This window comes from Culicoides brevitarsis, chromosome 2, assembly GCF_036172545.1.
Source record: "Culicoides brevitarsis isolate CSIRO-B50_1 chromosome 2, AGI_CSIRO_Cbre_v1, whole genome shotgun sequence".
Classification (NCBI taxonomy): Eukaryota; Metazoa; Arthropoda; class Insecta; order Diptera; family Ceratopogonidae; genus Culicoides; species Culicoides brevitarsis.
Genome location: NC_087086.1, coordinates 19,110,805 through 19,250,549, shown reverse-complemented (window position 1 = coordinate 19,250,549; position 139,745 = coordinate 19,110,805). Strand labels below are relative to the sequence as shown.

The following is a 139,745-nucleotide window of genomic DNA, read 5'->3' as shown; positions in this document are numbered from 1 at the left end:
CATCAATGACACACACACAACAAAAATGAAAAATTTTTCGGAACACTTTTCAACGTGGTGCTGAAAAACGAAAAAAAATGATTTATGGCAAAAAACTTGCCGTCATTTATCATCTCTGGCACGCACAGCTATCACATACAAAAATGCCCGAGTAATTAATTTTATTGAAAAAAAAAAAAATATTTTAAAAAGAATTTTTTTAAAAAATAATCAGGATAATAACCAATTATCGGCTACAATCCAATGAATGTTGAAATTAAAAATATTTTAATAAGTAAAACTTTTTTTTTTGCCTCATAATCATCATCATAATAATAATTCATGAATAATAAAATGATAATTAAAAACTGTTTCAAAGAAAAATAATGAAAGTGGTTTCATAATCTTGTCGCATTTGTCGTTTGTTGCCAGCGTGAAGTGATAATGAATTAAATTAAAAAAGAAAGAAAAAAAAAACAATTAAATGGAAAGTTTTCGAAGTCAGAAAATCGATTATGACAATTTTAATGAATGAAATAAATGTGAATGAAATGAAAAGAGAAAAAAACAAAAAAATGAGGAGTGGAGTTAAGAGAGACGATAATTTGCAGTTAGATTTCGTTTCTATATTTTTGTGGGTTTCTTTGAAATAATTTTGGTAAAAAAATTAAACTTGTTGAGATTTTATTAAAAATTTGGATTTTTTTTTCAAATCAAGAGATGAATTTTATGTATCTTATTTTTATGAAAAATTAAATTAAAAAAATAAAAATTTTCTGTTTTTTTTTAAATTAATTAAATTTTTTAAACTATTAGATTGACATTTTTTAGTTTTATTGAATTATTTGATTTTTTTTGTTAAAATTTATAAAATAATATCCGGTCAGATTAAATTAAGTAAAATAAAAAAAAATGAACGTTTCTATTAAATAATTGAAGAAATTAATTTTAATTAAAATTTTATTTATTTTTAATTTTATTTCTTAATTTTAAATAAAAATAAATGAAGTTAATTAATTTATTTATAAAGTAATAGTTAAAAAAATTAATATTATTTTTGTTTAATTTAAGTTTCATTTAAAAAAATAAACCTTTCTGAAATTGAGTAAAATAGTAAAATTAGGCTTACTTTTATAAATTTATTCATTAAAAAAATCATAAAAATTTTCAGAAAAAAATGGTCACTTTGCTCATAAAATTGACATAAATCATTATGAAAACACTCAAGTAAGATTTATTTTATTGAAACGACACAAAATTGCTCAAACACCAACACAAAGTCAATCCGAAAATGACTTGAAACAACATTCATATGTTCCAAAAGTGACAAAGCACCAAAGCAAAGCCACTAACAAGCAATTTATTTGTCTTTATTATCCTCTTCCTTCTTTCCTTTGTCGCTTTGTTATTTGTGGTTCGTCGCAAATTTCGGATTCAAATACAAAATGCAATAAATCAGAGCAACGATTGCCACAGTAACAAAAAAATTTTGAGCAAGACAAGATTTTTTTTCTGCAAGACCTTCAAACAGATCAAAATCAATTGTGAAAAGAAAAGAAAATTATGTGTTTACTTTTATCTCGTTTTCCGTCTTTTGATCATCTCATCTCATCAAAATAAATACCCAAGTACGAAAGAAAAAAAGATAGTAGGCCAAATCTTTGACAGATAACAAACAAGAAAAATCTTTTGATCAATGAAGATGATAAAAGAGAAATGGGAAAATAAACATTATTTTTGTGTTCTGTGAAGAAAAAAAAAAGTTTCACGAGCGTTGTTATGTGAGAAAATAATTGAAATAAGCATCTGTTCCGTTTTAATTAACCTGATTGCCCGTTGGAACAAATAAATAAACTTTTTTCTCTCTCATTATTTTCAGATTATTGATTCCGTAATGTAAAAAGGATTCAACGAGCAACACAAAATTTTTAGACGTATTTCTAGTCTAAGTTGTTGAACCAAATGAAATTTTTGTAAAAAAAAAACGTAGAATTGTAAATCAAAGTAAAAACACAAAATTTCAATTTATCTAGTGAAAGTCGGCGAAACCAATAAAAAAAGCAAAAAAAAAAATGTCGTCACGTTCCAAAGAACGAGTAACGGCTGTTATTCGAAAAATTTTCCGTAGTCCTGGTGCCAATAGCAAAAATAAGACAAATGGCAATACGACAAACACCACAACAACAACAACAACAAATTCCACTAATAACAATAAGACTCCCGATGATAATGCCGGCGTTGTGGATGCATCTGCTGCCGTTGCCAAATCAATAAATGATAATAATAATTCGTCATCGAATGCGAATAACGCCAACACCAACAACGGTAATGGTCCCCCTAGTAGTAATAATAACAATAATAACGGCATTGTGGCGAATAGTCCTGGCAAACGACTCAGATGGTAAGTAAAAGTAGCTGTCATTATTTTTATGTAAATTGGAGTTAACTTTTTTCATTATCGCATTTTAAATTTGTTTTGAAAAGATGCGATTTTGTGCTGACAAGTGAAGTTTTGTGAAAGTTCATGGAAAACTGGAGAAAATTTGTGGAAAAAATTTGAAAAACCTCGGAAAATTCTTACAAATTTTGACAATCATGACTTTTTTTGGCAGTCTCGTGAGCAATGTACTAAAAATTTATGGAAAAAATTTCAGAAAAATTTTGGGAAACTCCGGAAAATTCGTATAAAATTAGAAAAGCATTTTAAATTTTAAATCAGAACGTTTTTCCAAAACTTTCGTAAAAAATGCAGAAACTCGAAAATTCTATTTTCGGATAATCTCAGGAAGCCCTGGAAAATTTGAGGAAAATTGTCGGAAAAATTCGGAAAATTCTTAAAAAATTTGCAAACTGACAAATTTTTAAAATTTTTACATTTTCGAGGCAGTCCTGTTACAAGTTTGTATAAATTCGTGAAAACTATGGAAAAATTCGAAAAACCACGGGAAACTTTGGAAAAAAAGAAAATTAAAAAAAATTAGAACAGCATTATGACTTGATGAAAAACGTAAAATTTGAATACATTTTCGGTTAATCATGTGAATCCCGGAAAATTTAAGTAAAATTCTCGGAAAAATTCAGAAAACTCTTGAAAAATAGACAAATTTACAAAATATTCAAAAAATATGAAAAACTTGGAAAATTATTGGAAAAATTCAAATATTTTAAAATGCAGTTAAGCTGTTAATTTTAAAACGAATACTTTGTTTTAATCTCATTTTACTTTTTGCTGTGAGAATACTACAAATGGCCTCTTGTGTGATATCAGTGTGAAGCAAAAGTTTGTCCTGATTTGTCTAGATGGGATGTAAATGGAATGTAAACAAACGAACAAAACAAGAGATTGTTAAAAAAGTTTCATTATTCAATTACCTTTTTTCTCCATTGTTTGTTTTTTTACTCACTTTTTTGTTTGTTTTTCTTTCAAGGACGTTATTCTTTCTTTTCATTTATTTTTTTTTACATCCATCACTTTACACAAAAAAAAACTACATCTTTACTACAGGAGACAAGTTAATTTCCTCAATTTCGTGTCCAAGCTCAGGTGTTTTATTGTTCGTAACTTTACAAAAGTTTTACGTCATTCGGAACACAATTTAAATTAACGAACGTTCGTCGTTTCAGGAAAGGCAAAAGAATGACATTTTCAGTCAATTTTTCAATGTAATCAAATTTAAATGAACTTCAACGGCAGTAATACTCAAGTACTTGACGATAAAATGAAAATGTAAGAAGTTCACTCGTTAAATTGTTACGACAACAATTTATACGAGTTTTTTTTTCTTGCTGTTGGAAAATTTATTAATTGAGTTTTCCGCTTTTTATCCACTCTCTGGGTACTGTTGCTTTTGCTCTTGAACAAATTGTTTCACAAATTTCGTTTAAAAGTTCATTTAGGATTTTTCTAATTGAAATTTTTCGTAACAAGTTTTACAGAATTTGTATTTAATAAAATTTTTTGTAAGTTATTTGATATGTATGCTACTTTTTGTATGAAAGTTGATGCAAAACACCCGGTAAGCTTGAAATATCCGTTACACGAAAAAATAAAAATAGAAATGTTGAAGTTTTCAAAAATAATTCAAATATTAAAAAAATAAAAAAATTTGAACAACTAGAATTCAAGTTTTTTTTCATCAAAAGATTTTTTTGACTTCAAATTAAAAAAAAAAATTCCAAAATTTTTATTTTTAACGTATACTGTATTTTTTTTTTGGCTTTGTTTTGTTATTTTATTTTATTTTTTTTAACTTTTTATTTGTTATTTTTTATATTTAATACTTCGATAAAATAATAAGTTTAAATAATTTGACTATGAGTGAAAAAAATGAATAAAAAACATAAAAAAAATTAAAAAATAAACTAAAGTGTTTTTATCAATTTTACAAACATTTAAAAAAAATAACTTTTCAGTGAAAAAAAAAACATAAAAATAAATTAAAAAATGCCAAATCAATAAAAATATTTCTAAAGTGAAACTTTTAAATTTTATTCCAAGTTTGTTTTTATCAATTTTACAAACAAATAATAAAAAAACCAAAACAAAATAAAAATATAACAAATATTTGCGTATCTGTTTCATTACTCTAAATTTTGTAAATTGAAAATAAATCTGGTGCCATAGTCTAGAAGACGTTCACCTTTAAAGTTTACATACAATTTGTCGAAGTCAAACTGAACAAACATTTGATATATCGTCTAGTTTTTCTAGAAATTCCTGAACAACACTTGAAAAAACATTTTTTTAAGACTGTTCTTTAGTTTTTATTCTATTTTAATTGAAAAAAAAAATAATTTTTTCTCAATGAAAATGTGAAAAAAAAAAATTTGTTAAGAAACTTCTCATTAGTAAAGAAAATTACGCTTTTGTATGTTTCAAGACTTACTTGTAATCGTTTTGTGCCAAAATCATAAAGCTTTTGTTGTTTTGAAATTTATTTTTAATTACAAAAAATATCTTGGCAACAAAGAGAAATTATTTATGTGAAAATCCATTTTCCTCCTGTTCTTGTAATTTTCCGTATTTGCTCTTTCTAAAAGCACCACTTACAAAAAGTACACACAAATCCATTTACAAAATTAAATCATATCACAAACAAATGTTACTAACTGCTGTTTATTTCCTCCTCCTGTGTGTGTTTCTTCCTTTTTTCCCTGTCCGGGGCTCCACTTTAAAAACGTTTCAATATTCATCTACTTAAATCTGTTTTTTACTTGATATAATTAAAACTTCAACGAGCCTCTCGTAAACACGGCTTGGATGCAAAATAAATAAAAACGGGTGAAAATATGGAAAATTAATAAGCAAAACCACTGCAAGTGTAATTAAAAAACAACTGAAGTAGAAAGTTCTCTGAAACATTTCTTCGTAAGCGAATAAGCGACCGTCGTAATTTTATTTTAATGCACTTACAAAGCGAAACTCACGTCGTTGCTTCTCCTCCTCCTCGGGCTTAAATGTAAATTTTTATAATTTCCATGTGTACGTGCGGTTGGATGGCAAGAACGAAGAACGAAGCGGAGCAGATGAAACATGCACCTCTCATCTCCTCATAATAATGCTGATGATGTTGTTATTTTAAAATGTTTTTCTTCGACAAGGGATTTCGTGCGAGAGAGAGAACAAGTAGTTTGGCGATGTGTGTCGTCTGTGATCTATCCTCGAGGAATAATAATGACGAAGCACAAAAGCTTTTTATTTTTGGCACAAGTGCATAATATTGTTGTCTCGTAAGCTCGCACGGCGTCAGTGCAAAAGGATGAATGCGAGGATAATGAAAGAAAAAAATCGATATTTTCACAAAAAAATGACAAATTGAGGTTATTTGTTATATATTTTTTTTTGCTCTTGGAGCAGTGTGGATGGATGAAAAATGGGGTGAATGTCAAATGCGTGAGATGACTCAATATTTTTTGTGAGATAAAAAAAATTATTTTTATTTTATTTTCATTAGTTTTAGTGAAAATAACCAGACGTCTCCACTGATAAATATTTTTATTGCAATTTTGTAAAATTTTTGTGTTTTTTTTTTTGGAAAAAAAAATTAAAAAAAATAATTTGATATATTTTTAAATTTTTTTTTTCATAAAAATTTAATGAAAAAATTGGAAAAATTTAAAACAATATCTGTTGAACTTAATATAAAAAAATAATTATAAATAAATTTTAAATAAATAATAAAATAAATAAATAAATAATTATAATAATAAATAAATTTAATGAAAAATACGAACGTATTTCAAAATTAGTGTAAAATTCAAATTAATGCCAAAAATTTTTCGTTTGCTTATTTTTAATGGGTTAAGTAAAAATCTCAGTCTTTTTAAAATCAGAAGAACTTTTAACATTTGATAAAAGCTTTTATTTTAAAAGTTTTTTTTTATTTTTCATCCAGTATTTTTTAATTTTACAAAATATTTTAAAATTTTATTTAATAAATTAAAAAATTCTTCGACAAATTTTTAATTAAATTTTTATTAATTTTTTTTTTGTTTTTCTTATTCTTATTCTAAGATCAGTTTTCTGATTTGATTTATTTATTTTAACTGGTTTCCTATTCCAAAAACTATATTTAATAAAAAAATCCACAAACCGTTATCTTAAAAAAATCTAGAAAATTTCCGCCCCCACAATTATGTTACCCGAAAAAAACACATTTTATGTTCTTCCGAACAGAAATTATTGAAAAAATATACCAAAATACCTTTTTTGTGTTTTCCTCTTCATTGCTTGACGTCACAACAAGACATTAACATAAGTACAGGACGACACCCGCACACGATGATTTTCAATGTCGAAAAGCGTAAAAAGGGAAAAAATTCATTCATTCAAGTGATTGTTTTTCTGAGTGATGTCCTGCGTTCCATTAGACGGAAAACCGAAGCAAGAGCATGGGAATCGCATGCGGTTTTGTTAAATTTGATTGTTATTGTACAAATCCCCCATAACTCGTGTACGTATCAAAAAGTAGACTGATTGAATGCCTCGTTAGCTTTGAAAACACGTCCGGGTAGTTTGGGCTCCTACGACTTTTATTTTTGTTGTATCTAAGCCGCAGATAAGAGCCTAAAAATAGAAATCTATCGTATTTGTCTTGTTTCGATGTGAATGAATATATCTTTTATGAGTGAATGAACATTTTCGGAGAATGATTTACATTTTGATTTGGGAAAACTATGGCTTCTGTGCGGGAAACGAGGATCCGAACGTGGGTGGTGTCATTTTTATTGCTGTACAACGAGTGATTTAGAGAAGATATAGACAAAGCCGCTCTAAGATAAAACTATCATTATTTCTACTTTATTTTTATTTCATTCGGTTTGATTGTGAAAAATGTGTAGTATGACGTCGTTTCTGCTTCTTCAACTTCCTTTCCAATAATATTGAAAATAAAAAAAAAACGGAGATGAAAATAATGATGAAATAAAAGAGGAAACGTACTCTGGAGACGAGATAAAATTTTGTATGATTCTTGATTTAAATTTTTTTTTTTAATTTTAGAGCAATTTAAAGAAATAAAAATCTAGCAATGTCAGCATTATTTGTAGGAACCTCCCAAATAAGGGTTTTGGCGTCTTTTCAACAACAAAATAAAAAAAAGTTGGTTGAAAACAAAAATAAAAAAAAAATATCGTATTTTTTTCGTCATACAAAAAATCTCAAGACTTCTAATAAGAAGTTTTTATTCAAACTGAAAATTATTAAAAAATAAAAAATTTATTTATTTATCATTATAATTTATTTTTTTTTTAGTTTAATTATTTTTTTTTTGTAAATTTTTTTGCACCAATAAATTTTACTAATTTTTTTTTAAATAAAACCTGTTCTTAATTTAAAAAAAAAATAAAATTTTAACTCTATTTATTTTCCTATTTTCAATTTATTAATTAAAAATATTTTATTCTATCTTATTGAATATTTTTTTTTTTTTTTTTTTTTTTTTTGTTCATATTTTTTTTTTTATTTATTTATTTTTTTTCAAAATCATGGGTTAAATCAGTCGTTAAATCAGCCTGAAAATAAAAATGTTGCCAGGAAAAATACATTTTTTTCAAAATTCCTAAAGAAACTCAACTCACAGATCCATTTATGAAAAATCAACCAGATTTGGAAAATTGCCAAAAGCACTCACGTCTCCAAGATTTTCATTTCTAATGTCTTTATTGATTACAAAACAAATAAAAAATATCGATAAGTCAGCGATTTATTAAATATTTTATTATTTATTGTCATTCCTTGGCTTGTCGTAAATTTTAAAATTTCCATCTCCGACTAAAATCTGACACAATTCCGACACAAAAACCGGAACTATGCAAACACGCGTTTTCCTTTCCTTTTTTCTCTCTCTCCAGAAAACGACACAATTACAAAATAAAGTGCATAATAATAGACTAATAATAGCATCAGAAGAAAGAGGAAAATGAAGGAACAAGAAAAAAAGGACGTTTGACGTCATGAAATTAATGCAAAAATGTAAGAACTGACGCAAGTTGACACAAAAGCTTACTTTCTGATCAATTTCACCCACACTTCGTCTTTTATCGAAAGTCGCATTGTAATGTACCAGACGCCTCCACATTGACATTCGAAACGTGAAACTTGAACTTGAGTATTTTCCAAAGAACTATCATCAGATAAACGTAGTCTAGACTCGTTCGTTTAGGAGTTCAGCGAAATGATTTTACTTCAATTTCTTCGAAAAAAAAATTTCATGGTCTCTTCGACGAAACTAGCAACGCGACATTTAGCGTGATTTATACGTTTTCAACTTTATCATTTTTTCGACCCTCATTTCCATAAAATTTTTCTGATTTATTACAAAAAAAAACCTTCATGCCATTTTTTAAGAGATTTTTGTGTGGGAGACAAGACAAAGGAAAGGAATGAATTTAAATTTGCCGTCGTCTGTGAAATGTCATGGAATTAAGATGAATTATTGCGAGAATCCGCTAAACTTATCACACAACACAAATGTGAGTTAATCCGGATTCTGGCATGCCACAGTAAATCTTTTCTCCCGACCAAAAAACAATCTTGGTGAGGAATAATAATAATTATTATGTATGTGTGTGTTGTTTGTGATGAATAGTTTACAAGACAAGACACGACAAGATAACTTATGGTTTGGTAAATTTTAATCATCATACACCCTTGTCAATTTCCATGTAAAATATTTTGATTGTCTTACGATCCGTTTCTGTGGTAAAAGTTGTACTGAGTTGTACCTTTTGTTTTGATCATGAACAATATTGAGGTTGATATGGCATGATGGATGTGAATAGAGGTAAATTTCACACCAACAGGGGTTGATTGAGCTTTTTATGGTACTTGCGGTACGAAATTCATCTCTAAAATTGAGTACTAAATTTACCTCTTACGGTACTTAATTTATCATTTGCGATAATCGACATCTTACGGTCTACGGTACTAGATTCACCTCTTATGATACCTTACGGTACTAGATTTAACTCTTACGGTACAAATTTACCTCTCAAGGTTAACAAATTACTGTCATCTAACCCGATAAGCCAAATTTCTCCTTACGGTCTTACTAAATTTACCTCTTACGATACAAATTCACCTCAAACGGTACTAAATTCAGTTTTTACGGTATAAAATTAACTTATTAAGTTGACCTCTTACGGTACTAAGCCTACTCCTTGCGACCTCAAATTCATCTATTGCGGTACTTTTTACCTCTTACGGTACTAAATTTACCTCTTACGGTACAAATTTACTTATAACGGTACTAAATTCAACTCTTACGGTACTAAATTTACTTCTTACGGTACAAATTTACTTCTAACGGTACTAAATTTACCTCTTACGGTACTAAATTTACTTCTTACGGTACAAATTTACTTCTAACGGTACTAAATTTATCTCTTACGGTACTGTTTGATCCTTTACGATACTAATTTTACCACTTACGGTACACATTTACTTCTAACGGTACTAAATTCACCTCTTACGGTACTAAATTTACTTCTTATGGCGTCTTATGGTACAAATTTACTTATAACGGTACTAAAATCTCCTCTTAGAGTAATAAACTCACCTCTTACGGTATTAAATTCACCTCTTGCGGTACTAGATTAACCTCAAACTTTCTTTTTTAACGATTGAACAATTTAATTAACGGAATTTTGTACTACAAAGTAAGTAATAATAAAATTTGTTAAAATGAATCATTATCTCACTAAAGAGTTGATTCCATCAACAATACCAACTCTTCAAACCACTGAACAAATATTGACATGAACCTTACCTCGACACTAAATGATATGTTGGAACAAAAGGTGTGTCAGTTACACACATCCGCATCCACTTTGCACACATTCATTATTAATTATGATAATAACATCATTAATATATTATACATCAGAAGATGATTATCATAATTTCGATTACATGCCACAACACATTCGTACCCATTTTATCAATACGAAGATTATTATTATTAGTCGGGGTATTACTTTGTGATAACTATCTCGACAAAAATCGAAGGTATGTGTGTATTACATTAATATTATTATCCTCATCACCATCACCATCGTCGTCGTCATCGACATAATAACGTGAATTATATCATGTGTGCGAATTTCCCTGGAGTTGATGAGACGAACGTGAGGATATGCGATGTAATCCTATCATGTCGAAGCAGCTGCCTTTGCTATGTAAATGTCCTGAACCTAGAAACGAGACATTTTCAATGTCGGTGTATTTTTTGACGTAAATAGTTTGTTGGGAAATATTTTTCGTCTGCAATGCAAGACGTGAGTGTATGTTTAATGCGATGTCGGGTGAAAGCCGCACCAAACAGGAAGAAGATAAACGGTTTAATTTCAAAAAGGAGGCTTGGTTAATGGTTTGCGATAGAAACGACATTCAGGATTTGTGCGAGTGTAAAATGATAAAAGGCATAAATGGAGGAGACCGGATATACTCAGAATAAATGCATTTTATTTTTATTAAAGTTTGATACGATGCTTTTGATTCATCTTTACTGTCTAACGAAAAATTTTGTTAAACGACGGAAAAATGTGAAAAAAATATATAAAATAAAATTTAAAAAAATAAAAAAAAAATAATTGATTAAATAATTTTTAACATCAAATAAATTTTTAAAATAAATAAATTTTAAATTAAATATTTTTTTAATTTAACTGAGAAATTCCACAAAACAGGAATATATTGTCAGTATAAAAATTTATTTAGAAATTTAATTTTCATAAAAAAAAAATTATTTGAGATCAAATTAAAAAAATTATAAAAAACGTAAAGGAGTTAAAAATTAATGAAAAAAATTGTTTTTTAAATATTTTTTTGCGATCATAATTTTTTACAAAAATAACAATAATTTTAAAAAAAATAAGATTTAAAAAAAATGAATTTTTAATTTTCATCGATTTTTAATTTTTTCGGTTCTCATTTAAAAACTTCATATTTCTAAGCAAAATCAATTTGTTTGCAATAATTTTCATTAAATACCCTTGACTTCATTTCCCAGGATTTTTCAATTATTTCACTCCATTTCCGCAAATTTTTGGTCAATTATTTCCATAAAATTCATTGTCATAATATTTAATAATAATAAAATAAAATCAAATATTGACCCAAAATTGTCGCATAATGTGTTTGCACACTCACTCACTCGACTTTTAGGTGCACGTGTTTAATAAAATGCCTCACTGACACACAAAAATATTCCGCTCTTCATTTTGTTCCATTAATTAATAAATTCCGCGTTATTGCGCTTTTTTAATAAATTTGACGCTGATTCAATTTGTCCAACTGAATGCAAGCAATTTGGTCGTATAGCGCGAAAAACCAGGATTAAAATTATGGAAAATTAGTGCGGATGCGGAGTAACAAGCCAACATGCGAATTTGTGTGTGTGTGCGAAGTATTTGTTCAAATTAATATTTAATTGGTTTAATGAATGAAAATGGAGCTCTTGTGGGATGTCGTGTTGAAAAAGTGTTGAAATATCAATTCAATTAAAAAATTATTTATGAAGTAATTTAATTGGATTAATTTTGTGTCGTTTGTTTAAAAAAAAAACGATTTAATTTTTTTTTCTTTTCAGTGCCATCTCGCCTACGTCAAAACTAGGAGTCCCCGTACCTAAGCCAATCGATACCACAATCAGATCTAGACGACTTATGAAGGAGTTTAAGGAAATTCAACGCACACAACACTCGAAACCTAGTCCAGCATTTACTGTAAGCTTTTTTTTTATTTAATTTAGGCTGCTTTAAAAAATTTTCCAAAAATTAAGAACAAAAAAAAGGAAAGAAAAATTAAATTAAAATATTTAAGTTGAAAAAAACGAATTAAATTTATTTTAAATTTTTTATTATTTTATTTTTGAATATTTTATTTATTAATTTTTTTTTGTTCTTAAGTTTCAATTTCATCGAAAATTCGACAATATAATATTATTAATAAATTTATTAATAAATTCAAATTAAAAAAATCAATCTTTTAATAAAAAAATTTTAGGCCGCTCCAAATGAAGCTCAATAGTTTTGTCCAAAATTTTTGAAATAAAAATGGGGAAGGGGGCAAAAAAAAATAAAAAATTTTGAAATACTATTTTTCATACAAAATGCCAATGCAAAAATTAATATTTTTGTTGTTTTGAGTTTTTTACATTGATATTTGTGTATTAAAATTTGTGATTTAAAATTTTTAATTAAAATTGAAAACAATGAATTTTAAAAAAATCAATCTATTTTTAAAAGAAAATTTTAAAAAAATTTTAGTTAAAAAAAATAAATTTTTGATGAAATTTTTAACTTTTTTTTTTAAATAAAAAAATCAAATTGTCACCCTTTAAACAAACAAAAAAAAATGTCACCCTTTTAAGAATTTTTTTATAATTTAAATTAATTCTTTATTTTTTGTTTTAAAAATTTTATTGCCTTACGATTATTTTTTTTAAATAATAGAAAAATAATTATTTTGACTTTTATCTAAAGCAGAAAAGTTAAATTTTTTTCACAAAAAACTAATTTTTTCCCATTTCAGGTCGAATTAATCAGTGACAACTTGTACGAATGGCATGCCCGTCTCTACCACATCGATCCCGATTCCCTGCTTGCCGACGATATGCGCGAATTTAAAATCGACCATATCCTGCTGCACGTCGTTTTTCCCGATAATTTTCCGTTTGCGCCGCCCTTCATGCGCGTCGTCGAGCCGCACATCGAAAAAGGCTTCGTGATGGAAGGCGGTGCCATTTGCATGGAACTTTTGACGCCACGTGGCTGGGCATCCGCATATACCGTCGAAGCGCTTCTCATGCAATTCGCTGCCAGCTTGGTCAAGGGCCAGGGACGCATTTCGCGCAAAGTGAAAGGAAACAAGGAATTTTCCAAGTGAGTCGAAGTTTGAGGAAAATTTAAGAAACTTTTTCACTTTTTTGTTTTTTTTTTTCTGTTTTTTCCTCAGTAGACGTTCAGCCGAAGAAGCATTCCGGTCGCTGGTGAAGACACACGACAAATACGGATGGGTGACACCTTCATTGTCAGACGGTTAAAAATCCCGAGTCTCGAATTACCTTATCGCAAAAAAAAAATTTCAACGCAAAAAATCTGTGATTTAGTTTTTTGATTCGTTCGTTCGTACAAGGAAATTCCAATAAAATTAATTTAGGCCTTATTTTTGTTGCTCAATCGAATTTTAAGTTCCTTTTCGAATAATTACTCGTATGAAAACTAATAAAAAGACGTTAGCTTACCTAAAAAATAAGTGGAATTGGTGTTAAAAGCTGTATTAAAAAAATATCAAAATTGAAGAATTGATGCTCATGCTCATTGAAATGCCAAAAAAATAAACTTAAGAGTGTTTAAATATGAAAAAACCTGTTTTTATTGCTTAAATTTTACCATTGTTCATCTTCAAAATCTGGTCCCTCACCATATATTTCTTAAATTTACCCGAAAGTGTCATCGGCATGTCATCCACGAAGAAAACTTTTGTGTAAAATTTTCGATTGTAATTTTTATGGACTGTATCGATAATTTCCTGTTCATTCAAGGTCACTCCTTTCTCCGGGATGATGCAAATTATGGGGATCACGTTATATTCTGAATGCTCCACATCGACAACACAAACAGCTTCTACGCCTTTAACGTGCTCCAAGACAATTTTCTCGATTTCGCTTTGATTTAAAAATTCGCCCCCATAACTGATCAAAAATTTCTTACGATCGACGAGAAAAACGTTCCCTTCGGCATCCACATATCCAATATCCGCTGTTCTATAGAAACCCTCTTCGTCCAAGGCCTCCTTCGTCATTTTCTCGTTTTTATAGTAGCCGGCAAACGGAACGTTGCATTTTACGTAGATTTCGCCCATTTCATTGACGCCCAAATTTTCGCCAGATTCGCTCACGATGCGAAGTGTGACATTTGCGTTGATTTGTCCAACGGAACCTGGCTTGGTTTTGCCGAAAACGATCTGGGTGATGGCAATTCCAACGTCAGAGGTGCCATAAACGTTCACAACAGTTCCTCCGGTCATGTAACTTTGGAATTCATCGGCGATTTTTGTGCTTAAATGTTGTCCGGAACTACCAACCATCTTCAAATGCGATAAATCGACCGTTTTTATCGTTGGCGAACGAATTGCAGCATAGATGTCTTTCGGTTTGATAGAGACAATATTGACTTTGTGACGGTCAATGAGTTCAAGGAATTCGTCGATTGTTTGATCTTTTGCTGTGATGACGCGTGTGTAGGGTTGCGTTAAACATCCGAAGGCCAGATTGTTTTCCGCAGACCAGCCAGGTTTGTTTGTTGATGCTATGATGACTTTTCCAAAGTCGGTAGGTCTAAAAATGTAATTAAAAATTATTTTATTAAAGATTTAAGGCAAGTTTAATCTTATCTTATTTTTTACGAAAATCACTTCCGATTTTTTTTTTAAGTTTGAATTTTGATAATTTAATAAAATTATTCCATATTTTTTTCTTTATTCAATTAAATAATAAATCAAATTAATTTCGAATTAATAAGAGAAAAAAAATCAAAAATAAAATAAAATAAAATAAAAAAAAAGTTAAAAATTTCATCAAAATTGTCAATTTTTTGGTCATTTTCCTTACTTTTTCAAGGAATTTTCAAATTTTTTTTAAAATAAATTTTTTTTGAAAAAAATGAATTTTCTTTATAAAAAATTTTAATTGTCAAACAAAAAATTTTTTTGTTAAAATTTTTAACTTAAAAAATTTTCAGATCAATTTTAATTTATCAAATCTCAATATAAATACCACAAAAACTACTAAAATAAAAAAAATTTGTTAAATTTTGTTAAAAACATTTTGAAAAAAATGTTTTGGGACAAAAAATAAAATGGTTAATTTCTTTTGAAAAATATGAATTATAAAATTTTAATTGTCAAAAAAGTTAATAAATTCAATTAAAAGAAAAAAAAATAAATTAAGAACTGAAAAAAATAAAATGGTTAAAAACTTAAAAAAAAAATAATTAATTAAAAAATTAGGGGGTTTTAGATTTTTCAAATTTTTGAACATAAGAAAGCAAAAAAAAATAAATTTAACAAAAATGTTCCAAAATTATTAAAATTACTTTTCAAATTTTTGGGAAAAACTTAAGAATTAAATTTTTATCATTGAATACTAAAGCTTTTAAAAAAATACTAAAAAATGAAAAAATAATGATTTTTTTTAAATTATAATTTTTCATTAACTACCTCCTAAAATTTTAAGCTCCAAATAATATGAAACATTTTACTTGCATTATTACATTAAAAAAAAACTTACAATCCAGCAATAACCTGCATGTGTGTCGTATTGATTAACTTGGGTTTTCCTGTTGTAGCAGAAGATAATGTAAGCATGACGATATCTTTGGCTGAATTTTCGACTTTTGGTACTTCAAAGGCGTCAATATCGACATCTTGCTCTAACAATGGCTTCAAATCGTGACAACCATCAATCGTATTCTCATAAATGTAAATTGGGCAGTCCAAATTTAAATTTTTGAAGATACTTTTAAAGTAGTCAACGAGATCGAGACGACTTGTAATGAAAATTTTGGGTTGGACTTGATCGACAATGTCACTTATTTCCTCTAAAATCGAAAATTTTTCACTAAAACCTCATAATTTTTTTTTGTAAATCAAAAATTACCCTTGACAGAGTTATCTGTCATAGCAAAGGGACACAACACAGCACCAGCGAAGGTAACTCCCAACCACGCGGGCATCATGTAATGATGATTGTCCATCAAAGATAACACATTATCGTTCTTTCCCACGTTTTTGGCCTTGAGCACTTGCGCGAAACTAATGGCTGCCTTTAAAATCGCCTTCGAGGTGTAAACTTTTCCCGTGTCGTCACTTATTTGTGCGACATGTTCCGGATTATTCTTCAAAAAGGTGAAAATCACTTCGGCAACTCCTAAATTTCCGTAAGTATATTCCTTGGTGGGTCCATACCAGATTTTTTTCTCTGCATCAAAAGTAACTGACATTTTTTTCGCGATCTATTTCAAATCACTCCCAACGTAAAACTGCTGAGACAAGTTTAGGTAATTCTGATTTTATTTGGTAGTCTTCTTAAAATCAGTTGATAAGATTTTCGCTGTTGATAGGAATTGTTATCGTGAACATGAAGACCGTCAATGGAAGCAGCTTCGATTAGATACGCATTAGAGCGTGGAAGATAAAGGCGATGACACAAATATTTTGTATGAAGGAAACACGCTTCTTTGCGTAAAATGAATCATTTTGGACGATGATTTTTGATTATTTTTAGTCTTATCGATTGTGATTGATCGATAACGATGAGAATTTCCATCAGTTTAAAGTTTAAGGAAGCACCAGTTTTAAGATACGCAATTTTGGTAAACAAACAACCATAGTGGTAAAAATAAAAGATGATTTACTGATTTGGATGTGCCTACGCTGCTGTTGTTCCAAATCCTGGAAATTGCCAAATGGATTCCTTAAAACCCAAAATTAAATGTACAACTTGGGCAAGCTTCAAATATGTGTTTTGTGGTATAGTATCTACAGTTGCAAAAAGGTAGATCAGCCTCCCTCTATTTATACATACGTCAAAAGATTGCATCTGCCTTAGTCGCATGATTTTATTTATTTCTTAGTAACAAGTGTCATATAATTATTTGTATCAGACGGAGATCATTCCTTCAGCTTTTCACTAAAGGCATTTTTTGGAACGACATCGTACATCGATGGATTGTGCTGTTGTGTGTTGAGTTTTCGATTGGAAGGCTCTAGCGTGGCGCAGCTGATATTCGCTTAAAGAAGGGATGAATTGCCTTTTTTTGCTGGGGAATCCATCTTGTTGTTCATCACGTCATACACAAACGTGCAGCAGAAAATTTCTTGTCTGTCGCGGATTGTGATCATTTTCAACAAGTTTAGTTATATCCTTGCCAACCCAGATCTCGTAAGCAAAAGATCAAATATTGCTTTTGAATGGATTCGACACGGGCTATGTCGGTCTTGTATGCAGGCATCCATACTATACAACCATAGTCCAGGATTGAACGAACAAGAGACATATAAAGACATTTTATTACGAATACGTCTTTGAATTCCTTTCCAAATCTTTTTATCATGCTCAAAACAGAGTTTGCCTTTGTAATTGTTATGTTCAAGTGGTTTTTAAATGTAAGTTTACTGTCAAACCATACTCCAAGGTCTTTTATAGTGTCAACTCTTGCAATAGGATGATAATGATTTCAGGTTTATCTCCACATCAGCCTTTTCGATTTTGGGCATATTGTGGATCGTCAAATAGAAATCTTAATAGGTTATACTCTTCTTTTATGAATTTTTTAATAATGTGATTATGTCTATTAATTTATATTCTAGAAACTCTGTCGGATTGATTTGACCATCAGTTCTATGAAAAATAGTTCTTCTTTTTTTCTTCTAGGGCAATAGCATAGAGTATGTGCTGATGATTCTTCATCATTCTACATTCTATCAGATAAGATGTTTATTCTTTTGAGGTGTTTCAGTACTCTGGTATGGCCTGTTAAGAATGCTGTTATTACTCTTACTTGTGATATACTCATTGAGAGTAGTTCATGGGTTCTGCTTACATGTTTTATTTATACCTTTACTTTATTTTTTTACGTTATATTTTATTTTATTTATACTTTTTTGGTATAAATAGTTGACATGTTCAGATAGTTTTCTGGTTTCTTGTTCCCAGTACTAATCTTCGCATCTAGGTAATTTTATTTAGTTTTGACCCAAAATGTCTTGACCAATCTTCTTTGAGAGCTTCTTTGATCCTAAAATTGAAACTGAAAAATTGAATTCTTATTTTATGTTGTCGTCAAGATCGATTAAAAACCGCTTTTTTCCAGCGTTTTCGTATAATATCTTATTTTTTTTAAATTGCCAATATGGATAAATTACTTGAATTTAAACAGCTTTGTTTTAATAAGATGAATGATTAAAATACAACGTAGTAACAATTGAATATAAAAATAATGATTAAGAGACCAAATATCAGTTGCTAACTATCAGTCAAAGTAAAAATAAAAAAATTAAATAAATTTAATTCTCAAAATGGGAATAGTTCGAAAATTTCTTAAACTATTTGCTATTTGGTTTTTTCCATACCGTAAGTTTCCTTTTCCTGAATTTAAAAAAAATAAATTTATTTATTATTACTTTTTAGATTACGCCGAAGCTCAATTACCAGGAGGTACACATGACTTTATTGTGATCGGAGCTGGAACTGCTGGAAGTATAGTAGCTAGTCGGTAATTTTTATTTTATTTTTCACTTTCACAAACATCCAGTTGGTTATTTTCATTTAGCCTTTCAGAAAATCCGCATGTCCACGTTTTATTACTTGAAGCTGGTCCAATGACGGAACCTCCATTGAGTTTTGTACCCGCGATGTCAATTATGGCCTTCGAAAATTCTTTGTGGAATTGGGAATACACGTCAAGCACACCCGGTAGATGTCTCGGTATGGTCAATCAAGAATGTTGCATGCCCCATGGCAAAGGTCTTGGTGGATCATCACTTATTAACGGGATGTTGTACGTGCGTGGAAATAAAGCGGATTACGATGCATGGGAAAGTGACGGATGCGATGGCTGGAATTGGAATGAGGCGTTAAAGTACTTTAAGAAAGCCGAACGAAATGACGTAGATCCTGCAAGAGGAAAATTCGATCCTAATGTTCATGGCACGGAGGGAAAAATGAATACAGATTTTGCGTTTTATCGCACAAAACTTATGGAAGATATATATGAAGCAGGCAAATCTAAAGGATATGCATGTGATTTCGATTATAATAATGGAAGTCAATTAGGAGTGCATTTTGCGCAAACTAATACACATAATGGACATCGAGAAGACACAGGATCGAGATATGTTCGAGATGTGTCATTACGATCCAATTTAGATTTAAGTGTAAACACGCATGTGACGAAGATTTTGTTCAAAGGAAACAAAGCGACAGGTGTTTTGTATAAACTACTGGGACTTACATTCAAAGCGACGGCTACGAAAGAAGTAATTTTGTGTGCTGGCACGATCAACTCTCCGCAACTTCTGATCTTGAGTGGTATTGGACCGCAAGAAACTTTAACTAAATTTAACATTCCTTCGGTCAAATATTTGCCAGTAGGTCAAAACTTGCAAGACCATCCTCTAACCTTGGCTCCCTTGTACAGTTTAAATACCACCGGAAATGCCGTATCTCCTGATGATTTCTCAGTGTTGAATAGTTTATTGTTGATTTTTAATCAACCGAATCCCTTACATATTCCCCAAAGCTCAGAAGGCTTAGTTTTTGTCAGAATGAATGATTCTACATTGCCTGCTGGAGTTCCCGACATTGAACTACTCATGTCGTCTATAAGTCCATCCAAAGGCGGAAATTACCTGCGAGATGCGATCTGCTTTGAACAAAGTTTTTTCGATAAAGCGTTTGCGGGCTTGATAAACCTTGAAAATGATACAATATCTCTCATTCCAATGTTACTTCATCCAAAAACGCGGGGTTATGTTACGATTCGTGATACAAATCCCTTCTCGAAACCCATCATTCGTAATTTTATGCTCGAAGACCCATACGACAGGAAAGCAATGCTTTTTGGAATTCGAAGGACACAAAAAATCATCGAGTCCACAGCCTTTGCAAAATACAATCCGCAACTGTATCGATTTGATATCCCGGCATGTAATAATTTCGGACCTAACAGTGACGAATATTGGCTCTGCGTCATGGGTTACATAACAAGAACAGTTTATCACGATTCCGGAACATGTCGCATGGGCGTCAAAAATGACAAAAAAACGGTCGTTACGCCAGATTTGAAGGTTAAAGGTGTTCAGAAGTTGAGAGTTGTTGATGCTTCGGTAATTCCGCTTGTCAATTCAGGACATACGGCAGCGCCTACTATGATGATTGCTGAAAAGGCGGCAGATCTCATCAAGTTGGAGCATGGAATATAAGCTTTTTTTAAAAGATATTTCAAGAATTTTTGGTTGAACAACTTAAAAAAATTGCAGAATATTATTAAGATAAATAAAAAAAGTAGTCAACCCAAAGAGCGACATACTATACCGCATTTCGATATTACATACCTACTCTTTATTGTAGTCCTCAATATACAATTTCATACTCCTCATTTCAATTGTCCGAACTTTTTATCAACTACAGACTTTTTCCATTAAAATGCATATACTTCATACTTCATACTTTCCATTTGGTACCCCAAATTTCACATTTTTGTACTCCTCATGGCCTTTTCACAATTCCATATACCTCACAACCCAAGGGACTGCCCACAGATCTTCAGGATCCTAACACACACACACACACACACACACACAAATCGAGTTTAATACTGCATTTTTTCTTTGAAATGCGGTAAAAAAAAAGTTGTTTTTGTTATCTACTTAAAACACTAACTGAATAACAAACTTTTTGACTTGGGAAATACAGCGGTCTAATTTCTTTTTGTTTCGTCTGCTAGTTTATAAAATACTATTTGAGACTATCGATGACTACATTCACGGGCTCAATTCTGACTTATTTATGTACCAATTTCATTAAGGGCACATTCTAAAGGACTTGTTTCACATAAGATTTGCAGTTATTTTTGGTTTCTGGTACCTATATACCGTAATCTACATAATGCTAAGAGAATTTAAAAATCTGTTCTCTTAACGAAAATTGAAGTCAAAATTCGTTCTCTTAACATTTTTTTGTTTCAAATTCTAATTTTTGAAAATTTTTAACTAAAATATTTGAAATTTTGTACTTTTAAGTATTTTTATTTTAAAATTATCATTTTTGTGTCAAAAACATTTTAAAATACAACTAAAATTGGTTTAAAAAAATATTTAAAAATGTTAAAAATTTCTCTTAACTTCAAAATTAGCCTTCTCTTAATTTATCTACATTTATTATTATACAATAATTTCCTAACATTTTAAAAATAATTTCTGAAGAACGATCAACTCTACCACAAATCCATATTTCAGAACTGCACTATTTTGTATCCAACCAAAAAATTGAATTCTTATTTTATGTTGTCGTCAAGATCGATTAAAAACCGCTTTTTCCCAGATTTTTCTTATTTTATCTCATTTTTTAAAATTGCAAATACGGTTAAATTATTTGAATTTTAACAGCTTTGTTTTAATAAGATGAACGATTAAAATACAACGTAGTAACAATTGAATATAAAAATAATGATTAAGAGACAAAATATCAGTTGCTAACTATCAGTCAAAGTGAAAATAAAATTAAAAAGTGAAAATAAAATTTAATCTTCAAAATGGAAATAATTCGAAAATTTCTTAAATTATTTGCGATTTTGTTTTTGCCATACCGTGAGTTTTTTTTTATCAATTTAATCCTCAATTTAAAAAATAATAATATATTTTTTTTATTATTTTTTTAGATTACGCCGAACCACAACTACCAGGATGTACATATGACTTTATTGTGATCGGAGCTGGATCTGCTGGAAGTATTGTTGCTAGTCGGTAAGTTTTATATTTTTTCTTGCTTTCACAAACAATCAGTTGATTATTTAATTTAGCCTTTCAGAAAATCCGCGTGTTCGCGTTTTATTGCTGGAAGCTGGTGAAATGGAGAAACATCCATTGGGTTTTGTACCAGTGGCGTCATATATACTTCAGGAAAGTTCTGTGTGGAATTGGAAATATAAGTCAGAGCGATCTAATAGGAGTTGTCTTGGTATGGTCAATCAAGAATGTTGCATACCGAAAGGCAAAGGTCTTGGTGGATCATCTCTTATTAACACAATGATGAACGTACGTGGAAATAAAGCAGATTTCGATGGATGGGGTCTTGCTGGTTGGAGTTGGGATGATGTTTTGCCGTATTTTATGAAAGCCGAACGAAATACCTTAGATTCTGCAAGAGGAAAATTCGATCCTAATGTTCATGGCACGGAGGGAAAAATGAATACAGAATTTGTGCCTTATCGCACAAAACTTATGGAAGATATTTATGAAGCAGGCAAATTTAAAGGATATGCATGGGATTTCGATTATAACAATGGAAGTCAATTGGGAGTGCATTTTATGCAAACTTTTACACGCAATGGAAGTCGAGAAGATACAGGAACGAGATACATTGAAGATGTTCTTCCACGATCCAATTTAGATTTAAGTGTCAACTCGCACGTGACGAAGATATTATTCAAAGGAAAAAAAGCGACAGGAGTTTTGTATAAATGGCAGGGACAAACCTTCAAAGCGACGGCTACGAAAGAAGTAATTTTAAGTGCTGGTGCATACAACTCTCCGCAACTTTTGATCTTGAGTGGCATTGGACCACAAGAAACTTTAAAAAAATTTAACATTCCTTCAGTAAAATATTTGCCAGTAGGTCAAAACTTGCAAGAGCATCCTCTTTTCGTGGGATCCATCTACGTTTTAAACACCACCGGAAATTCCCTATCTCTTAGCGATCCCGATGTGTTTAACGAGTTTTTGCTGAATTTTAATCAACCGAGTCCCTTACATATTCCCCAAGCAGAAGGCATATTTTTCGATAAAATGGCTGATTCTCCATTGCCTACTGGAGTTCCCGACGTTGAAGTACTTATATCACCCGGAGCTGCAATTGGAAGTTATGTGCGAGACGCGTACTGCGTTGAACATAGTTTTTACGAAAAAGCGTTTGCGGGCTTGCTAAACGTTGTAAATGATACAATTTCTCTTACTCTAATGGTACTTCATCCAAAAACGCGGGGTTATGTTACGATTCGTGATACAAATCCCTTCTCGAAACCCATCATTCGTCATTTCATGCTCGAAGACCCATACGACAGGAAAGCAATGCTTTTTGGAATTCGAAGCTCACAAAAAGTTGCCGAGTCAGCAGCTTTTGCAAAATACAATCCGCAACTGTATCGATATGATATCCCGGCATGTAATAATTTCGGACCTAACAGTGACGAATATTGGCTCTGCGTCATGGATTACATAACAGTACTAGCTTATCACGATTCGGGAACATGTCGCATGGGCGTCAAAAATGACAAAAAAACGGTCGTTACGCCAGATTTGAAGGTTAAAGGTGTTCAGAAGTTGAGAGTTGTTGATGCTTCGGTAATTCCGCTTGTTAATTCAGGACATACGGCAGCGCCTACTATGATGATTGCTGAAAAGGCGGCAGATCTCATCAAGTTGGAGCATGGAATATAAGCTTTTTTTTTAAAGATATTTCAAGAATTTTTGTTTGAACAGCTTAAATAATTTGCAGAATATTATTGAGATAAATAAAAAAAAAATTGTTTTGTTTTGCTTCTTTTAAGATTCACTGAATAATAAACTTTTTAAAATCTATTAAAATCTTGGTTATTTAAGTCATTTTTAGTGCTTTTTAAACTTCAAAGGGAGTTGCAGTTGCATCCCTTGCCCCCCTCTGTATCAATGCTTGGATTTTATAAGGCTCTCTCAAATTATATTTTTTTTGCCTTTACAGTCGACCAACATTTTATTTTTCTGAATACAGTATAATCTCCCAAAATGAGCACCTGAAATTCAAACTCCTACTCTTTTTTTATGACATTTTAGAAACATTCAATCTATTTTTTATTTGAAATATTCAAAATAAACATAAAACTTGAATTTTCGGTTCAAACTTCATAAAAATTGGAGTGCTGAATTTCAGAGATATACCCAATTTAAGATTTTTTTTTAGATCTGCCCATTTTGGAAGATTATAGTGTACTTACATATATATCCAACTTCTTAAATTCTTCTTTTTTTAATTCTCGTCTTTCATAAGTTTTACTCCTTTTTTTTATTTTTAATTGATATTTCAAAGGTCTTTTTCAAATTTTCCTGAAAAGCAGTTCTCACAAATATTGTAAGCAATAATATTGTAGCGTAATTAACTTGATAATTTAAGTAGCTGAAAAACCCCCGGGTTATATCTCTACATGTCAATGCGACTATCAGTTACTGATGTCTCCTTAAATTTTCATCATTAAAATTATTTTTCATTCAAGATCGAGATCGATCAAAAACAGCAAAATATTTTTTAATATGTTATTTTGTTTTGTCTGGTTTATTGTCAATATTAAACAGCTTTGTTATTAAAATAAGATGAAAAATATAAAAATTTGAATTTAAAAGAACTAATTGAAACATCAAAATTAGTCGGCAACTGTCAGTTAAAGTTAAAATAACTAATCAAATTTATTCCACAAAATGGATATAATTCAAAAATGCTTTAAATCATTTTCGATTTTATTTTTACTACATTGTTAGTTCCTAAAAGTTTACCTTCCAAAATTACAAAAATAAATTATATTATTTGTTTTAGATTTCACCGAAGCTACCGTTGAACTACCAATAGGTACATTTGACTTTGTTGTGATCGGAGCTGGAACTGCTGGAAATATAGTTGCTAGTCGGTAATTTTTATTGTTTTTTTTTACTTTTTCAAACATTCAGTTGATGATTTTTATATTAAGCCTTTCAGAAAATTCAAGTGTCCGTGTTCTATTGCTTGAAGCTGGTTCAGCTATAAAACATCCATTTAACTCTGTACCAGGGGCATCAATGATGCAGCAAGAAAGTACCATATGGAACTGGAAATTTACGTCAAGCACACCCGGTAGATGTCTCGGTATGGTCAATCAAGAATGTTGCATGCCCCATGGCAAAGGTATCGGTGGATCGACACTTATTAATGCGATGTTGTACGTGCGTGGAAATAAAGCGGATTACGATGCATGGGAAAGTGACGGATGCGATGGTTGGAATTGGAATGAGGCGTTAAAGTACTTTAAGAAAACCGAACGGAATGACTTAGATTCTGCAAGAGGAAAATTCGATCCTAATGTTCATGGCACGGAGGGAAAAATGAATACAAATTTTGAGCTTTATCGCACAAAACTTATGGAAGATATTTATGAAGCAGGCAAATTTGAAGAATATGCATGGGATTTCGATTATAATAATGGAAGTCAATTAGGAGTGCATTTTATGCAAACTAGTACCCGTAATGGATATCGGGAGGAAACGGGAACGAGATACATTCACGATGTTCTTCCACGACCCAATTTGATGTTGAGTGTCGATTCGCATGTAACAAAGATTTTGTTTGATGGAACTGTAGCAACGGGAGTTTTGTATCAATGGCTGGGACTTACCTTCAAAGCGACCGCTACGAAAGAAGTAATTTTGTGTGCTGGAACAATTAATTCCCCGCAAATTTTGATTTTGAGTGGCATTGGACCGCATGAAACACTAACAGAGTTCGAAATAAGTCCTCAGGTAAGTTTTTTGCCAGTCGGTCAAAATTTGCAAGACCATCCCTATATCACAGCTCCCACATACATTTTGAACACCACCGAGTATTCCGTGAGTCTTGGTGATATCAATGTGTTCAATAAATTTCTGCTGATTTTTAATCAACCAAATCCCTTACATATTACTAACGGCATGGAGGGCCTCATTTTCGACAAAATGTTTAATTCTCCATTGCCTGCTGGAGTTCCCGACATTGAGATTCTCATGTCGCCCGGAGATGTATCCAAAGCCGGAAGTTACCTGCGAGATGTGCTTTGCTTTGAACAAAGTTTTTACGATAAAGCGTTTGCGGGCTTGAAAAACAATAAATATGATACAGTTTCTCTCGCTCCATTGGTACTCCATCCAAAAACGCGGGGATATGTTACGATTCGTGATACAAATCCCTTCTCGAAACCCGTCATACATAATTACATGCTCGAAGATCCATACGATAGGAAAGCAATGCTTTTTGGCATTCGAAGAGCTCAAAAAATTGTCAAGTCAGCAGCTTTTGCAAAATACAATCCTCAACTCTATCGATATGATATTCCGGCATGTAATGATTTCGGACCTGACAGTAATGAATATTGGTACTGCGTCATGGATTACATGACAACAACACTTTATCACGACTCGGGAACGTGTCGCATGGGCGCCGAAAACGACGAAAAGACGGTCGTTACGCCAGATTTGAAGGTTAAAGGTGTTCAGAAGTTGAGAGTTGTTGACGCTTCTGTGATTCCGCATATTACTTCAGGACATACGGCATCGCCTACTATGATGATTGCTGAAAAGGCGGCAGATCTCATCAAGTCGGAGCATGGAATATAAATTTTTTTAAAAGTTATTTCAAGAATTTTTGTTTAAACAGCTTAAAAATTTGCAGAATATTATTAAGATAAATAAAAAAAAAAATTTTTTCATTGAAAATTCACTGAATAACAAGCTTTTTGACTTGGTAAAGACGGTGCTCTAATTTGTGTTTGTGTCGTCTGCTAGTTTGTAAAATACTATTTGAATACATTCACGGGCTCAATTCCGACTTTTTTATATAGCAATTCCATAAAGGCAAGTTCAAAGGACTTGAAGGATTTGCAGTTATTTTTGATTTGTGGTATAGGTAAATATATAATCTAATACAGGGGCTATATACGTGAATATAGGTCTAATTGCCACCTTGGTTTAGCAGTGAGTAAAGGAGCTTGATTGCCGAAGTTGTTTTGTCAATAAAGTTTATAATAGCTGAAGCTTTTGGCTTCAAGATGGATCGGGTTCTTTTTAAGGAAGAATATCACGGTCTTTGAGAAATATATTAACTTTGGTGCGCAATAAACTTCTTTAATTTTTTTGTTTTCACCATCTTTGGTTAACATTTTGTCCAGAGTAATTTTGTCAGTTTATTTAAATTATATTTTATTCTGAAAGACTTAAATAATGAATGTTTTTTTTTTTAATTCAAAGAACGATTTTATTTTTATTTTTTTGTTATTCATTTCATCAAGTTAAGATTACATCATGGAGGAAAAAGCATTAAGCTCAAAAAACCTCATCCCAACATTTTAGAACTCTGAAGAACTCTTTTCTGAAGAACGATCAATTCCACAATTCCATATTTCAGAACAGCGCTATTTTGTTGCTAATCAAAAATTGAATTCTTATTTTATGTTGTCGTCAAGATCGATTAAAAACCGCTTTTTCCCAGATTTTTCTTATTTTATCTCATTTTTTAAAATTGCAAATATGGATAAATTACTTGAATTTAAACAGCTTTGTTTTAATAAGATGAACGATTAAAATACAACGTAGTAACAATTGAATATAAAAATAATAATTAAGAGACAAAATATCAGTTGCTAACCATCAGCCAAAGTGAAAATAATAAATTAATAAAATTTAATCTTCAAAATGGAAATAATTCGAAAATTTCTTAAATTTTTTGCGATTTTGTTTTTGATATATCGTGAGTTTTCTTTTCCTGGAATTAAAAAAAATATTTTATTATTTTTTTTTTAGATTACGCCGAAGCTCATCTACCAAGATGTACATATGACTTTATTGTGATTGGAGCTGGATCTGCTGGAAGTATTGTTGCTAGTCGGTAATTTTTATATTTTTTCTTGCTTTCACAAACATTCAGTATATTGTTTTCCTTAAGCCTTTCAGAAAATCCGAATGTCCGCGTTTTATTGCTGGAAGCTGGTCAAATGGAGAAACATCCATTAGGTTTTGTGCCAGTGGCGTCATTAATACTCCAGGAAAGTTCTGTGTGGAATTGGAAATATAAGTCAGAGCGATCCGATAGGAGTTGTCTCGGTATGGTCAATCAAGAATGTTGCATATCGAAAGGAAAAGGTCTTGGTGGATCATCAATTATAAACGATATGATGTATGTACGTGGAAATAAAGCGGATTTCGATGGATGGGGTCTTACTGGTTGGAGTTGGGATGATGTTTTGCCGTATTTTATGAAAGCCGAACGAAATACCTTAGATTCTGCAAGAGGAAAATTCGATCCTAATGTTCATGGCACGGAGGGAAAAATGAATACAGACTTTGTGCCATATCGCACAAAACTTATGGAAGATATTTATGAAGCAGGCAAATTTGAAGGATATGCATGGGATTTCGATTATAACAATGGAAGTCAGTTGGGAGTGCATTTTTTGCAAACTTTTACACGCAATGGAAGTCGAGAAGATACAGGAACGAGATACATTGAAGATGTTCTTCCGCGATCCAATTTAGTTTTGCGTGTCAACTCGCACGTGACGAAGATATTATTTAAAGGAAAAAAAGCGACAGGAGTTTTGTATAAATGGCAGGGACAAACCTTCAAAGCGACGGCTACGAAAGAAGTAATTTTAAGTGCTGGTGCATACAACTCCCCGCAACTTTTGATCTTGAGTGGCATTGGACCGCAAGAAACTTTAAAAAAATTTAAAATTCATTCGGTAAAATATTTGCCAGTAGGTCAAAACTTGCAAGATCATCCTGTTACCATAGGTTCCATGTACGTTTTGAACACCACCGGAAATTTCCCGTCTATTAGCGATCCTGATGTGTTCAACGACTTTTTGCTGAATTTTAATCAACCGAATCCCTTACATATTCCCAATGCAGAAGGCATATTTTTCGATAGAATGGCTGATTCTCCGTTGCCTGCTGGAGTTCCCGACGTGGAAATATATATATCACCCGGAAGTGCAATCGGTAGTTATGCGCGAGATGCGTTCTGCATTGATCCAAGTTTTTATGATAAAGCATTTGCGGGCTTGATAAACGTTGTAAATGATACAATTTCTCTTGCTCCAATGTTACTTCATCCAAAAACGCGGGGTTATGTTACGATTCGTGATACAAATCCTTTCTCGAAACCCATCATCCGTAATTTCATGCTCGAAGACCCATACGACAGGAAAGCAATGCTTTTTGGAATTCGAAGCTCACGAAAAATTGCCGAGTCAGCAGCTTTTGCAAAATACAATCCCCAACTCTATCTATATGATATTCCGGCATGTAATGATTTCGAACCTGATAGTAATGAATATTGGTACTGCGTCATGGATTACATAACAGTACCACAGTATCACGATTCGGGAACATGTCGCATGGGCGCCGAAAACGACGAAAGGACGGTCGTTACGCCAGATTTGAAGGTTAAAGGTGTTCAGAAGTTGAGAGTTGTTGATGCTTCGATAATTCCGTTTCTCAATTCAGGACATACGGCTTCGCCTACTATGATGATTGCTGAAAAGGCGGCCGATCTCATCAAGTTGGAGCATGGAATATAAGCTTTTTTTAAAGATATATCAAGAATTTTTGTTTGAACAGCATAAAAAATTTGCGAAATATTATTGAGATAAATAAAAAAGTAAGCTGTTTTTGTTTACCTACTTTAAACACTCACTGAAGAACAAACTTTTTGATTTGGTAAAGACCGTGGGCCAATTTATGTTTGTGTCGTCTACTAGTTTGTAATATACTATTTGAATACATTCACGGGCTCAATTCCGACTTCTTTATGTAGCAATTCCATAAAGGCACATGCTAAAGGACTTGTTTCACATAGGATTTGCAGTTTTTTTTTGATTTGTGGTATAGGTAAATATATAATCTAATACAGGAGCTGTATACGTGAATATAGGTCCAATTGCCACCTTGATCATTTGTTTAGCAGTGATTACAGGAGTATGATTGCCGGGGTTGCTTTGTCACCGGGGCTCTCCGTCCCACATATCTTAGGAAGTTATTTAAAATTGAAATAAATAAATGTTACCAATTTTTGTTCCTTAAATTTCTTTTAAGGAACGATCAACTATCGCAATTCAATATTACAGAGCTGCCTTTGTTGTAGTCCTGTATATTATTCAAATGAAAAAAAATAATTATTTTACTTTATCGTTAAGAATAAAAACAACTTTTTTACAGCTTTTTCTGATATTCAAATTGTCAATATTGTTTAAAAAAAGATTAATAAAAATTTAATTTAAACAGCTTTTTTTAAGTTAAAAGATTAAAATACAACGAATATAAAAACAAAGAGATCAAATATCAGTTGCTAACCATCAGTCAAAGTGAAAATAATAAATTAATAAAATTTAATCTTCAAAATGGAAATAATTCGAAAATTTCTTAAATTATTTGCGATTTTGTTTATGCTATACCGTGAGTTTTTTTTATACTGAATTGAGAAAAAATTATTTTTTTATTTTTTTAGATTTCGCCAAAGCTCAATTACCAGGAGGTACATTTGACTTTATTGTGGTCGGAGCTGGATCTGCTGGATGTATTGTTGCTAGTCGGTAATTTTTATAATTTTTTTTGTGTTCAGTTGATTATTTTTATATTAAGTCTATCAGAAAATCTGAATGTCCGCGTTTTATTGCTGGAAGCTGGTCCAATGACGAAACATCCATTTGGTTTTGTACCAGCAGCGTCAATTATGACTCATGAAAGTTCTTTGTGGAATTGGAAATATAAGTCAGAGCGATCTAATAGGAGTTGTCTTGGTATGGTCAATCAAGAATGTTGCATACCGAAGGGAAGAGGTCTTGGTGGATCATCACTTATTAACACAATGATGTACGTACGTGGAAATAAAGCGGATTTCGATGGATGGGGTCTCAATGGTTGGAGTTGGGATGATGTTTTGCCGTATTTTATGAAAGCCGAACGAAATACCTTAGATCCTGCAAGAGGAAAGTTTGATCCTAATGTTCATGGCATGGAGGGAAAAATGAATACAGACTTTGCGCTTTATCGCACAAAACTTATGGAAGATATTTATGAAGCAGGCAAATTTAAAAAGTATGCATGGGATTTCGATTATAACAATGGAAGTCAATTAGGAGTGCATTTTTTGCAAATCAATACTTACAATGGAAGTCGAGAAGACACAGGAACGAGATACATTCAAGATGTGTTACCACGATCCAATTTATATTTGAGTGTAAATACGCACGTGACGAAGATATTATTTAACGGAAACAAAGCGACAGGAGTTTTGTATAGCTTGTTGGGACTTACCTTCAAAGTGACCGCTACGAAAGAAGTAATTTTAAGTGCTGGTTCATTCAACTCCCCGCAACTTTTGATCTTGAGTGGCGTTGGACCGCAAGAAACCTTAACTAAATTTAACATTCCTTTGGTAAAATATTTGCCAGTAGGTCAAAACTTGCAAGATCATCATTACTTAATTGCACCTACGTACATTTTGAACACTACCGGGAATTCCTTCTCTCTCAGAAATGTCACTTTGTTCAACATTTTATTGCAACTTTTCAATCAGCCAAATCCCCTGCATGTTCCTCACAACATTGAAGGCTTAATTTTCGACAAAATGGCTGATTCTCCATTACCTGCTGGTGTTCCAGATGTTGAATTTATGATTTTAACTGGAGATATTACCAAAGCTGGTAGTTTTGTGCGAGATGCTTTATGCTTTGATCGAAAATTTTACGACAAAGCCTTTGCGGGATTAAAGGACACGGAAAATGATACAATAAATTTCAATCCAGTATTACTCCATCCCAAAATAAGAGGAAATGTAACAATTCGCGACAAAAATTCCTTCTCGAAACCCATCATACGTAATTTCATGCTCAAAGACCCCTGCGACAGGAAAGCTATGCTTTTCGGTATTAGAAGGACACAAAGAGTTATTGAGTCTGCAGCCTTTGCAAAATACAATCCACAAATTTATCGATTTGATATCCCGGAATGTAATGTTTTTGTGTTTGATTGTGACGAATATTGGTATTGCATTATGGATTACTTGACGACAACATTGTATCACGATTCGGGAACGTGTCGCATGGGCACCGAAAATGACGAAAGGACGGTCGTTACACCAGATTTGAAGGTTAAAGGAATTCAAAAGTTGAGAGTTGTTGATGCTTCGGTCATTCCGGAAATTATTTCAGGACATACGGGATCGCCAACTATGATGATCGCTGAAAAAGCAGCTGATCTCATCAAGTCGGAGCATGGAATATAAGTTTTTTTCAAAGATATTTAATAATTTTTGTTTAAACAGCTTAATACATTTGCAGAATATTATTGAAAAAATAAAAAAAAAAAATAAGTTGTTTTTGTTTAGCTTGTTTAAACATTAATTGAATGACAAACTTTTTGACTAGGGACAGACAGCGCTCCAATTTTTTTCCTCTTCTGCCAGACTGTTTGAGTCTAGCGATGAATACATTTACGGGCTCAATATCGACTTCTTAATGTAGCACTTCCGTTCAGTAACTTCTGGGTTTGTTTATCTTGTCTGAAGATTCGAGACTGTCCTCATGTTGAGCAAAGAGTTTTCGCTCTCTGGTTCGTCGATTCTTTCAGATCTCAGAGGATAGTTATTTCTGATTAAGTTGGGTTGTGAGAGTGTGAAGCGTCACCAAGTGTTTTTAAAGCGACATCTTATGCAGCTTCCTTGTGAGTAGCTTCCCTGTCGCATACTTCCTCGGGATCCTTGCGAATGGTATGCCCGTACCAACCGAATTTTCTCTTGTGCATTTCCAAAGTTATATTTAGCATATGGCTCGTCCACCTTTGGACTCGTCTCAACAGATCTTGATTGGAGATCCGGTTAGACTCCATCCGTTTAGCGGTTGACGAAAGTGTGTAGTCTCCTCTTGATGTTCTCCGTAACGAGCCAGGTTTCGCTACCGTATACATGTAAGAACGGAAATTACGCCAAATTTGAAGATCGTCAAGGCTTACCTTGGTTTCTTGATTCGGGTTTTAACATCATCCACTCCATCGCCATCTTGCCCCACTATACTGCCCAAACACGGGAATTTATCGACGCGTTAATTGGTGAAAACCCTTGACTTAAAGAAATATTGAATTTTTAAAGTAAAATGGGAAAATTTTTTAATTTAAAAATTAAAATGTGTAGAATTATTTAAAAAATGTATAAAATTGACTTAATTTACGTTGGTTTATGTTTGTGGCGCTTCTATCAATCAGTAAAAGGTTCACAGTAAAAGAGCCACGTGTTGCTACAGAATCATTCGTTTGTCCATCCACATTCCCAGATATCTTTTGGATTCATCAGACTATCTGAAGTTTCTCTTCGATTTACTAATTATTTTATTTTTTTACGCCTTATTTTATCAAAATGAGTTTATAAAAATTACCTAATATGAGTTTTTGAATCAACTTTAGAACAATTTTTTGTAAATCTCCAACAAAAAAATTTTAATTTTTTAATTGATTGTTAAAATTAATTTTCTTTATTAAATATGAAATTTTCGCTGTGAAATAAGATACAAGAATATCTTCTCTTGATCTAATCTAATATCTTTTCGTTTAACTCTAATAAGGAATGTAACATTTACGTGTGTAAAAATATCTCTGTCTCATAGATCATTAGATTTATCTTTAAAACGCTAAAAGCTTTAATTTAAAAGTCTTAAAAAGTATATTCTTAAAAGGCTGATTCGATTCTGTTGTTGGCATGTGTCAATGTGTGCAACATAAGGAATTGCTTGCTCCTGAAAGCCTTCGAGCAAACATTGCATTTGTGAATTTTTTCCATGTCATCGGCACTTTTGGTCGCATTTTTCGACAAAGTTGAACTTGTAATACTGCTTTTTGCGGCACCATTTGTATTCGACACGGTTCCATTCTGACTGCTTCCATTGCCGAACGTGACGCGACTTGTCGCTGGATGGATTTGAACGAGATGCTGCTTTAATTGTGTCGTTGACAGCTGCGTCGCGGAACACAAAAAGCAATTATACAGCTTTGTCGGATCTTCTTCGTAGGTATTTGGAGGCGGAGCGTCCTCGTCGTCGCCTTCACAATAGTAGCACTTGACAGATTTGTATGAGAGATACGAGCGGAAACAAATGTTGCACTCGAAAAGGCGGTTTCCGTAGACATGCACCTTCATGTGTTTCCGTAAGTCACTTTGTTCGCGAAATCCCTTGTAGCAGGTGTCGCATTTGTGGGGCTTTTCGCCCGTGTGGATCATCATGTGGCGTTTCAGATTGTATTTCGACACGACTTCCTTCGGGCACAGCGGACAACGATACGTCCCATCGACATTTTCAAGCGTTTCGCAATTGCTGGAATTGTGACCGCCCGTCATTTGTGAATTTTCATCGAGATCTTCGTCATCACAGGAGTTCGTAAAGTGTTCCTCGTTGCCCTCATCGTCGTCGTAGTCTTCATCAAAGTCCGAGTCTGCCGTTTCCTGCACTGGCATTTCCCCGTCATTGACCTCCGACACTGGAATTTCATCGTTCTCAAGGGTTTTTTGACCATTCCGGCGGTCTTTCGAGTCCTCGTCGTCGTACTCGTAAAAAACGGAGTACTCATCGTGATATAATTCCATGATATTTATTACTTAAATATCTCGCTAAGTTAAGTGGAAGGAATCTGTCGGCATGAGATTTTTGCTTTGTTAAAACATAATATCACTTTGTTACGTATTTTTTTGATCTACAATTACGAGCTGCTTACTAACTACTGGCTAATACTGGAAAACCTGATTTTTCACTGAGATTTTCGCCGTAGAATCACATTGATTTTGCGTTTTTTTTTGCAGTGCTATTTAGAAAATCGCTTTGTTTACTACTCCAAAAGTGGCGACGAGGAATGTGGAGTGGAGAGTAATCGAAAATCGTGCCATCTATGGATCAGTATTGGAAATTTAAAAGGTCAGTATTTTCGTTTTATCACTTTCATTCGTCTCAAAATTAGTTCCAATTTTTGACGCACATCCGTTTTGGTGGCTCCAACCAGGATATTGACAACGTGCCTGTAGCGCCATCTGGCGACTTATCACTTTCATTCTTTTCCTTTGTAAAATAAAAAACATGTAAAATTTTATTTTTTCAGATATTTTTTTAATTTAAAATAAATATTCTGTTTAAAGAAAATTCAATTTGAATTTCCTGAAGTTTGCAAAATTTCATAATTTTTTTTTCATTTGTGTATTAATTATTTTAAAGTTGACATTAAAATACTGGAAAAGTGCAGTATAAAAAATGTTTTCAATATTTAAAAAATTTTTTTCGGAAAATTATTTTTTTTAATTAATTAATTTTAAATACCTAAATATTTTTAAATTAAATTTTTATGGTAAAAAACTTTGTTTAGGTATTAATATTTTTTAAGTTTAATTTTTGGGTACTAAAATTTTCAAAATTATCAAATTGTAAAATATTGTAAAATTTTTGATTTTTTTTTGTTTAAAATATTTTTGAATGTCCTGGAGTAAAAACATAAAAAAATAATTTTTATAAAATTAAAAAAATAGGACAATTTCTATTCTTTAAAAATAAAAAATATTTTTTTATTAATTATTTTTTACTCTTTGTAAATTTTGACGTAAATTTTGAGTAAATTTTTCATACAAAAATATACAAAAAAATATGGAAAATAAATCTTTAAAATTGTACCTTTAAAAATTAAATTTAAAAAAAAGATTAAATTCCTAAAACAGTTTAAAAATTCAAATTTAGTTAATTTATTCAAAAATAAATCTTTTTAGCATGCGATTTCCTGAATCGACGCTTGCAAACCGGACAATTGTGAGTTCCATAGTTGACAAGAGTATCAACACAACTTTCGCAAAGTACATGTCCACACGTGATGGCAAGAGTTGATAATTTTGCAAAGCTCATCAGGCACACTGGACACCGAAATCGATCAGCAATGGCAGCATTTGATGGAGATTCTTTCACTTCTGACATAACCTTGAAGGGACCGGATGGCGAACGTTGCGTTTCTTCTTCGGATTCGCTGTCATGCACGATAAAAGTCGGTCTTGGAGGTGTTTCCATCAGTTCTACATCGGTACTGGTTTCAGTTCCACTTGACTCACTTTCATCAATGTCATCCGTTTCCATTGAAGTTTCCGATGCTGATCGTTCAATTTCCGAGTCCATTTCTTCGTCTGAGTCAGGAACACGAAATGTTGGAATGCCAGACATTTTTGATTTTTGAAAAAATACAGATTTTGCTTAAAAAAAATAATCGCAACAAAAAATGACGTTTAATGAGAATAACAAAAAAGTCAAAGGTAACTTTGATCAAAAAGCAAAATTTTATCACACCCATTAATTTTTATTTAAATTTTGCGCCATTTCTCGACATTTGAATTTTTGAATTTTGCCCGAAGTCGTTTTCGGAAATTCTTTTACGGCATAAACGTATTTTGGGATTTTGAAATGCGCTAATTTGCCTTTGCACATTTCCTTGACTTCATCTCTTGTGATGGTTTCTTTGCCAGGTGCAAGTCTAATAAAAGCAGCGACTTCTTCTCCCATGCGTTCGTCTGGAATTCCAACGACCTAAAAAATTTTGAAAATTTTTTTTTTTAGATTTTTTTCTTAAATTTTGAAAAATAAAATTGGGCTAAAAAATTTAAAATTTTTATCAACTTTATGAAGCTTTTTGAAATTTTCTTTAAATTCTTTAAAATTTTTGTACAAAAAAAAAAAAATTTTATTAATTCTTTTAATTAATATTTTTGAATTTCCAAAGGCTAAATAAGACTGTGCAAATAAAAAATCAAATCACCAAATATAGATTCATTTCAGAAAAATAAAAAAAAAACAAAAATCTATAATGAAAAATAAATTTGGCGCATAAAATTTTTTTTTGTGAATAAAAAATTACTTTTGGGCTGAATGAAAAAATTGCTAAATTTGAGAATTATTTTTTTTTAATTGCGAAATTTTTTGCAATTTTTTGTTAATTGCGAAAAATATTAAAGAAGTCTATTTAAAAAAAAAACTCACGTGAGTCTCCAAAATTCCCGGTTGATGATTCAAAAAGTCCTCAATTTCCTTCGGGAAAATATTTTCACCACCACGAATGATCATTTCCTTCAGTCGTCCCACAATTTGTCCGTATCCGTCTTCGTGCAAAACGAATTGATCGCCCGTTTTGAGCCACCGATCTGGTCCAATCATCTCTTTTGTCTTCTCCTCATCCCCGTAATACCCCAACATTGTGCCATAAGTGCGCACACACAACTCTCCCGGTTTCCCAAATTCCACAACGTTACCATCCTGATCGATCACCTTTGCTTCCGTGTGTTCTTGCACATGCCCGACATAATCTAAAACGCGTTTTTTGTCCTCATCCCGCAACGATTGAAAAATAACTGCCGTCGTTTCCGTCATACCAAAGACACTTTTCACCTTTTCCACGCCCAAATACTCTTCCATGTCCTTTAGGAGCTTCGGGGAGCACGGAGATCCACCGATAACGGCCATTCGAAGGGAATCCAAGTGTTCCCGTTGCTCCTTGAGCTTTGCCACAACATCGACATACATCGTTGGAGTGCCGTAAATGTAGGAACATTGCTCATGCTTGATCGCTTTGATGGATTCTTCAGCTTTGTAACCGGGACTGGGCAAAACTAGCGTGGCACCGTGCACCAAAGCAGCCATAACACCAATTACGACCCCAAAAGCGTGAAATAACGGGACTTGAACGCAAATTCGATGGTAATCCTTGTCAAATTCTTGATTTTTTCCGATATGAAAGCCGTTATTGATGAAATTATAGTGACTTAACATGGCGGCTTTTGGTTTTCCAGTCGTTCCTGAGGTGAATTGGATATTGCAACAACTATCGGGCTGGATTAGATGTTGAAACAAGGCAATATGGGAGATTTCTTGTTGAGACGGAGCTCTTAAGAGGTCTTCGAAGGAATGCGCCCCACTGAAAATTGAATTTTAACGAGTTTTTTTGTTTAAAAAATGATCAAAAACAAGACTTACAATAATTTTCGGTTCGATTCAATAATGACAGTTTCCAATTTTGGATGTTTCTTACTCTGAATTTTCTTTTCAACGCCCGTTTCTAGCATTTCCGGTACAATTTTCCCAATCATTTCGTAGTAATTTTGTGATTTGAACGTTTCTGGTGCCACAATCGCCTTCATGCCGACTTTTTCGACGCAATATTCCAATTCAGGGACTTGATATGCCGGATTTAGTCCCACCAGGATGCATCCACTGCGTGCACAGGCCATTGCCGTAATGTACCACATTGTATAATTGGGCGATATGAGTCCCACGCGATCTCCTTTTCCGATGCCCAAATTGTCGAACGATGCCGCTAATCGATCTGCCTTCTCCAAAATCTCGGGAAATGTGTAACGTTTGCCTTCGTGACACGAAACGATGCATTCGCGATTCGGATAAAGATCGGCAGACATTTGGAGTTGCTGACCAACTGTTCGGAAGATCAACGGCGATGAGCCAACGTGATGGAAATAACTCAATTTCGGACCATTTTGCGTGTGAGGTGCGTTCAAAACAGTCGTTACAGCTGAAAAACTGATAAAAAAAATTAAGTAATCTTTATCTGATAAGAAGATTTTTTTACAAACTTTCGTTGCGTGGCTAGAAGGACATTCAACTTGCGAATATCGACAGCGATTCGTAATTTAGCTGCGAAGGTCAAGTGTTTGACATACATTTTGCTCGCGTTTTATCTAAAAAATTGAATATCAACAAGGCAATAAACAGAAAAAAAATAACAAAGAAAGAATCCGTATTAACGACTCAAACTTTACTGCACCGCGGTTTTGAATGAACTGAGAGAAGAGTCCGTAGCTGCGTTGAGCATATCATCAACCAGTTTCGTTTCTTATCTATTTACTTCTCATTTAATTGTAAGTAAATACTACGAGGCAGAGATACAACTACATGCGCAACGGGCCTTGTTTAGAATGAATTTATACAATTGATGAAGATTACCGGTGAATGGAATTTTTTACCTGATCTATTGAAGGGATATCAAAAATTATTTTTTATCCTGAAAGAGATTTTTTTGTAACGATGTGCATTTGAATTAATTGTTTCTGATTAAAATTTTATAAAAAAAATAAATAATAACAAAAGCTTTCATTTTAACGAATTAACGGACATTTAAAAAAAAAAAGTGTTGACAGTCAAAATGACAACTGTCAAAATTTTAGGTAAAATGTAAGTTTTTCAAAATTATTTAAAATTTCTTTAATTAAAATTCAAAACGCGAAAGCAAATTTTTCCTTAACTCCAGAATTTTAAAATTAAGTTAAAAATTTATTTCGACAAGTTACAATATGACAGCTGTCAAAATTTGTGGTAAAACGTCACTTTTAATTTTTTTATTATTTTTTTTTGTTTAAAATTCAAAAATTTTTCCTTTATTCCTGAATTTTGAAATTTAGGTTTAAAAATTTATTAAGAGAGTTTAAAATATGACAGCTGTCAAAATTTTTTGTAAATATAAAGTTTTGAATGAATTTATAAAAATTTTTTGATCAAAAATTGAAAACTAAAAATTATAACGGATTGTTTTTTCATTTTGAGGTATTAATTTGAAATCATAAATTTTGACATCTGTCAAAGTAATGACAGAAATGAACGTAATTTTCTTGATTTAAATTCATTTTAAGCCAATAAAAGAATATTTTAAATCAATTTTTGGTTAAATTTATGCAATTTCAGACTTTATTGCTTTTGAAAAGTCGGAAATTGATTTAAAATAATTTGACACCTGTCATTTTTTTTTTCATTTAACAGTCAAAAATAATTTTTAAATATCCTCTATAGAAATAATTAGGAAAAATGTTACTTTATTTTACTTATTCTTCAAAAAAACAGTCAAGATTGATTTTAAGATTTCAATATTTTTTAAAAAATTTGACAGCTGTCATTTTTGTACCTAAATGTCAAAAATTCTTAGAAATTTATACATTCCATAACTTAAATTCTACTAAATGAATCAATTTTTTGTGTTGAACGACAATTAGCTGCCAGGATTTAAAGAAAAATTCATGTGAAAATTCTTCGAAAATTTAAAAAAAAATCTCAAAAATGACGTGTAATATTGATTGCATACCTCATTAAATGTCGGCAAAAATTCTTTAAAAACTTATTTTTTACGTAGAACGAAGTCAACGGGCTCTCAGTAACATAAAAATTTGTAAACCTTCGCCACTAAAAACTACAAACCTGTTTAATTTGATGCTCTTGACTCATAAACGCTAAAAAAAATTCAATAAAAATAATTTCAATTTAAACTTTAATTTATTGACTAAATTCTATCATTAAATTATCTTGTTTCTATAAATAATTTTTTTTAAGTAAATTTCTTCTTGTTTTCCATTTTTGCTTCTTTTTTTTTATCTCACAATCAGTGTTGCTTTAAGTTGAAATTTTTAAATTTAATTGAAAAATGAAGTGTAGAGGATAGAAAAAGTGGGAGAATTGAAAGTATTTAAAAAGGCGGCAAGAAATATTTCTTTTTGGTGACCATTAAAAGTACTGACTTGGCTTTTCTCCTAATCCTAACAATAAAAATGTTCAATCTCTTTCTGTATTTGTATGACTTTTTTGTTTCGTTCAGTATTAAATTAATTATCTACCTATGAAGTAAATGGGACTACAACTTAAAATATTAAACGTAAATATTTTTTATTTCTTTGTATATTCGAGAATTATTTGTCTGTCATATGTGTTTGTTTCGCACTAAAAAAAAAATAGTTAAAAATTTCAAAGAAAAATATTTTTCTCTATATAAAAAAGGGTACAACATCAATTTTCTGTTTAAAAAGTTTGAACTGACATTTTTCCGCTACCACTACTTGAATAATTTACGAATTTTGTTTCACTACAAAATGTTGCCAAAGAATTTCTTTGATTTTTTCTGTGTTTTTTTGGTTGTTTTAGTCAAGAAAGGACGATTATTAATTATTATCGTTATCAACTAGTAAATTATTTATATTTATCAGGTGACTGGCACTTTAAAAATTTGACGTTAAGTTACAGGAGAGCTGACGGGAGTCTTTTTGCTGGACTTTAGCGACTCCGAGATCGACGAGAATGATGTGAGGATCGACGGTCCCTGTTGAAAAATTTGTCTTTATAAAATTTTTCGGGTAAAAAAATCAAAAAAATTACCGATCCGAGCGATGATGTGGCGGTGAGCTGTACTTTGAATTACTTCGTTTTCGGTCTCTACTTTTTGAGCGGCTTCTTCGCGAGTATCCATGTGATTTGCGGTCACTAAAAAAGATTTTTTGAACAAAGAAATTTTTTTTTATTGAAATTTTCGTGATTTACCGTTCCGATCCTGATCGTCTTTTGTCCCGATCTCGTCTTTCCTTGTCGCGATCTTTGTCGAGCGAGCGTCTTTCCTCTTCTCTGCGTTTTCGGGCCTCTTCGCGTTCCTTGCGTCGTGCCTCTTGCATCTCTTCCACCGCGCGTTTCAGTTGCAAATAGCCGAGATGCTGTTTTCCCGACAAATGGTCGTCAATTCGTTGCTGCACGTCGCCAATGATGAGAAATGCGCCGCAAACTTCACACACTTCCATCTGCTTTTCCTGTGCGGCAGCCAATTCCGCGGCATTCCAGCCCATGCTCTCCTGCGTCTTGGTAATTTGCTCCTTTTCCTCCTTCAGCTCGTCACAAACGCGCATCAGGGCTTGCGCTTGATCGACGTCGCCCCGCGTTCCGGCTTCCTCTGCTTCGCGCACGAGTTTGTTTATTTTGTCCGTAAGCGAATTCAGCTGTTCTTGTGCCTTCGTGATGGGCTTTACCGGTGCCCCGGCATTATTTTGCTCGAGTTTGCTGTTCATCAGCAGCAGTCGTTGCTTTCCCTTTTGTATCCGACGATCGACGTCTGTCAGCATGTTTGTGCAAAACCTCAGAAATTCGTCCTCGTATTGCGTTTTCTTGAAGCTCGGCTTCGCATCTTCGAACAGGCGTTTCGCTTCGTCGTCATGCAGTCGTGCGCACTGCCCCAAGTCGACGCGCGTATTGACAAAAAGGTCGTGCGGACAAAATTTCACCAGATAAAACGTACAAAAGACACTGTCCTCCCAGGTTATTTGTTTGACGGCGGACGGGTCTTCGTTGCGATTCCGGCCCATCAGCTCGTCGAGCAGTTGTCGTGCTACATCCACCATTGCGGGCGTGCTTTTGTATCGGGGATCGCAGAATGTGGGACGGCAACGCAGAAAAATGACAAAGTTTTGCGGAAAATCGCTTAAATTCGGGAGTTTTTTGGGCTTTTCTTTTGTTTTCGGACTCCTTGTTGTTGTTCCACTGAGACGATGCCAAATGATAAATACACACGAACGTACGTCTCATCTCTTTTTTACGCCTCATGTCAGTAGCGGACTCGGGACTTGTGAGTTTTGGGATTTTTTTAGAAGGGCATTACAATTTTTGAGCTGAAAATTAAAATTTTGGGCAGGGCTGAAAAAAATTAAGTAAAAGTCACTAACAATTATTCAAGTTAAATTATTTGATTTAATTCAAAAAAATTTACAAATTATTTTAAAAAATTATGTTCCTAAAATATGATGAAAAATTTTCAAAAAGTCAAAAACTTTTGAACAAAAGTTTTTTTTAATTAAGTTTTTTTAAGCTTAAGTCAAATTTTTTTGGGCCTTTTGGTTCAATTTTCAAAAAAAAAAAACTTAAAAATTGAATTAAATTCAAAAAACGAGTGGTGAAGAAAACATTCATAAAATTTCCTATTATCCAGTTTAAATTTTTTTACTAAATTTTCCAAAGTAAAAAAAGTTAGATTTACTAAAAAAAATTCAGATTTCGATTCTAGAAAAATAAAAGTAAAAAAACTTTGGAGGAAAAATGTAAAGTGGCTTTCTAAAAATAATTTTAAATATTTTTAAATTAAAATAATTTTTAATATTTTTGTTAAGTATATTTATGTATTTTTGTAGTAAATATTACTAATCAATTTTTTATAAATTTTGAAAAAAATTGATTATTTTATCAAATTTTAATATCCAAGAATTTTATTTTGCCTTTTTTGTTTGAAAGGGACTGAAATTTAAAAAAATTAATAAAAAATCCTATTTTTATAATTTTATACTGAAATTTTTGCTTGGAAACTTTTTTATTTTCCCTTTTCTTAGTTTTTCTTAAAAAATATTAGATTTTATTTTAATTTTCACTTTGAACGACCTCAAAAATTTGAAAAAATTAAATTGAAAGTTTTTTGAACCACTTCAATTTTTATTTTTTAAAGTCCGGCACTGATTAAAACACAAAACTCGCATCGTCGTCGATATTCACAGGCCTAAAACATACCTCCATTTACGACTAATCGCACGGAACTTTAGAAATTCACGAATTTTCTGCGGAAAAACCTGCCAAATCCTGCTAAAAAAGTGTTCCGCACCAAGCTGAATGTTCCGAGAACGCGTCGCGAGTGCAAATTTTCGGTAAAATGGTGAAATAAGTGCAAAACACAACAATAATAAAGGCGGCTCATCACCACATTTCGACTCAACTCTAAATATAAATACATAATAATAATAAAAACTATATACAACACAGAAAAAACGCCATATACACAAAAGAAGTGAATTTTACAAGAAGACGAAAAAAAGTGAGATTTTACAAGATTACTCGAAGATTTGGGACGACGAGGTGTTGTAAGGTGGAAAAATGCGACTCGCAAGTCGGTCGCTAAATCGTTCGCTCATTCCCACGGGACTCTGCCTGATTTTTCTCGTGGTTCTTGTGTTCCCATTTCGATTAGAAGGTAATAACTTTTTTTTTTGCATCTATTATTGTGTCCGAATATGGCTTACGAACGAGCGAACGACACAGAAGACGCACAAACAACGACGTAGCAGCGTGTCTGTCTGTATGTTTGCTTTGCTGCTGCTGCTTAGTGGAACTTTGTGTGTTGTTTATATTAATCGCATACACACAGCACAACAACAACAAATATGCTGATTAATCACAATTTTTTTTTCGAAAATTTTATTATTTATTTATTATTATTTTTGGTTGCGTTGCTGTTTGTTGTGCTATATGTCACCATTGAAATGCCCAAAAAGACCTTGAACGTCGAAGAAACTATTTATTATTGTTTGCATTCGCGTTTGTCAATAAGAAAAAAAAAATAAGATTCTAATTGGAGTCGCGGTGAAAGTTTTTTTTGCGTCGTTCGTTCGTTTTTTTAAGCTTTGACGAAAAATTAAAAAAGGATAAAATTTAAAATTTTATTTTTGTTGCAGCTTCGACACTTCGACGGCATGAAAGAGAGATCAATGGCACCCTCAGCAATCGCAAAATAGATGATGGAACGATATTTCCGATACAGGAGAGTGAGGCGCAAGTTGTGCCACAAGCGTCAACCAAGGCGAATGAACGCAATGAAACACGTGAGTTCCCGCAAAGTTGTGAACGGGGTTCAAAAAAGTTGTGGAAAGTGCAATTATTGGGAGGATTTTCATAAAATTTGTTGAAATAAGGCACAAAGTGTCTTGAAATATTTTAAAAAGTGACGAAAATAGTGAATTTTGAAATTAAAGGACTGTAAAATAGCTGAAAAGTTACATTAAGACTGATATAAATCGTTTAAATTTTATAGATTTTCAAAAAGATAGGAAAGAAATTTCTCGAATTCCATGGATTTTAAATGTTTTTATAAACCATACAAAAATTTTAAGGGTGACGATAATTCAAAATACTTCACGAAATTGATTATTTATAATTTGACAAAGTAAAGAAAATTTTGAAACTATTTTTATGGATGCTTTTTCCAAAATTTGAGTATTTTCTTAGATTTCATTAGCTCGATATAAGCTATGACTCCCGGAACTTTTCAAAAAATGTTTCAAAAAATCCAAGAATCGAAGAATTTTTTAAAATTATTTTTGATATTAAAATATCCTTTTCAATGAAAACTTGAGATTTTTTGAACAAATTTGTCCAAGGTTTTAACATTTTGGGATTATCCGTGCTCAAAATCATTAGACCAATATTTCAATTAAAAATGTCCATAATTTTTTCTTTTCAAATTTTCCGAAGAGGAATTCTTGAAAAATGAAAAGAGGAAAAATGTGAAAAATTTTATAATTTTTGGGTACATTTTTGAACTCAAATATGAAACCTTTCTTTAAAAAAAAATTTAAAAATCATAATTGTCTCACTTTTTCACATTTTTAGTGAATAATATAAAAACTGATGACCTTAAAATGCAAAATCCTAAGATATTTTAAGAAAAAAATTACTTTTTCATGATATTTAAAAATTCCTTCCAAATATAAGAATAAAAAAAAAATATAATTTTTAAGTTTTAAAATTCTTTTAGTTAAAAATTTCATCAAAAATTACCAATTTTTGGTGTATTTTCATAATTTTTGTATTGAAAATCGTATTTCGACATTAAATTTTCTTTAAAAAATAATTTTCATAAAAATTATGGAAGATTTTATCAAAAAAATTTTTAACAGTTATTTTTATGATATTCACTTTTTTTTCAATTTTAAGTAAAATTTTTTTAGATCAATTTTTAATACACAAATATCAATGTATAAAAAATTGAAAACAACAAAAATATTGATTAACGGTCAAAAATTCTTTGAACTTTGGCATTTTGTATGAAAAAAAGTATTTCAAAGTTTTTTTTTTGCACCCCCTATTTTTATTTCAAAAATTTTGGACAAAACTATTGAGTTTCATTTGGAGCGGCCTTATAAAAAACTAAAAAAAAAATTAAAATTCTCACAAAAATAATAAATTGCCTTAAAAAAAATTATCTTCTTCCTTAAAATCCTTAAAAAACTTCTACACTTCCTTAAAAATTGCACTTTACGTACCTTTTTCTTGAACCGTAAACATCACACGTAACGCCCTTGAGACACTTCCTTGACACATTTTTCTCTCTTTTTAGGTCGCAAACTGAAATGCCACTGTGACATTTGTAAGGACACAAACAACGTTTGCGAGACAACTGGATATTGCTTCACGTCAAAATCCATCGACAAGGTGAAGGGCGAAGTGTTCCAGTATCGGTAAGTTTTGCTTGATGTCACACCGTTTTTTCTAACCTTCATCATGTTCATCGTAATCAAAACTTTTAATACACACCGAAAAAATAGGAGTCTCATTTGATCTTCAAAAAAAAATGCTAAAATTGGAAAAAAATTGAATTGGAAATGAACCTATGCAAATTTCTGCTGTGGATCAACGGAACATGTCACGCAAAATCTGAAAACGAAATGAAATTCAAAATTCCGCTGCTTTTTTTCTCTTTAAAAAATTACATCGCTACCAAGAAATTTGACTAACAAATCATTTTTTGACGTTTTTTGTATTTTTTTTTCATATTTTTTAATTTTTTGAAAATTTTTCATGAAAAAAATCTCTTTAAAAAAATCAAAAAAAGATGCATCGATGACCCGTTATTTTACAAGACGTGGTGTCATCCGGACGATCCCATCAAGGGACCCAAAACACGTCCCGTTACCAATATCGGAGGTCAAGCGTGCTGCAAAACACACGACCTTTGCAATAAAGAACTCGATCCGCTGTTGTGGGATTATCGCAGGGCACGCAATGACAACCATCCGGTCTTGTACGACAAAGAAGGTTTGAGGAACAGAGTGACATTAACTCGTGTGAAGTTTTCTTTTTTGTGAGAGTTCCGATGGAATAACCCAAAAAAATATTCATTTTGTGACTTTTCCCGCTCAAAATTTTTACTAATCCAGCTTTGAAGTCATTTCCGGCAACATTTTACGCATTTCGTTTTCAGAAAACCCCTTTTTCCTATTTAAAAAAAAATAATTTTAACAAAAAAATTAACAAAGTCCTTTGAAAAAAAAAACGCGTCGTCCTGAAAAAAAAAATTAAAACGAAAAATATCCACAGGTGCTTGGATGAACAGTTTGTGTTGGCTGACAGATTGCCACTCGAATGTCACACGTCCAAGGAACGAAAATTCGACTTAGTAATTGATTGTTGTCGCACAGACTTTTGTAACAAAGTTCCGTTGGAATTTCCGAAGCGAGGTGATTTTTTTTGTCAAAAAAAAAAAAAAAAATTAGTAGCTAAAAAAATTATTTGGTGATGAGAAATTCTGTAGCACTTTCTATAATTTTTTATTTTTATTCAGTAGTCGCTTTTTAATATTTTTCACTTTCTTTTCTTCCGCCTTTTCAAAAAATATCTGCAAAAAAAAAGGGAAATTGAAGTTGCTTTGCAAAAGACTTCATCTCAGGTCATTTTTCGAATTTTTAAAAAATTCATTCAAAAAATGCGCGATTTTTATTAGAAAAAAATAATTTAATTAAATTTACCAATAATCACACACAGATGCCTTCCCGAACACACTTTCATCCTTGACCGAGCAATTCACTGCGACGACAAAATTGGATTTTATTGTTGCGATAGTTACGATTTCTGTAATCGTGACATCTCCAAGAATATTACTTCGATTCCAAGTAAGAATCTCCTGTGAATGTTATTTTTTTGCGTGTGAAAAAAAATATTGGGAAATTTTTGTCCAAAGAAAAAATATTCTATTTTTATTGTGATCGTCTTTCATCATTAGGCTGCTCCATTTTTTTTTTTTCGGCGAAGACAAAAAAAAATAAAAATTATCAAAAATTAATTCGATTTCAACAAAAAAAAAAAAATGTTCTTTGTAAATTAAATTTAAAGATACCTAATTTTATTACTATTTTTTTTTTGTAATTTTTTATTTAAAAATTTCGAAAAAAATAAAAACTTTATCAACAATTTTCGTAATTTAAATAAAATTTTAAAAAATATTCAAGGCGTAAATAAATTTAAATTGAAATTAAAAATTAATATATTTATTTTAGTTTTTATTTTTTCAAAATTGAAAAAAATATTTGCATTTAAAATAAAAATTTTCATTTTTTCCTGATAAACAAGCAATTGAATTTAAATTAATTAATAAATTATGTTTTTATTTTTTTTATTTAAAAATTTACGAAAATATTTTTGATTGAAAAAAAGAATTGCAAAAATTTTTTGATTGAATTTAATTGAATTTTCATATTGAAAAAAAAAATTAAAATTAATTAAATTAAATTAAAATTATATCAAAAAATATTTCAATTTTTTTTTAATTTCAAATTCACAACAAAAATAGTTGGACAAAAAATTGTAAAAAATTTTTTGGAGCAGCCGTATATTATAATTTTTCTATTACTTCCATCAAAATTTGGAAAATCATGTAAATAAATGCAAAAACAGGTCATGATTGGAGGTAAATTTGTGTTTGGGGTCGTATTGATACGTGCATTACATACATACAAAGTAACCGAAGTTTATATTGTGACGTCCCATGTTTATTATCACCAGACTTGCAATTCTTTATCAATAGACTTGCAAATTTATTGTGCGCCGCTGTAAGTTATAAAAATATATTTTTTTAAGTTTAATTGGGAAAAATGTGTTATTTTTAAAAAATAATAAAAAATTGATTTTTTTTTGTGAGAGTTTACCCCGTTTTAACTCCAAATTACTCTGGATATAACATTCATTGCAAAGCAGTTTCTCTCCTGATTTATTTTTATTGTTTGCATGTTTTAACGCTCTTTTTGACTATCTTACTACTAATGAACAATTTGCATGTCCTCTAGCTGTAAATATTAGCTTTTTTCTGTTTTGTTTGTTTGTTTTCGTTTAACAACATTTTTAATTGCCTTTTTTAATGTAATTTTTTTCCTCATTCCCCACAAGTAGCCGAAGTCCCGAGACCCGTTTCCAGCTGGGGTTTCATTGTGCTGCTCGTGTCCGCGAGTATCGCGTGTTTGTGCATCATGGGATTGCTGGCGACCTTTTTCCAGCGACGTCTCAAGAACCAAGGTTCGCGTCAAATTTTGCCGGAAGATTCGTTGTGCGGACCAAATGTTCCCATTTTGCCGGGCAAATCCATCCGAGATTTGATTGAGATGACAACGAGTGGTTCGGGTTCGGCGGGATTGCCGTTGCTGCAACAAAGATCGATCGCGCGGCAAATTCAGTTGATCGATGTCATCGGCAAGGGACGTTTTGGCGAAGTTTGGCGAGGAAAGTGGCGCGGTGAGATGGTTGCCGTTAAGATTTTCTCGAGTCGCGAGGAGTCGTCGTGGTTCCGAGAGGCGGAAATTTATCAGACGAAGATGTTGCGACACGAAAATATTCTTGGATTTATTGCGGCAGATAACAAGGATAACGGGACGTGGACGCAATTGTGGCTCGTTACGGATTATCATGAGCACGGATCGTTGTACGATTATTTGAATATGCGGATTGTGGATGTTAAGACGATGATGGGAATGGCATTATCGATTGCCACGGGTTTGGCTCACATGCATATGGAGATTTTGGGAACGCATGGTAAGATTTTTTTAAAAATGTAAATAAATTAAATTTTAAGAGAAAAATGTTTTAAAATCGATTTTTTGTCGAAATTATTTTTTTTTAATTTCTCGAAAATTATTTTTAAAATTTGATTTTTTAAAGAAATTAAAAAAAAAATTATTTTTAAAAGTGGAAAAAATAATTTAATTGCTTTAGAAATGAATTTTTGCACAAAATAAAATATTGTCAAAAATAAATAAAAAAATGAAAAAAGTTATTTATTATTTTAAAACCTTAAAAATTTATTTAAGGAACAATTTTTAGAAGAAAAAATTTTGTGAAAATTTTATATTACCTACTGTTAAAAATTATTTACTTGAAAGTTTTTTAAAAATTCTGTTCAAAAATAAAAAAATCCATTATATTCCATTGAAAAATTTAAAATAATTTTTTAGCGGCGAAAATGCCTAAAATATTTTTAAAAATTAAAAAAAAAAATAAATGCAAAAATTTAGGAAATATTTTTTAAAAGCCTGTTGAAAAAAAGTCGAAAAATTTTAATTTTTTCTTCATAAAATTTAATTTTTCAACGAAACTTTTAATTTTTTTTTAGGCAAAATGAACGTCGACGACTACATGGGAAAACCGGGTATCGCGCATCGCGACTTGAAAAGTAAGAATATCCTGGTAAAGTCAAACTTGACTTGTGCTATTGGGGATTTGGGATTGGCCGTGCGCCATAATGTTAAGAATGACTCTGTTGACATTCCGTCGACAGATCGTGTTGGTACAAAGCGATACATGGCACCTGAGGTAAGTTTCCGCATTTTTCTATAAAAATTTGATAAAAAAAAAATAAAAAAAAATCATTTTTCGCAGGTACTTGACGATACCATTGATATAACTCAACTGGATGCATTCAAACGTGCCGACGTCTATGCATTCGGTCTCATTTTGTGGGAACTTGCACGTCGCTGTGATATTGGCGGCAAATACGACGATTATCAGTTACCATTCTACGATGTTGTGCAACCCGATCCCACGATTGAGGAAATGAGAAAGGTTTGGTTTTCGTGATTTTTTCATAAATTTTAGTTAATTTTTGAATTTTTTTCGTAGGTTGTGTGTGTCGATCGACAACGACCAGTAATTCCCAACCGATGGGATTCGTCTGACACACTGAGAAGCGTGTCAAAAGTTATGAAAGAGTGTTGGTACTCGAATCCATCGTCGCGATTAACGGCGTTACGGATTAAGAAAACACTGGACAACATCAGGAATGACACAATTAACATAATTAATGCTTAAAAAGCATCGAAATCGAGTCATTCAACTGCATTTCTTTCATATTATTAAGAACTATACATAGAAAAAAACTAAGTTTTCCCCGATTTTACACCTTTTTATAAATATTTACATATATTTATTACTTTTACATCGTTTTAAAACGTAATCCTTCTACTCCTCAACACAAAAACGACAAGTTTTTATTGTAAAATGGTAAATATGAGTTCCAAAAAATGATTGTTTTAATTTTATATTATTTTAATATTTTTTTTATAATTATTAATTTTAACAAAAACTATCATTAAATAATATTAAAATAGTATACTTGTGTATGTAGATCATATATATGTATAATGAACGATAAAAAAAACATGTTTTTAAGAAAATATTTAATGATAAGCATTTTCGACTACTGGAAATTTTGTTAGAAGAATGAGGAATGTTATTAATTTTATTTATTATTATTTTTTTTATTAAAAACATATTCATCATTTATATAGGATTTTGTACTAAAAACTACCAATTATTAAGTTTTTTTTTGTTTTCGATTAAGAACTGACCAAATCCGACAACATCAATACTTGCCCCAGTTAATAAAAAACGAAAAAATACGTATAATCAATAATTTAATCGTGTGCTCAATTTTTTCCTTATTATATGATAGAGTAATAGCAAAAAAAATAAAAATACGTTAATCTAGTCAAGCGTTTGTGTTACAGTGCATTTAAAAAAACGGACAATTATTTGGATTTGGTCTTGTTAACATATCTTCTTCCTTATAAAAAATTAATTTTTTATACAAAAAAAATTTAAAAAGTTGCAATTAATTATTTTTTTTTGTTAAAATATTAATCGATCACATCAACATTCATCAACCAAACATACACATTCAAATATTATTTATAAGAATAGTTATTAAAAAAAAATTAACCGCATATAATACATAGACAAGTACCTTAAAAACCAGTCAAATGGTCCTTCCTTCCTTTTTTTGTTTGTTTGTTGTTTTTTTACTCATCATACATAATCATAGTAATTATAAAAAATAAAATAATTAAAAAAAAATCGTTGTCATGGCCTCGCACATTTTCGCAGGAAATGAGAGCCGTTTTCCATTAATTATTATTAATATGACAAAGTATATCGATTTTTAATTGAATTACTACAATATATATATTTAAGGGAAATATACAATAGTTTATAATACATTTAATGCAACATACATAGTCAATAGTCCATGAACGAAAAGTGATCGGTTAATTAAAATTTTAATAAAAAAAAAATAATTAATTTTAACTTTTTTAAATTACTTTTTTTTTCTTTTGTAAAAGAAAGCTCCTGAAGGATACAAAAATAATACAAACCTGAAAAATGAAACACAAAACACAACCTACAAATTAAATAGAAAATATACAAACAAAAAAAAAGACAACTTGACAAAAGAAAATATTAAAGAAAAATAACTAAACTGCCGTTTATTAATTATATTGAAAGAAAATAAAGATTACATACATGTTATATTACAAAGAAAAAAGAAACACATTTAAAAAAAGGAAATTAATACAAAACTGAGTAGTATATGTACAACACAGAGAGAAAGATTACTTTAATAAAATGAATAACAAAACACAGAGTTAATCGAAAAAAAAATTAAAGTTTATAAAAGTGAAAAAAAAACTTATAAAATTATTAATTAATATAAACGTATAAAAATATATATATATTAATGCTCTATATATATATATATATATCATATAAATAATATTGATAGTAATAATTTATTGATACATAAAAAATACAACCAAAAGAAAACCATTCAATTCATTGTCTTCTCATCATCATCTTAAAAATCCAGAAAAAATATACAACACAATTTTTTATAATTTTTACTTTCAAGAAAAAAAAATAAACCGACGACTGAGGTTTCAGAACAACAGAAAAAAATAAAGAAACCTATATTTTTATACTACAAAAAAAAAAAAATATAAAATTATTTTTAAACTAAATCTCACGAAAACAATAGAAAAATTTGCCAAAATAAATTTACGCACATTTAAATAAAAAAATAATCGAACATTTTAAAATAATAAATATTTAAACAAAAAAAAAATAGTAATTCCGCAATATGACGATGAATTTAATGGTCTTCCTTCATTTTTTTTTCAATTTTATTTCCTACATTTTTACAATCTTCCGATGGTTGACATGCATACAATTCCGATTCCTAAATATATAAACAGAGATTTTATGAAGAATATGTTTGATACTACTTAAAAATATTTCAAATTTACTCAAAAATATATTTCTTCACTCTTCATAAAGTTTCTATCCTTTAATAAAGAAATTTAAAAAAAAATCTTAGTACCAGTAGTAACTAAACAAAAAAAAGTAATAATTCAAGAATACAGAATCCTTATTATCTAATATTAATAATAAATAACATTAATGATCATGAGAAAGTTAGCAAAGCAAAGTATATTCTTTACAACACAAGAAAAAATTAAAACAAAAAATATATATTGTATATCATGAAAGTAAGAAAGAAAAATTTAATTCAAGTGTTAAGTGAGAATACAAAAAAAAATGATGAAAAGTTAATGATAGAAAAATAATATTATAACAAAAAAAATATTATTTAAGCGTAAGAATGGGAAACAACAAAAAAAAAGTTTATGAATGAAGCTTACAAAATATGATAAAAAAAAAACAAATGAGATGAGAATGAGCTAAGAAAAATATATTAAAGGATGAACGAATGTTGTGAAGTCAAGAAATTAAATAAAAAAGGAATGAGTGATGTTTTTTCTTTGTGTGTAAATAAAAAAAAATATTAATTATTATTATTAACATAATATTAGAAAGAAAAACTACATTTTATCATTTCCTTTTAAAAAAAATCAAACATTGAAAGAACAAAATTTAATAAAAAAAAATAACTCATTAAAATTTAAATTATAAAAAAAAATAAATTTATTCGTGAAATTGATATTTGCAACTATTTTATACTAAATTTGAAGCTGTTGAAGAAAATTTGGACTGGATTGGCTGTAAAACTTTCAAAATTATAAAAAAAACAATTGAGAAATGTTAAAAAATTTAACAGACTGACAAAAAAAAATTTGGCGATAAATATTTACAAGAAAAAAAAATGGTGAATTTAAGAAATTGAACAATGTGTTAGTTATTTGATCGGAAATTATTGGCCTATTAATGTTTTTTTAATGAATTTTTTCAAGCATTTAATGCTTCAGACATGGAGTTAATATGAACTTTTAAAGTTCAGGTGTTATGTTTCATTAATAATTTTTTTATCATATATTATTCTAAATCTATATGATTATTATTATTATCATGATCATTGATTTTTTTCAACAATATTTGAGAAAAAAGAAAAAAACAAGAAAATATCTGTATTTGTATAATCATTATATATATAATACATAAAAATATATATAATGAGAATTATTTTATAAGAGTTTATAACTATATATATATATTATATATTAATATTTAGAAAGTGAAGTAAAATTATAATTATAATACAAAAGAGATAAAAATTTGAAATAAATGATGAAAAAATAAACAAGTTTTGTCATGTGCTCTAATTTTCTTATCGCATTCTAGATAAGATCAAACACGCAAACGCCTGTTCCTGTCCTTCCACGACGATTTTTTTATGTTTCTAGCGACCAGTAGGTGAGAGAATGCACAAAACGTCCATCAACAAAGAAGGCATTGCTTGCATAACAGCAAAACAATAGAAAAAAGGTAACGATATTGCGTGACATTTTAGTTGAAATTAAAATAAATATTATAAAAGCTATTGCCCCGTAAGTAAATAACACTGCCACTCATTTTTTTCGTCACTCTCGAAAATTTTTTTTTAAATATTTTTTTTTTTGCACAAAAATATTGACACAAAAACGAGATAAATTAACACTTGTTTCGTGATTTTTTGTTATTCATCGCCAATTACAAAGACATGTATCATTGTTTAATGTTGACGCAACTACTTTTCGGTAGAAATTTCACCCTCATTAGTAGTCTCCATTAAATTCATTAAGAATTAATTCACTTGTCGTATCAGAAACACCTCATATTGACACAACTCATACACACACTGATGCCTGATAAGACGAGCAATTGAAAAAAATTGAAGCGCTAGGCAATCATCATTAAACGTTGATACCCTTGCCTTCGTGTGGAGTAAAAGTAATATAATGACATTCATTCAAAACGTATTTTTTTCATATTTCTGGTGAGCCAGTTAGAGTTTAACGTCCTTTTTACATGAATTATTGTCATAAAGGTTTAGCGCAATCTGATGAAATGCATCGGAAATGGATATGGAATTATGTTTTATGGGCTGATAACGATGGAATGGGTAAACAAGTCAATCATGTGGTTGGAGATTTAAATTGTGGAGTAAGAAACAAACTGAGATTAGAGAAAAATATTGAATTTTAGGAGATTTTTAAGTATTTTTGTTGAGAAGGAAATAGATTTTTGTACGAATTTCCGTTTAAATCATGAAATTTTATTATAATTTTAGTAAAAAATTTAAATACATCGCACCTAATTCATCTAAAATTGATTGATTTTGGTCGCCATTGTCCATAAAAGTTGATTTTTATACATTGAAGCATTTAAAAAAATTCCTAAGAAAAAAAATTAAATAGGTTTTCACGAACAAAATTCATTCAAAAAAATTTTCATGATAAAAGAGTTTTCAATGATATTAAAATGTTTTTAAAATAAAAATATTTATTTTTTAATATAATATTTTCAAAAATAAATAAAACAAAAAAAAATTAAAACGTAGGTACATTATGGATTTGATATTTTTTAAAAATATATTTAAAATTGTGTTATGTATATATAATTATAAATTTAAGAAAATTAGGTAATATCGAATAAACCAATTTAAATAAAAAAAAAAAATACTAAAAATCTCGAAAAAAAATCTGGAAAATTTCATTAATATTTTTAATACCCCTCCATTCTCATCAAAATTCTCATGCGACATAAAGTGAAATAATTAAATTTAATAGCCTAAAATAAAAATATTTATATTTTAATACTATGGAAAATTCAAAAATTTATTTAAATTAATTACTTTTTAAAATTATAAAGAATTAGGTATTTTAAAAGATTTTTTAAATTATTTAAAATTTATTAAATTAATTTAAATTTATTAAAGATTTATTTAGTTTATATTAAAATTAATTGATTTTTTTTTAAATTTATCAAAATAAATCAAAATTTATTTAATTAAAATATATTTTATTTAATTTATTTAAAATAAATTATTAAAATAATTTTTTCAAATATTTTTTTACCATTTTTTTGCCATAATTGTATTTTTTTGGCGCCAAAATTTAAAATAAATTATTTTTTTTTTAAATTTCATTTGTGAGATTTTTTGCAAAGAAATATCATAGTTTTTACACTTCGAGACGATAATTTGTTATTTAAAAATCGTCGTCTTCTTTAAAGAATTTACATAAATCGCCTGTAAAAACGAATTTATAATTTTTTCAATTAAAATTCAATTACTTGTCTGGACAAAAATAATAAAATAATCTTTAACACATGTCTTCAATGACTTCTCGTAGTCCTTGGTTCAAACACATGAACAAACAAAAACTGCCGAAAAAATAGTTTCTTGAGATTCACAAAAGAAAAGAAAACCTGAGTCCCCTTTGATTGTTGCAATAACTCGACAATAACAATCCATTCCATACCAAAATATATAGAACAGCTGCTGCTTGCTTCTGCGGTGCACTAACACACTCGTAGCAGGAACACTCTCGAAGCAACTCATTCCTCTGCATGAATCACGTTTACGTTACGAATGAGCAAACAACCAGCACTCTATTATTTTCATTTTATACCTGACTACATTACGTCTCTTTCAGTTAGTCTTAACTGAGTCGTGTTCACGTAAACAAGTATCATCGCAACAAAAATTACAAGAGAAAAAAAAACATTGAACTCGGTCGTTCGGATCGTCATTACGAAAAAAAATTACATTTTAATCAGTGTCTAACAAATAAAAATATAACTTGATAAGATATTAAAAAGAAATTAAGGTACAAAAATCGAAAATTATTAAAATTTCCCTTAAAAAAAAGTAAAAAAAAAAAAATTAATGATCATAATTTGAAGATCGCACGTTTCCAAGGACAAAAAGTGACTCAGAATCAAAACAAGTTTAAAAAAACCAAAAAAAAAGCAAAATTTCTACAAAAAAATCTAGAAAAACAACAAGAAACCCAACAACAGTTGTCTGATAAATAACATTCACATTGGTAAAAGTTGTTGAAAAAAATTAATCGAAAACAGTGCGACGACGACGTGTGTTGAGTGAAACCGGTTTTTATGAGATTTTTGCCATTTTTACTGGATTTATGTCAGTAATCACATAAATATTCCGGTTTTTGATAAAAAAAAATTGTTCACTAGAAAAAAAAGTAAACAATATCGTTAAAAAATTGAATTGATATTTATTGGCTTTGATCACTTTTGTGTTTAGATCAACAAAAAAATTTGCATATGAAACGTTTTTCGCGGGAAGAGGAAATGTCATTCAATTAATTCGTTGCAAGTAGTACATTAATTGGACGTTTTATCATGTAAAAACCCATTTTTTATTGTAAATTTATTTTTATTTTCTGTAATTTACATGAAAATTATTGTATTTAGTGTCAGAAAAATGATGAAAAAATTGCGTTTTAGTATAAATTTTTTTTTAAAAGTGGAAATTTCCTCACAATTTTTAGTAAAAATAATTTTTTAATTAAATTAAAAGCTTTTTAATGACTTTTCTCGTAATTAAACTGATCGTCAGTCAAACAATGAACACCTTCAATCATTTCTGGGATATAATGACGAGTACGGATAACTGTCACATCAGTTTTCAGCTCAATCCGGTACTTTTCACAAAGTTCCACGAGTTTTTTTACTCGATCACATTTAAAATTATTATCGACAATGTTAATTTTCTTCAAATTCGGTAAATAATTTAGGATTTTTTCTAAATCCAAGTCGAATAATCGATTTGCATAGAGATACAATTCCTTTAAATTCTTTAAATTTTTGAAAATTTCGGGATCAATTTCAGTCAAATTCAAATTTCGTAAGCCAAGTTGTTCTAAATTGATCAAACTGGATAAATTTAATTTCAATTCCTGTAAATTTCCGCCACTGATGTACAATTTTTCCAAATTTTCTAGTCCAGTAAAAGCATTTTCCGAGAGTTTTGTGATGTTGTTCCAATCCAAATCGATTCTATACAAGTTTTTGCAGCTTTTGAACGTGTTTTCTGCAATTTCTTCTACTCCGAGGTAACTTGCAAAAATTATCCTTAAGTTTGGGAGATTTTCACAAATTTCTGGTCCCAAAATCGGAAGAGTTCCATTCAAATCCAAATTAGTGATGTCACTTGAATTAACAGCTTGCGGCTCAATTTGGTAATTTTCCCGTGTTGCATTGGCAAAAATCACGCATTTGTACGGAACTGGCACGAAACATTGATGCTTTTCAGCTAAAACAGTAGAAATCGAGAGTAAAATAAAAACTAGATGAAAATTCCACATTTTTGCGTCTTGATCGTGCGATGAAAAGTGAACAACTGAGTAGAAAGTGAAATAAAACTAGAATGCTTTGGCGACTAGAAATGTGAATTAAATGACAAACGTTCGATTAAAAATCCGCCGAGACACTGACATACATGGATTTATTGATTAAAAACCGGCCTTTGTTTCGATAATTTGTTGCTTAATGAGTGAGTGGGGTACAAAAATGCAAAATTTTTTATGGCATTCCTCGTCGGAACTCATGAAGCGACATTGAATTTTATCTGATCTCTCTTTGCACGTAAATGCGTGTATTATTAATTTTATTGCTAATTGATGTGGTGTTACAAGCGATGTGACGTCGTCAACTGAGTCATATAGTTGGTGGCTGAAATGATGATGAAATAAAAGTTTATTTATTTGTTAAACAAAAACTCTCAAGAATGACGTCAATGGTAGTTAGTGGTTAACAGGGGTGGAAAAATATGTAAAAAGGGCTTAAAAATCTAGTCAATGGGCTTAAATTTAAAAAAAATATTTTTTTATTGTTTTACTATCCAAAGATTTTTTTTTTATTTTTATTTTTTTTACAATTTTTTTTTATTTATTTTTCATCAATGTTTTTGAAATTAATTTATTAAATTAATTAATTTATTTTAATTTTTTTTTTAAATATTTTTAAAATTATTTTTCTGAAAAGTTATTTATGTTTTTATTAAAAAAGTAATTTAATTAATTATTAAATTTATTAATTAATTAATTTATTAATTATTTAATATTTTTTTCAAAACTTTTGTTTATCAATTTTTCATTAAAAATTAATTTTTTTATATTTTCTTAACATTTATTCTTTTTCAACTCTTTCTTTTAAAAATCCTTTTGTTCTTAAAATGAATCATTTTTGAGAAAAATATTACTCCACACCACCCCTGTTTATTAGTAGTTTAAGTTTACTGCAGTAATATAAATATTACCTTGAAAATTGCTGCAGATCTTTAATAATACCTAATGAAAAAAAAGATAATAATCGATTTTCACTTAAAACCTTGAATGGGGTCTAATGATGATGTTTAGATGCAACAATTTGAGTGAATGGCGATGCAGGTGTCATAAAAATAGAAAAGAGATCGTTTGAGAGACGAGATAATTGATTGATTGAGTGTGAGATCCGTCAATTAAGCGCTCATTTTAATGAGAAAATTATAAAAACTTGACGATTGACAATAGTTTAGAGCGTATTTTGTTAATAAATTTACTGAATTTTCTAAGAATTTCTGAAAAAAACTTAAAATATTTAAAAAAATATATTTTATGCTATAAATTTCCTCAGAAATGCATATAAAAATTAATTTTTTTTTTGCAAAATTTTATAAAAATTGAAAAAAAAAATATTTAAAATTTATTTAATTTTATTTTAATTATTTTTAAATTAAATTAAAATTATATTTTTATGAAACCTTCAATATTTTGTAACTTAATATTGCCAAAAAATGCATCCATGACCCAAAAATAAAAATTGTAGGAAGCTTCCTAATTAAGCAAAATCCATTCTAACCCACAAATGCACCCAATTTTAAGCCCAATTCATTAAAAAATTACAAAATAACTACCAAAAATTTAAAAATTGCAAGATCCAACGCACACTCATGATGCTCTCCATAAATACAAAGACCTTGAATTACAATTGAATGGAATAAATTAACACCTTTTATGGTCATCGCTGGTCTATTTACTCGCTTTATCGTCACCAATTCCATCTTTTCTCGAATTGGCCGAAGAAAACATTCCAAAACATGCGAATTGGTCATAAACAAAACAGCAAATAAAGTCCTAGTTGTCCATTGTTACCACTTTTGTGATAATAAAAAACGAAAATTTTAGTCCAAACGTGAACGAACAAAAGTGTCGCTTGTTTGATAATAAATTTTAAAGACAAACGTGTTCTTTTTATAGACACTCACTCGAAAAATAACCGCATCGTCGTTCTCTTGACATCTAAAATTATATTTGCAAGAATTGCATTTGTCGCACGTAGAAACTATTTTTGTAAACAGTCTGTCAGTGTTTAACGTGAAAACTTCAAATTATGATCATTTTTGGATGAGTTTTTATTTGTTTATTATAAAAGGCCGCTCCAAATTTTTTTCTTGCAACTCAAAAAATAAAAATTGTAAAAAAAAATATTGAAATTTTTTTCAAATTTTGACGATTTTTTAAATACTTTTTTTATGAATTATCTTTTATTTTTTTTTAATTAATTTTTCTAAATTTAAATACTTTTAATTTGAAAAAAAAAATAATAATAAATTTAGAATTTAAACATTTTTTAAAACATTTTTTTAATTTCATTAATTTTATGAATTTAAATTTCATATTTTCATTTTATTATTTATTTTTATTTTTTTTTATTTATTTATTTTTTAACATTTATAACGGATAATTTTTTTATAATTTTTATTTTATTTTTTTTTAAATTAATTTTTCTGAATTCAATTTTTTTTAAAATTAATTAATTAATTTTTTAATAATTTTTTTTTAATTTAATTTTTACTACAAAAGTTAAAAAATAAATTTGTAGATGCCTTAAAAATTAATAAATAAATAGAAACACGTGCTCTTTTTAAATAATTTATAAGCAAAATAATGAAACTTATTCGATACAGGTGTCTAATGGTCTATTTTTAATGTTTTTATTTTTATTTTATTTACTTGCAGAGAAAGTATCGCCAGATTTGACGAGTGATAAAGAGAAAATCTGACCAAAAAAAGAAAATAAAAGTAAAAAAAATGTTAAAGTTCATAGAGCGTGATTTCATAAAAGTCGCATTAATTTGCGTCTTGTGTCTGACGGCACTCACAGACGCCCGCAAAGCAGCTGGCGCGAAACGAGGTGGCAGCAGCGGCTCAAAATACGGCGGTTCACGCGTTTCAAAGCCCCAAACTCAATCACAACCGCCAAAATACGCAAATCCCAACATTGCTTCACTAAGTTACTCCCCAAGTCAACAAGCGGCACCCATGAAACCATCAGCGCCTGTCGCTCCCGTTCATTCAGCGTCTCCCGATCATTCCAAACCCATCGGATGGAATGTTGGGCATGAATCACCTGCAGCTGCTGTCAACAAGCCTCCCGTCAATTCAGCTCCGTATCCCACAAATAATCAATTTAATCATCAAGCTCCCCCTCCAAGTTACTCCCAATACCCGAATCAGCATGGAAATATGAACGGACCTCCACCCCCATATTCAGCTCAACCTCAACCCGGCTTGCAATCGAGATTTAACGAAGCCCCGCCCGCCTACAGTCCCGTTGGGCATCAACCAAATCCCGGATATCCCGTTCAGCAACCCGGTTTGGGACAACCAGGCTACCCGCAACAACCAGGATTCGGATATCCGGCACCTGGCGGGTACCCCCAACAACAACCGGGCTTCGCGCCAGGCGGTCAAGCACCAACTATCGTCAATAATTACCATCAAACAGCTCCTCAGGGTGGAAATGGCGGCGGAAGTGGCTTAACAAATGCACTTTTACTCGGTTCCGTTGGTCTCGGTGCTTACAACGCCTTCAAACCATCCGGCGAGAAAACCGTCATCATCAATAATACCGTCGTACAACAAGTTCCCGCTGAAAATTCCACAGAAATGGCCTCAAATATGTCTTCACCTGCAGTTGAAACCACTCCCGTTCCCTTGGCAGCTTACCCATCAAGTCCCGTTCCCGCTGGTTCGGCCTCCGAAATGGTCCCTCTTGCTCCGATGCCATCGCCAACTGTCATGCCAGCAACTTCTGACGCTCCTGCAGCTACAAATACTGAAATGCCATCATCAGCTTCGTCTCCAGCAGCTATGATGCCTTCATCTCCCGAACCAGCACAACCCGCAAGTGATGTCACGGTAAGTCAATTAACGGCAAGCAGCTTGGCGCCACTCACAACCTTCGCTGCGATGGCAAATGACGCCGAAACAAACAAAACTGTCGAAGTCCCGGCGATGCCGCCAATTATGGTACCCACGATATCGTCAAAAATGGACCAAGAACCCAGCACAAGTACAGAACGAGCGATGGCAAATGCCTTAAACACGGACAAGAAACTCGATAGTGGCAGCAACGGCGTCAGGACGTCAATTTTAACGGTGATCGCATTGCCATTGGCCATCTGGATGAGCATTCACTAAAAAATAAAAAGCCACGATTCCTTTAAAAAAAAATTTTTTTCGTAGGAAACTGCATCAGGGTTGTGTAAAAGTCAAAAAGTCGAAAAAAAAAATTCTCGGAAGTGTATCGCAAAAACTGGATACAAAATTACTCAACTCAATAGCTCGCATCACAAAATCAATTTGATATAATTCTTGCTCGATTAAAATTTCATAATCCAATTATTTAATAAAATGTTTTTTTTTTTCGTTATTCGACGCAAACATACAACAATAAATAATCGAAAAATTAAAGACGTATGACGACATTTCAAATAAATTTAAAAAAATAAAAAGAACAAAAAATCGTCCATGTGGAAAAAATGCAAAGAAACGACATGAAGTGTACTTAACCAAATAAAATTTATACAAAAACATGATTTTTTGCACTGGATTTCTACCGTTTGAGATAAAAAAAAATACAAAATGAATGTAAATAAATGTTATAATTTACAAAAATGATAAATTTTAGTGTACTTAAGATTGATAAAAGACAAATTACTCGAAAAAAATTAAAAAAAAGAAGAAGACATTCAAAATGTTTTATGAGTTATGTAATAAATTAATGTTAATGTATAATAAATACGATAAATTGATACAAAAAATAAACAATTAAGTCCAAATTTATTGTTGTTTATTATTTTTCGGATTTGATTTGTTTGATCAGACATTAGTCAAAGTAATTATTTCGTAATAAATTGCACAAAAATGAGGTGAGTTCAAGGGCAGGGATTTTTCTTTGAAGTGTTTAGCAGACAAAACGTGTCAAAATATTGACTTTTCCAAGAAAGGGCAGTTGATTGACAATTGCTCCATTGACGGGTGAGGTGAGTATGAGTGACATTGACGAAGTTACTGAGCAATTACAGTCTTTGCTTGTCAATTATTATTGGATTTGGGTTAATTAGGCGGCGTTTCTGGGGAATTATGATGAGTCAGATGTGGTTGCGTGGGAGTATGGAGGGAATGCACGTGTGATGTTAATGCTTTAGGTGATTTTAAAAAATATGTCCGTCAATGGATTTAAATTTTCTTCGATTTTGTCTCAAAAAAAAAAAAATAAATAAAAAAAAAAATTAAAACGACATAAAAAATTAATTAATAAATCTAATTTTTATAAAATCAAATTTTTTATGTCAAAAACGTTGAAAAATTCAATGAAAATTATTTTTAAATTAATCAATTAATTTAATCAATTTTAGACGCTTTTTTCATAGTAAATTTTATTTTAAATTTTTTTAAGGTTATTTTTTTTACTAGAAACAGATTTTTAAGAAATTTCTTTCTTTTTTGGAAAGAGGTCTTACTTAAAGGCCTTGCTTAGATTTGAAATTTTTTAAAAATTAATAAAAATATATTTTTTTAAATAAAAAATAATTCGAATTTTCTCCCATTTTGTTAGACAAAAAAAATACCAAATCTTAATTTCGAGTAAAGTTAATAAAAATTAAGACACGAAAAAGACATGAGCGAAACTGTTCAAAAAATAATTTTAATAACCGTTTTAATGGTTTTGAGCAAAATAATTACGATGAAAGCTTTTCTTTATAATTAGTGTTACGTATGGCATTGCTGCTCACAAAAAAAAACAAGTTTTGTATTTTTGAAGTTAGACAAAAGTTAGATCAGAGTTGATGAGACTGCAAATAGTTGCTTGGCATGCATAAATAATGAACTGAAAAATTAAAATTTGAAGTATTTAGGAAAGAGGTCTTACTTAAAGGCCTTGCTTAGATTTGAAATTATTTAAAAATTAATAAAAATATTTTTTTTTTTAAATAAAAAATAATTAATAAAAAAAATAAATTAGTATAATTGAATTGAATTAAAAAAATAATATAAAATAGGAATCAATTTAAGAAGTTGAAAAATGGCAATATTTAAAATGAAATGTATCGAAATTTTGTAATTTTTTTTCCAGCTGAGGAAAAAGTACTAAAATAATTGTCGACTAATATTAAACAAGAGTTATCTATTTTTTTAGAAAATATGTTCGTAACTTTTATTTATTGATTTAATTAAAAATTTAAATATAAAAAAATGTTTGAATTTTTTATATGATCTTATGATAAAATATTTATTTTTTTTTTTTCAATTTAAATTTAATTTTTTAAGAATTGAAAAGATGCTGAAAAATTAAAAATATTGATAATAATTTTTTTTCGAAATTGTTCATTATTTCTCCCACCAAATATTCTGTGGTTCAAAATAATTGTGAAATATTGTTTTCACACTTGCCTAAGCTCCCAATTTTGTCGTAATTATGTTAAATATTTGCTTTGAGAAAATTTGCGTTTTTAAGTCATGCATTTAAATTTATTTAAAAAAAAATATATTATGATAAAATTAATTTCTGTTAAGTTTTAATTTTTGAAAATTCTACAAATTAAAATACCAAAACTGAGATCAAAGTTTCTAATTAAATCAACAAGTAGTAAAAAAAAATCCTATAAATTTTCTTTTAAATTTCTATATCAAACGCTCCTTGACATTAAACTTCTAAATAGCTCTAGAACAATTTCTTCATCGATTTTTATTTTTTACACCTTACAGCAGGTAAATATACCGGTCAAACCATGACTTCCTTATTGCCCATATGATGCCTACATGTTGCAGTTGTGTTAAAAGTCATAATTTACCCACACAGGCGACTCAAACTCATTTTTTTATCAAAGAAAACTTTATAACCCTTTTCCTGTGTGTGTTTTCTTTGTGTTTTACAGCCATGAACCTCAAACGCGAAAAAATCAATGCAATCAGCGACCGCATCGAAGGAAAAACACACTTTCGTGACCGTTACTCATTCATAAGTTTCTGTTTTTTTTTTCGCAAATTAGAATAAATTATCTTGACAGAATTTTCTTAGAAGTTCCAAAGTTCAAGGATTTTTCTCAATTTTTTTTTTCTTTGGACGACAAAAATTCGAACGATGCAACTTTGTGTTAATCACGTTTTCCATTCTTGTGGTTCGTTATAAAATTTTGTTGTTTGGTTGACTTTACGTGCGCCAACTGATTACAATTGTCATGATAAAGTGTAAAAAAATTGTTATTAGATCAGATATTCAGCAAGACAACGTTTATCGCGTTTTTAATAAATGTCGCGTATTGTTTCAGTTTGTGTGGCTGAGCAGAAAATTGCTTCCGGTATTAGTGATTCATTAGGTTGATAAGAATTTTTTCCACTAATTTTTTGTTTATCCTAATCACATGTTCGTTGCAACTGGAATTTGCTTCAAGGTGAGGGTGAGGAAATTCTTTTTTTTTTTGTATTTCGTGTAATGAACTCACAAAAAAAGATAAAAATTGAGTCATCATAAAAAAATGACGGATCTTCAATTAAGCCTTGTCAACAATTAAATCCAATTAACTAATAATAAAAACAAATAAATGCAATTAAAATTTAATGCTTGACATACTTTTTTACAAAATGTCATAAGGAAGCTTTTTTTGATCGGAAACCCATAATTAATCAATTTTTTGTGTTACTCTAGTTTTTTATTTCCTTCTGAATTTCCTTTTTTAACATTCGATGCGTTTTTAGTTTTTTAGGTTAGTTGACTTTGAATTAATAATTAATGAAAAATTGACGGATTTGTGTCTCAAAAGGCGTCCAAGTCCAAGAAAAACAAATAAAGAGGACAGCAATCCTTGACTTTATTGTGAAAAAGTGTGTCATTCTGATGTCATTTGGCCTTAATGAGTTTTCACAATGCATGTCAAAACAACAAATATGAAAAGTTTGAGGGCTGTGGGAGGTTTTGTTGTGTAAAAGGGGGAATATTTACTATTTAATATTTAATAATATTTTTCTAATAATAACGTCTGGATATATATATATATACCTATAGTTTTTATATTTTTTTACGTTTTTTTATTTTTCAATTTTTAAGCTTAAGAATCATCCAAAAGACATTTATATCAAATTTCCGTATTTTTTGATCAATTTAAAGCTTCAAAATTACGTTTTTTTTTTCGTATTTTTTATACAAATAAATTTAAAATAATTATATATAATATATAAATAAATAATAAAAATAATTTTAAACAAATAAAAATAAAATATAAAATGTTTCGCATGTAATAAAAAAATCTTTTTAATTTTTGTTGAATTTTGTAGATATTTTGGTCAAAATTGTGTAGTTTTCTAATAAAATTATTCGCAATTTATGATGGAAAGTTCTTTAGTGTCAAAGATTGTGATCATAAGTTATTTTAACAAATTTCTTTATTTATTATTTTTTGAGTTAATCTTGGCATTTATGACGTTATGAGAAAACATGCAATCAGGCTATTTTAATAATTAGCAAATTTGAGCTATTTCTGATAGTCACGCCAAAAAAGTCATACAAAAGTTATAATTGACGAATTAAAATCAAAGATTGGTGAAATCTGTAGATGAAGCTGAAAAAAATATTAGAAAAAAATTTTAATATTTATTTGTTTTAAAAATTGCGAAAACTTTTTCAATATTTTTGATTAATTAATATTTAAAGAAAAATTAATAAAAAAATGACAAATTTTCATTGAATTTCAAGAAAAAAAAAATTTAGATTTTAAAATTTAAAAAAAAAGTTTAAAAAATTAAAGTAAAAACTTTCCATTGACCTTAACCAGAAAAGCTTTTTACTGCAAAAATTATTCTAACACGTCAAATTAAGCCGTTACAAGACCTTGCCAGTACTTTTACGTAATAATAATTTATTCTACTTCAATTCCTTCGCTCTTTGATAAGAAATCGTGATTGAGATGTAATTTCGTTAAAGAATTGTAATGAACCTCCTTTCACTTCAGAAAATTCTTTCAAGGTCACGCATGAAATTCGTGGCTAAATTACATCAGAACGATAATCTAGAACTTCTAACACTTCAAGTCATTTTGTTCTAATTCTTTAAAAAAAATAATAATAATTACTTGAAGCAAAGACACGCATCGCAAGTTATCGAATGTAACGAAGCAATCGCTATTAAAATCAATTTTTTAATTTGATTTATGGCACATGGCACTAAAATATTTCCTATTCGATACGAAAATCAGCAAGTAACAAGCGTGAAAATTTTGAAGGACACCATCTTAATCAACGAAAAGCCATCTTTTCCTCTTCCATGACTCGTCATTCGTTGGACATTGAACTTTTTTTTCGTCTCTATTTGCATTTCTCGCCATCAAATATGCAGTCAATTATTTTTGGAATGCCAGCGCCACACGCGATAATCAATTATTTCCTTTGAATTCGTTTGAATTTGAAGTTCAAACGAAAAATAAAAATAATATGACCTCAGATGTAGTTCAAGTTGTGATGAAATTTATTCCGACGAAAGGTAAGTTGAGATTTCTTCGGTCATGGATCGCGGCTCGCAGAATTAGTTAACGACATGAGATTTCGATTTCGTTGATGATTTAATTAGTTTAAATGGTTTAAACGTTCGAGAGCTTTCGATTAATATTTAAGAGGTATTTAATAAGTGTAACATATTTTTTGCTTTGATAAAACAGCTAAAAAAAAGTATTTTTAATCGAAATTCTTACATTTTAACTTGAAGTTCATAAATTATCTTTAGTGCGATAAGAAATTGGACTTCACATACGTTTTTAAGTTAACTAAAAATTCGTTTGTGTCAATTTATGGGGTTAATTCTCGCTTCATTTTGTAATATTCTTTTAGTTCTTTGTAAAAAAAGGAGTTCTGGGCTCCAATCGTCAGATAATTTGGCGAGATAAAATCGCTTTTATCTTTGAAGGACCATAAGTAGAATCATAACTTCCACGGTTGTCAATTTTTCTGTCAAGTATTCCAGGAGCAGATCATTTTTGGATTTGTCGATAAGTTAAAGTAAACTCTTTGCTTCACGTCAAGTAATTCTTTTTCATTTAGCATGCTCTACACATTTGCATATCGATCCTTAAGCAGAATTGTTACAGTGCTTTGTTGCATGTCGTTTGAAGAGCCGTCGTCTTTCATTAGCATCATGATCGGTTTTTAGGTTCAATTTCAAAAAATAAAAAAAAATAGTTCAAGTTTAAAATTTAAAAAAAAAATAACAAATGAAAAATATTCTACTTGCCTTATTAGAGTCAATTTTTATTGTTGTTGCCATGATTTTTGATGTTTTTTTTATTTTGTTTTACCTCGAGACCCCAATTTGCCCCGTTTACCCATCAACGCCACTGAATTAGGTAACGGCAAAAATCTACTTCTCAAGCAACTCGTTAGATGGCTCTCCTGTCTGATAAATTTGAAGTTATTTTCAGTTTCATGTCTTAAAAAATTTTAGTTTCCTTTTAAATGCCACCTAAAGAAGAAACAAACAAAAAATCTGCCAAAAAGTATCAAATTTCCGTCATTTTTTTGTGATTTTTCGCCTTGAACTTTTCACTGTCATGCTTTTTACTTACAAAATTTTCTATTTTTGATCTTCACAAGTAATTTTTCAGTGATTCGCGTTATCACTAGGCACCCATCAATCAAGCAGTCCAGAAATTACCGCAAATAAAACCCTTATCACAACCAATTAGACAATAATTGTCGTTATGAATTGTCATGAAATTGTCATCGGTGTCTATTAATCCGTATCGCTTACATTTTCACAGAAATCATTTTCCGTGTGCACAATTTTCTCTATTTACCTACGTTTTTTAGGGTGTTGGTTTTCCATCACGTTAGCCGTCGTCGTCTCTGTAGCGTGTGCAAATATCCTGCCATTCATTCGTCGTCCATTTATTGCATCATTCACAGACTTGCTGGAATCAACTGGTGTGTTTGCTTTTAGTTTCATTTCGTTCGTTATCCTTATCGGACGTGAATTTATCGAATTTTTCCAATTTTTTCACCGAATTGAAGGAATTGAGACATGGTACAATGGATCAAAGATTTGCGCGATCCGCAAGATATTTACGCCGCGCAATTGCCTCTCCTCAAACTCATGGCCTGGACCGGAATTATTCCCGCCAAACTCAAGGGCAAGCCAGGAAATCGTCGTTTGGTGACGACTTGGTTCGATTTTCTCAACACTTTTGTCCACATCATCTTTTTTGTCGTTTGTTACACGTACGCCATCCGGCATCATTGCTCCATTGTCGGACAATTCTTCAAAAATGACATCACGGTGATGGGAGACCGCCTTCAGCTGGTGGCACAAGTCTTCACAACAATGGCCACTTATGGACTGAGTGCCTTTCGACGTGAAAAATTCTTCACGATTATCCAGAAAATGGCGGAAGTCGATAATTTTGCAGCGGAAATTGGCATCAATGTGGACTACAAGAGCACTCAGCGGTTCATTTGGTTCTTTTTGGTGTACAAAACGGCCCAAAATGTCTTTTACGTGTTAATGACACTCGGGATTTTTTGGAAGGAGAATATTTATATTTCGCTCGATGTGTGGGTTTCGTTCTTTTTTCCGCTAATTCTCATTTCGTTGCTCGTTTCGCTCTACATCTGCATCATGAGTCAAATTAAGCATCGATTTTACTTGCTGAACCGGATTTTGTCGTGTCGAGCGAATGTTTGTCCTTTAAGCAAGGGACACTCAAAGGACGTAGTTTTCATCCGAAAGCGTTCTTTTGGTATCTCCTCAAATATGACAAAGTCGCATTACATGACGATGACTCACGAGCAAATTTTGCAAATCGCCGCGCAGATCCATCATGCCCTCGCTGACATTTGTGAAGCAGCTGAAAAATATTTTTCTTTGAAAATGTTGACAATTATTACGATCGCCTTTGTAATCATTATTTTCAACAGTTACTACATCCTGGAGTTGGTGGTGACGTCAACAACGCAAAAACTGACAATGGGCATGTACGACTTCATCGGATTCTTTTCCTACCAAATTATTATTTACTCCATGTCGATAATTTGCATCGTTCAAACGAGTTCGTCGGTCGTGCAACAAAGCGAGGAGTTGGGCGTTTGGGTGCACAAAATACTGAACCAAGGAGCGACGGTGCTCACGGATACCGTAAGGATGATGGTAAGTTTTATGAGTTTTGAGAATGTTTCAAACAAAATTTAATAGTTTTGTCTGATTTCCAAGAAATAAAAAATTCAACGAAAAAAAATCTGAAAAACAGAAAATTAATTAAATTGATAAAATTTTGTCCTAAAATCATATTATACAAACTTAGAAAAATTTTATTTAAAAAGTTTTAATTTTTATGACTTGACCAAAAACTATTTTAGCAAGTTTTCTCAAAAAATTATATGAAAAAAAAATTAAATTAATAAATTTAATAAGGCGAATAAATTTAATAATCCATCATTTGAGCGACAAATTTTGTCGAAAAAATTCAGAGGGAAAAATAAAAATTTAATTAAAAATGGAAATATTTTTGACATTTTCTGGTATATTTTGATTGAAAAATTATGAAAATTTACTGTTCACGATAAAATCATACAAATTACAAAAATCACAAGAAATTTGCGTTAATAAGACTTTTGCTATTTATATTTAGATGAAAATTATTTTTAAGTTACGTGACCAAAATAAAATTTTTTCAAAAAAATTTTTTTTTCGAAGATTTCACAAAAAAATCAAAAATATTTATTTTTTTATTTCCCTCCCCTCCTCATGAAAATCCTCATGGGACAAAAAAATGAAAATATTAAATTTATTCGCCTAAATTCAATCTAAAATAAAAACTTTAAATATTTTCTTAAAATTATTTAAAAAAAACAACCGGATTAGGTAAATATTTTTTTCCTTTTAATTTTTGATCTTATTATTTTATTTTTAAATTAATTTTTTAAATAAAATTCTATGAAAAAATTTTTTTGAGAAAATTTTATAAAATTGCTCATTTTTTTATTTTTAATGGATTTAATTGAATTTTTTAACAAATTATATTCTTTTTACTTACTTTTTTATTTTCAAAATATTGAACAAAACTATCTGGTTTCTATTTAGACTTGCCTAAGTGCTGTAAAAGTTAATTTTTTTATGACTTTTTCTACTTTTAGCTAATACAATTTTCGTTGCAACTAACTCACAGGAGGATAAAATTTACAGCTTGTGGCCTTTTTGAGCTCGATAAGCGACTTTTGTTCACAGTAAGTAAATTTTAATTAACCAACACTCCTCGGATTTCACTAAAAACTTTATTTTTTTTAGATCATTGGAACTTTAACAACTTACCTTGTCATTTTAATTCAATTTTCCATATCTGGCATTCAAAAGTCTGATCGAAGAGTCGTCGCAAATTCATCTCTCGAAGCAACTTTGCAAGAATTTGCTGAAATGACGTCGACACTGCTCTCAGTGTTCTCCAACAATTCCGTCTTTTATGGCAAATGCAGCCAAGAGGAGTGTCTTTCTCTTAATAACTTTAGTGTTAATGCATAAATGTGCAACGTGCGTCCGTTTTGCCATGTGAATCACGATTTCTAAACATTTTACATGGACAAACATCCTACACGTGATTGACACCTGCTGATGTCCTATCGTCGTCGTCGCTTTGTCGATGTTTATTTATTGTGTATGTAAATCAATTTTATTACATATTGCAAACAAGAAAAATATTGTGAATAAAATTAGTGTTCATTGTGATAAAAAAAAAATAAGATGTTTGCTGCAAGAAAATATCATAAAATTGAAGATTTAAGACAATTTTATGAAGAAATTCGAAAATTCGAAAAAGATTTAAATGTCTTCAAAAATTCGTAATTTTTAGGAAAATTTTCCATAAATACAAGAAAAATTTGATTTTGGAGTTGGGAAATTTAAAATAATTTTCGAAAAAAAAATTTTAATTATCATCATTAAGACTATTTTTGGTAATTTTTTATTAAATTTAGAATTTTTTTCTGAAAAATAAATATTTTTAGGAAAAATCGATAATTAAAATTTAAATTCATGAAAAAATTAAATTAAAATTTTTTAAAATAAATTTAAATTTTAATTATCGATTTTTCCTTAAAATATATATTTTTCGGAAAAAACTCTAAATTTAATAAAAATTTACCAAAAACAGTAAAATAATTTTTTTAGTTAAAATTAAATTTTAATTTTAAAAATTTGATAAAAAAAATTAAAAATTTTATTGAAAACTTTGAGAAAAAAAATAATTTTATCAGAAATACGGAAAAATTCTCGAGAAAAATCAATGTCTAGCTTTAATTCAATTGATGCGCCTCGACCAACCTCTTCAATATAATTATCATCGCGCGCCATTTGTCAATAACTCACCTTCTCATCGCTTGCCGAGTGATTTATCGTTAGAATGGCGACATTTAATCACTTAATTTTTGCATTATATCTCAATTATATCCCCGTGAATAAGTGAAAGTCGTGCATTTTTGCATGTAATTGACAACAACAATGACGACGACGACGACGCTGGGTGATTATCATAGGTATGCATCTCATCTTCAAGGTTAACCACAGCGAATGCGCGCGCGACAAACAAATTATACTTTTTCAATTACCATTTATTTATTTCTTTTTGAGCTTCATCAAAAGTATGTCGATGATCTCGCGAAAAGAAAGACGAGACGAAATTTTTTTGCTGAATTTTTAATGAAACGAATGCGTCTCACAACACAATTGACTTTGTTAATAAAAAAAAATTATGCACGCTTTTGTGTGAAGATTCAGACACCTAATTTCTGATAGAGGATGGGCACATAATCATCGTATTCCGCTTGGAAAAAGTTGCCGTGACTCGGGCCATCGAGATTGTATTTCGCGACGAAGGCTTTTGTGTTGAAGCGACCACGACCGTCACCGTTACTAAAAAAAATTATGAGAAATTAAAAAATAATTTAAGGAAATAAATTAAAATTTTTACCTGTTTGTTAAGTGAGTCTCATCAAAGTCGATCTTTCCCTTCTGCTTGAAAATGAGGAAGACGTAACGATGTAATCCGGTGCCTTTGGGAGGTCCAGCGCCGATATATTGAGCAAGAACATCTCCTTCTTCGACTTTGTTGCCGGGAATGTTGCCGACGAGCCAGTGGTGCCATTCTCTGTGAGTTTTTTTTAAATTATTATATTTTCAAATTAATTTAATGTTTTAAACTTTTTTTAAAAAAATATATTTTTTTAAAATATTTTTAATTTTTTGTATTAAAAATTGTATTTTTACATTTACAAGTCAATTTGAAAAAGCAAAAAATTCAATGGATTTTTTAAAAGAAATTTTAATAAATTTTAGTAAAAATGTAAATAAAAATTTTTTAAAAATTTTCATTACACCTAAGCTGCTTCAAAAAATTTTTTTTTTCAAAAATATTTTTTCTATGATTTTAAAATTATTTTTTTAATTTTTTTAAATTAAGGCCGCTCCAAATGAAAATCAAAAATAAAGTCCACAATTTTTGAAAATAAAATGGGAGGGGCAAAATAAAAAAAAATTTGAAATACTTATTTTCATACAAAATGACAGATTTTTAGCAATTTTTGATCGTTGATCAACATTTTTGTTGTTTTTTAATAATTTTCTTTGAAATTTTCAAATTAAAAATTGATTTGAGATCATTTTAATGGGGCATGGGACAAAAAGTTCAAAAAAAAAAAATTGGAACGGCCTTATTATTGAATTTAATATTTTAGCTGACTAAATATTTTTTTGTTGTTGTTTTAAAAGCTCAATTTTTTTTACACAAAAATCTCAGAAAATTAAAAAAAAAATTATTAAATTTTTGACCATGAATATTGGTTCTTAAAAAAAAAAAATTGTAAAGAAACAAACCTAAATTTGGGATTTTTCCTGCTCGGCGCATCCGGATCCGTCATAATCAACGTATAATATCCATTCGGGTCCGCATTAAATTGCAACGTTGGCTCATCCTTAACTTCCGTCGGCGTCAAGACATTTCCCAAATTTACCGAAACGCCATCTGGATACGTGACCTAAAAAAAACGGTAACAAAAAACCATGTCAATGTTCTCTAATTTTTTTATCGTCTAATTTTCAATCAACAACATTGTAACACTTTTTTTTCACGAGACACGTTCAGACACCATCATCACTCTTATCGTCATCACAGCAGCTGGACTCAATTCAATTTAACATAATTAAGTTCATAACAATGATAAAAAAGCATCGTCGTCGTCGTCACATATTTTTTTTTCGGCTTGTTTCATAGACACAGCGCGGTCACAAATTGGACATACCTCTAATTTGTTTAAAGGCACTTTGTCAATTACATCATCGGGTACTATTTGATTTTTTGTGAATTCCTCAGCTGCCGTGCACGCACCAATAACAGTGATATAACTAATCGCAGCCACCAAAAATATCGGTGATGGCCTCATTTCTTCAAAAGGTTTTTTTTTGTTTTCGAAAAAAAAAAAATGATTTTTTTTTTGTGGAACACAACAGAAGAGGAAGACTGAAACTGATAAATTTTTGCAAGTAAAGGCAGTTGCTACCTTTCTCACAAAATTTACAAATGAGACTGGTCGTGAACTGGTTTTCGTTTTATTTATAAAAAAGTTTTTTTTCCTCTCCAAAGTGTTCGACTACGAGGGGAGATGCAAGTAGTTCTTTTGTCGACTGGCATTTGAAGAACTTTTAAAACGTGATTTTGGTCTTTAAATGAAGCACACCGCGAGAGAGAATGTTTTTTAAATTGTATTGTGTGTGAATATTTATTATACTACATTATTATGCATGTTTTTTTCGCTCCGGTAATAGAAGTCGTTGCCATGATACGTTTTGTAGGTAAGTAAATAGAAAGAGCTATTTCATGATGACCGGTAGAGAAAGAGCAAATAACTGTTATTACGAAGAGTAAATGAGTGACTTGTGGCTTAAACCTCTCGAAAATGACTTAAGTAATGTGATTTAATGGAAATTTGATGGGAAGATCGGTTATAGTTCGTGTAATAAGAGATAGGGGGCGCCTCAGTTTAATGATCTAAAATCACGCGATCATATTTATATGGAAAATTTTCTAAAATTATATATTATAATTTTATATATTAAATATATATATATTTTTTTTAAATATCAATTAAATATTTAAAATTTCTTTAAATTTACGCCATTTTTGATCAATTCACTAATCAATTCAGATAGTTTGAGGTTAGGTTTTTACTGATCTTTAAGATTTTGATATTTTAAGTTGATTCCTCAAATAACTTGGTAAAATTCTTGAATTTAAAATTTCGAAAATATGTATTAATTAAACTAAAGCAAATGCAAAAGCAAAAGCAAATAAAAGCAATATAAAAGCACATTATTTTCTAAAATTTTTTATGGTTTTTGTTATAAAAAATGAAAAAAAAAAAATCTAAAATAATTTACTTTATTCACATTTAAGGATATTATACACAAAAATTGGGCAAGCAAAAGCAAAAGTCGAAAGCAGTTTAAGCCCTGTTAATTTTAAATTATATTTTGAAAAATAATTGCTTTAATTTTTTTGAAAATTATTCAAATTCTTTTTCAAAAATTTTTATTTTTATATCCAATTTTTTTTACAAATTTAGTCAATTTTTGATCAATAGATAATTCTGAGTTGTAATTTGGCGCCATTTTTCAGATCGCTTTTAGAGTTTTTAGGTTAACTTTTAGATATTGACATAATTTTTAGGATATTATTATTATTTTTTATAAATATTTTGAGTTCTTGTTCAAAATTTGTTTTCGATCTTTCAATTTAACTTTTGGCGCCATTTATTCTCTTTTAGATAGTTTTCAAAAAATTTTGAGGTTAGTTTTTTTAGGATCTTTAAGATCTTTTGTAATTTTTCTTAAAAAACTCTTAATCCCTAATTTTTAAATTTTTTATAGTTTAAAAGCTTACCTTTTCATCGTTTTAAAACTCATAACTTACATAAATATTTTGAATAAAAATTCCAAAACTCGTTTTTTTCTGAAGTATGAATCAATCTAATAATATATTTTATTTTTCATTATTAATTATTAAATAAATCTTACAGATTACACTTAAAAATATTCGTTTTTTTTGTTTTAATTTTAGTAAAGTCTACGAAATTTCTTACAAAAAATGTTCATTTAGAAGGCAGGAGACAGTCAGTGTGGCAGAGGAAAAGATTTACTTCTCATCAACATTTAACACAAGGGGGAAGTAAAATTTTACAAGTGCAGCATTATTTTCTTGTGGGGTTAAGTTTTAAAATGAAATAACTTTCTTTACAAACGAATTCCTGGGTTGGTAGCAGCAACGTAGTTAAGAAGTTCTTCAGAATCCTAGAGAAAAAAATTCAAATTAATTTCACAGAATTTTTTATAAAAAAATTTTTCAAACTTACTTCACAAATGGTGGGTTTTTCATGCTATTTAATTACAAATTAAAATAAAAAAAAAATAAATTAAGTTAATTAACGTCTTATTTTTTTTTTCAGAGCTTATTCAACTTACATAACAAGCGACATCGTGCCATGCAATGCCATCACCATAGACGTTGTTCAAGACAGACAAACACGCTTCGGCGGTCTGATTGATGTCGAATTCCGCGTTATCGGGTTGCGGCTTTTTCTTGTGTCCCGTCTTCGACCATGGATTGTAGCCCCATCCGTTGGGAATTTGGTTGGTGGCTTGGATCTTTTCGCGATTGGCGGACCAGAACCATCCAAAGATATTTTTAGGGATCAAGTCTGTGCGATTTTCGCATCCGGCAAAGTCACACAAGCGCCCACTGGTCCAGATGTAGGGGATATCGTGTTGTTGGATGAGACGGTAGATCAAGTTGTTTTCTTCTTGCGTCTCGATGGAAGTGGCATCCATGCAGTATTCGCGACAAAGGTTGCGAGCATCGAGCCAATCGTAACGTTTGTTGGCCAGTTCGGGCACGTGCCCGGTGAAGAAGTAGTTATGGCCGCGATAATTGAATTGCTTGGGACCTAAATTTTTGAAATTTTTAAAAATTTTAATTAAAAAAGTTATTTTTTTAGGGATTTGGACACACAATTCTACAAAAATTACATAAAAAGCTATTTTACAAGGGCCTAGTGACCTTACCTTTGAACTTTTTAACACAAAAAATTTACTTACTTTATCTTTTAGTGCTACAAACATTAAGAACTAGTCTACAAGTTAGTCACAAAAATTTTTTTGGAGGGTTTCTGTTTATTTGTGGGTGTAAATACTGTACATTTGTGTCTTTTGAGTTAGTTCCTGTATACTTTCCTGTCTTGACTTAGCGTAAAAAATGCAAAAATTCATAAAAAATCGACACCAAACACCTAAAAAACGGACAAAAAGACGATTTTTTAAATTTTGTGTTTCAACTCGGGGTTCGTGTAGCGCGTGTAGTCCAATAATTCGTCGTTATCCTCACACAGCACATGATATTCTTGGTAGCCTAATATTTCATTCGTCTCATAAGTGATAAAATTTCACGAAAAAAAATTCAAATTTCTTACAAGCAACGTCATGCCATCCCACTTCCGGTTCATAGACATCTCTAAAAAGTGCCAAACAAGCTTCTTTTGATCCATTCACGAAATATTCCGCGTTATCTGGTTGCGGTTTCTTGTTGTGACCTGTTTGGCTCCACGGAATATAGGTCCATCCGCCGTTTCGATCGACTTTATCGGCAGGTCCAATTGGATTGAGATCCGCACTCCAGAACCACCCATTTAGCAAAATATCTCCTTTGAATGTGCCATTGCATCCGGGGAAGTCACAACTGCGCCCCGAAGTCCATAATTTCTGGATTTCGTGTTTTTTCATGAAATTCTTGACAAATTCATTTTCCTTCTGGTCATCGATGGAAACGGCATCCATGCAATATTCACGACACAAGTTACGACCGTACAACCAGCTGTACTTTTCTTTGTTCGTTTCGTTGTGATGCGCGCTCCAAAAATAGTTGTGACCGTTGAACTTGACTTCGCGGAAACCTGGAATGGGGGGGCTGGGGTTTAGATTCGTCGGATTCATTCGTTTAGTGATTGAAAAGTTGAAAACCATGCTGCTCTCTGACCACCGATAAAGCTGTTGTTAACCCGGCCAAAAAAAGAAAAACTACCGAAATTTTTTCACACAAGTTTTTTTTTGTAAGAGAAAACAAAACAAAAGTTTATTTAGAATATTAGATAATACGAAATATAAAGAACAAGATTTTTTCCTTTAGGAGAGTTTTCATTTTGTCTCGCAAATTGTAGCCTTTGGATGGTAACCTGAAACCGAAATTTCGTATCAAATTCTGAAAAACGCTCGAAAAATGTAGGGGTTTTAACGCGTAACTTTCTGTTTTTTGAAAAAAAAAATCAAAAATTTTTCAAAAAGTATTTTTCATAATAAAAATTTTTTAATTTTAATTTTTTAGTTTTTTTAATAAATTTTTTTGAATAAAATAATAAAATTTTGTCCAAAATTTTTAAAAATTTAAAACTTTTTTTGTCCGAAATTTTTGAAAAATTAATTTTTTTGATTTCATTTTATTTTAAAGTGAAAAAGGTAAAGTTTTAGAAAAATGATTAAATTTTTGATATTTTCAAAACCATTGAATTAAGAATTATCAGATAAAAAATTAATTAGGCTTCTCAAAATTTTTTTCTATGTTCAAAAGTTTTTCTATTTCAAAAGTCTAAAATCCAATGAGGCAAAATAAAAAAAATATTGAAAATTTCATCAAAATTGACCGTTGTTTTTTCCTTTTTCCATATTTTATCAAGAAGTTTTCAAAAATTTTTTAAAATATTTTCTATTTTTGTTCATTTTTGTATTGAAAACCGAAATTTGACATGAATTTTTTGCTTTAAAAATTTTTTTTCAATTTTTTTGACACTAATGAGATCAATTTTAAATTTTCAAATCTCAATATTTTTACCATTAAAACAATTAAAATATTAATTAATGATCAAAAATTGTTAAAATTTTGTCATATTGTATGAAAAAATATTTCAAAAATTTTTTTTTGCTCCCCCCCATTTTGAAAAAAGTCTTTTGGGAAAAATTTGGAACGGCCTAAATTAAATTAAAATAATTCAATTAATTTTTAAATTAAATCAATAAAAATAAATTTCTTGATAAATTTGAAATCAAATATTTTTTTTCTAAGAAAAAGCGAAAATAAAATTGTTTCTTTTACTTTTTGCGACTTTTTTTAAAAATTATAAATTTTATTAAATTTCGTATTTTTTTCGAAAATTTGGTAAAAAAAAATTAAATTCGTAAAATCGATAATTTCAGTCATGATTTGAACTCTTTTCCTCATTAGGAACAAAATTATGTGTTTCAATTGAGAAAATTAATGAAATTCTTGTCAAAAATCTCACACTTTGGTGAAAAACAATAAATTCATAATTCAAATCTTGATGATTTAGAACAAATTCTTGATTTTTTATCAAACATCACAGAGTTACGCGTTCTCCCCAGAATAAAACCCTTACAAGCAACATCATGAAATTTAATTCCATCTTGATAAACGTTGTACAAGAGAGCAAGACAGTCTTCTTGGTTGCCATTCAATCGATATTCGGCATTATCCGGTTGAATTTTTCTAAAATGTCCCGTTTGACTCCATGGTCTGTCATTCCATCCCTCCGGAATGTATTCACTCGAGTCAATTGGCGCTCCACTACCGAGCCATTTCCACGTGCGATTCTCCAATGGACACACGCCACTTTCACAGACCCTGCCAGAGGTCCACAAATACGGAATTCTATTCTTCCGCATGTAATTCATGATCAAATCAAACTCATCCTGCGTCTCTAAGGACATTGGTTCCATGCAGCGTTGCTGGCAAAAGGCTCGGGCTTCATCAAAGGTAAATTTATCGCTATCTGGCTCGACTGCCGAGTAATAATAATTGTGTCCGTTGTAGGAAAACGTAACTGGTGGCGCTAAAATGTGAAATTTTTTGTCAACGAAATGTTCATGCATCAGGTAGAAGCCCAAAAAGTGATGATTTTTCAAATAAAAAAAGCAATAAAATCCCATTTCCGGCATAGAATCACCCCGTAACTCCCAGAAATGAGACGACAATGTTTAACAAGGTACGTAGAGTGTTTATTTTGAACTAAACTAACAATTTCTATCTACATTTCTACAGGCAGGCATCAGGCAAGAAGAGAAGAAAAGCACCAAAAATCACTCAATCTGAACCCCTTTGTTCTCGTATCGCGTGTACTCCAGCAAATCGTCGTTGTCTTCGCACAAAACGGGCTTGTCGTGGTAGCAGGCGACATCGTGCCACGTAATTCCGTCGTCGTAAGCGTCATTCAACACCGCCATGCACGCCTCCACGGTCATGTTAACGTCATATTCGGCATTATCGGGTTGCGGTTTCTTTGCGTGACCCGTACGAGACCACGGATTGTAGGACCAACCTGGGGGCTTGCGGTTCGTGGGATGAATTTTGGCACGATTTCCCGACCAGAACCAACCGAAAATGTTTTTGGGGATCAAGTCTGTGCGATTTTCGCAACCATCAAAGTCGCCTAATGGAAAAATGGGTTAAAATTTGTAGCAAAAAGCGATAGATGAAGGTCCTTACAAAGACGACCCGATGTCCAAAATTCGGAAATGTTATTGTATTGCGCGAATTTTTTGATAATATCATTTTCAACTTCGGTTTCGATATTTACGGCATCCATGCAGTGATCACGACACAAGTTACGACTGTCTAACCTGGATTTTAACGAGGCTCGTGTGTAAAATCGATCAAATAAGAGATCAGGGTCGCAAAAACTTTTAAGTCAAAATTAATTGACTTAAACTTAAGAAAAAGTCACGTAAGTCAATATTTAGTTAAAAATATTTTTTTCAAAATTTATCCAAAGAAAAAATATTTTTTCCCAAAATTTCGTCAAAAAAAACAAAAATTACTTAACTTTAGCTTAAGTCGAAAAACGAAATATGTTTTTTAATATTTTCAAAATATTTTTCAAAATTTTTCCTTATGAAATTTTTTTGTTTAAAATTAAAAAATAAGAAATTTTAATTATCAAATATCAATGTAAGTACTACAAAAACTACTAAAATATTCTAAAGGGCAAAAATTTTTTTTTGCCCCCCCCCCCATTTTAAAATTAATGTTTTCCGGAAAAAATTTGGAACGGCCTTATCCAAAGAAAAAAATATTTTTTCCCAAAATTTCGTTTAAAAAACAAAAATTACTTAACTTTAGCTTAAGTCAATAGTTTTTTAAATCAAAATATTTTAAATCTTCCAAAAAAATTTAAATTTTGATCTAAGCTCCAATGAAGTAAATACCTAATTGAAAATTTTTTTTTTTTTTATTTTTACAAAAATATTTTTTTTTATTTTTTCAAAATATTTTTTTTAATTTTTTCAAAATAATTTTTTTAAATTATTTTAATTTAGAAAAATTTAAAGTTAATTATTATTTTTTTATAAAACCCTCATATTTATTGTAAGAGACAAATAATTTGATAATTTTTTAAAATTTCTAAGATTCAAAAAATATGTGATCTGGTTTTTGACTTAAATTCTGTAACTCAAATAGTAAAGTTTCTTATTTTTGTAACAAAATTCTTATTCAAAAATTTTCGTTAATTTTAAAATTTTGAAAAAAGTTTCACTTGGAGGGAAAACCAAAATATTTTTGACTAATTCTTAAATTGAAGTCAAAAAATTTTAATTACTTTTACTAAAATTTCATTTTAGGTCAGACGTTTTTGCAACCCTGTAAGAGACAAAAACCTTACCAATCGTAGGTTTTGTTGGCATATTTTGGTTCGTGATCGCTAAAGAAGTAGGAGTGCCCTTGAAATTGGAAATGTTTTGGTCCTGAGGAAGAAACAACAAACAAGACAAAAGTTACAAGACGATCTTTAAAGTCGAGATGAGCAAAAATTTGCACCGAAACCCCTAATCACATGACATGAACATTGACACCTGGACCACTTTTTTTTGTTAATTAACGTGAATGAGGGCTTTGGATCGAACTGGCGACGGCTCACGAACACAAAATATGCCAAAAATTTGAGGGAAGCGGAGGAAAGGAAGCGACGATGAGTCTTGAGGATCTGACGACGACATTGATGGAAAAGCAGAATTTATATCATTAATAAATATATTTATACTTTTATCGTTTTATAGGTACAAAAAAATTGGAAAACAATCATTTTTTTACGTACATGTCTAGATTTAAAAATAGCGCAATTTTTGTTTTAGGAGGTGGTTTAATGTGTTTGTGTGGTGTAGTGTTAAACATACATACAATTAAAGAAAGAGAGATAGAAGAAGTTAGAGATGATAAATTTTTACACAAAAAAAAAAATGGAAATTTATAGTCTAAGTCCGGGATTCGTTGCACGAACGTATTTCAACAATTCGTCGCTGTCTTCGCAGATTGTCGTTTTGGGGTGATAACAGGCAACGTCATGCCAGTTAATGCCATCTTTGTAGACATTATTGAGGACAGCGAGGCACGCTTCGGCCGTTTGATTGATGTCGAATTCGGCGTTATCGGGTTGCGGTACCTTCTTGTGGCCCGTCTTCGACCAGGGGTTGTAGGACCATCCGCGTGGCGTTTGGTTTGTCTTTGAGATCTTTTTGCGGTTCGCGCTCCAGAACCATCCGTACAAGTTGAGGGGCAACAAGTCTTTGCGGCCCTCGCAACCCTCAAAGTCGCACAAACGCCCGCTGGTCCAAATGTAGGGCACGTCTTTGCTACGAATCAAGTCGTAGATGAGTTTGTTTTCGGCTTCCGTTTCGAGCGATACGGCGTCCATGCAGTATTCACGACAGAAATTTCTGGGAGTTTTTAAAAAGGTTTTTTTTTGTGAGTCAAGTAAGTCCGTTAAATTCTTGCGTTGAAGGAAAATAATTTTGAAAAAATACGCTACGGACGAAAAATGGGTGAAATTGATCCCTTAAAGGATTGAAATGACCTCAAGGGATCAGATTGACCCCTAGAATGAATTTTCTGACCCCTAAATTCTTTTAACTTAAGTTCTTGAGGAATTCTTAAGGATCCCTTAACTCCTTTGGAATTGATCATTATCAGACCCTAGAGGTCAATTTGATCCCTTAAGAAATTAAGGGATCAAATTAACCTCTTTAATAGCAAAGTTTTTAGGGTCTGTAGATGATCCACTCCTCACTAAGTTGGTAGTTTATGGGATCCTTAAAAATTCCTCAAGGAGTTAAACTTATTCCTTTAGTGGTCAGAGAATTCATTCTAAGGGTCAATTTGATCCCTTGAGGTCATTTCAATCCTTTAAGGGATCAATCTCACCCTTTTTTCGTCCGTAGAGTAAAAAAATTATTGTCCTTCCACACAAAGTTTCAGTTCAGTTCAAGTCCTCACCTGGCATCTAACCAGTCAAAACGTTTTTCTTCATATCCTCGCAAATTGCTGACCAAAAAATAATTACGGCCCTGGAATGTGAACTCTTTAGGACCTGTACAAGAAACGGATGGATGGCGGTCAGTCAACTTTGTAACCCAATTTTTTTTTAAATTTTGTTTTAGAGTTTTAAAAAAAAAAGGAAGAAGAAGGAGAAGAAAGTAGAAAGAGAGTCATTTCAGATCAGATCCATTGCCGTCCCATTTTTGGTTTGTGCGATGAAAAAAAGTGCAAAAGTCCAAAAAAAAAGGTAATGTGTGAGAGTGAATGATAAATTAGTATCCATCTAACATTTTATGGTGATTTGATTGATGAGCAATGACCCACTTCGTCTTAACGGACACACAAAAATAAAGTTCGCGCGCATAAATGTCGTAACAAATTGTACTCTAATTTGCGATTGGATTGACGAGTGTCAAAAAGTCAAAACATTAGTCATTTTGCATAGCGCAAGATTTAATAATAATATAATTATCTTTAATTTTTTAAACGAAAAAAAAAATATATAAATTGTATCGAACTCTTTGCTTGCATAATAACTGGTCAAGCAAGTAAAATACTTTATTTATTTACATTTATTTATCGATATATTTGTGTATAAATATATTTATTTAAAAAAATATAAATAAATGTTGTTGAATGGGCTGTTAAAGATGATGAGGCGGTAAATAGGCCGGTCTTTGTTTTTTATTATTATTTTTTTTATTTTTATTTTTTTTACAAAAATGATACCTGCAATACGAGAAATGCGCCTCGAAAGATAAGAAAGTTGGTCAAAATTTAAATAAATGGACGTATCAATAAGATGTAAAAAAAGGTCAAGGCTATCCAGTTTTTATCTGGTATAAATTTGCCAATTATGTATTTTTCGAGAAAGTGATTGCGTAAAACTGGGTCGATCTTTTTTATGTTTATTTATTTATATCAAAAAAAAAAAAAAATAAAATAAAATAAAATAACAAATAAATAAATAATTTTAAAAATAATTTTTAAATTATTTAAAAAAATATTTATAAAATTAAAAATAATAATTAAATTTAAAAAATTAAAAAAAATAATTTAATTAACAAATTATTTAAATTTTTTTATCAATTTATTTTTTTTAAATAAAAATAAATTAATTAATATTTTATATATTTATTAAACATTATTTTATTCAAATTTATTTTTTAATAAAAAATATATGGAATCAATTAAATTCATACAAAATTAATAATACTTTGTATCATATACATTTATAATTTTTTTTCAATTAATTATTGACATCTTTTAAAAACGTATGTTTATTCACAAATAAAATAAAATTTTCAAAAATATGTGTGTATGTTTATTTTTCAGGTGTGTCATCGTTGTTGAAGTGTTTTAATGTTAAATGTTATGTAAAATTGGTTAAATATGTTTAATTTAATGTGTAAGTTGATTGAATAAAAATAATGTGTTGGTGGTATGTATAAAATGTTTAATGTTTTAAATTCTCCGAAAAAAAATTTTAAATAAAATAAAATAAGTAAAAAAGTATCTATCACCAATAAAAAAATAATTAACCACAAAAAATATTTATTTTATATTAAAAACCCATAAAACCAAACAAAAAATAAAATAAAATTGAATCAATAGAAAGTTCACTTACGATTTGCGCATTTTTGTGGTACTGGCAACGATAAGAAACGACCAGGCTTTGATTCGGCAGCGGAACTCCATGCGAAGAAACAAACCACCAATATTATGAAGGATTTCATCTGAAAGTTTTTTTTTTATTTTTATTTATTTTTTTTTCATGTATCACTTCTTTCAAGGATTCAAGCAATGATGGTGACAGTAAATGTTTATTACTTATTTTTTTTCCTGGAAGTTGTTTTTAATGGCGCTAATCAATGACAGACGGCCAAGATCGAGTCATAACATTTAAATTTTTATTTCATTTAATTATTCAGTCTTGATCTGATCTTAAAAAAATTTTTTTTTTCGCTGAGAGAATATTTAAATTTTTTAAAGTTCAATTGAATCGAAGTGAATTCAATGATGGGCGTTTTCATGGGCAAATTAAGATGATTGACTGATTCTTGTTAAACATGACATGACGCGATAAAAGCCGGAACATTCTCGCGCGATAAATAATAATTATAGAGGTGTTGTCTCGTTTTATTTTTTTTTTTTGTATTTATTTCACTTCACGAACAACTGCTTACATCACCCGCCAGATCAAAATACTAGATCCTGTTTGGTGTGATGAACTGCATTTTTTAACAAAGAGATTGCAAAATTACAAAAAAAATAAACAAATAAATTTTGAATTATTTGGAAATATTCCAGAAATATCTTTGAAAAAAATTTCTCATATCTAAAAATTTATGAATTTCTAATAAACAACAAATATCTTGGAAAACAATAGAATTCAACAACGATAAAAAAAAATGCAAGTAGATCACGTTGAATAATTCTCTGACTCAAAACAAGCCGACAGATTATTGCAACATCGCAACATTATCACACAATAAAAAGTGTAACACAAAGAAGAAGTTGAATGCAATGAAGATGATTTGAAACGAAAAAAAACATTCATTTTGTAATTTTATGCATTTTAATTCTTCGTGAATCATGATGATGATACTGTTACGTTGCTGCCTCTTTTTGTGCAAAAAGATGTTCTCATGTGTTTTTTTATTAATAAATGAAGTAATTAAATATATGCGTTGTCTGATATTTATGATGTTTAACATTTTTTGTACGTTTTTTTAATAATTTTTTTCCAAGCTGCTTTTTTATGTAATATTAAGAAATATTCGTCGTGCGATTAAATAAAAATCGTCGTGCTTCACTTTTAACGTAATTTTTTTTTTTGTATAAAAAAATCGTTCAGTAGTAACATAATTTTACCAAAAAAATATTTAAATTCAATAATAAAAGTTGTTGTGCAAGTTATTTATTTTTTAAGTCTTTTTTATTATTTTTTGACATTTTTATTTAAATATCTCGCCTAACAGAGAATTTTTAAAAATAAAGTTATTTAATCCATTTTCAAGTATATTGCAACTGAATTTAATTTTTTTTTTTTAAAAATTTTTTTCATAAAATAAAATAATTTTAAAATATTTTTTTATGGAATAAAAATAAATGCGATATTGAAGTTAAAATTAAATTATTATCACGTAAATTTATTTTCAAGGAAACATTCCATTTTACTGTCACTATCATTGATGATGATATTTATTTTTGGTCACATAAAAATCGTGTAAAAGTCCATTTATTATTTTATTTTATTTAATCACGTAGCTTTTTAATTGAACATTTATTTTTTTTTTTATAACTTTATTATTTATTTCACATTTATATGTTTTTTTTTTATAAAATTAATTTTTTCATAGTTTCACGATTTTTCAACTTCTTTTTTTATTTCTGGTCCATTCACTTCTTTTTCATGTTTTTTTTATTTCCTTATTTTTATTCATATATTTTTCCACAAAATTCTTACCTTCTTTATTTAAAGAAACCTGTTATCCCAAAAAGTGATTTATCTTATTTTTTATTCACCACACTTTTATTTTTAAAAAAATATTTAAACCCACTCCAAACTGAATTGGAAGTGTTAACCGTTCGGCTTTTAAACGAAAACAAAAGTGATTTTCATCAGTCACGTCTAATTTATAGCCGGAGTTGGTTTTCTTTCTGCGCAAAATGGTGGGGCGAGCTTTATCATGCTCGTACGCGACGAGTAAACTTTTAAGGAGAAGTTTGTACGAAAAAATTTTTAATAAGAGGGTGATGCTGATGAGACTTTTAGCGGTTTTTTCCCATTTCTCACGGAATTTTTGATGAAAATTCAATGGAAAATTTATTCGGTGATCTAATTTTTAAAAATTAAATTAAAAAATATTTTTTTTAGAATTAAATTATTTTTTTTCTTATATAAATTGTTGAAGCACTCATCCTCTCCACGATCACTCAGAAAAGTGCAACTTCATGCATTAACTTCGACCTGTGCACTTCAAAGCCGACACTCAAGCAAGTTTTAAATGTAAGTAATCAATATTCATCGCGGATTCTTTTTAGTTTAATAAAAATGTTAAACATTGTTTTGATCAATTTTTCGAAGATTTTTATTTCATGCAGAGTTCGTTGTCTGATATTTTTGCATGTGATATTTTTTCATTGAAGTCACATGTATTTCATTTTAATTTTATGACCGAAACCAGACAACAAAACAAGACAAGATGAAATTTATTGTTTTTTAGATAATGTTGACTCAACATTGTTAACAAGAAAGAGAATTTTAAAAAATAACAAGAAAATGTCAATGTCTTCTTTGAGGTGGATTTACATATGGAAGTTGTTTACTTACCGGTCAAAAACTAAAATATAAAGAGTTTTTTCTTGGGAATTGGAAATTTCTTGAACAACTGGAGATTTTGTTTAAAAAAAATGACGTAACTTTTAAAAATAAGTTCAAATAAAATATATTTTTAAATTTTTCTTGGTTTGAATTAGCGGGAAAGCGATTTTCAAATTTTTAACGGTTTTTTTTGAATTGACATTTACGAAACTTTAAATAAAATCGAAATTTTTTAATAAATTTAATCATTTATTTTTTTTTTAATTAGGAGGTTAAATAAAATTTATTAAAAAATTTGTGCTTTTTATCAAAAATTCATAAATGTCAATTCAAAAAATGACCGTTGAATTTTTTTTCTGTTAAATTAAACTTGAAAAAATTTAAAATTATAAAAATACTCCAGAAAAATCTAAAGTAGGATGAAATGTTCAACAATTCCATTTTAACAACAAAGGTTAAAACAACAAGTCACCTCCATCGATTGACAACAACAAACAACACCACATGACTGTTTGACCGTGACATGAGCCTGAACTTGTCTGTAGTGACATCTTTGCATGCAGCACACACAAAATGCATTACCATCTTCATAAAAAAACATAAAATAATTCGCGTTCAATAAAAACAACCGCGCGCGCGATCCGTACAGGCACAAAAGAAGAACGCGAACGAGGTAATGTGTCATTATGTCGCGAGTATGGAACACGGACAACAACGACGCCAATTGTGTGTCATTCGATGATTATCAACTCATCTTATCGACATGTGGCATAATTACCTTGTCGAAGGTAGCAAATATTAAAAAAATATCTGCATTTCCTTCTGCAATTTGTCAGTGGATCGCTTTAAAAGGGAATCGAGTTCGCTCAAGAACAATCGCTGCAATTAAATGACAAGAGAACGTACTTGCTGCCAGGCAATTATCAAGTATCATATATCATCATATTTTTTTTTTTTTTTTTTCATTGCATAGCATGGCATTATTATTTATTAGCATGTTTTTTCTGTGCTAGAAGAAGCGCGTGCATTATTTTAACAGTGAAACAACAAACGGCTTCACACATCATTTTTTCTTCGACTCAAACACAAAAAATCATTGCGTCCTCTTCTGTGCGGTTTTGAGTAGTTGAGCTGTTAATAAGACAGTTAAACAAAAATTGAAATTGTATTTAAATAAAACCTTGACTCAATTTTGGAATATACGATGCGCGCGCGAGAGACGAGCAGTACGTGATGCAGCAGTCAGTGTACTCTTTTTTGAATGTTTTTTTTTTCGACGTTTCTGCATACCGAAATGTCTCACATGTGTGTACGCGTCGCTTATTATTTATTGATATTGGTGATGTGTTCGCGCCAATTAATTGTCTTGTGTGTGTGTGTGATGTGGTGTGGTGTTATATAATAAAATAATAATCGATGAATCGGAGAGGTATATTTAATAATTATTACCTTTTTCACACTACATTTGTCTTTTTTTTCATGTGTTCGATGTTTGTTGCAGACTGCAGTGACAAAGAAGAAGCATCACATGCGAGAATTTTAATTTGGCATTCTTGAGTGTGTTCAATAAATTACTTCTCACGTTTCAATTGGAATGCGAAAAATGCATGTGATTTGTATCGGAATCTAATTTTTTCTTCAACAAAGTTAAAGGTTTCAAGAAATTTCACATTTCAAATAATTTTGTTTCTTTAAGCATGCTCTCCACGTTTGAATATCGATCCTTGAGCAGGATTGCTCGCAGTGCTTTATTGAATGTTCTTTGAATCGCTTTCATATCTTCTTCCTTTATTAGCATCATTATCGTGCTGCAGTAATCAATGTTCGGCTGTATGAGGAATTTCCAGCATCGTTTTTATGCGACCCATGAAATAGATATTTTTTCGATTGAAGCTTTGAGCTTTTCATCAATCATGATGCCCAGGTACTTCATCTTTCGGACTCATTCGAGTAGCGAGTCGTCCATTTCAAGTGCTCCTGTCTCTCCTCTGCTTTCATTCAGTATCATAAATTTCGTTTTACTGGCATTGAATTTCATTTTCGACATTTTGAAGTAGTGAGTCAGTGCTCCGTGGTCTAAGGATAGGTAATTATAATAAAAGAAGAGAACTTACCTTGTTTAGTTTAATTAAAATCTTCACTTGTTTCCGGTTTCCCATATTTATTTTGAAGCTACATCATTAAAAACTGCAATTTTCGAGAATTATCCGCACTTTAAACATTCATTTCCTAAAATAAAAGACGTGACCAATCATCTCCAATCCATTCGTTTTAACCATCACATCACTTTGCAGTTTCGATTGATTGAATATTAACATAATTTGTCCCTTTTTCAATAAAACAAAATCCGTTCATCATCACCCAGAGGCATATAATTAATTTGTTACATCATTATTTTTGTTAAGAAAACATTTTTCATTTTTGTTGTTGCGGCTTCAACAACATATCAACATACATTTGTAAGTGGCTCGCAAGTCTATATAATAAACAAGAAGAGTAATTGTGGTCACGTTTTTTTTCTCTCTCTCACTCTCCAAACTACAACGCTTCACAACAACAAAATTTTAGACATGATAATTATGTTTTTAGAGTGTGTTTTATAAGCACATTTTGACTAACTAACTAGATAGTTAACTAGTTGATATTTGAATGCTATAATTTTGCCGTTACTCACGCCAAACAGTGCCATTCTATTTTTCTCTCGCAGTTCTTTGTGACTCTGGCGAATGTGTGGTAATTGATTAGAAAGGCGCATAAATCACCAGACGTCTCCATGGTTCATCAAACAGCGATCTTCTAATTGAGCGATTTACTGTAAAATTTTGAATTAACAAGAATGCGATTTCCAAATTTTTAACGGTAATTTTTTGAATTGACGTTTACGAACTTTTGATAAAAGTTCACAATTTTTGTTAATTAAGATGGATCATTTAACACTTTACTAATTAGAAAACAAAAACTTATTTTAAAATTTGTTTTTTTTTACATTCATGAATTTGAAAATGTCAATTCAAAAAATTTCTGTTAAAAATTTGAAACTCGCTTTTCTGTTAATTCAAATTCAAAAATGTCATTTTACTTGTCTTTTTGTTCTATAGGACGCCAATTAGAAAGGCGCATAAATTACCAGACGTCTCCATGGTTCATCAATTCTTTATTGGGTCACTTCACTTTGTTTCACATCGATAAATTTCACACCAAATATTACGAAATCCAAATATTGGATGATGATCGAAAGTGTTTGCATATTATTATAAGCACTTAATTTTTGGTCAAATATTTGTGTGTGGATTTTTTAATTATCGATAAATAGTTATTTTTTGCTAAAATAACATTGAAAAGTAACAAAGGCCAATATTGACGTTGGTTCCTCACAATTTATTTTGTTAATTTTTTTTTTCGTGACATCTCTTCTTGTGCGATACCGTGTGACACCTTCTCGTGTTTCAGTGTACGAGGACAAATGGTGGTTGCCCCGTGATTTATGTGACAGCATTTGTAATTGATCGACCTGATTGCGGTTTTCACTCTCACAAGCGCATCAAATTGAAGATGCAACTCACACACAAGGATCTCTCATTCTTGACCTCAATCGTTGTCATTTCCCTTCAAATCAATTCCATTAAGAATTCACATTAATTTCATTGTGTTTTAATTTTTTTTTGTGTGTCGCTCGTCTATCAAAGCGAAGCGCGAAAAAAAATTGCATTTAATTACCGACAATTTTCTTAAATAAATAATAAAATGAATTTAATGGCTTTATAATGACTTTTTCGATATCATCCTCTACGTAGATTGATCATAACAATAAAAAGTAATCGACGTCGTGTGATCTTTGATGGAATGCACATAATTAGACGTTTATTTAAACTACGAAAAAAAGTGTTGGTGGCCTATTAATGTGATTGTTAACATTGAAAAAAAAAACTTACAAAAAAGTTTTCTAGTAAGTTCTCTGATCGATTCAATAGAACTCTAAATAGATTTTTGACAAACACAAAACAACAAAAATTTGAATAAAATATTGGCGAAACGTGAAATGTTGTAGAGGACTGGAACAGTATTTTTTGTGTTGTGTCTTAATTAGTGTTTGGTTATTTATTCATAGAAACAAGTTTAGAAATCATCTTTCGGTCAAACTTATTTCGGATTGCGTGTTTTGATGAGCATGTAAAAAAGTGGCTCCAAACAGGTCTGTATTAAAAAAGGTTCAATTAAAAAAATCAGCCCTTTGTCATTTTTTAATCTTGACATGAGCATATACTCAGAATATTTTCTTGCTCTAGCAAGGTGTTTATATGATGAACACAATTGTTTATAATTTGGTTCAGGATTTTTTTCAGATTGGCTGAGCGATCTCTGGGCCCATAACCTTTGGTATGAAATATATTTTATTAACTGAATAACTATTAAATGTTTCAACTTCCTTTTATACTCTAATCATGGTAATCATCATAGTTATAGTAATGTTTAGAGGTCCCTTGAACTTTCTGTTAAACAACAGGAAAATGAGCCAGTACATATAGGATTGCGCTTCTGGATATAGATGAGTTTTAAAATCCTTGCTACTAAGTGGGCATTTTATATTGTGGGCATGTAGGTAAGTTTACATTTTTTACCACTTTTTATTCACATTTTGTACAATTTTTGCTAATGTTTTAACCTGAATATTCTAACACTAAAAAAAAGAAAAAAATATTAGAAAAAAATTAACATAAAATAATAAGTCTAAATAAAGCAAGAAATTTAGCAAGAAATTTTTTTAAGAAATTTATCGAATTTTGACCAAAAATGTAAAAGCGCTTACCTCAAATTTGACAGTTTCACAGGATGGATATTTTATTTTTGGAGTTTCAAGGATCAGAATCAAGCAAATGGCTCTAAAATCAGATGATTGGTTTGAATCTCATCGTCTTTGAGGTAAAGGAAAAAAAATAATTTGGCTTGACCAATCGCTGGTGAATTTTTGTTCTTGTCTTGTATCTTGTTATCTCTTGCGACTACTAGAATGTACAACCTTACCAATCTAGGTCAACAGGAAGGATGGCAGGATTGTGAAGCCTTGAATATATTGTTATAAGATTGTCCAAGGATTTTTGCCTGTTATGCAGTGAAATAAAACATTATTATTTTTATTTTTGATAAAAATGCGCTCAAATGAATCCCAATTAAAACGACGACATATTTCACATAAAAACATGTTATCGTTAGAGGCTCGTGTTACCGCTCTCAAACCGTACACCACAATCGAAAAATGTTGTCGCACGAATGCTTCACACACATTGTAACGTTTCAAGAACGGATCGATTCTTCGCGTGGGACTATCTTTAGGTACAAATCCTGTTTTTATTTATTTCTCGTCAATACCACCACAGCATTAAATAATAAAAACTGCCTTTCGAAAAAAAGATCTTTAAAACAAACTTCGCAATGTGGGTGGCAATAAACTTGATTTAGGAGGACTTTTACTTTCGAGCACTCTGTCAAATCATGAGGATGATCTATTTTTCGAGTCACACGACAACGATTGATGATTACGGATTTAGAATTTTTTAAAGTTTTTTTTTTGTTAGAACGTTCTGCTTTTAGAACAAATGGTACCAGGCACTTTTGTATTTTTTTCTTGCTTCGTCTGATATAAATTTATCATTTACGAAGGAAAAAAAAACAAATCCGCGACGAGCATACGAAAAAAAAAATAAAAACATATCATTAACCTGAGATGACCCTCAAAAACGCACCTTCACGAAAAATATCCAAAACACACGACTGGAATACAAAACATTTTTATATGTAAATGTCGCTGTGTGGATCGAAAATGTTCTGAGACTAGAATTGAAAACGAGTTTTTGTGGCTTGTTTGAGTGCGCAACTGGCCTCATGAAGACTCGTTCTGCTGCTGCTGCTAATTGTGATATATCCGCTATCTGCCGAAATTTATCATTCACCAGCTCCGGTTTTCAATTTGAATTTAATAGCTTTAATAAGCGATTTGGAAGAAAGATTAGTCCATTTTATTTAATCAAAACGTTATTTATAACGACTTTTCTTGTGTTTATGATGCTTATCGCGGGTCTCTTTATCTTTGGTCGGTCTCTTTTTCGGTGGTGATTCTACTTCCGTGTTCTTTGTTCGGCGCTCCGGACTTTCGGACCATCGCCAGTGACGTTTTTCCGCGTTTTTGTCTTCGGGCTCGTCCCAGGTACTACAAAAAAAACATTTAAACTCATTTTTAGGCGATTTCTATGAAAAACTTACGAAATTTCAGTCCTTTCAGAAGTCCGTTGTTTCTTTTTCAGCATTTCCCATTGCATTTGAAGCCAAAATGCGTCAATTTTGTGCCTCACTCCTGGATTCTTGAACATGTGAATGAAATTGCAGTTCGATCCTTGGTTGCAACACTTGCGAAAAGACTTGCCTGTGACGAATATCAAGATAATTGAGTAAAATTCGCTTGAAAAAAGTTACAAAAAAAACATTAAAAATCAAATTTCTTTGGAAAAAGGATACAAGTCACTTCAGATGCCGATCATCAACGTACCACAAAGTGCTTGTACGAAATTCGGTATCCCCGAAAACTCAATTGTTAGTTGCTTGCCACCGTAAAATCGTCCAATTAGTCCCTGAAAAGCCCGTAACGCATCTCGTTGGTCCTTAAATTCCACCCAAACGTTCCCCCGGAAGTGCGGTGCTGCCTGCTTGGCTGTCACAAAATTCTCTATCTCCCCGAATTTCTCGATTTCGTGCACGGTGTCGTAATAAAAGTCATCATACGCTTTTTGCAGCTCCCCATCCTCGTATTCGAAGTGTAAATCTCCGCCATATTCCGTGTTTGGGGCTTGATCGAGTCGAATATGCGTGAAAAAGTTTCGTATCAACAGGATTTTGCTGATTCCGGGTTTGATGTGGTTTTTCACGCAGGCATCGCCATACCGACAAACGCTGGTTTTCAAGAAAAATCCGCAAGTTTCGCGTCCCGGATTGGTTTGAGCGGCGTTTTGAAGCAAATCGGGGATTTCTTCGCGAATTCCTGTAGTGTAAGATTCAATTTGTTGTTGATATGTCTCGAAGGCGAGTTGCTCTCGACGTTCTCGGTCTTCTTTTTCCTTACGTAACGCAGCACGACGACGTTCCTCCTCACGAAGCAGTTCCATTTGTCGTTGGTTGAACTCTTCTTGACGTTTTCGCGCCTCAGCGATTTTAGATTGAAACATTTTTTCTGTTTCCAGCCACTTTTCTTCCTGTATTCGACGGGATTCGCGTTCAGATTCTTCACGAGCGAGGTCCAAAGCTAATTTTTCACGTTGTTTCTGTTGAAAAAGTGGATCAGCTTCTAAAAGTTTTTGTTCCTCGTCTCGTTTTTGAGCCAATTTTTGTCTCTTCCGCCTTCTTTGCGCCTTTTTTAAGAGTTTTCGGTAAATTTTTCGAGGCAGTCGAGATTTTTTGCTCGACACTTCTGTAATATCACAGTCTGCTGGATGATTTTTAATCATTTTTTTTCTTATTTGAGAGTGATTTTCATCACATGTAAGTTTTATTTTCAAATTTCCATCAGAAATTTTGTTTTTGTTTGTGTTTTGATTTCTGCGGAGTTCAGGGGTAGGATTTTTGTCCAGTTATGGGACATCTACTAACAAATGGTCTCATTCACAAATGCTGGGACGGCGAAGATCATACTGAAAAGTGAGGGATTTCGAAGATTTTTAAACGAAAACGAGAAAAATCTTGAAAAAATGGGAAAATTCTACATAATTTTGAAAATTTTCAAATAATTTAATTTCGAGAAATTAATTCAAATCCAGGGAAAACTTCATTTCTTTTATTTTCTCAAAAATAACTAAATTTTAGAAAAAAAAATCATAAAAATTGCTTTTCAATAATTAATTTAATTTATTTTAAAGCTTTTTAATTCAAGCCAACCAGCAAAATTTCCTAAAAAGTTAGATTCCCATGTACGAACAAAAAACAAAAGTCATAAACAGCACAACAATAATTAAAATAATGGCCAACCATTCCGGTAACGTATCTGAAAAAAACAAAATTTTGGATTAAGAAATTATTTTTTTTATCCTTCTAGGTTGCTTGAAATGAAACTCAAATATTTTGTCCAAAGTTTTTGAAAAAAAAAATTAAAAGAGGCAAAAAAAAGTTCTTTAAATTTTAAAAACCAAAATTACTAATTTTTACGATATATTTTAGAATTTTTTTTTAATTTTCCAAATTAATTTTTCAATTTTTTTTTTCATGAAAATTAATTCTTAACATCGTGAAGAATTGAAAAAAATCGTCAAATAAAAAAATATTATTTTTCCCCTCATTTTTTTCAAAAATTTTTTAATTTTTTTTTTTTTTTGAGTTTCATTAAAGCGGCCTCATAATGTCAAAACTTACGTCGGTACTGCAAACTGTGAATGCAAACGCGATTATCGACGGAAATAGACACCACTGAGGCTTCCGTGTTGCTCGAAATGGCTGGACCATCGATATCTGTAACGGGCAAAAAGGCAAGTCCCGTCACAAACATCGAATGCGCATTTGGAATGTGAAGCACGCGTTGCAAGCTAAATGCGATGTAGATGGAAACGGATCCGGTGAACATTGTTCCGACAGCTACAAATCTGCCATCTTCCCGAACAGCCAACGCAGCAAGACTTTCATCGATATCGACAATACTATTGAGCTTTCCTGTGTCAATATTCCACGATTGCAAGAATCCCTTAATTTTTCCGGACTTTCCAAGCGGATTTGCTAACGTAAAAAGACGGAATTTGTCGTTGCGACCTTCGATTGTCCCGTATTTGCATCGTTTGAAGAGATATTTGATGCCTTCTGGTGGAGTCCAGGTCAATTTTGTCGCTTCTTGCCCCGATTGGAGATTCCAAATCGATGCAGCACCATCTTTCGCTACGGAACATAAGAAGCGGCTATTAGGGCTGAAGTCTAAATCATCAATTTCCTTCGAGTGTCCCTTAATATCGGTGATTTTTGTCATTGACGGGAAATTCCAAACGCGAATGAACCCGTCAATGCCTCCCGTTGCCATTAATTTGCCATTCGGGCTGATTCTGACGACACGTTGTAACGGATCTGGCTTTGCAAAGTCCGTTTGAATCGAGTCCCCAGCCTTGACTTCGAACATTATTCGTTTATTTGTGGGAATTTTTTGCACTCCTGATGTTTTAGCGCTTGCTTTACGATTTCGCACGCCATTTGCTTCACCAGATGCCTCTTTCGTGTCTTCTTCGTCGCCATCCGAGACAATTTTCGTGTTAATCATGTACAACTGACAGTGACTTTCTTGACCCGCAACCAGCAAAGTTCGTCGCTCATCCGGTCGAATTGCACAATTCATGACGACAGTTGGTCCAGTTTCGTGTCGCAACACTTCCTCTGCCACAAATGACGTCCCGTTGTGATACAATTCGTAGATTTCGAAGCCATTTGCGACGCCAGTCTTGCTACTTCCGCCACCGCCAGCAACAAGGACGTGTCTGCGGAAGTAAATCGAAAATAAATTTATTTTAGTGATTCATGAAAAATTGATGGAAGTGAAAAAAACGTACCTCGATGTCAGCATTTCCACAGAGTACAGAGGGAAATTTACGCGGGCCAAGAGACCTTCGTTCGGCTTTCGGACTGGCGGCATCTTTTCGTTGTTTCTTCACGCACCAATAAATAAGGAAAAATTAAATTTTTAGTGAGAAAGTGGAGATTATCTGCTTTTGTTATGCCACATCAAGTCAATATGATTTTGACGTTTCTCGTAGATGTGAGGTGAGTGATGAATTTTTTAATCAAAAAGAGAATTCAAAATGTGTGTAATGAAAAAGTTCGTTAAAAATTAAAAGATAACTTTTTTTTATTTTTTGGGCTCAATTTTTTTTTTCAATTTAAAAAATAATATTTGACCAAAAATTTATTTTTTTGTTTTTGTTGAATAATAATTTATAAAATCAAAGGTTTCGATCAATCAAAAAATTTAGAGTCAAAATTTATATATTTATTATTTTTTAAAATTACTATTGCAAAACATTATTTTAATTTTATGAAAAAAAAAAACATTTTCATATTTAAATTTACTGTAAAAATTACAAAACCAATCGCATTAAAAAATATTTTCAATTTCTGTTTCTGCCAAATTAAAGTGATATTTTTTTTAAATATTTAACTAAATTTATCAGAATTTGTTAACAATTAAATTTTAAAAATCGTTAAAATACCGAGAAAAGTGGAAATATATTTTTTATTATTTTCTGTTAATTTACTTTTTTAAGCAAATTTTTAAAAAATTATTGATCTTTTAAGAATTTTTAGATTTCGTCAAATAAAGTAAAAAATAAAAAATTATTAAAAAAATAATAATTAAGAATGTTATAAAATGATAAATTTATCTTAAATTTAATCAAAATAAATTTTTAAATTAAGGCCGTTCAAATTTTTTTCGATGTTTTTGTCCCAAAAGATTTTTTTCAAAATGGGGGGGGGCAAAATAAAAAAAAAAAGTTTTGAAATACTATTTCATACAAAATGACAAAATTTTATCAAATTTGGGCCCTTAATGAATATTTTAGTAGTTTTTGTGGTATTTACATTGAGATTTGATGATTTAAAATTGATCTCAGAGTATTTCAAGTTAAAAATTTAAACGAAAATATTTAATAAAAATAACTGTCCAAAAATTTTTTTGAAAATATTTTTAGAGCAGGAATTTCATGAAATCCGAAGGCGAACAAATTCGTCGTTCGTAGCATAAAAAAAAATTGCAAGCACCTTGTAGCCTCACGATTTTTCCTTGCATCAATTGCAATGTTCCCCCTGTAGCTGTGGAACATGCAGGTAAAAATTTTTTCGTCCCTTTTTTTGAAAACTTAAAAAAAATTAAACTTACAGAAACGCACCCCATCGTATTCGTTGAGGAAGACAAGGAAATGAGTTGGTAATGCAGTTGATCCTGTTGCTTAATGACATTATCAGTGCCAAACTTCTTTCAAGTTGACGAAGACTTCTTTCATATTGAGATTATTATTATTATTATTATCTTTATTATTTTTTATACTCCAATAATTGAAAAAAAAGACACAATAGTAGGCTCATGATAGTTCGGGGGCGACGACAGGTGGGGAAGGAGGTCCACTTCAGTGTCTAGGACTTTGAAGAAGTGGAAATCAAAAAAAAAAGAATTTAAAAAAAATAATAGAAAAAATATTGAAAAAAAAAAAATGGAAAGTCAGAAGAAAAAAAAATCTACGCTAAGTAATAGTTGGAATTGATGAAAAAAAAAAGTGTGCAAAAAATATTAGAAAAAAAAAAAAACTCAAGATAGAAATTTTAAGAGAAAAAAAAAGAAAAAAAAATCGGGATAAACTAAAAAAAAACAAGAGTCATGGAGCAAATCTGCAACTTGCAGCGCGGTGTCCTGTGCGCCTGCATCTATAGCAGATGCGTGGTCTTCTCACTGATGGCGTTGCTCGGTGGCTGGGAGCTTGACCTCGATGCTCGTCTATGCGTAGGCCTCGGAGTCTTCGGATTTCCTCTCGTAGGTCCATCGTCGCCACCTCTTGATGTTGTGGGTTGGAGCTATTTATTTTCCGCCGATGCTGCGTTGGTCTCGATCAGAGATGCACTCAGCCATAAAAACCCGATCCCTTGCCATGGAATATCGAAACATCTGTAAAGCCTCGTCGTCAAACATGCAGTCTGCAGTAATTTTAAAAAATATTGTCAAAAATTCTTTGATTATATTGCGATCAAAAGAGTACGAGAAAATCTCAAACGACGACACTGAGAACCTATTGACCACGGTCCAGGAGCAGTTGAAGGACTTATTAAACGGAGAAAAGGAAAGTAGTTTAAATTTACTGAGAACTTTTAGAGTAAGTTTCGATCTCTTTTCGACCTATTATTAGTAAGGCCAAAACATTAGTCTTACAAAACAATAGTCTTGGGATATCGAGTATCTAAAATGTAAGAAATATTTCAAATTGTTTTACATTTTTGACCTAAATATTTTTGAAAATGATGATGAGGAAAATTTTTTCGTTAAAATCAGTTGAAAATTCGATAGATTTCAAATTTTTAGTGAAAAATTATCCATTTTGTAAAGAAAAATATTCATCCCTTCCTTTTTGGCAATTATAAAGAAAAGTGAACTTTTTGCACTACAAGATACTCGATATACATCCTACCTAATGTTCAGAAGGTCTATGAAACCTGAAACATTTAGGATTATTGTTTTGGCCTTATTTAATTTAATTTTTCAAGAGCAAATTTTAACAATTTTTATTTTTTAGAGAATCTTAAAATTATAAAACCAAATAGGAGTTTTGTTAATTAAATGTTAATAAAAGAGAATTTTTTTGTAATTTCAACTAACAAAACGTAACTTAAAGACCAACATTATTAGGTAAAAATTAAATTAACAAAAATTTAAATTATGTAATAATAAAATTAAAAAAAAAATTAATAAATAAATTAAATTGAATTTAAAAAAAATTGTCTTAGGTTTGAATTTTTTGAATAAAAATTCGACGACGATTTTCAGAATAAAAACCTGAAAAAATAAGAAAATTATTTATTGATTTTAAAAATCACTTACAATAAAAAAAAAAACAACGAGGCAAAAATTGTAAGGTATTGTTAGAAATTTTTTTTCTGTCATATTTGATAAGTTATTCCAATTTTTTTATTATTTATTTTAAAATTTTGAAATGGAGAAAATATTTAATTTAAATTTAATTAAAAAAAAATTCCGCAAACTTTCAACTGATTTTTCTTATATCGTTTCAAAATCTTTAACGATTGATTCAAAATTCAACAAAAAAAATTTCCAGCATCACATCTGTCCTCTGACACTTTTAAACTTTGGCAAATGCTGCAAACCGGGAATCACATATGCTATGTATGTATCGCAATTTTTACATATTCGCAAATTTCGTACACACACCAAAATATGTTTTGCCGTACGATCGTTTGCAAAAATTCCTGTACGGCGATCGTGCATTCTATACGTACGTCGCTTGACTCAACTCGTCGATCGTCTAGGGAAGTATTCCAATTGGAGTTGAATCTTATAAGAAATTTACTTGAATTCTGAAGTTTCTTGTTGGAAAAGCCTTCTTAAAGTGTTTTTAATGGAATTTCATGAAAAATGTGAGAGTTGAAGGGATTTTTACGGAAATTTTCATTGATGTTCGCGACCGGCAAACGTTTAGCCGGGAAACGAAAGTTTACCTCTGCGAAGTCGAACTTGATTCGTTAGCTTTGAGTGTCGATCGTTTGCTCGTTTAAAAAGCAAATTTATCAAAGCTCCAATTTTATTGCTTATTTAGTGTTCCAATCGAAGAGTTTAGCAGTAAATTGTGCATCAAGCGGTCACTAAGTGCCATTGTCGCGTGATAAAGTGTAAGTTTTTGCCAATTTTCGCGAAAAAGTGCCGGAAAATCGCGCAAATATCATTTGGATTTTCGTCGAATGCAAGCTCAAGCAGACAAAAACTGCATTGTCTCCGCTCTCGCACACACACACACACACACACACACACGAACGCGCCGTACTCAATTTTTGTTCATTTTTCGCGTACATTTCGTGCATTTTATATTGCAAGATATAAATACGACGCTGGACGGCGACAACGACGGCTTTTCGTACAACACACACAAATTTATTTGCAAATGTACAAAAAAAAAACTCAAGACCGAAGACGAAGAAGAACAAGAAGTGACGCTGATAAATTTGCAAAAGATTATTCAAATTATATATTATTGGAACGGAGTTTATTTATGTCTTTTTGCGTGTGTGAAGCTCGCAAAATTCACTAATGAAAGAGTTTGCGAACGCAATTAAACGTTATGCAACTTTTGCATCCTGAATCCAGTAACGAACGCGCATCTGTTCAATATTTATGTTTCACTCGACACAAAAAATTTGTGTGAATTCTCTTTTGAAGAATTTTTCACAACAACTTTTTTGTTTCGTCTCATTCTCTCACGACAAAAAAAAAGTCAAGCCTTGCCAAGTCACCCCAACTAATCTCTCTTATCTCGCTCTCATTACAGATCGTAAGTCATCATCGTAGCACCACGTTTTTTTCTGCGCCTGTCGGAGTAGTTTAACTCTGTCTCCTCATCTAGTAGCATGTGATTTTAGTGTCAATTTTGTGTCATAAAAAAAATTATTTCTGAAAATTTTTTCAAAGAAAAACGTTTTTTTAATTCTTTCTGTGAAACAAAAAAAAAATATTTAAAAAAATAAATTGGAAATAATTAAAAAGGAAAAAAATAAGAAAAAAAATCACAAAAAAAAATAAAAAAGCTATAAAAAAGAGATAAGTGTTGAAAGGAAAAAAAAATCTGGTAAAAAAAAAGTGAAAATGGGTTCGATGATGAATACGAAAATTGCTCAGGAACCAGAAGTTCCAGCTGCTTCAGAGCCGTTGAAACAGACTTCCAGCAGTACTGAAGGTAGGAAATTTATTTTTTTTTTACTTTTTTTGTTTAATTTACTGAAAAATGGCAAATGTTCCGGTCTCATGGTGACCGTTAGAGACGATTTATCGCACAGACAGAAAATGAAGACATGCGGTTTTTGTGTCAGAAATGGACGTATTTTTACGAGAATTTGATATTTTTAGTTGATTTTTTTATTAAATATGAAATAAATTGGCGTTAAAATGGCGAAGAAAGATAAAAATCTTGAGTTCAATGTGAAAATGTGAGATTTCTATTGTGTAAAGCTCCTCTAATGACGAATTTGTCTATAAAAAGTGCGTCAACTGCTAAATTTTATTAAAATTTTCATCAAATTTCTCCGGTAAAAATTTAAAAAATGTCAAAAAAATTATTTTATTTAAATCCTCATAAAAATCGTAAATTTTATCGTTTTTTACTTATTTTTGTTAGGTATATTAAAAAATTTTAAAATTATTAAAAAATTAAAATTATTAGCCTAAAAGTTAAACTTTTTAAAGAAAATCGCAAAAATACGATTTTTAATATTTTTTTAAAGTTCTTACAAAGAACCGAAGTTCATGAAATCTTCTTGAAACGAGAAATTGAACTAATTTGGAGGTTATTCTTAAAAAATTTTGTATTTTGAGAAATAATTTGTTGAAATATCAAAATATATAAGGAAATCTAAAATAATCATTTTCGTTAAAAATCACAAAAAGGGTAAAAAAATTTTTAAAAAATTAAATTTCACCCAAAAAAAGATTGTTTTTCTAATGAAAAAAATCATAAAACCTTTTTAAAAAGGCAAAAAATGCGTTTTCCTTCATTTCTTAGAAAAAAAAAAATACTAAATTTTTAGTAAAAAAATTAAAATTTTTCCTGAAAATCTCAAAAAAACCGCTTTTTACATTTTTTAATGCATTTTTTGAAAGAATCTCATTGTTCATCAGTCTCAAGGTCCATTTTTTAGCATAGTCTACCATCCAATTTGTTACAAAAGCACCACAATGTTGATTCATCCACATTATTGCCAACAACTTTCGTCTCCTTTTCACGCCTCTCTGTGCTCTACTTGACCAAATAACGACCGATCACCAACAAATAAAGACACAATTTCTCACGTAGGTGTCAAAAAGCAAATAATTACACTTTTTTTTTTGTTTGCACCATGCCACCTTCACGCGATAAGCACGACAACGACGACGACCTACCTGGTTTTGCATTTTTTTTCTTTTCTTTCCTTTCCATTCGTGCTCACCTCTCCTCATCTTTAATAAACTCATTTAACGAAACTTGCAAAGTTTTCACTCGATAAATCTTTTACACTCCCTCGCAAAAAAACAGCAAACTTTCTTTACTAAACGACGAATAATAATTTTAAATGGCGAAAAAAAGCCGTTACACGCAATTATTTGCTAATTTCTTGCATTTGTGCGCGAAAGTCAATCAACGAGCATGACACCGAGAGCGAGATTTATTTTAATAATAAATAAATTTAAATTAAGCCGCCGAAAATTTAAATAAAAATCAATCAAACGAAACGTGAACCAAAAATTTTGTATTTAATTGTATCAACAAAGTCGACATGTCGTGACTCGCTTTCCTCCTCGTTATTAAAATTGTGTGTCTCTAGAAGCGTAGGATTTATTTTTATTTATTTGTTTCTTTTTTTCCGTTATTTATTCGCTGTTTCATGCAAAAAACTGCAAATAAATTGAATTGAAACCTTATAAGGAAAGTCATTAACGAAACATCAGGATATGCCTTCGCGATGCTAAATTAATGCAAAAAATTGCTCTCGAAATTAGGGAAATGCCGTAAATGGGATTCAGCGTTGAAGGTCTCGAAACATGAAATTTTTTCGCCTAATCAGGAGTTTAATTGAACGTCGTTTGGCGTGTTTCGTAGTAAAGTTGTAGTAGAAAAAAATGTAGATAACAAGTTCAGTGCACATCAGATGAATGACAAATTTGTCACAATCTAGTGACGTGACGTGACATGAGACTAAGTAGCAAATTACGTAGCGAATATGGTTCATTGATACGATCAATCAATTAAAAAAAAGTTTGTTTGAGGCGTTGTTGTTGTTTAAATGAAGAAAGTTGACAACGAGAAAAGTGGGAGATTGATTTGGCGCCGACGAGTTTTGTACCTGAACGAATGAAAGTTGGTTAGATGGTGATGTGGACGATGAACTTTCATGTTTAAGTATGAAAAAGTCACTTGGATGGGGGTTAAATGATAAAATTTCTAATTTTTAATTTCAAAATTGAGAAGTTGATTTTAATTTATTTAATTTTTTTATATAAATTTACTATTTTTTTTGACAAAAATACCAACTTTAGTAATTTAAAATTGAATTAATTATTATATTGATTCAAAATGAATTAAATGAAGAGCTTTGAAAATAAATTTGTTTTTTAATTCATTTTAGAATTAAATTTAATTTGAAAAATATTTAAGTCGCGTAGAAATTTTCCAAAACAATTTTCCAAAAATATAGTTTGCTAGATATTTCACCTTGATTTCTGTTAAAATTTAATTTAAATCTAAATTCAAAATTTATTTAATAAAAAAAAATAAATAAATTTCAACGTTCAATGAACTAAAATAGTACAAAAAATTAAATTGATTAAATTTTATTATTTTAAATAATTAAAATTATATTTTCTAACTTTTTTTTTATAGAAAATTAAGTTAGGTACATTTAATTTAGTTAATTTTTTAAAATAAATAATAAAAAAATACCGCAATTTTAAACAAAAATTTAATTTCAATTTTTTTTTTTTATTTTCAATGCAATCAATTATAAGAAAAAATTATCATTATATAAAATTTTCATAAGAAAAATTATAAAATTTTAATTTTATGGTAAAAAAAAAAAAAATCATGAAAATAATGTTTTATTACTTTTTTTAAATTTTGTATCTCAAACTAATCGAAATCTTCCACAATAAAACTTGGCGGATGCCCTTAAAAAATCAAATTTGAACAAATATTTGATTTTTAATTTCAGAAAGTCATTTTTTTCTATTTGGACCTTTAATTTAATATCATTTTTGTTATCAAAAATCAGATTGATTAAAAAATCTTTCCAAAATTTAATACTAAAGGCAAAAAATGTTCGAAACTATCAAATATTTTATACAAACAAACAAAATTTACCGAATAAAGGTAAATATTCTCAACGCACGAGCCACTTACGACATCAAAACTCAACTTTTGCACTAAAAAAAGCGTTTTGAATCGATCAAATCGTAAAAATTTTATTAGCTCACTCCTTTTTTTTGATGAATCATTTTTACCAACAACGACGAAAAAAGGGAAATTTATAGTTTTTCGCATATTTTTTTCTTCGTCAGACAATTCCTTTTACGAGCTGCTTACTCGCTTGCATGTCTGCCCGTATAAAATGTTTAAATTTGCCTTCCTAGTTGTCTAAGGGTCGAAAGTCGTAAAAATCCACATTTTATGAGTTTTTATCGATTTTCGATTTTTTTTCTTGTGTTTCAAAAGTTGCACAGAAGACTGACCTAAGAAACAAAAACTACGGCAGCTGCTGCCTTTTTTCTAAAAAAAATAAAAATTTCACTTCAATCAAATTTCTTTTTTACAAAATTTATTGCTGTTACAAGAAAATCCGTAAGAAAAGAGAGAGAAAGAGACGCTGCATCGAGGCAGGGCATTGATCTTTGAGCAGAAACAGTTGGTACTTACAGCTTGCCATGACCAAATAATGAAATGTGCGTAAATCCATGATGCAATTTATTCCTTTCTTTCCTCCTAATGCAACCACGTTCGTCGATGCAACAAAAAAAAAGTGCATTGAGTGCATCTGTTGAAACCCTTTCCTGTTGTTTCGTACGTCGTGCAACACAACCCTCGATTAATTTATTATTTTTACAAGCATTTCTCGCAATTTTTTTTATCTCGATATATTTATTTTTGCAGGAATTGAATGAAAAAAACCTCCTTGCTTTACCTTTCCTTGCATTTGCATGAGAAACGTGTACACGAAACCATGAAATGAAAAAAAAACTTAAGATAAAAGAAAAAGTACAACATTTCCGTTCTACTTATTCATTTTTATTTTACATTTGAAGCTTGAATGCGCGAAGTACTCTTTTTTTTTGTCCATGCACAGGGAATGGACATTCGAACACACGACTTGAAATACGTGTGTGAGTAGAAATGACATCCTTTTGCTGTTTATATTATTTATGTTTGCGATATTATAATAATAATATAAAAATAATAATAATAATGGTCATAAAAAAATTTCCGAAGAAGGAGATGGACACCAGCAGAAGCGGCAGCAGAAAAAAATCATATTTTTATTTGAAACGTCGCATCATCATATTATTTTTATTAAAAGAGATAGTCGTCGTCCTTTTTTTCTTGCGTATGCGGTAAAGCGTTATTTTTAGGGTGAGATGTGAAAAATAGCGCTTTTGAGGTGTCTATTTATTTTTTAAAGTAATTTGACGTCTTTTGACTTCAAAAAATTTTTTAAAATCAAATTTAATAATTAAAATTAAAAATATATCTAGAAAAAGTTTAAATTAATCTTAATTTTTTAATTAAATATTAAAATAATAATTTTAAAAAATTAAAATTTATTTTAAAATATTATTTTTCAAAAAAAATCATAAATAAAATAAATTAAGTTTTAAAATTTTTATGAGTTTAAAGAAATTTATTCATTAAAAAACAAAAATTTAAATAAATAATAATAATTTTAATAAAAATTTGTTTTTTAAACCAGAAAATATTTTTAAAAAATCAATTTTTATTATTTTAAAATATTAAATTTTGCTGAATTCAGTTAAATAATTGCAATTTTTTAAAACATCTAGAAAAAATATTTTTTTTTATAATTTTTTTTTTATATATTTTTCAATTTTTTGCAAAAAATGATATTTTTCATTAAAGCTTCTGGTTTTTTTTTATTTAATTATTTTAAAAGATTTTCAAGCAAATATTTAATCAAATGCGACAAAAGTCCAAAAAGTAAAAAAAAAAGAATTTTTGGATTACGATTATTTCGAGCGAAATTTAAAAAATCCATAGGAATTTATTCAAAGAGTCGAAAATTTGTTTCTTTCATATAGTTCAAAGATCCTTGTGAAAAAAATCCAAAAATATTAATAAAAATAAATAAATAAATTTTAAAATAATTTCCTATCGAAATATTTCTTTTTACCTGAAATACTTTTTTTTTTAATTTTTGACTAAAACGCGCTCAAGTATTTTATTTTTTTTTGCATATATCCAATCATTTCCCATCAACTCCGGTATCATCAATTTTTTTCCGTCACTTTGTCTTGTCTCTGCTTCAATATACAAAATATTCACCGTGAGCCGCGAGAGAGATAGATTAGACACCATATAGTCTTTACACACATCCATTGTCCATCTCCGTGTGTGTGGATGTTGATGATGATCTCGCCGCTCATACGACGACACTCTAACTTTTTAAAACAGTAACCAGTTTTCATGACATTCTAATTAAGGGTAATAAAATTTTTCTTATCCCTGAAATTTTTGGTGTGCAACAACAACAACAACATCTACGGCATTTGTATTATTTACTCTTCGTCTTTCTTGTGTTTTTGTGTGCGAGTCCATAAAAAGACATTTTTTGATAGAAACTGGTTTGCATAATAATTTTTTTTGCCCGTTCTTTGCTTTTCTTTGCGCAAAGCAGAATATTTTAATACATGATCATTTGATCACCGATTTTTTTTTGTTGGCAAAAATTTTGCATGGTGCTTCCTTTCAACGTAGCGACGTACGTGCAAGGATACGTTCGCTGTGGAAACAATTTTAAAAGATTTATCTTGTTATTTCTATTCTCTCGTCTCACATACGACGACGACGATGGACCCCTTTCGTGTGTTTTTGACAAAAATTTCTGGTTTTTTTTCGCTGTGACCAAAGATCGTCCTCAACAACGTCGTCGTCGTCGTTTCCTTTTGTTCCAAAGCCATTTAAATTTCACCTGATTTTAGTTCTCTCGTGTGTGTATGTGTGATTTCACCCTTCGTGTGTTCAAAAATTTTTCGTGTGTTGTAATAAGAGAGATAAACTCGGATTTTTTTTTTGCCTTAGCAAACTCTTTTCTTTAACGGTTCCTTGGGTATCCGGTCAACGAGTACGATCTCGTAGGTCATCACGGTAGCTAAAATGATTAAAATTGTCTTGCGTGTGATATAAAATAACTTCCGGCCTGACAAAGCAATGTCCATGGAAACCATTTGATCGAGCAAGCGTTGTGCCTGTAAGAAAAATAATTGTTTAAAGGGATCAAATTTGATGAAAAATTGTTTTTTTTACCTCTGAGCACCAACCCTTGGATGGAATTATGCGGATGGTGAGTTTGCTTTGGACACTTCTTTCGTGAATTTCAGCCACAAAATGAAAAACGAGGATTGATCGGACCAAAGTGAAGAGGAAAGTGTACCAAAACTGTAAATTGTCCAAGAAATCCGGTCGTGGTCTGAAAAATGTTTTGATAAAAAAAAATATTTTTTTTAATAAATTTAAATTTCAAACTTAAAATTAAGAAAAAAATTTAAAAAAAATGTTTTGAAGGATTTTAATAGTTAAAAAAAATTATTTATAATTACGCATCACACAAATCCATCAAAATATATCATGCCATTTTTTCCATGAAATGTTGAAATCGGTTGATGTGAATTTTTAATAAATTTTAATTTATAAAACGAATATTTTTAATTAATTTTAATTTTGAAAAATTAATTAATTATAAAATTAGTAAAAACAAAAAAAAAAACATTTATTTCATTAATTTTTTTAATTGACTAAAATTCTAGCAAATTAAATTTAGATATCTATTAAATTTTATTTTTAAAATTTTTAAATTAGAAAATTTTCAATTTCTTAAATTGAAAAAAAAATCATGAAAAATGCCATTTTATTTTTAAATGATACAAAAATGAAGAAAATTCGCTTGAATTTAATTTGAATTAAAAAATTTAATCGCCTAAAAGCCAAAAAATTTATTAAAAAAAATTTTTTTAAATATTTTTAATATTAATTTTCTTCAATTTTTTTCAAAAATAAAAATAAATTGAAAAAGTAAAAAAAAAATAGTTTGAAATAAATTTAATAAAACTCACATTAAACTCTGGTACACGCACGAACAAATTTGATACAAATTCGCGGCGCACGACACCAAAATCATCGTCGACAAATGCTCATCCACTTTAAGCACCAATTCCGTCAATCTCGTATAATCTTCACGCAATTCCCACCAAATTCGCCCGGGAATGACTTGCAATTCGTATCGCTGCACGCGCGAATTCCACAGTGCAAATCGCTCAATCAGCGCCAACGACACCACAATAATGAGAATATCTTGCATGTTCCACGCCAAATTGAGACAAGCGTTCACCCACTCGGCCGGCAGAAAAAGCACCGCATGGTAAGGCAGCGCAACGAGATACTGCGGATGCATTTTGTGGAACAGGAATTCCCACGAGGTGTATTTCGTTATGTTGCACTGGTGATATATCTGATTGGAATCGGCGATTTCGTCGAGACAATAGACAATTTGGTCAAAAATCGCACCACACATGAGAATTACCGTGATAATTGTGATTTTTGCGAGTAGGTTGGTGTCGTTGTCGTTACTGTGGAGCTTGTTAAGCAACGCCATTTCCACGTCGTTCCAGTAGAGAATTAAATTTTTCCATCGGAACGAGAGTTTTCGCAAAGCAAAAAGCGCATAAAGGGACGAAAGGTAGAAACTGATGCGAATTAGGTCCGACAAACTCACACCGCGATCAAAATAAAGCCGGATTATGAACACGAACTCGATAATTCCCATTGAGAGCAAGATTTTATTAACGCAGCGCTTGAAACTTGGCTTTGGATCGTTGATGTCCCCCGGATCTTTGGTCATATATCCACTCACCGGAAACAAACAAAATATCTGAAGCGAGAAAAGAACTGAAAAAAAAAATTATTTCATGAAAAAATGACAAAAATAGGAAAAACTTACAATATTTGACAGATTCATGAAAAAAATATAATCGTCTTTTCCGATTATTTTCGCCACCGGTGATGATGAGATTATTACTGCGCGCACAAATATCCACAGAAATGATGTCCTGAGGAACAAAAAACGTGTCATCGACCTCCTTCTTGCCAACATTGTTCAATTCATGGCCTACATTCATGTCGTCGTCGTCGTCGTTATTTGTTCAATGGCTTCTTCAATGCAATTTTCTATTTAAAAAAATAATAAAAATGATGTTGTATGGGAAATTTTCATTATTATTTTATAAAATGGAGGAAATAAATTATTCAAGTGAGATTGCACTGGGTGGGAATGAATATCAATGTCTAGATGAGTGTCTATCGGGAAAAAGACATTCATTCATTTGTTCTCGATATTCCATGCTTTTGTGTGCGATTGTTGTGCAAAGTTGCGATAAATAGATTTTGAATGAAAAACGCAATGCTTGAATGATTTTATGCTATTTTTGCCAATAAAAACATCTTTAAATCCCATAACAAAGGATTTAAAGCGGAAATAATCAAGATTTTTCTATTATTTTAGAAAATTTATTAGAAATATATTTTTTTAATTTAATTTATTGATGCAGAAAATTTATTCGCATTTGTGTGTCAAAAAATTTTTAAATTTAGTTAAAAAATATTTTTTAAATTTAATAAAATAATTAATTAAAAAATATTTATTGATTTTTTTATTAAATAAATTTTTAATTTTATTAATAATTTTTTTTTATTTTTTGTACATTTTCATAAAAATATGAAATTTTTCTATTGTATTGAAACTGAAGAATTTTCAAGAAAAAATAATTAAAAAAAAACATAAAAATTATTAAAAAAAAATTAATAAAAATATGTAACTTTTTGAGAGTTTGACTGAAATTTATAAAGTTATCCAAAATTTTTAATGAAAAAAAAAATTTACAAATTTTATAATTAAAATAAAATAAAAACGACATATTTGGTTTAAAAAAAATATTTTTATCATGAATAAATAAATAATTTAAAAAAATTAAATTAAAATTTATAATTACATTTTATTTGGATTTTATTATAAAACTTATTTTATTAAATTTAAATTCAATTTTTAATTTAATTGTTTTTATTTAAAAATATATTTTTTTATTTTTTTTTTATGTTTCTACTGAAATTTAATTTTTTTTTTCTAATTCAACTTTTATTTTTTAAATTTTATTGACATTTCTTGTCTTTCCAAACCTTGACTCACCTAAAGCCCCCTTGAAAAATGTCCTAAATCAACAAAAAAAAACCTTTCAGTTTCCGGCAACTAACATGAAGCACTGAAAGCGAAAATACGAAAGGAAAACTCGTGCCGCCATACAATCGCACACTGGAGAACAATAAGCTATCATTATAAACCCATTTTTAATTGAGGTTCTCCATTCCATTTAACCGAGCAATTTATAACAATAACAGGCTAGAACATAATAAACAATAAACCTGTCGAAGTTGCGTTATTTGTCGAACGAAGGTGGAGGTGGCTTGGACATATTGTCGCCTCCTGTCTCAAATACGAGACAATGACTCATAAAAAGAGGGGATTTTCACATGAATTTTTAATTAAACGAAAATATTTTATCCACATGAGAATATTTTTTATCGCGCCCCGAACAAAAAGTAGGTGAAAATTTAAAATTAAATTTAATAAATTTGCCGAAGAAAGGTAAATTTCCGTCTTTGAGTCGAAAAAGGCGCAAAAGGGAACGAAGCAACATAATTAATTTATCTTTCATCAGTTTCTCAGATGTTCCATTGTTATCGGTGTTGTTGCTGTTATTTTATAATTCCATTCCGCTCCGTGCCGTTCTTAAAGTAGAACGAAGTGATAACAAGTGCCATAAAAGTCGTGCCGAAAGCTGATGACTCATTCGCCGTTTCAGCCACAAATATTGCTGAACACTTAAATTTAACCTTGTACATGCCATGATATGTCATCGACGAGTGTGTTTGTGTGGCAAAACAGCACAAAAAAAGGATAAATTGTTCACCGGTTCCGTCATGCGCGCTCCATTCGTTTCACACACACAGCAACATTCAATATTTATAATCACAACAATCACATTTTTCGGGGAGTTTGGCTCGTGGCAGCAGCAAACGAACGGCCGAACAGCACTCGAAAAGGTTGGGGTCGTCATCGTTCACTTTTTTCCGATTTTTCTTCCGTTTTTCGGTGCGTGGCGATGTTTGGTTTATGCGTACAGCTGGATACGGATGATGTACTTTTATGTGGGAAAGTTTTGTTCGGCGTGGTATTCGCGACGAAACGACGGAAATTTCTTGTTGGTGTGCATTTACGCAGAAACTCGTACATTGTGGCAATTTGTGGCAACTTCGACGTAATAATTTGCCTTGAAAAGTTGCTTGGCACTAATGTGCAAGACGGAAAAGTGAGGTGACGTGACATTTTTTATTAGAATTTGGGAGTTAAAGTTAAGATTTTGTCCGAAATTGTCATAAATTTTAAAAATTTTCGTATGAAATTTTCAGTAAATTCGATTATTATTCAGAAAAACATCAAAAAAATTATATTTAATTTTTTTAAAATATAACAAAAATTATTTTTTTTAATATTAAAAAAATTGATTTTCTTTTTATTTTTTAACAACAAAAAAAAAATCAATGGTGTATGAAAACCAAAAATAAAAAAATATTAATTTTTTAACTGAATTTTTTAAATTACCATTTTAAATTTTTATAAACTTCAATTTATTAAATTTTAAGATTTTTTAATTAAATAATTAAAAAATATTTTTTTAAGTTAATTTTTTAATTAAAATTAAAATTTTATATTTATTTATTTTAAAGTTATTTTTACTTTTTGAAGTATTTTTTTTTAATTTTAAATATTTTTTTTATTTTATCTTATTATTATTTTTTTTTTTAATTTTTTTTTTTTACTTTTTTCTTTCATTTTTTTTATCTAAAACTTCAGATATCTTCTACATTTTTATCCAAAAATAATATTTTTAATTTATATTTTAACGATTTTTACCAAAATTTTCTTATGGATAGAAATTTTTAAGCAAAATTAGAGAAATTTTTGAATAAAATTCCTTCCAAATGAGCCTTATTGAATAATTATTTTGTTAAAAATCTTAATTTTTTTCACTTTTTATGGAAAAAACAACAGAAAATGAAATTTTTGTCTTAAAAATAAAACTAAAATTATTTTTTCAACTAATTTTTTGTTCAAAAAATCAAATTTTCTAGACAAACTTCACTCAAGAGTCGTCCTTCACGTCACCACATTCCTCCGTACATCCTCACAACCCCCATACGAAAAATCTTCAAACATAAAATTTACTCCGAACGTTGTTTGCGTGACTATTTTATCAACATTTCTTCTGTTTTCTACTACACAAACACTCATTCACGTACGTTCTTCGTGCATGCAAGGAGGGTGGCATTCGTATGGGGTGCATATTATTTACCGTCGTCTATCGACACACCACACAGCTCCCCTCTTAACAATCGTCCTCGGGTCTGCCGAACGCGCAATTCAGCAGATTTTCGTGTTTTTCCGGAACACTTTCCTCCCCAAACGACACAAAGCAGACTCGCCAGCCGATTCAGTACCTCAGCGAATCGTGTGACGACGAGACACGCCAAAGACGCAGCAATTCGTGTGTAAACGGGAAAATTATTTGTAATATATTTTATATTATTTTTTTTGCTCTCAGTAGTGAAACAACTGCTGGCTGATAATAAAGAGCTCGTGCACGGCGCGTATATTGTACAGAAAAATAAGAGAAAAAAAAAGTTCTTGCCCCACCCTGAAGTAAACCGTATACTTGTTCGATTCTTATCATAGAGCAACACTTACACGGCAAAATTTGAGACAAAGCACGGAATAAATAGAAAAAGAAGAAGATCAATGTGCAAATAATACAAAAAAAAAAAAAAAATACGAAAAAAATTTTGAAATTAAATTCTGTAGTAAAATATTGGAATGTTTATGAAAAATATCTCGAAAAAAATTTCATAAAAATAGTTTTGAATGAAGAAAATCTTCGACAACAACAAAAAATAAAAAAAAAATAGAGAAATTGTGACGTGTTAGAAAAAGTGACAAAAAAAACAGCAACAATGTTGATTGGATTAGATAATGTTATTATGCGATGCTTTTGCCATAAACTGCCGGAAGGTAAGATTTTTTTCACTGGCATGACTCAGCATGGGTCGGAAATGCCAGAAAAACAGCAAAGGAAACGAAGGAGAGGTAAATGAACTGAAAGTGTCCTCGATTGTTGTGTTTAATGAGCGAAATTCGAGCAAAAGCGAAGATAAAGTGCGAAATGACGAGATATCTGGAACGTTTGCAATATTTTACGTGGCATCGTTGTTGCACCATGTTTGTCATTCCACTGCCATTGTTCACAAAGTTTTGACTAACGGATTTTCCGATGCGATGCTTTTGTTATCGTCGTCGTCTGCGAAGAGGTTTCGGGCGGTTTTTAGGAGGAAATTAAGAGATTTTGTGGTGGCACGTTGAGGGAAATTAGTGTGAAAAGTGAACAGCTGTCTGGTTAAAAGTTGCGAGTTTCTGCGGAAAAATTATTTTGAATGAGATGAAAAAGTTTTTAATGAGCATGAATGTGGTTTTGAGATGAAAATTATACGGAAAAATGATGAAAATTTATTTTTATGGATGGGAATTGTCTCTATGTGAAAATTATAAAAAAAAAACAAAAAAATAATTTAACAAGCATTGATTTTTTGCAATAATTTATAAATTTTTGTAAAAATAATTTTTTAATTAATTGGGAAAATTCTATAATTTTTACATAAAAAACATTTTTTAATTTAATTTTTCGTCAATAAAAAAAATAAATAAAGTTATTTTTAAATAAAAAAAAAAAATTAAAAAAAATTTAAATTACAAAATATTGAAAAAAATCACAAAATTGCCTCAAACTGAGAATCAGAATTTTAAATTAAAATTTTAAATTTTTTTTTTGTCATGTCTGAACTTATTTTATGGACTTATTTGGCATGTTTTATATTGAAACCCTTTTCCAACAAAATTTTCGAAAGAATTTGATTTTTATTTAATTTTTCCGCGCTAATGTAGTTAAAATTTTTTTAAAGCAACGTCAAAAGAAATAAAATTTGATTTTTGATAAAAAATCTATAAATTTTTTATATTATTTAAAATTCAAAATTGTGAATATTTTTCTGTAATTTTTCTTTTAAATTCAAATTTTCGACTTTTAGAGAAAGTTTCAAAACTGATTTAAAAGAAAAAAATTAAGAAGAAAATTTTGGACACAATAATTTCTCTAAAAGTGTCAAAAATGCTCTTTTTCTCTAAATTTTTAATCGATTTTTGAGTCTAAAATCCCATCAAAAGCAAAAAAAATTATAAACAAAAATCCATTCAAAAATTTACAAAACAATTTTTTTCCATCAATATTTTTTAATAATTAATTTTACATTTTTTTACGTTTTTTTAATTATTTCATTAATTTAATGAAATTTTAGTATGAGAAGAAAACAAAGATCTAAAAATACCTCATTTTAAAACGTTTTTTTCCATTAAAAACTAATGCCACAATTGAATCACAAATCCCTCGTAAAAAATCGAGACAAATGGAAAACAAAGTACAAACTCGCATAATATCCCATTTTCACGATATAAAAAGTTCAGAGTAAAACCCTTTCTAAAAGCCATCAAAACGATTCATTTTTCCACATTATTCCCATCCTTGCGTTTGCTCCTCGTTCGAGCAACGAGGTATGCTTATGCACAAAATAGTGCCATGTTCACTATTATACTATTATTATAAAATACCAGTAAAACACATTATTTTATGTGAAAATGTAATGAATATAGATGAAATAAAGTACAAGAGCTATTATTCAGAAATATTTTTCCAACACACTCACACACGGACGCTTTTTATGATATATAAATTTTTAAATAAAATAAAACAAAAGTTGAAAAAACAACAACAACACCGACGACGACAGCAAAAATATTTTGCAGCAAAACACATCCTTGAATGAATGGAGCATGTGGTTGGAACACTTTTGTATGCCATGGCAGCACGAACACACACATGGATGGTGTCTCTCTTGATATTATAATAAATGAAAATGCGAACAATAAACTGTGTGTTCGTTCTAAATATTTTCGAGTGACAATGCTTGACGTTTTTTTGTGTTTGAAGTGACGATGAGACCTGCTTTTGTTTTTTTTTTTGAAGAAGTGTCTTTCCTTCTTCTTTGTGAGTGACAAATTTTGATTTTGAGTCCTTTACACGTGCAAAAGAAGGTTACCTACCCTGAAAAACACAAGGGATCGAAAATCTTAGGAGCTTTTCAAAAAACTTATTTTAAATGAAAAATTAATAGAAATTGATATTTTTTTTAAAAATGATCAAAAATCGAGAGAAATTTTATTTTTTTGGTTGAACTTTAACTTTTTCACTTTTAGGAAGTAAAATTTTCCAGTGATAATGAAAAACTTTCACTTTTCCTCAAAAGAAAAAAATATTTCTAAAAAAATAAAATCTTGAAAATTCAGAATTTTCTGTTAAAAATTAATTTTTTAATTATTTTGGAACATTTTTTATTGGAAAAATTTATTTAAAAATTTGAATTTCCTAATTTTTTTTAAATTAAAATTTCTTAATTTTTTTTCATTTAAAAAATCAATTTTTCTCATGATTTTTTGAAATTTTTTATGAAATTTGTAAAAATTTTAAGAAATTCTAAATTTTAAGATCCCGCATACTTCTTAGAGCCACTTTCCGTTGCAACTGCACTCCATTGCGTGCCAAGACACAATAACGGCAGCTACTCCGGGACACTGACACTAGTTTATATGCATCAAAATTGCATGCCAGTAGCCGACACGACGACATGATTTCTGATTGAACATGTCCTTTGGCCTGAAATTTTCTTTCGTTCCACAAAAAAAGGTAGTAGTTCACTATGCGTGTCTCTTTTTTTGGCACAAATCCAATAAGAAAACAACAATTTCTTCGTTTTTCGGTTTTTTCTCCAAAAAGAAGCCGAGAAATGTGCTGAGAAATCGATTTTCGACGAAATCTGAGTCATCATTAGAGGACGACAAAACTTTTTAACGATTTTAATGTAATAATAAATGTATTTTGTCGTCTCCACTCGGTATTTCTGTCTCTGGAAGAAAGGACGATGTCGACATCGATGACAATAATCACGAAAAAGTTTCTTCCAGTCAGCAACAGGGATGACAAAAGTAACATTTTTGTGAACAAATACCACGCAATGTAACACAAAATGGCAAAATAAACTATTTAGTATGCGGAACAGCACGTTTCTTCGGTACCTTTTTTTCGGGCGAGGGACTTTTGTGCCAAAAAAATACGCCGAAAAGCCACGAAAGCGCTTTTTTGCTGTTCTGGTTCACTGATTTCATGTCCCAAAAAAGGAGTTTTTGGCTCTTTGAAGGTTTTTCATGTCGTAAAAGATGAAAGCACACTCCATTTGTCGCCTTTTTACCACACATAAAGCGATTTTTTACATTCGCACGACAAAAAATCTTCTTTTTAACACAGTAGTCGTCGGTGATGCCGAGAAGGACGAACACATGATGAATTAGGCGCATGTCATGGATAATATTGGTCTGTAAATAGCTCTTTTTTACGATATTGTTAAGTAAGCTGGTGACAAACACACAAAAGTACAAGAAAAAAGGAAGTTTTTTTCTCTCGTGTGTGATATTTACCAAAAAAAAAGGAAGAGAGGAGAGGTGATGGCCCCAAAAATTACATGAGTCACCAGCAAAATTTGTCGTCGTGCCGAGTCAAGTCGCAGTCAAGGTTGTCGCCCATATGTGAATGATTGCGTCTTATCTAACAAGCATTATGGTGATGTGATGGTTATTTGTCTGTTCTGTCTCCTCCGGACTGACGACGGAAAATTAATGTGGTTTTTTGATGAATGTTCGTGTCGGATGATAAATTATTAATCAATCAACGTCTTTGTGGGTACTTAGTGGTGGATCTGGAAATGGATTAATAGGAAGTAAAAAATAATTTATGGCTTAATTTAAGAATTTTTTAAGATTAACGAACGATTAAGAAAAAAAAATTTTTTAAAAATTAATTTAATTTTTTTTTCAATTCAAAATAATTTTATAAAATTAAAAAAATATATTTTTTTCAATTTTAATGACTTAAAAAAAATAAAATTTGCTAACTTAAATTTTTAATTAATTGAAAATGTAATATAATTTATTTTTTGAAATTTAAATATTTTTAAAAAAATTATTATTTTAATAATTTTTTTAATAATTTTTATGATTTTGAAAAATTATTTGTTGAAAATTATTATAAAATTATTAAAATTATAAAAAATAATTAAATTTCGATTAAATTAAAAATAAATAAAATTAATTTATTTAAAAAAAAATTAACAATAGCATTAAATTTGATTAAAAATTAAATTGAATTTTAATGCTGTTAAATTTTATTCTATCAAAAATATTTTAAAAAGTTTAAAAAATCATTATTTTCTGTCATTTCTTGATGATAATGAGAATTTTTTAAATTTCCTTTAATTTCAATTTTAAAAGTTATTTAAATAATTATTGGATAATTAATGTACAAATTTATTAAAATAAATTTTTAAAAATTTAAATAATCTCAATTTTTTTATGAATTTAGTTTTTAAATTATCAAAAAATAATTTAAATTTAAAATTATTTTTAAATAAATTTCTTTAATCGATTTTTTTACTCAGTTTTTCTCAAAATTATTACTTTTGAAATAAAAACTCAAATTAAGCCATTTGAAAAAACTCACCGTCCATTAAAACTTTTGTGACGTTTCAACTTTTTTACTGCTTTTTGCTAGACAACATAACTTTTTATGTCCGTATCCTGTAGGAATTGAAACATCAAATTGTATGACAGGAAAATTTTAGTGTGTCTGGTGCAGCAAACGTACGAAACAAGATAATTTTAATGATTTTCTGTTTAATTTTAAACTTCATTGCCCATAAAATGTGTCTTGAATGAAAAACTATGTGAGCGACCTTTTTGCGAAAACTCCCTCGAGACTTTTCAGTTCATTTCCTTCTTCGTACCTCGACGAAAAACAAAGAAAAAAAAAATAAAATCAATAAATTTTTACTACCTTCCATCCGCATTGCTTAGTTGTGGCAAAACGTGGCACTCCAACAAAGAAACCAGCAAAAGTGCGTACAAAACAACCAAAATCATCGAAAAAGGTGAAATTTATCAGTAAGTACATTTCCATAAAAATAATCATAAATAATGAATTATTCAATTTTTTTACCTTTTCATTTCGCATTTTCATCAAATTTTCAAAGTGAAAAAAATTATTTAAGTTGACTTTGCACAATTTGACGGCTTATGTAACGACTGACGACAACTTCTTCGATAAACATGGTTAATTTTTTTCGTGGTATTCCATATCCTTGTCAATATCGTTCGAAATTATTGATCCGATGGCGCGGGTCGATAGCAATTTACTTCGTTACGTGAGTTCGGACAATGCAATGTTAGAACCTTGGTCGCATTTGTTTGTTTACGACAATTATTTTATTTGCGCTGGAGAAGCCGCACAAGCACAAAATTGGCAAGTAACTAAGGTCGGGTAGCGGGTATCGAGTTACCGAAGTCTTAGATAAGCCTCGGTAATATTTTTTCATGTGGATTATAGGAAGACAGTTAAGTAATGAGCAGCGGGGCAGGGAAGCAAATGACAAGAAAATGAGGGTGAAAGTACTCTGTGATTTACGCATGAATATTCATATCGCATAAGAAAAGCACGAGTTATTTTTTGCCGGCTTTAGATGATTACATGGATTTTATTGGAGGAAATTACCGGTTTAGTGTCTAGAGACAGGCGAAATGGCGACGAGCGGTGACCTTTAACGAGGTTAGGTCGATTTTTATTCAAGGATTTCACAAAAAGTTTAATTTTTTATGAGATTTTTCTTTATTGTGATTTAAATTTTACCGAGAATGAACTTTAAAGCAAATATTTTTCAGAAATTTTAATTAAAATGAGAAATTTTTATAACTTCTGAAACTCTTATAGAGCATAATTTGATTAAAAACGAGTTTTTAGCTAAAAAATTTTAAAAAAAATTTTTTTTTTTTTTTTAAATTTTACCAGACTGAAAAAGAATATTTTTTCAAAATTTTTCAAAAAGAAATTTTATCGATTTATAAGCATAATTTTTTTAATCAATAAGTAAAAACTATTCAATTTTTTTAAAATAATTTATTTTTTAAAGAAAAAAAAATATGACATTTTTATTTTAAAACATTTTTTTTTTGAAGTTTTAGGTATTATGTAGACTAAAATTTGCCGAAAAAATATTTTATCAGCTCAAAACTAGTAAATTTTATGAAAAATATTTCAAATAATCGAAAAAGTTTAAAAATGTCTTCATTTTATTCATAAAATTGACTGGTTTGTAGATGAAAAAAATAATTTTTTGACAGATTTTAGTCACAATGATACTCAAAAATCGTAGAAGGATCGTGCATAGTGCTCAAAATGAACTAAAAGTTACAAAAATGACACAAAATATAACAAAAAAGTTAATTTCATGGACTTTTGAAAGCTTTTTAGATCCGAATCCGCACTGAAACACTGTTGAAACTTAAATGGAATTATTTTTAATGATAAAATCTACCATTTTTTACCGAGAAACCACTCAGAAAACCTTTTTAATAATTATTTTAATGAAAACTTTTTCTCATTTTAACCACAAATCGTCTTAAAAGCACCCAAAATGTTAACGAACGTCCTTTACCACTTCGTCCTTTGATAAAAAAATATCGATTTTCATGTTTTTCGACCTCCGTTAGTCTATAAACTCCCACTAATAACACCTTTTAACCGAACCTCCTAAGTGTTTCAGTACTTGACTCCCTCTTTTCGCCACTTACGCACCGTGGGCACGACTTCCGTCTGACGAATGACCCATCATTAGTATTAAGAATAGCCGTAATTGCTCCTTAATTGTCCATAAAACGCATAAGAAAACAACAAAACCGCCGAAAATAGCACATAACCATAAAAATTAACGGCAATTTAAGGCAGCAGCGACCTTTCGAGGGACTTGCGATTAATTCGGAATCAATTTTCCTTAATTTCGGCAATCAATAACGTTTTGTGCAGTTTCAAACTATCGACCAATCACGGCTTAAACGAAAACAAATCAAATTCCAAGCCTACTCACGCTGCAAAAAGCCGTTTAGGGTGGATTACAGCTCCCTGCTCAACAAAATACAAAGACTGAAAGTCTGTTTGGTCTAGTCAGTGTGTCTAGTCACGCGATTTCACGACGTAATCCATCCACTATATGCACAAGAACTTACCCCATAAATACACGATGTTGACATTAAAATAAAAAAATAATGCGATAACTAACAAACTACTTCCATATTTTTGTCTGCAATGCAACATGATATTGGATTTTTGTGTGTGGTTGGCGTTATGTTGGGGTTTTTCCCTCTCGTGTTTGCCGAAATAATCGTAAAATAAAATAAAATTGCGTATTAAACAATAAAAATATAATGTTAATCATAAAAGGAACTAAACCTGCGTCTCTCATAAATTACGCGCTTAACAAGAAAATTTTTACGAAATTTTGCATCGATTTTTCTCCACTCCAAAAACAAAACCGGATATTACAATTTCGGTCGGGTTTTTCGAAAAATAAATCAACTTTTCACGTCAATTTGCGTCCATTTTAATGTAAATATCCCTTCAAGTAAGTTGTCGAACGGTACAACACGCGCTCGGAACTCTGAATCAATATGCAGTAATTACATCCACAGACTATCAATTAATTTTGTTAAACATTTTGAAGATAATTGACAGACCTCCATTGTTCCACTAGTAGATACACTAAATGCGTGATAAAATAAAAGTACCGACAGTGAGCGACTATAATTCAATTAATTTAGCGAAAAATAAAACTTTTATCGGAACGAAAAATTCAGCGAAAAAAGCGGAAATTCGTTACAGATTTATTTTAGGTCGTTTCAAATTTATTTTTGTTCATTTTGAAAATCATTTGGAAAATCCTAAATTTATTTAAAAAAAAAAAAAATAAATAAAAAAATTACAATTAAGTTTTTATTTAAAAATATTTTTTTTCAACATTTTTTGCGTTTCAAAAGTTTTTTTAACTGCAAAAAAACTATCTAAAATGCTTTTATAATTGTTTTCTATAAATTGATTTTAAAATTTTTTATAATAATTTAATATTAAAAATTTTAGGTATATGATGATTTATTTATTAAAAATATTTATTTTACTCAGGAAGAATTAATTTTTTAAAATTAATTAAAATAGGTAAACGAAATTAAATATTTTACCTAATTCTTTAATTTTCATTTATTTAATTAAAAAAAAAATAAAAAATGATAGATATATATTCTTAGAATGAAAATCCCAATAAAAAAATAAAGAAAAATTTTTTTTTTTACAAAAAAATTTAAAAATTTCAAATTTATTAAAACTTTGTTAAAAAATAAATTTAAATTTTTATTTAAAAAATTATTTTATTAATATTTTTATTAAAAAAAATATTTTAGTAATATTTTTATTTAAAAAAAAATATTTAAAATAAATTTTAATAATTAAAACAAAATTTGTACTGCCCTTATTTTCCGCTGAAAAAAAAAATTGTACAAAAATATTTTTTTTATTTAATGAAATTTTTCATCCATTATAAGTAATCCACTTAATTTTAATAATAACGAATGATGTCCTCCTCATGAAGGACGTAAACGCAACGCAAAAGGAAAAAGAACGACCAACCGGCAGGACATAACGAACTGAGCAATAATTGCTTCTGCTTGTCTGATTTCTTTGTGTGTCTGTGTGAGTGAAACAAAAAAGTTTGTTTTTGTAGTCAGACACACAGATTCGATAAATTTTCATCATTTTTTTTACCTGTCGTTACTTGAGATAAGTCGAGATAGTTTTTCCTGGGAAATGTAAACATGAGACAGACAGGGGTTTGTTGTAAAAACAAGAGAAAATTGGATTAAATTAAGTGGAAAATTATATTTTCATGTTCTTTGTTAATGGAAATTTTTATTTTATATTTTTTTTTCGGAAGCAAGAGAATGAAACACATTTTTTATGATTTTTTTTTTAAATTTATTTCTGGCAATATTTAATATGTTCAAAGTCACGAGTCGCATATTGCTCAAAAGTGACTTAGGAAATTCATATAAATGCTTAGTTTAAAAATTTAATTTAATTTTTTTTTATTAAAAAATCCGAACTCCTAAATGTTACATTTTAAAGAATTCTAGTTGAGATCGTTCAATCGTTACAAAAAACAAAAGCTTGCAATGGGTTTGAAATTCAATGGGTAAGACTTCAAATGCTTAATTTTAAAACTTGAAATTTTTAAATTATAGATTCCGAGTTCTTAAAATGATTAATTTTAAAAAACTCCAAATGAATTTGTTCAGTTTGATAAATAAATGAAATGAAGCTTTTGAATTAAATTTCAGAATTCGTGACCATTTTACAATGATTAAACTTTTTTGACTCCGTTAAAACTGATTTTTGATGAAAATTGACTGCCACTCTTGAATTTCGTTCCTTCCTTTCCTTTAATTCATGTTCGAATTTCTCTTTATTACTGCTTATGCATCTTTGAATGGTAATAAAACATCCTCGAAGAACCATCCTAATTGACTTTCGAACGTCTACTGACTAATTTTTCCAAAAAATTTAATTATTTATACCTAAAACAGGTAAAAAAATGACGTTAATTTATTCATTTTAACAATATTCTATAACAAATGTTGGGATTTTCCCCGAAAACGGGAGTACAGTCATCATGCAGCCTCTTCTCATTGTTTGTCATCTCTAATTCTGTCTTTTATTATTTGAACTGCATCAATTACGCTCGAACGATTTAGTCGTCCAAGTTCTTCCACATTATATTTTTCCAAATTTTTACAAGCAAATATCCTTTGCGAGCGAATATTCACTGCAACTGTCGGGTTATCTTGGAGCTTTCGCTTTAAATTGTCCTTTAATTTAAATGGCACGAGAAATTTATCCAATATACGAACTGCTGGCTTGACTTTGTTCCTAAAAAAATCAAAATTTAATTAAATTTTGTATTAAAATTAAATTTTAAGGTACTTACGGTGCCTCAATTTGCCACATGGAGCTCAGGGTCAACAAACATTGCATCTTTCTATGCCAAAACTTGCTGTGGGAAATCAATTCCTGTGAAAAAAAAATAATTTTTAATAAAATTTTATCATTTTTTCTTGAATTTCTTACATAAACATCGCCAACTGCCAAACCTGTCAACAAATTAACCGCCATAATCGGGATCACCAAGATAAAAGTCGCCAAAAAGAGACAACTCATAAATGTTCGATACCGAAAAGTGTCGTCATTCAATTCGCCACTTAACGTAAAAAGAGTTTTCAGGATCGCAATCGCATAAAAATCGAATCTTTGGAAATGAGCTTCGCCGGTTGTCGTCTCATTTGCCACTAATTCCGCGAAATTCTTCCTCGACGATAAAATATTGAACTCTTCTTCTGATGGTGCTGCGTCTGGAATCTCACCAAAGCTTTTTCCGAACAACGCCACAAATGCCAAAGCAAATCCGAATATGAGAAAACTGATGGAAATGAGGAATTTTAAGGCGTTTATGAGGATTTTTAGTAGCATAAAGTTGTAACGTGCCACTGAGGGACTAAAAAGTCCAATCGAAAGCGTGATATTGATCGCAAAGTACATAAAAGTGCACGCCATTGTTTCTGGGCACTCCGATATCGTGCATTCTTCCATGATGAAAAAGACAAAATAGAGATAAGCGGTGATATTTATCATTTTCAGCAGCAGAACGGTGTTGAAAAATTTCTTATTGACCCGATGCGTGCCTCGGTAATACTCAAACAAATAAATGCTCAAGTAAATTTTTCCAAAAACAACTCCTAGAACAAGAACTTTTACGAAAACATCCATTCCAGGTATCTTTGCGGTGTACGGCAAGAACAAAAACATTAAAAACATAATTCTCGTTAGCATCGTTGGCGTATTCAGAATCACGCGTTTCCAGTACATCATTTGCCATGTGAGGTCCTGTAGTGCTCCCAGCACCGGATGATGCAACAAATGCCGGTAATCGTGATGCAAACTGATGAAATTCAGCACTTCGATGTACGTGATGGGACAAAAAACGAAACTTTTGAGATTTATGAAAATTATTCGGTCATCAACGTATTTCTGCTGAAGTCGCGCTTGACCGAATTTTGTGAGACCTGAACGTGAAAGGTCTTCTGGCACCGCAGTAACGAGTGAATCCAAGTACGAGGCGAAAATTTCCGTGGGAATTCCCTTTTTTAACGTTGCCACATCGATATTTGCTTTTTTGTTCAGCAGAGCTTTGATGAGATATTCTTCCTTGTTCATGCAGGCATGATGCAGAGCCGTGTTTCCGTTCGCATCTTCGGCATTTACATCAGTTTGATGTTGATTGAGCAAATAATCGAAACACTCGTAAAATTGGGGTTTTTTCTCGTCCACAACATAAATCGACCAAGCAGCGGCTTTGACCAAAATTGGACAATCGAACGCCGGGCCGACATATCGATTATGAATAAAATCCACGAGGAACCGAAAAATGTTGAGAGATCCAAAGGCGAGAGTAACTTCCAGTAAATCATTGAGAGTTTTTGGTTTATTTTGCATTTCTTTGGATTTCTCTTCAAATTCGCGGTAAAAATCTTCTTCTTTCTCGTTGATAATTTGCCACTGGAAATACTTGATGATGTCATACCGCATCAAAAGATGCAACACTTGGCCATTTTCGTACGTTTCATAATCCAATTTACTAGCAAACAGAATATTTTCGACAATATCGAATTCGCTTTCGTGTTTGTAGCCGACACGAATAAACAAGTCAAGTAATAGATGAAGAACACATTTTTGGGTTTCTTCATCAACTGCATCCACGTTATAACTGGTTGACCTTAAAATTTGTTCGGATATCCATTGCACGCGTTTATTTAACTCTGGTTTGTCTAAACGATTCAGCGCTAAAACCTCGTCAACGAGAGATTTTGACATTTCCAGACTCAAAACTGACTCATTCATCGAGAAATAATCTTTTTTCTAAAAAAAAAAAATAAATAAATAAATAAAAATTAATAACTCAGTAACAAAAAAGATGATAAAAATCGTTAAACGAACCTCTTTGCTGACCGGTAGATCATTTAAATTCAAAATAACATTCGCCATGACGAGTTAATCGTCCATCTAATCACCAAAGTTAAACAAAATAAAATATTTAAAAATCACAGGTGATGCGATTCGATCCGTTACCGGCAAATATTTGTTCGATACTGACTGAGATTCTGTTTGTGGTTTTGTTACGTGCGAGAGGAGAGGCTTTATTAGAAACCTGTTTGATGGTTTTTTATTCGCGCTCTTCGTAAGACGACAACAAAAAAAGTGAATTCCTCATTCCACTGCATGTATTGGTAGCTGAATAGACAAAGCAATTAAAAACATATGTGAGAGACTTCTTAGAATTAATTTTTCGGAGAAGCATTATATTGTTATGTCAGACAGCTGTGCAAAAAAATGATTTGATACATTTTATTATCAACAATAACAAAAAAAAAAAATTTTTTTTTGAAATGACTTTATCAACAACTTTAAAATAATCATCGTTTTTCTGGCACATAAAAGAATTTCACGGTGGTTTGTTAACATTCATTCACATCATTGTTAGTGTCGTGAGTCGTGATGTATTCTTGTTGCACAGTAATGTGTGAAATTTTTGTTTGTCGTCATCTTGAGCAGGTTCATGGTGATTTTTGTATTTTTTGGCGAGATATATTTCTTAAAAAAATAAATAAAAATACGTTTTCAGTCGAAAAACACTTGAAATACAGATATTAGAATAAAAGTGAAAAAAATTATTAAATTAAATTTAATTAAATTAAACTAAATTTAATTTAAAGTTTAAGTATTAAAAAAAATATTTTTTTTAAACAAATTAAATTTAAATTAATTGTTGTTAATTTATTTAATTTTTTATTAAATATAGAGAACCTATTTAGTATTTATATAAAAAAAATAGTTTTTAAAAATTATCAATCTTATTTTTTTTTAATTATTAAAAATGAATTATTTTTATTTAAGTTATTAAATTAAAAGTTATTTTTGAATTAATGCAAGATTTTTACATAATTTTATTTTTCAATAAAAAAATATTCAATTTCATACGAATTTTACTAAATATTTTAATTTTCACTAATATCTAATATTTTTAAATTAAAATAATATTTTTTTCTTAAAAAAATTAAATTAAATATTTAATTAAAATAAAAAAAAATAATTTTGATTAATTACTAATATTTTTAAGCTTTTTTTATTAATAAAATTATTTAAATTAATTTTCTGTATATTTATTATTATTATTTTTTTGTTAATTTACGTTTAAAAATGACTTTACAAAGCAGGCAAAATATTAATATTTTTTTTTAAAAAATTATTTAAAGAAAAATAATACAATTACCGTTACTCAGCTGAATTATACTTAAAAGCGCTCAAGTCTCCAAATAACGATGACTTCCATAAAATTTTGTACAAAACATTGAACGAAACCACTTACGCTATAAACATCGCTTACTTGCCAGTAATTGTATGGTAATTGTAGATATATTGAAAGAATAAACTAAATACTGTTTAAAAGGTTATTATTTAGACAAACATGATCCATCATCATCAAACATTTAACAAAACCACACAATAACACGAACGAACGAAAAAAAATACAATATTTTACCCGTTTTACCGCACATTCTTTGTTGTTGTAATAAATTTTGTCCATCAACTTCACATATTTATGAATCACATGGGTTTTTACGCGTAGTTTATGTCTCGCACTTAGACACATATTTAAGTATTTCTATATTTAACGCAAATTCAAACACGACTGGACTTTCTAATTTTTTTTGTAAAGATGCTAATTGTCATCGATATTGACTAAAAATAGATAAATTCGTCATTTAAATTCAAAATTATAAAAATTATTTTTTTAACTTACCTGAACTGACTTGTCTTGACCTGAATGATGCCAATGTCACAAAATAATTAGAAAAGTTTTGTAAAATTTCCATCGAACAGCAAAATAATTACTTTTCTCAACAAAATACAATTAAAGTCGCTCGGGAAATATTTGCATTAATCTTGTCGGTGTGTCTTTTGTGTTCAATTCTCCCGCATTTTATTCCAAATTGACCCAAAAATTTTAATCGAATTCATTTTCTCGCCCGTTAGGCAGAACCTAAATAAACCAAAAACTCAAAAGATCAATAGCAATAAATATAAAATGGTCACCAACTGTTACATACGTGCCTAAATGATGGGTCAATAGGATAAACCACACATTTTTTAAGCAAATTGAGTTAAGATAATAAATTTAAAATTAAAAAAATTAACAATAAATTACAAATAATTGTTCATTTGCAAATAAATAATGGAAAAATTGCTTAAAAGCTGAAATTTTTAATTTATTAAATTTTTCGTGGGATTTTTTGCGATTTATATTTTTTTTGACAAGCTTTTAAATTTCAGAGAAAAAATTAAAAAATAATTGAATTAAAATTTAGAATTAATTATTTAATTTTTTAAAATTAATTTAATGTTTAAAAAGCATCAAATTATTTTTTAAAATAATTAATTTATTAAAAAATTTTAAAATAAAGTTCAAAAATAAATTTTACAGATTAAAAATAATAAAATAAAAAATCAACTTACCAAAAATGTCGCATGTCCCATTTATCCTATGGCCTCTTCAAATATGGCCCGCAAGAAAACTGATTTGATTAAAAGCATTGTGTGCCAAATGTTTATTCGGTGTAAATGACTCTTTTTTCTCTGCCTTACCTACCATCACAACGATTTTTGTATCCTTTCATCATCAAATCAAAAATTGCCAAATGTTTGGAAGGAAATTAAAATCCTCCGATTCGCATGAAAATCCATGAAAAGGAAATCCTCGTATGACACAATTCCGTAAATTGCGAATTTAAATCCAAAGCACACAAAATATATTCTGTAATCGAATTATTTGCAGTCCAATTGAGATGTTTTTGTATTCTATTAATGCTAATATAGAACACGAGTTGCTAATAATAGAGTGGAATGGAAACGAGTTCAGTTCATATAAAATAATGATGATGTACAAAATAATAATAACTGAGCATAATTTTCATAAATAAATATGATGTGTGTGTGTGTTTGTTTCTAATGTTTAACATTACAACCATCGGGGAACAACGTCTGGATTTAATGTTAACTAAATACTGTTTTTGTGTGATTTATTGTTTTTTTCGGACGGAATTTTGTGTGTTTTAGTTGTATTTTGTGGAGATGTGGCGACGACATGTACAAAACACGCCCCGATGATAAATGCCCGGGAACAAAAGTTGAAAGGATGAAGTTTTGAGAGAAAAAGTTTTTGTATGAGGAAAGTTTTTAAATGAAAGGGCAATCAACTCTTTGGTTTTTTCTTGCGATTTGACGTGAATTAGTGGTTTTTGTGTGGAAAATTTTTAAAAACAGGATTTAACTTTTCTTGACTTAATTTTTTTAAAAGTAGAGCAACTATTTTGTCGCTAATGAAGAAACATGACATGAACATTCTGTAGATGAACTCTGAAATCACAAAATTAGAAAATATTAAGTACAAAGCAGATGTCTCATTTAATTTAAAAAAAAAACTAATGGACCTGTAAACTTCGTTCTACTCAACGGTTTTTTTTTCAAAATTTGCTCAAAAATTATATTTTTAGGAAAATTTTGATAAAATTAGAGTTTTCGCTCCGATAAAAAATAACTTAATTTTTTTTACGGTTTTTCCTGAACATAGTTCTATTTTTTCAATTGAAAAAATTAATTTGATATTCAAAAAATTCTTATGATAAAAATTATGGCGTTATAAAATTTAGATCTAGATCTTTAGTAAATTATTCAGGAATATTTTTAGCCAATTTAGTTTTATTTTAATTTTGATAATTTTTGGGCTATTCAGTGCAATTATTAATTAGATAATTTAAAAATATTCCGAAAAATGTTTAAAATTTATTAAAATTATAAATTTTATTAAAATCCACAAAATCACCTAAAATAAGAATTTTATCTCTTTCATGGAAATTTTTTATTTTATTTTTATGTGTTTTAATTTTTTTTTTTAGATATTGAAGACCTAATTTCAAAATTGTTAAATATAATTAATTATTAAAAATTTTAGAAATAAAAAAAAAATAATTTTCTCATTGAAAAAAAAATTATAAAAGTAACAAAAATTAAAAAAAAATCGCTTTGTTTCGAATGAATTTATTACCGAAAAAAAAACTTTTTTACGTAAATTTCTATGAAAAATGACCATTAATGTAAATCAATATCAACTCTGATGCATAATTACCTCTTTTTAATCAAGATCCTTTTAAAAAACGTCAATAAAATTACCGACTAATAATACTAAATAACTCACAAATCGCCAGTACGAGTCAAGGTTATAATTTTTTCAAGGTATTTCCTGTTGTATACTGTTGATTCAATGACACACACACACACACACACACACACACACACACACACACACACACACACGGACGACAAAAAAAAAATACTCAATGGAGACGTCTGGTTATAAAAATTAAATTTTTCGAACATAATTCTAGTACCGAATTTTTATAATTAGCAATTAGAACGCAAAAAGGTCTCTCAAGGCCATTTTAATTGTTACGCCGTCACATAAAAATCATGTCACAACCAAACTTCAAACAATTGAGCTTCCATCAACCGATAAACCGTGTTTACACTTTTTTTCGTTGAGAACAAAAAAAAACTTTTGATTGATTGGTGTTTTTAAAATATTAATGACATTTTGTGGTGACATCAAAAATTTAAATAAAATTCCTTCTTTTATGAATTTCATTATTTTTCCGTGTATTGTTTTAAAAAAAAGCAATATTTTTGCCAGCTGCACTCGATTTTTCTCTCTCACTCGCATAAAACATGAATTTTTATGAAAATAATTGCCAAAAATATTTAAAACTCTTTAACAATTCATACTTTAATTGCTTTATCAAATTATATTTTAAATGTTATACGATACAAGCACATGCACTCGACACTTAGCGAGGGAGTCGAGTAATAATTTTATGATGTGTTTCCCTCAGGACATGTTCGTTTCTATTAAAAGTGTCCATGAATAATTTACGTGAGAAACGCGCCAAATGTGATGAAATTTTTGATGTTGATTTCTGACAGTTGAGGAAGCAACTTGAGGTAAATGACCAGACGGTCCATCAAAAATACATGAAAAAGTGTCAAATTTCGAGCTACAAAGGGACTTTGTTGTAACAAATATGTAAATTGGTGTCTTATGGTAAACACGAAACTCATGCATTATCCGAAAAAATATTGTTATGGTCACAATTTGTCTTGTTGGTGCGTGTGCGATGGAGCCCTTTGTGCAAATATTAGATGATACGACCGACACCTACTTTATAATATATTATCATCAAGATATCAAATTCAGCATATGCGAAGAACGATGAGGGATTATAGATACAATGTATCCTTTTGCTATATATGTTTGCGTCTCTCATCTTTTTGTGGCTTTTAGAGGGATGATAGTGGTTGATGTTTAAGACGGGTTGAATAAACCGGTTAATTTTAATTTTAATTTTAATTTTAATTTTAATTTTAATTTTAATTTTAATTTTAATTTTAATTTTAATTTTAATTTTAATTTTAATTTTAATTTTAATTTTAATTTTAATTTTAATTTTAATTTTAATTTTAATTTTAATTTTAATTTTAATTTTAATTTTAATTTTAATTTTAATTTTAATTTTAATTTTAATTTTAATTTTAATTTTAATTTTAATTTTAATTTTAATTTTAATTTTAATTTTAATTTTAATTTTAATTTTAATTTTAATTTTAATTTTAATTTTAATTTTAATTTTAATTTTAATTTTAATTTTAATTTTAATTTTAATTTTAATTTTAATTTTAATTTTAATTTTAATTTTAATTTTAATTTTAATTTTAATTTTAATTTTAATTTTAATTTTAATTTTAATTTTAATTTTAATTTTAATTTTAATTTTAATTTTAATTTTAATTTTAATTTTAATTTTAATTTTAATTTTAATTTTAATTTTAATTTTAATTTCAATTTTAATTTTTTAATTTCAATTTCAATTCAAACCGTTAGCTTTTAAAAGTCCATTTCCACCACTAACTAACTCTACAAATGAAAGTAAGATGACTTTATAAATATATTCCATTATTATGTTACGATATTGTTTGGATAATCTACTTCTCCAGTACGCTACAGGACCGCTACGATACAGACAAGGACGAATATTTGCTCTCGACGGAACATGATACGATGACTTTTCAAGATAAATTTTATGTCTTGTTTAACATCTCACTCTCCGTCGTCATTGCTTTTCTGATGCTAATGCAAACATCAAAGCCCGAACATTTGCCATGAAACCTAATAAAAAACATAATTTAAGTTTCGGATTACACTCCAAATAACAACTTTTCTAACACGAATTTCTCCTTTTTTTCTCCTTGCAGCAACCGAAATCCGCTGTCAAGAAAAGTCAAAAGGTGGTCTCTGCTACGAAGTAATTCTCGCGGAGCCGTCTGTACAGGCTGCGGTACCGAAGATTCCAGTTAATCCGGCGAAAATTGTGTCAGCAGAGGATATTGAGGAAAAGTTGAAGGCCGCCGAGGAAAGACGTCTAGTGAGTTTTTTTTAAATTTTTTTTTAATAATATTTTCTTTATTGATTTTTGAAAAATAATTTTTAAGAAATTAGAAAAAAAATTATATTTTAAATATGAAATTTTTTGATGATTTTTTTAAAATAATTTTTTAAGAAATATTTTTAAAGGAATTTTATTGATTTAAAAAAAAGTAATATTTTTTTTATTAATAAAAAAAAATAATATTTTTTATTGATTTTTACTAATTTTGAAATGTTTAAATGTTTTTTAATTTTATTTTAAATTTATTTAATTAATTTTAATTTTTATAATTTAAATTCCTTTTTTAAAATATTTTTTTTTTTATTGAATTTTAAGAAATATTTTTTAATGATTTTAAAATTTTTTTATAGCAACTGGAAGCAAAGAAAATCACCGAATGGAACGCTAAACAAGCAAAAATTGAAGAGGCCTCCCGCAAGAAGGAAGAACTCGACAAAGAATTCGCGGCGCAAACCAAGGAAGCGCTCGAAGCCAAGATGGAGCAGTACGAGGAGAAGCGAGAGGCTCTCATATCCGACATGAAGGAGAAATTGAAGGTTCACGCTCAGGAGATCGAGAAGACGCGTCAGAGCATGGAGAACAAGAAGGACGAGGAACGCAGAGCGATCGAGGAAAAATTGAAGGCAGCCGAATCGATGCGTGACGAGAACATCAAGAAGATGCTGGATCGTCTCAAGGAGCACGTAAGTACCGCAAAAAGCTTTAATGCACTCAAAAAATCTTCAGCATGGCAATTTTATTTACTTTAAATCTTTTTTTTTCGGTTAATTTTACTTTCATCATACACAAATCTTGCTCATCTTCATCCGCACCCACGAAAAAAAAATCATTTAACACACTCAGAACACCACAAAAATCTCGAACGTCCGTTCGACTGTGGATACACGTGTCAATGAAATATCCAGTGCTCAAACACGTATCATTGAAAATAAATTATCGACAGCTGAAATGAATCGTGAGAAGGAAATACAAAAGAAGATCGACAATATTCGCAAGCATGTAGGTTGAACTTTTTTTATTACTTTTCTTTTTTTTAACAAATCATCATTCTCATCCCTGATTTTTTTTTTATTGACTCAGCTTGAATGATAAATTTCACAATAATTCTCTGATTTTCAGCTTATTTTCTTTTATTCAACAAAAAAATTAATATTTTTTTTAATTTTTTTCATCAGGAACGTCGTGCGGAAATTGTCCGTCAAAACAAGGCAGCTCTGGCCAACTCTGATCTCAATCAAGAAGATTCAATGACTGCATCATCTGGTTAAGCAAAATCTGTTATTTTTCCCTAATTTTCATTCATAATTTCTAAAAAAAAATTGGCTAGATCCAAAAATGAAAACAAAAACATGAAAAATAAATAAAAAATCTAAATAAATATTAACCGAAAGTATTTGGCAAAGCTTATGTGAACGCAAAAAATTAAAATTAAAAAATTTTTCAAAAATTCGTTAAATTAATTAAATTAACAACTCGTCTTTCAAATTGTTTAAAAAAAAATTTCAAAAGCTGTATCAATCGAGAAAAAATAGAAAACCTACTTAAAAGCGCGTTAAAGTTAATGAAAAAAAAAATAACAATAAAAGGAATCGTCCACAAATTTTGGGCTAGCATTTAAGGGCACAATATTTAGATGTTTAAAATAATAAAATTAAAAATAATATTAAACGTAAAAAAAACTTAATACTCCATTTTCCGCTTATTTTTCTGTGCTTGTTGAAAAATTAATGACAAAAAAATTAAAATTCCAGCAAAAAATCACTTTTTCAATATTTTTAAACGTTGCACTTTTAAGTAGAAAAAGAAAAATTAAAAAAAATGAAAAACAGTATTTTTGCAAACTAAGTGAAAATAAATATCAAGCTTGATTCCTTAATTTTTATACGTACACTAATAATACACGGAACTTAATGATGATGCACATTTGATGAGCATTCTCCTACTTTTACTTTTTTTATTACATTTTATTTTTAGATAATAAGGAACAATATTTACTCAAACAAACAACATTTAAATTTATCATTAATGGAAGAACAAAAATATCAATTCTCAGAAAAAACATATTTACTAATAATAAACAAAAAAAAATAAGCTTAAGCAACTTTTGAACAGTTAAAATAATAATAATAATGGGAAGAAATAAAAATTTCGAAAATTATTATTATTATAATAAAAAAAATATTTGTCGTCATTTTTGAATGAAATGCAAAAAAATACATGGATGCTGCTAAAAAAGCTAACAAAACATTGGAAAAGCGAGATTTTTTATTTTAAAACAATAGAAGCTGGTTGTTTGCCACTTTTTTACACTCACAATAATATACTGAAGAAAAAAATTATTTCTTATGTTTCTAGTATTTATTAAAAAAATAATAATAATAGTTGTGCCCAAATTTTTTTTTTGCATTAAAAAAATTATTACATGAATAATTTAAAACGAAACAAGAAAAAAATGACCAAACAAACAAAGAAACAATTAATAAGAACATTTTTGTCTGATAATAAGAAAAATGTCCATATAACATTTACCACCGCTTTTTAAAACTTTAAGTTTTATCAATTAACTACCGAATTTGACACCCCGCCATAATTATTTGCCAGCGTAGATCTTTTGGCACAAGTAGACTTAACTTGGAAAACGTCGTTTTACTTAAAAAAAAATAAATAAAAAAACTGATTTTGACCAACATTAAATTAGCTTTATATTTTTCTTAATTTATTGAGTTATAATTTAGCTTTTGTAATAAATGATTCAAAATTATATTATGAACAACATCTTAAATAATATAATACATACCCCGCTTTTACCCCGCTTGAACATTGTTATGAAAGCTTTTTAAGATCTTTTTTATGATTTAATAAAATAACTTAAATATAAAGTTGGAATTTAAAATCAAATTTATCGGATTTGGATGAGATCCGCTTAGATTTAAATAAATAAAAACACTCGACACTGACACTTTTTATATATTAATTAATTAATTAATTAAAATATTTTATTATTAAAAAAAAAATGAAAATAATGTTAAAAATATTTTTAGTTCAATATTATTACTGTTTTAGTTTTTTATTATTACTGCGCTTTTTTACTGACGTTACTCGAAATTCAAAAGTTTCGCTTTTTTTGTTACAAAAAAACGATGAAAGTACGCGCTAGAAAATAAAAGAAACAAACGCTATATTTTAATATTCATATATATTAACGTCATATACAACACATTATATATATATAAAAAAATATATATATTAAACACTATTATATACATTTAAAAAAAAAATTAAGAAAAATTATTATAAAAAAAATATAAAAATTCGCCGCCTTGCTGCCTTTATGTATTTTTCGCTTTATTATTTTATATATTTTTTCTTTATTATATTTTATTTTTATTATAAAAAAATACAGAATTATTATTTTTTATTATTAATGTAATCATTAATAAATAAAATTGTAATAAATTTATATTTTTTACAATAATAATTATTAATGATTGCATTAATATAAAAAAATAATGATCAAAAGAGGCTCATGTTTTATTATTTTTGTTTGTTTATTTTTTATATATAAATATTTTAATTTTTTTTATTGGAAATATTAATTAATAAACAACAAGTTTGAGCGATTTTTAAGACTGACATTTCCCGAGGCTTGAACATATTATCGCATACATACAAAAAAATTAAAAATATGCGAGTGAATTTGATAAAATATAGAAAAAAATGTAAAGTTATTAAATACAACATGAGCCTTTTTACGATTTTTGTGTTATTTTTCTTTCAATATTCGTTTTTTTTTGTGTTTTTGTTTGAAACCCTCTCACTTTTTATTATTAATTGTAAAATTAGAAGTTTTATAAGTACTTTATTAGGCTGTAGTTATTATATTAAGTATAAGATAATATAATAATGATGAAAAAAAGCATATTTGGAAAACATCCTATAAAGTTGGACTACTGTCAATTTGTAACATTGAAAATGATCAATCCGCTTCTTTTGTTTGGTTTTCATACATAACATACAATAATAACATTATTTTATGAATAATTTGCATTTTTTGTTCCACTTGAACAGTTTTTAATAATTTCAAAGATGTCGTTATATTTAAAAAAAAAATAAAATTAGACACACATTATTAATAAATAAATATATTACAAACTATTAAAAAGCTAATATAATATTAAAAATAAACATTAGATGTTAAGAAAACACACAAAAAAATATAAAATGTACTCTGGAATCGGGACAAGACACACAATTTGATAAACAATTGGACACGAATTTGACATAAGACGTTAGATTGAGTACATTTTTCCATACCCTCGACTACTCTATTTCCCCTTTTTATCTTATTCTTCTATATTTCTTAATCATTTTACTGTACTACTAATTTTAATCGTTAAATAACTTTAAAAAAATATATCAACTTAAAATCGTTAACTAAACAAAAAAAAACACGCTTTCGAACTAAAAATGTGTTAAAAATTGAAACTCGTCTTGCTTTGAAAAGCTTAAAATTGCTTCTAAATTTAACTGGATTTAAAAGAACAAAAAAAAAAGTTTCTTATAAAAAATTATAACAAAACATACATTTTCTTTTCTACTTTTTCGATTCACAATTTTTCGTTTAAATCATAAACATTTTTTTATTAATTATTAATAAATATTTACTATTTTAACCCATATTATTATCATTCATATTATTATCGCTTTTTTGATTAAGTTTAAGTTTTTTTTTATTTACAACAAAAAAATGTCATCTTATATCCTTTTTTATTTTAAAAAGAAACAAAAAAAAGTTTAACATCATTAACATCGCATCTGAAAGAAAAAAAAAACAAAACAAAGAATGAGAAAAAAAATAAAAAAAGCAAGATCAGGAAAAAGTTACTATTTTTTATTATTTTAATTCATAGTTAATAATAATAAAATTAATCATCATTAAAAATTATCTTTTATTTTTAGTTTCTTACAACTTATCACAACAATTAATATTTAACATAAATAATAATCTTTAAAAAAAATAAAAATAATTAAATTTAAAATAGTTACAAAAAAACATTAGATTTTAGTAGTTTGTAGTTCAGTAGAACAAAAGAAAAAACACACATAGAAATTTTAGGTATAATTGAACATTCGGAGTATAATGAGTAATGAAAATTATTCAAAAATTGTAAAAAAAAAATACTTGAGTTTTATAAAAATTTACATAAAAATATTATTTCATTCCTTTTTACCCCACTTTTTATATTGGATTTAACATCGAAATAATTATTATTTTGTTTATTTTTATAAAAATTTTGTTTTTTTTTTTATTTTAACATTAAAAAATAATAAAAATTAACATTGGAACATTAATTTACTCCTGCTTTACCCCACTTTTCGACAGGATTTAACATCAAATTAATGTTTTTCTGTTAATGTTTATTATTTTTTATTGTTGAAAGTAGAAAAAAATAATAAATTTTAATATTTTTTAAAATAATTTTCTTTGAACATTCCTACATACCCCACTTAACAAAGGATTTAACATCGTTCTATTGAATTTTGTTTTAAAAAATATTATTATTTATTTTTTTTTAGATGAAAAATAATTTACTCAAAGTACTCAAAAGTTCCAAAACAAACAAAAAATAAAGGAAAGAACGCAAGTTTAATAAACAAGAAATAGAATTTAATTATAAATGATTCATGAAACAATTAAAAATACATAATTGATAAATATAACGACATCGAAACAATTTTTTAACATTTTAAATTATTAATTTTTACATATTTTAATCATTAATAATTAACTCAGCTCCGAATAATATTTTAATATTACAAAGTTGATCATTTTATATAGTTACAAATTGGCATAATTTTACTATTTTTTACTACTTTTATATTTTTTTTAGAATTTTAAGTTATAATAATTATCAATTTTACATAAACTTAAATAATTTCTTATAATACTTAAATATATGATTTTGTGAACATTTTTCGGAATTGGATTGTAAAACTATTTTGTTTGCTTTTGCTTCGGTGATTCGGAAGGAATTTGCTTTGGAAAGTGACGTGCGCTGCATTTGTTCCTGTTTTGTTCCCATTTTTAATAAAAGAACGGAACGAAAATTCGCAAGCCACTCACTAAACATGTCAGGAATTGCTTCGCTCGATGCTTTAAAAAATGCTGAAGAGTAAAAATTAAATGATTTTTTTCTAAAAATAAAATAAAAATTAATATTAATAATATTGGATAAAAAAATCTCTATATATTTGTATGAAGTGCGAACGCAAACAGAATAGTTAGAAGAAAAAAAAAATTGATGAATAAGCTGTTAGTTATCATTATTTATAAAAAAACAAGAAAAATAAATGTAGCTTTCTTTATAAACTAAATTTAAGATGAAA

General features: G+C 29.7%; 20 protein-coding genes across 26 annotated transcripts; 10 read left to right on the top strand and 10 right to left on the bottom strand.

Moving 5' to 3' along the window:
* Positions 1-1,944: 1,944 nt before the first annotated feature.
* LOC134831768 (ubiquitin-conjugating enzyme E2Q-like protein 1) lies at positions 1,945-13,708 on the top strand. Of its 2 annotated transcripts, none has more exons than XM_063845583.1 (4): positions 1,945-2,380; positions 12,069-12,204; positions 13,013-13,362; positions 13,439-13,708. In XM_063845583.1, exons 1-4 carry the CDS (start codon positions 2,052-2,054, stop codon positions 13,521-13,523), a joined length of 900 nt encoding a protein of 299 aa, XP_063701653.1. In that variant the 5' UTR covers positions 1,945-2,051; the 3' UTR covers positions 13,524-13,708. The 2 variants fall into 2 exon arrangements, with proteins under 2 accessions (XP_063701653.1, XP_063701652.1); XM_063845582.1 differs by having other exon boundaries at positions 13,436-13,708.
* Positions 13,709-13,861: 153 nt separating this feature from the next.
* Positions 13,862-16,482, bottom strand: LOC134828674 (probable 4-coumarate--CoA ligase 1). Its single transcript, XM_063841655.1, has 3 exons — positions 16,140-16,482; positions 15,771-16,080; positions 13,862-14,819 (listed from the first exon to the last, which is right to left on the bottom strand). Exons 1-3 carry the CDS (start codon positions 16,480-16,482, stop codon positions 13,862-13,864), a joined length of 1,611 nt encoding a protein of 536 aa, XP_063697725.1.
* A 2,077-nt stretch (positions 16,483-18,559) lies between these two features.
* Positions 18,560-20,876, top strand: LOC134828672 (alcohol dehydrogenase [acceptor]-like). Its single transcript, XM_063841654.1, has 4 exons — positions 18,560-18,614; positions 18,672-18,756; positions 18,814-20,460; positions 20,831-20,876. Exons 1-4 carry the CDS (start codon positions 18,560-18,562, stop codon positions 20,874-20,876), a joined length of 1,833 nt encoding a protein of 610 aa, XP_063697724.1.
* A 919-nt stretch (positions 20,877-21,795) lies between these two features.
* On the top strand, positions 21,796-23,698 carry LOC134828671 (glucose dehydrogenase [FAD, quinone]-like). The gene is made up of 3 exons (XM_063841653.1): positions 21,796-21,850; positions 21,922-22,006; positions 22,063-23,698. Exons 1-3 carry the CDS (start codon positions 21,796-21,798, stop codon positions 23,696-23,698), a joined length of 1,776 nt encoding a protein of 591 aa, XP_063697723.1.
* Positions 23,699-25,066: 1,368 nt separating this feature from the next.
* Positions 25,067-26,629, top strand: LOC134828670 (alcohol dehydrogenase [acceptor]-like). Its single transcript, XM_063841652.1, has one exon. It carries the CDS (start codon positions 25,067-25,069, stop codon positions 26,627-26,629), a length of 1,563 nt encoding a protein of 520 aa, XP_063697722.1.
* Positions 26,630-27,703: 1,074 nt separating this feature from the next.
* Positions 27,704-29,589, top strand: LOC134828669 (choline dehydrogenase, mitochondrial-like). Its single transcript, XM_063841651.1, has 3 exons — positions 27,704-27,758; positions 27,812-27,896; positions 27,954-29,589. Exons 1-3 carry the CDS (start codon positions 27,704-27,706, stop codon positions 29,587-29,589), a joined length of 1,776 nt encoding a protein of 591 aa, XP_063697721.1.
* Positions 29,590-30,875: 1,286 nt separating this feature from the next.
* LOC134828668 (glucose dehydrogenase [FAD, quinone]-like) lies at positions 30,876-32,294 on the top strand. Its single transcript, XM_063841650.1, has one exon. It carries the CDS (start codon positions 30,876-30,878, stop codon positions 32,292-32,294), a length of 1,419 nt encoding a protein of 472 aa, XP_063697720.1.
* Positions 32,295-33,523: 1,229 nt separating this feature from the next.
* LOC134830358 (zinc finger protein 677-like) lies at positions 33,524-34,874 on the bottom strand. Its single transcript, XM_063843811.1, has one exon. The coding sequence runs from the start codon at positions 34,638-34,640 to the stop codon at positions 33,729-33,731; it is 912 nt and encodes a 303-aa protein (XP_063699881.1). The 5' UTR covers positions 34,641-34,874; the 3' UTR covers positions 33,524-33,728.
* Positions 34,875-36,212: 1,338 nt separating this feature from the next.
* On the bottom strand, positions 36,213-42,349 carry LOC134828667 (medium-chain acyl-CoA ligase ACSF2, mitochondrial). The gene is made up of 7 exons (XM_063841649.1): positions 41,380-42,349; positions 41,218-41,322; positions 41,124-41,161; positions 38,658-38,718; positions 38,044-38,604; positions 37,054-37,984; positions 36,213-36,603 (listed from the first exon to the last, which is right to left on the bottom strand). Exons 1-7 carry the CDS (start codon positions 42,222-42,224, stop codon positions 36,370-36,372), a joined length of 2,775 nt encoding a protein of 924 aa, XP_063697719.1. The 5' UTR covers positions 42,225-42,349; the 3' UTR covers positions 36,213-36,369.
* A 1,034-nt stretch (positions 42,350-43,383) lies between these two features.
* LOC134830137 (TGF-beta receptor type-1-like) lies at positions 43,384-51,072 on the top strand. Of its 3 annotated transcripts, none has more exons than XM_063843522.1 (8): positions 43,384-43,834; positions 44,316-44,462; positions 45,977-46,097; positions 47,401-47,528; positions 48,802-49,437; positions 50,015-50,214; positions 50,281-50,463; positions 50,521-51,072. In XM_063843522.1, the coding sequence occupies exons 1-8, from the start codon at positions 43,738-43,740 to the stop codon at positions 50,707-50,709; spliced, it is 1,701 nt and encodes a 566-aa protein (XP_063699592.1). In that variant the 5' UTR covers positions 43,384-43,737; the 3' UTR covers positions 50,710-51,072. The 3 variants fall into 3 exon arrangements, with proteins under 3 accessions (XP_063699592.1, XP_063699591.1, XP_063699590.1); XM_063843521.1 differs by having other exon boundaries at positions 48,799-49,437; XM_063843520.1 differs by lacking the exon at positions 47,401-47,528 and adding an exon at positions 46,957-47,096.
* Positions 51,073-56,626: 5,554 nt separating this feature from the next.
* On the top strand, positions 56,627-62,522 carry LOC134829845 (uncharacterized). The gene is made up of 2 exons (XM_063843124.1): positions 56,627-56,780; positions 60,981-62,522. Exon 2 carries the CDS (start codon positions 61,053-61,055, stop codon positions 62,442-62,444), a length of 1,392 nt encoding a protein of 463 aa, XP_063699194.1. The 5' UTR covers positions 56,627-56,780; positions 60,981-61,052; the 3' UTR covers positions 62,445-62,522.
* LOC134828666 (leucine-rich repeat-containing protein 15-like) lies at positions 57,504-58,286 on the bottom strand. Its single transcript, XM_063841648.1, has one exon. It carries the CDS (start codon positions 58,284-58,286, stop codon positions 57,504-57,506), a length of 783 nt encoding a protein of 260 aa, XP_063697718.1.
* Positions 62,523-69,312: 6,790 nt separating the features above from the next.
* Positions 69,313-71,802, top strand: LOC134828665 (putative gustatory receptor 28b). The gene is made up of 3 exons (XM_063841646.1): positions 69,313-70,434; positions 71,421-71,510; positions 71,572-71,802. Exons 1-3 carry the CDS (start codon positions 69,313-69,315, stop codon positions 71,800-71,802), a joined length of 1,443 nt encoding a protein of 480 aa, XP_063697716.1.
* A 1,084-nt stretch (positions 71,803-72,886) lies between these two features.
* LOC134830447 (protein D3-like) lies at positions 72,887-74,940 on the bottom strand. The gene is made up of 4 exons (XM_063843939.1): positions 74,574-74,940; positions 74,149-74,309; positions 73,247-73,423; positions 72,887-73,188 (listed from the first exon to the last, which is right to left on the bottom strand). The coding sequence occupies exons 1-4, from the start codon at positions 74,712-74,714 to the stop codon at positions 73,050-73,052; spliced, it is 618 nt and encodes a 205-aa protein (XP_063700009.1). The 5' UTR covers positions 74,715-74,940; the 3' UTR covers positions 72,887-73,049.
* A 1,355-nt stretch (positions 74,941-76,295) lies between these two features.
* LOC134828355 (uncharacterized) lies at positions 76,296-87,292 on the bottom strand. Of its 3 annotated transcripts, none has more exons than XM_063841299.1 (5): positions 87,165-87,292; positions 85,323-85,431; positions 76,789-77,270; positions 76,680-76,703; positions 76,296-76,617 (listed from the first exon to the last, which is right to left on the bottom strand). In XM_063841299.1, the coding sequence occupies exons 2-5, from the start codon at positions 85,429-85,431 to the stop codon at positions 76,561-76,563; spliced, it is 672 nt and encodes a 223-aa protein (XP_063697369.1). In that variant the 5' UTR covers positions 87,165-87,292; the 3' UTR covers positions 76,296-76,560. The 3 variants fall into 3 exon arrangements, with proteins under 3 accessions (XP_063697369.1, XP_063697368.1, XP_063697370.1); XM_063841298.1 differs by lacking the exons at positions 76,296-76,617; positions 76,680-76,703; positions 76,789-77,270 and adding exons at positions 80,432-80,816; positions 80,873-81,006; positions 82,047-82,128; XM_063841300.1 differs by lacking the exons at positions 76,296-76,617; positions 76,680-76,703; positions 76,789-77,270 and adding exons at positions 82,435-83,097; positions 83,654-83,747.
* Positions 87,293-94,052: 6,760 nt separating this feature from the next.
* LOC134828664 (U2 small nuclear ribonucleoprotein auxiliary factor 35 kDa subunit-related protein 2) lies at positions 94,053-95,517 on the bottom strand. Its single transcript, XM_063841645.1, has 3 exons — positions 94,564-95,517; positions 94,281-94,440; positions 94,053-94,227 (listed from the first exon to the last, which is right to left on the bottom strand). The coding sequence occupies exons 1-3, from the start codon at positions 95,513-95,515 to the stop codon at positions 94,053-94,055; spliced, it is 1,287 nt and encodes a 428-aa protein (XP_063697715.1). The 5' UTR covers positions 95,516-95,517.
* A 371-nt stretch (positions 95,518-95,888) lies between these two features.
* On the bottom strand, positions 95,889-97,777 carry LOC134830087 (prolactin regulatory element-binding protein). The gene is made up of 3 exons (XM_063843451.1): positions 97,586-97,777; positions 96,414-97,513; positions 95,889-96,048 (listed from the first exon to the last, which is right to left on the bottom strand). The coding sequence occupies exons 1-3, from the start codon at positions 97,666-97,668 to the stop codon at positions 95,963-95,965; spliced, it is 1,269 nt and encodes a 422-aa protein (XP_063699521.1). The 5' UTR covers positions 97,669-97,777; the 3' UTR covers positions 95,889-95,962.
* Positions 97,778-101,287: 3,510 nt separating this feature from the next.
* Positions 101,288-135,119, top strand: LOC134830157 (serine/threonine-protein kinase 10). Of its 2 annotated transcripts, XM_063843546.1 has the most exons (6): positions 101,288-101,423; positions 102,077-102,481; positions 133,165-133,334; positions 133,709-134,041; positions 134,202-134,357; positions 134,534-135,090. In XM_063843546.1, exons 2-6 carry the CDS (start codon positions 102,391-102,393, stop codon positions 134,624-134,626), a joined length of 843 nt encoding a protein of 280 aa, XP_063699616.1. In that variant the 5' UTR covers positions 101,288-101,423; positions 102,077-102,390; the 3' UTR covers positions 134,627-135,090. The 2 variants fall into 2 exon arrangements, with proteins under 2 accessions (XP_063699616.1, XP_063699618.1); XM_063843548.1 differs by lacking the exon at positions 134,202-134,357 and having other exon boundaries at positions 134,534-135,119.
* Positions 108,577-110,396, bottom strand: LOC134832317 (gustatory receptor for sugar taste 61a-like). The gene is made up of 3 exons (XM_063846300.1): positions 109,612-110,396; positions 108,820-108,968; positions 108,577-108,770 (listed from the first exon to the last, which is right to left on the bottom strand). Exons 1-3 carry the CDS (start codon positions 110,394-110,396, stop codon positions 108,577-108,579), a joined length of 1,128 nt encoding a protein of 375 aa, XP_063702370.1.
* On the bottom strand, positions 124,037-126,868 carry LOC134832316 (uncharacterized). The gene is made up of 4 exons (XM_063846299.1): positions 126,742-126,868; positions 124,819-126,663; positions 124,679-124,761; positions 124,037-124,620 (listed from the first exon to the last, which is right to left on the bottom strand). Exons 1-4 carry the CDS (start codon positions 126,787-126,789, stop codon positions 124,377-124,379), a joined length of 2,220 nt encoding a protein of 739 aa, XP_063702369.1. The 5' UTR covers positions 126,790-126,868; the 3' UTR covers positions 124,037-124,376.
* Positions 135,120-139,745: the final 4,626 nt, after the last annotated feature.

Coding starts and splice junctions, on each gene's coding strand:
- LOC134831768 (XM_063845582.1), top strand. CDS start 2,052: ATGTCGTCACGTTCCAAAGAACGAGTAACGGCTGTTATTCGAAAAATT. Junction 12,205..13,012: donor AACCTAGTCCAGCATTTACT/GTAAGCTTTTTT, acceptor TTCCCATTTCAG/GTCGAATTAATCAGTGACAA. Junction 13,363..13,435: donor GGAAACAAGGAATTTTCCAA/GTGAGTCGAAGT, acceptor TTTTTTCCTCAG/TAGACGTTCAGCCGAAGAAG.
- LOC134828674 (XM_063841655.1), bottom strand. CDS start 16,482: ATGTCAGTTACTTTTGATGCAGAGAAAAAAATCTGGTATGGACCCACC. Junction 16,081..16,139: donor GACAGATAACTCTGTCAAGG/GTAATTTTTGAT, acceptor TTTCGATTTTAG/AGGAAATAAGTGACATTGTC. Junction 14,820..15,770: donor ATGCAGGTTATTGCTGGATT/GTAAGTTTTTTT, acceptor TTACATTTTTAG/ACCTACCGACTTTGGAAAAG.
- LOC134828672 (XM_063841654.1), top strand. CDS start 18,560: ATGGGAATAGTTCGAAAATTTCTTAAACTATTTGCTATTTGGTTTTTT. Junction 18,615..18,671: donor TATTTGGTTTTTTCCATACC/GTAAGTTTCCTT, acceptor ATTACTTTTTAG/ATTACGCCGAAGCTCAATTA. Junction 18,757..18,813: donor GGAAGTATAGTAGCTAGTCG/GTAATTTTTATT, acceptor ATTTTCATTTAG/CCTTTCAGAAAATCCGCATG.
- LOC134828671 (XM_063841653.1), top strand. CDS start 21,796: ATGGAAATAATTCGAAAATTTCTTAAATTATTTGCGATTTTGTTTTTG. Junction 21,851..21,921: donor GATTTTGTTTTTGCCATACC/GTGAGTTTTTTT, acceptor TTATTTTTTTAG/ATTACGCCGAACCACAACTA. Junction 22,007..22,062: donor GGAAGTATTGTTGCTAGTCG/GTAAGTTTTATA, acceptor TATTTAATTTAG/CCTTTCAGAAAATCCGCGTG.
- LOC134828670 (XM_063841652.1), top strand. CDS start 25,067: ATGCAGCAAGAAAGTACCATATGGAACTGGAAATTTACGTCAAGCACA.
- LOC134828669 (XM_063841651.1), top strand. CDS start 27,704: ATGGAAATAATTCGAAAATTTCTTAAATTTTTTGCGATTTTGTTTTTG. Junction 27,759..27,811: donor GATTTTGTTTTTGATATATC/GTGAGTTTTCTT, acceptor TTTTTTTTTTAG/ATTACGCCGAAGCTCATCTA. Junction 27,897..27,953: donor GGAAGTATTGTTGCTAGTCG/GTAATTTTTATA, acceptor GTTTTCCTTAAG/CCTTTCAGAAAATCCGAATG.
- LOC134828668 (XM_063841650.1), top strand. CDS start 30,876: ATGATGTACGTACGTGGAAATAAAGCGGATTTCGATGGATGGGGTCTC.
- LOC134830358 (XM_063843811.1), bottom strand. CDS start 34,640: ATGGAATTATATCACGATGAGTACTCCGTTTTTTACGAGTACGACGAC.
- LOC134828667 (XM_063841649.1), bottom strand. CDS start 42,224: ATGGTGGATGTAGCACGACAACTGCTCGACGAGCTGATGGGCCGGAAT. Junction 41,162..41,217: donor CCACATCATCGCTCGGATCG/GTAATTTTTTTG, acceptor ATTTTTCAACAG/GGACCGTCGATCCTCACATC. Junction 38,605..38,657: donor CTTCTAGCCACGCAACGAAA/GTTTGTAAAAAA, acceptor TTTTTTTATCAG/TTTTTCAGCTGTAACGACTG.
- LOC134830137 (XM_063843520.1), top strand. CDS start 43,738: ATGCGACTCGCAAGTCGGTCGCTAAATCGTTCGCTCATTCCCACGGGA. Junction 43,835..44,315: donor GTTCCCATTTCGATTAGAAG/GTAATAACTTTT, acceptor TTTTTGTTGCAG/CTTCGACACTTCGACGGCAT. Junction 50,464..50,520: donor CGATTGAGGAAATGAGAAAG/GTTTGGTTTTCG, acceptor TTTTTTTCGTAG/GTTGTGTGTGTCGATCGACA.
- LOC134828666 (XM_063841648.1), bottom strand. CDS start 58,286: ATGTGGAATTTTCATCTAGTTTTTATTTTACTCTCGATTTCTACTGTT.
- LOC134829845 (XM_063843124.1), top strand. CDS start 61,053: ATGTTAAAGTTCATAGAGCGTGATTTCATAAAAGTCGCATTAATTTGC.
- LOC134828665 (XM_063841646.1), top strand. CDS start 69,313: ATGGTACAATGGATCAAAGATTTGCGCGATCCGCAAGATATTTACGCC. Junction 70,435..71,420: donor CGGATACCGTAAGGATGATG/GTAAGTTTTATG, acceptor TTCTACTTTTAG/CTAATACAATTTTCGTTGCA. Junction 71,511..71,571: donor ATAAGCGACTTTTGTTCACA/GTAAGTAAATTT, acceptor TATTTTTTTTAG/ATCATTGGAACTTTAACAAC.
- LOC134830447 (XM_063843939.1), bottom strand. CDS start 74,714: ATGAGGCCATCACCGATATTTTTGGTGGCTGCGATTAGTTATATCACT. Junction 74,310..74,573: donor TGCCTTTAAACAAATTAGAG/GTATGTCCAATT, acceptor CGTTTTTTTTAG/GTCACGTATCCAGATGGCGT. Junction 73,189..73,246: donor GAGACTCACTTAACAAACAG/GTAAAAATTTTA, acceptor AATTTTTTTTAG/TAACGGTGACGGTCGTGGTC.
- LOC134828355 (XM_063841298.1), bottom strand. CDS start 85,431: ATGAAATCCTTCATAATATTGGTGGTTTGTTTCTTCGCATGGAGTTCC. Junction 82,129..85,322: donor ACCACAAAAATGCGCAAATC/GTAAGTGAACTT, acceptor TTTCTTCCTCAG/GACCAAAACATTTCCAATTT. Junction 81,007..82,046: donor GCCAACAAAACCTACGATTG/GTAAGGTTTTTG, acceptor GTTAAAATCCAG/GTTAGACAGTCGTAACTTGT.
- LOC134828664 (XM_063841645.1), bottom strand. CDS start 95,515: ATGATTAAAAATCATCCAGCAGACTGTGATATTACAGAAGTGTCGAGC. Junction 94,441..94,563: donor TTTCGTACAAGCACTTTGTG/GTACGTTGATGA, acceptor TATTCGTCACAG/GCAAGTCTTTTCGCAAGTGT. Junction 94,228..94,280: donor TCTGAAAGGACTGAAATTTC/GTAAGTTTTTCA, acceptor TTTTTTTTGTAG/TACCTGGGACGAGCCCGAAG.
- LOC134830087 (XM_063843451.1), bottom strand. CDS start 97,668: ATGCCGCCAGTCCGAAAGCCGAACGAAGGTCTCTTGGCCCGCGTAAAT. Junction 97,514..97,585: donor GTGGAAATGCTGACATCGAG/GTACGTTTTTTT, acceptor TTACTTCCGCAG/ACACGTCCTTGTTGCTGGCG. Junction 96,049..96,413: donor TCACAGTTTGCAGTACCGAC/GTAAGTTTTGAC, acceptor TGTTTTTTTCAG/ATACGTTACCGGAATGGTTG.
- LOC134830157 (XM_063843546.1), top strand. CDS start 102,391: ATGGGTTCGATGATGAATACGAAAATTGCTCAGGAACCAGAAGTTCCA. Junction 133,335..133,708: donor CCGCCGAGGAAAGACGTCTA/GTGAGTTTTTTT, acceptor ATTTTTTTATAG/CAACTGGAAGCAAAGAAAAT. Junction 134,358..134,533: donor TCGACAATATTCGCAAGCAT/GTAGGTTGAACT, acceptor TTTTTTCATCAG/GAACGTCGTGCGGAAATTGT.
- LOC134832317 (XM_063846300.1), bottom strand. CDS start 110,396: ATGACCAAAGATCCGGGGGACATCAACGATCCAAAGCCAAGTTTCAAG. Junction 108,969..109,611: donor TGCGTGTACCAGAGTTTAAT/GTGAGTTTTATT, acceptor AACATTTTTCAG/ACCACGACCGGATTTCTTGG. Junction 108,771..108,819: donor CCGCATAATTCCATCCAAGG/GTTGGTGCTCAG, acceptor AATTTGATCCCT/TTAAACAATTATTTTTCTTA.
- LOC134832316 (XM_063846299.1), bottom strand. CDS start 126,789: ATGGCGAATGTTATTTTGAATTTAAATGATCTACCGGTCAGCAAAGAG. Junction 124,762..124,818: donor TGGCAGTTGGCGATGTTTAT/GTAAGAAATTCA, acceptor TTTTTTTCACAG/GAATTGATTTCCCACAGCAA. Junction 124,621..124,678: donor ATGTGGCAAATTGAGGCACC/GTAAGTACCTTA, acceptor TGATTTTTTTAG/GAACAAAGTCAAGCCAGCAG.